Source organism: Perissodus microlepis, chromosome 10, assembly GCF_051167445.1.
Source record: "Perissodus microlepis isolate ML-2025 ecotype Zambia chromosome 10, ASM5116744v1, whole genome shotgun sequence".
Classification (NCBI taxonomy): domain Eukaryota; kingdom Metazoa; phylum Chordata; class Actinopteri; order Cichliformes; family Cichlidae; genus Perissodus; species Perissodus microlepis.
The window spans coordinates 14138263-14277809 of NC_140470.1; the positions used below are offsets into that span (position 1 = coordinate 14138263).

At 40.4% G+C, this 139547-nt stretch overlaps 12 protein-coding genes across 22 annotated transcripts; 9 read left to right on the forward strand and 3 right to left on the reverse strand.

Annotated features, from left to right (window-relative positions):
- The first annotated feature begins 4488 nt into the window (after positions 1-4488).
- map7d2a (MAP7 domain containing 2a) lies at positions 4489-16577 on the forward strand. 4 transcript variants are annotated; one of them, XM_084942273.1, is made up of 17 exons: positions 4489-4896; positions 6884-6976; positions 7413-7508; positions 7595-7672; positions 8090-8253; positions 8345-8441; positions 9424-9513; positions 10853-10959; positions 11043-11161; positions 11278-11639; positions 11731-11872; positions 11961-12132; positions 12282-12386; positions 12505-12555; positions 12767-12806; positions 13883-14537; positions 14648-16577. In XM_084942273.1, the coding sequence occupies exons 1-17, from the start codon at positions 4860-4862 to the stop codon at positions 14904-14906; spliced, it is 2667 nt and encodes an 888-aa protein (XP_084798399.1). In that variant the 5' UTR covers positions 4489-4859; the 3' UTR covers positions 14907-16577. The 4 variants fall into 4 exon arrangements, with proteins under 4 accessions (XP_084798399.1, XP_084798398.1, XP_084798400.1 ...); XM_084942272.1 differs by having other exon boundaries at positions 4490-4896; positions 11728-11872; XM_084942274.1 differs by having other exon boundaries at positions 4490-4896; positions 7413-7499; positions 11728-11872.
- A 287-nt stretch (positions 16578-16864) lies between these two features.
- Positions 16865-25489, forward strand: LOC146379029 (uncharacterized). Of its 3 annotated transcripts, none has more exons than XM_084942277.1 (11): positions 16894-16971; positions 17292-17367; positions 18160-18221; positions 18384-19100; positions 19391-20029; positions 23095-23210; positions 23334-23445; positions 23632-23707; positions 24603-24674; positions 24774-24923; positions 25019-25489. In XM_084942277.1, the coding sequence occupies exons 2-10, from the start codon at positions 17305-17307 to the stop codon at positions 24912-24914; spliced, it is 1998 nt and encodes a 665-aa protein (XP_084798403.1). In that variant the 5' UTR covers positions 16894-16971; positions 17292-17304; the 3' UTR covers positions 24915-24923; positions 25019-25489. The 3 variants fall into 3 exon arrangements, with proteins under 3 accessions (XP_084798405.1, XP_084798403.1, XP_084798404.1); XM_084942278.1 differs by having other exon boundaries at positions 16895-16971; positions 18384-19070; XM_084942279.1 differs by lacking the exon at positions 17292-17367 and having other exon boundaries at positions 16865-16971.
- Positions 25490-31964: 6475 nt separating this feature from the next.
- Positions 31965-35152, forward strand: LOC146379030 (SH3 domain-containing kinase-binding protein 1). The gene is made up of 6 exons (XM_084942281.1): positions 31965-32386; positions 32581-32633; positions 33066-33170; positions 34455-34669; positions 34854-34917; positions 35039-35152. Exons 1-6 carry the CDS (start codon positions 32356-32358, stop codon positions 35075-35077), a joined length of 507 nt encoding a protein of 168 aa, XP_084798407.1. The 5' UTR covers positions 31965-32355; the 3' UTR covers positions 35078-35152.
- A 967-nt stretch (positions 35153-36119) lies between these two features.
- Positions 36120-42463, reverse strand: lipia (lipase, member Ia). The gene is made up of 11 exons (XM_084942280.1): positions 42355-42463; positions 41977-42048; positions 40158-40528; positions 39974-40082; positions 39123-39224; positions 38929-39018; positions 38683-38847; positions 38440-38529; positions 37207-37315; positions 36931-37116; positions 36120-36811 (listed from the first exon to the last, which is right to left on the reverse strand). Exons 2-11 carry the CDS (start codon positions 42032-42034, stop codon positions 36727-36729), a joined length of 1365 nt encoding a protein of 454 aa, XP_084798406.1. The 5' UTR covers positions 42035-42048; positions 42355-42463; the 3' UTR covers positions 36120-36726.
- A 1606-nt stretch (positions 42464-44069) lies between these two features.
- Positions 44070-48443, forward strand: LOC146379032 (choline-phosphate cytidylyltransferase B-like). Its single transcript, XM_084941257.1, has 8 exons — positions 44070-44251; positions 45329-45428; positions 45780-45896; positions 47001-47152; positions 47259-47337; positions 47430-47572; positions 47664-47852; positions 48059-48443. The coding sequence occupies exons 1-8, from the start codon at positions 44168-44170 to the stop codon at positions 48284-48286; spliced, it is 1092 nt and encodes a 363-aa protein (XP_084797383.1). The 5' UTR covers positions 44070-44167; the 3' UTR covers positions 48287-48443.
- Positions 48444-49700: 1257 nt separating this feature from the next.
- Positions 49701-56778, forward strand: LOC146379033 (palmitoyltransferase ZDHHC20-A-like). The gene is made up of 12 exons (XM_084942282.1): positions 49701-49854; positions 50992-51018; positions 51126-51220; positions 51313-51433; positions 51838-51907; positions 52199-52231; positions 53854-53974; positions 54270-54402; positions 54510-54636; positions 54976-55062; positions 55151-55230; positions 55347-56778. The coding sequence occupies exons 1-12, from the start codon at positions 49737-49739 to the stop codon at positions 55388-55390; spliced, it is 1056 nt and encodes a 351-aa protein (XP_084798408.1). The 5' UTR covers positions 49701-49736; the 3' UTR covers positions 55391-56778.
- A 3945-nt stretch (positions 56779-60723) lies between these two features.
- Positions 60724-65540, forward strand: LOC146379034 (organic solute transporter subunit alpha-like). The gene is made up of 8 exons (XM_084942288.1): positions 60724-60799; positions 60893-61044; positions 61233-61306; positions 62584-62742; positions 62907-63018; positions 63131-63277; positions 65180-65285; positions 65386-65540. Exons 1-8 carry the CDS (start codon positions 60727-60729, stop codon positions 65538-65540), a joined length of 978 nt encoding a protein of 325 aa, XP_084798414.1. The 5' UTR covers positions 60724-60726.
- Positions 65541-68548: 3008 nt separating this feature from the next.
- LOC146379035 (uncharacterized) lies at positions 68549-72970 on the forward strand. Of its 2 annotated transcripts, XM_084942284.1 has the most exons (2): positions 68549-71949; positions 72228-72970. In XM_084942284.1, exons 1-2 carry the CDS (start codon positions 68766-68768, stop codon positions 72281-72283), a joined length of 3240 nt encoding a protein of 1079 aa, XP_084798410.1. In that variant the 5' UTR covers positions 68549-68765; the 3' UTR covers positions 72284-72970. The 2 variants fall into 2 exon arrangements, with proteins under 2 accessions (XP_084798410.1, XP_084798409.1); XM_084942283.1 differs by having other exon boundaries at positions 68549-72970.
- Positions 72971-73053: 83 nt separating this feature from the next.
- On the reverse strand, positions 73054-90890 carry phldb2a (pleckstrin homology-like domain, family B, member 2a). 2 transcript variants are annotated; one of them, XM_084942287.1, is made up of 17 exons: positions 90762-90890; positions 88234-88308; positions 86441-87390; positions 85975-86307; positions 82151-82285; positions 81412-81549; positions 81042-81188; positions 80141-80251; positions 79972-80061; positions 79745-79882; positions 79289-79388; positions 78143-78338; positions 77949-78039; positions 77716-77862; positions 77376-77595; positions 77153-77238; positions 73054-76991 (listed from the first exon to the last, which is right to left on the reverse strand). In XM_084942287.1, the coding sequence occupies exons 2-17, from the start codon at positions 88286-88288 to the stop codon at positions 76851-76853; spliced, it is 3078 nt and encodes a 1025-aa protein (XP_084798413.1). In that variant the 5' UTR covers positions 88289-88308; positions 90762-90890; the 3' UTR covers positions 73054-76850. The 2 variants fall into 2 exon arrangements, with proteins under 2 accessions (XP_084798413.1, XP_084798412.1); XM_084942286.1 differs by having other exon boundaries at positions 78143-78341.
- Positions 90891-102556: 11666 nt separating this feature from the next.
- Positions 102557-112576, forward strand: gabrr3a (gamma-aminobutyric acid type A receptor subunit rho3a). Of its 3 annotated transcripts, XM_084942290.1 has the most exons (11): positions 102557-102745; positions 102999-103065; positions 103158-103484; positions 104052-104164; positions 106805-106872; positions 106979-107202; positions 108435-108517; positions 109158-109295; positions 110119-110271; positions 111449-111642; positions 111761-112575. In XM_084942290.1, the coding sequence occupies exons 3-11, from the start codon at positions 103342-103344 to the stop codon at positions 112055-112057; spliced, it is 1413 nt and encodes a 470-aa protein (XP_084798416.1). In that variant the 5' UTR covers positions 102557-102745; positions 102999-103065; positions 103158-103341; the 3' UTR covers positions 112058-112575. The 3 variants fall into 3 exon arrangements, with proteins under 3 accessions (XP_084798416.1, XP_084798415.1, XP_084798417.1); XM_084942289.1 differs by having other exon boundaries at positions 102999-103484; XM_084942291.1 differs by lacking the exon at positions 109158-109295 and having other exon boundaries at positions 102999-103484; positions 111761-112576.
- Positions 112577-116500: 3924 nt separating this feature from the next.
- Positions 116501-130549, forward strand: LOC146379038 (uncharacterized). Of its 2 annotated transcripts, none has more exons than XM_084942292.1 (30): positions 116501-116876; positions 117737-117816; positions 118418-118492; positions 120238-120308; positions 120396-121801; positions 122596-122635; positions 122718-122755; positions 122836-122966; positions 123053-123131; positions 123266-123324; positions 123966-124016; positions 124127-124194; positions 124313-124356; positions 124457-124496; positions 124812-124846; positions 124962-125095; positions 125214-125328; positions 125438-125856; positions 125944-126148; positions 126511-126667; positions 127317-127481; positions 127644-127766; positions 128086-128131; positions 128218-128321; positions 128419-128543; positions 128682-129053; positions 129157-129440; positions 129698-129799; positions 130172-130318; positions 130418-130549. In XM_084942292.1, the coding sequence occupies exons 1-30, from the start codon at positions 116785-116787 to the stop codon at positions 130519-130521; spliced, it is 4911 nt and encodes a 1636-aa protein (XP_084798418.1). In that variant the 5' UTR covers positions 116501-116784; the 3' UTR covers positions 130522-130549. The 2 variants fall into 2 exon arrangements, with proteins under 2 accessions (XP_084798418.1, XP_084798419.1); XM_084942293.1 differs by having other exon boundaries at positions 125947-126148.
- A 2187-nt stretch (positions 130550-132736) lies between these two features.
- sms (spermine synthase) lies at positions 132737-139301 on the reverse strand. The gene is made up of 11 exons (XM_084942295.1): positions 139151-139301; positions 137996-138116; positions 136373-136460; positions 135973-136037; positions 135718-135893; positions 135432-135588; positions 135173-135260; positions 134836-134950; positions 134662-134741; positions 134323-134438; positions 132737-133796 (listed from the first exon to the last, which is right to left on the reverse strand). Exons 1-11 carry the CDS (start codon positions 139194-139196, stop codon positions 133766-133768), a joined length of 1083 nt encoding a protein of 360 aa, XP_084798421.1. The 5' UTR covers positions 139197-139301; the 3' UTR covers positions 132737-133765.
- Positions 139302-139547: the final 246 nt, after the last annotated feature.

Sequence of the window (139547 nt, forward strand, 5' to 3'; positions counted from 1 at the left end):
GAGCTCCTTGCTGAAGTATGTTTTGGGTTTATTGCCTAAGGGATCAGAGAATATGCGCCAAAGCCCACGAGATACTTTAAATGTCAAGACTTTGGACACATGGCAGTTATATGTAAGAAGAGTTGCAGGTGTGATTGTTTTGGAGGGGTTCTTGAGTTTGGCAAATGTATCGTTGGAGTTAATTGGAAATGCTGCAACTGCACAGGGAACCACAGTGTAGCTTTTTGGGGTTATGAAGTGGTGAAAAGGGAGTTAAAAAAATGCTCCATCCATCAGACTGTATGGAGCAAAGAGCAAACGAAGGCAAGAAAACGGCTGGATCAAAAGAAGGAAATGAAAAAATATAAATAATAGCAAAAGCTGCAGTGCATATGAATAGGATATTTCTGTTAATTATACTCATTCCCCAATGTAATGCCAGAAATTTGATGGACAATTCATGCCAGGAATTCAAGAAATTTAATGGAGATAAGAAAGAAAATCATATCAGGATTTAATTTGTGTCCAGTAATTCTGGCTTAAATCAAAATTTGATTCTTTTTTAATTTATATGACTATGTGGCAGTCTCTGTAGACACAGAGAAGAGGGATGAAGGGGAAGATGTGTCCCCTTTGTTCAACAATATAGTTAATATAGAACTATGAGTGGGAAGTGAACAGTTGTATATTGTTGTTAAAAGTTGGGATAAAAGGAAAGAATATGTGATAACAATATAACAATGGATTTTTGCAAAGCCAATTGAAAGAAATTTCTGAAAACAAGTGATAAGTACTTGGCACAGGTTAATAACGAACTAAATGTGGATACTCTGGACTAAATAAAATAAAGCAAAGTGTAATATTAGCAACAAAAAGTTTTATTCCTAAAAGTAAATGAAATGTATGATGGAAATGTATCAGAGTGGATTCAGGGTAGAAAGGAGCACAATGGATCCAGTAGTTTGCCTTGAGCATGATGTAAGGAAGGCTCAAGTGAATCCAGAGACAGTTGCTGCAGAGTTCTTTGATATTAAGAAAGCTTATGACATGCTATGGAAAGAGGGACTGCTAATCAAGATGCATTTGCTGAATATTGGAGGAAAGATGTTTAACTGGACCAAGGACTAGATGGAAGAACAATAAAAAAGGGTACTGACCTATCAGTTCAATGTATAGTGGGAAATGGGATTCCTCAGGGGAGTGGATTAAGTCCGACCTTGTTTTCTATTATCATAGATGATATATTTTTGAATACCAATGGGGATTCAAATTGTCAGTAGAAAAGACAAAGACCATCTTGACAAGAAACAAAATAAGGGAGTGCAGACTGAAATCATGAATGAAGTGGAGAGCGTTGAAAGTTTGCATTTCATAGGAGTGAATTTTGACCAAAAGGAAGGAAATTTCACTTGAAATGATGGAGACTTCTTCTGTTTCAGTTGTCTGTGTTTTATTCACACACTCAGGCTCTGTAGTCGAAGCTACTTCTGATTAGCTCATTAACCATCAAGCTGCAGTCAGGCGCCCTGGTCCTTTACCGCGTTACACCTCATTTAGAAAGCATACTGAAGTGGGCAGACAGTGATACAGGGAGAGCAACAGTATCAAGCTATCTTAAAGAGGCAGGGCTAAATAAGAGCATCCGAGGGCTCATTGAATGGTTAGTGACATTAAATGACTACAGAATCCTACAGGAGGCAGCAATGCACCCACCCAGCTGCCATCAAGAACCAAAGAAGAAGAAGAAGAACACGAAGAAGGAGAAACTCAGGTTCCATCGAAGTAAATCTGATACCCTGATATCCTCAGTTGATCTGTGTGCCCTGATAGCTGGGGTGTGTTTTATTGAGTACAGTGTGTTAAATTATTACGAAAATTGCTACATGGGCTTAAATATATCTATCTACACAATGACACCATGTTTATTACTCTCGTTGCAGTGATGGGGTCCTTGAGTAAAAAAATCTCAGTTTAAGTATCTTTTACAGATACTTAAGAAAAAGAAAGAAAGAAAAAATATATTAGAACTTTTCTGATGAGGCATTGATGGGCATGCTTATCAAAACTATGGATGCCTGTAAGACTAAAAGGTTATGGTTTTTATTATAACACTTACTGATTTTCCTAAATCTTGCCTCTGATATACACCTTCCATGTAATAAGTATTAATAAGAGACTAATAAAATAAAGTGAAAAACGAAACTCAAACAACCACGTAAAAATGAAATAAAAAAAAACAACTAACTAACTAGAAAACACAAAGCTGTATTAACTCTGGGTCACACACTGTTAGTGATTGCTAACCAAACCTGTTTGGGAATTTCAGACAAGGTCGCACCGCCATCCACTAAAAGGAGCCAACCCATCCATCGTTGCTGCAATTTAGTTACACAGACCCCCAACTAGCTGCAGAGGCCACAGTTGTAACAGTGCACTCTGATGGATTTGAAGTCCTGTATCTCTTGTCTTAATTTCTCAACCACAGGTTTCTCAGTACCTCCAATGGCCTCTTCTGGTGTTTTGGACTCAGCAGCCCATAAACTAGGCTCATAATCACCTGAAACAAAATTCAGTATACATAGATCCCCTTCCATCATATCACAGGTGTTTTTCTTCTAATGCTGGGTACACTCAAGCAAAAAAAACAGATTTGTAGAAGCCACAAGCAGCATGTTGATTCCTGCTGCAGTGAAGCCATCATCGCAGCTGAAAGAAACATCTAGCCTGGTTGGAGCTAGTCAAGTCACTATCTAACTGTTGAATTGGGGCCTGATCTATGAGCTGGATCAGCTTTGCACAGGACAGGAAAGGCTTGTGAAGTCAACCCTTGTTGTCTTCCTCTTGATCCACATCACCAGATATCAGAGCAACTAAAAAGGATGCATGCACTGACACCATTCATAACCCTCACAACCCCTTGGTGGATCAGCAGTGAACAAGTTCTGCAGTGTATCTGGATGACGTTTTTGTGTGAGGCTGGACTTTCTATCAGGATTTGTCACATTTATGATGACCTAGCCAAACAATCTTAGGCTGACCTCAAGGTTAAGCTAGCTAAGTGGAATTTATGGTCTTGCCAGGAACAATAATTGAGCCACATCATCTCAGTCAGGAGTGAAGAAGCTTGTCCTGCAAAGGTAAACATGCCAAAGAACCAGACTGAAGTCATGAGCCCTATTGGGCTTTGTGGTTTATGTTCATTAACTCACAGAGAATGTAAGATGGTGTCACCTTTTTCATCTGGGGAATGTAGTAAGTGATGCAGCGTGTCAGGGAAGGGCGTGGAAGATACTGCAAGTGAATGTCATTCAGACAGTCACAGAATGCATAGGAACCAATGACTGAAAGAAAATAGCAGACTGAATAGAAAAGAAAGGAATAGCCCTTTATTGAACAAAAGAACTCATCTGATGCTCCACTTTCCAGAGATAAGCCATTCAACACTTAATGTGAAAAAGCTACCTCTTGATTCAGAGGAAGTTAACAGTTTAATCACTAGGACAACAACTTTGTTGCATCTACAAAAGAACTGGTGAATGCATGGCGATTGTATTGATTTTTTCACATTTTTTGACTGGTTGCAACTTGTGGTGACTAAAGAGTTTCCCAAAACTTGGAGATGTTATGCCCTCATGGCCACTTTTGACATGACAACAATCTTCCTGATATGGGGGACCTCTCTGCAGTCACTCCAGAGAATTGTCAAAGGTTTGCAAATACAATCTATCAGATTTATAAATGCAGACAGATTGCCAACATGTTGCCATCAGTCTGAATGAACCTGTCAGTGAGCACCAAGTGAGGAGATCCGACTCAACTGGCTGTTCTATTCCAATAGAGCAGGAAGGGTGCTGAGAAGAACTGTAATAGATAAATGTGAATTTCTGCATCCAGACAGAGACAGATGTGTGATTTTTAACTGTTTGACACAGTTCATTGCTGTATTATCAGAAACAGATTGCATGGAATTGCCGACTTCACCACATTCAGTCTCAGACTGGTAGCAGACTGGTTCTGTCTTATGACAACATTTATGGCAGGTTTTAGCGATGGTGCACTTGACAATGTAATTTTGCAACAAAAACAACACAAGTGAGATAGTTTTGTTATGGGATTAAACAGATGTTGATAGAATTTAACTAAAAAAGAAAGTTGATAAATTGCAATGCTCAGCATATTGCATAATGCTGAAAAATAATATAAATTAAAGTTGTAGCATGAGTGACGTATTGTGTGTCTGGTCATTCCCACCTCTACTGCATACCCACCTGTTTTCGGCCACTGAATTTATCAGATTGACGATATTGTGTCCTGCATGTCTTTCGTACAAAACAAACTTCTGTATGAACATCACTGTCACAGTAACGAGCCTTTTCTTGAGTTGTGTGACACGCAGTTTTAGCTTAATATAAATTATCTTTGCTGAAACGAGGCTATTACAATTAACAACAACAACAACAACACATTGCTTATACATAGTGTCCCCGCAATCTGTCGCTGCGTCAAAGTGTGCTCATTCTGGGCCCGCCTGCTGTTTGCACAGAGTGGAAATCTCCATCTGCCGGTAATGTGTGACGGCCCGTGTATGAGTGCGCGCTCACGCCGTGCAGACGCACTCTGTGGTTTGGCGAGCACACGGGGTTGTATACGCTTTATCATTGCCGCTTCATGCCCAGCAGCATTTCTCTCTCCTCCATCCACGTTTCACCACAGCCGCATAGCGACCTTCAGTGCACCTCGCTGAATGCTGTGTGTTCGCGTTGGTCCGCCGTGGCTGCGATTATCACTGCTGCTGGAGGGAAACGGATCGCCGTGCTGCATCACTGTAGCCCGCTTTGGATGACATTTGGGTGTAGGCTGTTCTGACTGTAATAGCTACCATGGCGAAAACAGTCGCCTTATCCGGCGCAGTCACAGGTAAGCCTGGTGTATGTGGGGTTTGTTTACACTCCTCGTCGTGGATTTAAAGCAGACTCATGCATGACGCAACTCATATTAGCGCTGCTGCTTTATCTGCCTGACGCTGTGCGGTGATGATCCAGCTCCAGCGTCTTTTTTCTCTCTCTCACTTAATAGCCACTGTGGGGATGGCAGTAATGTCTGTAAAGTGCATGCCCGACCTCACTTTCATTGAAAAAAAAAAAGCTAAATCACTAATCCAGAGTAAACGCGAGCAAGAGAAATGCGTTGTTTCTTTGTGTGTTTCTGTCGTTGTGTGAGCTGTGTGGGGGTAGATATCAATGCTAGGGCTTTGATAGGGGGTCCCATGCTGAGCCCATGTTGCTCTTTATTATTATTACCATTATTTTTGTTTTGTTTGCTGTGACGACGCTCAAAAAAGGTCCAAATGGGTGGAGGTACGAGAGAGGCCTGTGGGTGATTTTACAAGAAGTCATTTCTGTTCAGACTTTGTGCAATAAAAATAGCAATAAGCTGAATAATAAGCTTTCACTTTGTTTAGCTTCCACCCTGTACACCGTGAAAGAGGAGAAATATCCCTGATGCACAATAATCAAATTAACTATCATGACGAAAGATTTGCCCGTGTCACTGTAGTTCACTGCTTCATACAGGAGAAAGATGAAAGGACTGAATATTTACACCTCTAAATGCTTTTAAAGCAACTTCATCTCCTTCAGCTTCCACACACACACACACACACACATATATATATAAATATACATATAGATAGATAGATACACACAAATTTATAAAACAGAGACAGCCTGGTCTTTATTACCCTCAAAGCCGTAAAAGCTACAGTCAATAATTGCAACCACCTTACTCAGAGGTAGACTTACCTGTGACCAATAAAAGAGCTCATGTCATCATGGAAATGTTACAAATCGATGAGTGAGCACAGGAATATGTTTAATGAAGTCAGCTGAGCATTAACGTTTAGCTCTCGTGTCTGATGTCAGTCAGATCATGCAGAAAAAGGAGTCTGTGTTGTCTGCCAGATTTCAGCAGGCAATAAAAGCCCTGACTGGAAAGGTAGTAATTCACTTGATGAAGTGAAGCGACTGGCTGTGTGAGGACAGTTCAGCCAGCGATGCACAGATCGATTGAGTGAATCTGTGGAATTAAAAAATTTTATGGCTGGGCTTTACACTGATGATGTCCTACTGACTTATTTCAGGATTCATTTCAGGACAATAATCATCTCACAGTATAATATTTGATCATTAATGTGTTTGTTTTGACTCTTGAACTTTTAGAAAATGTGTTTGTTCTAAATCTAAAGGGTTTATATTCTGACTTATTACTGTAATTTATGGGTGTCACTCTATTTATTAAGGGAAAAGACTTAAAATGAGAACACATCATGTGACTGTGGTTTATTTTGCTGTGCAAAAGTGTTGTGCAAAAATAGTCTGTGGGAATTAAAAGTGTTATAAATGACTTTTTGGCCTATAATGTGTGAAAAATATCCCAAACATATGTCTCATGAAGTTACTTTGAACGAAAAAGGAATATCACTGTCACATGTTAGAAGCTCCAATCAGTTATTGGTAAAGTGACTGTTACATGTCCTTTGTTTATTTGGGTGGAAAGTGTTAGTGAGAATAAAGAGAGCCAAGAGAGCAGCAGAAATTGTCACAAATATGACATCACAGTTCCATAAACATACTTTAATGGACCAAAAAGGATTAGAATGACTATAATAGGAAAACATTTTAATCTATCGATCTATCTATCGATCTATATATCGATCTATATATAGATCGATAGATAGATATAGATATAAAACCTCTTCATAAATCCTGTTCACTCCAGTGTATTTACCAATATAAGTACACAGGCTAGCTTTTCCATTCACACAGTGATTTTGTGACATTGATGTAGTAAAATGACCGTATCATTTAGATGAACACACCAAGTGTTGCTTTGTTTTGTGCTTTAGGTGAAAAGATGGCACCGCCATCCATCACTCTACTTCCTGACAAGAAATCTCCAACAAACAGTCACAGCTCTCCAGCCCGGACTGGAAAAAACAGTGAGTAATCCTCTCTGGCTTCTGTCACATAAATCACACTTTTCCTTCCATTAATCTGTTTAATCTGGATTAAATTCACTTACTCTCCAATCATTTGGACTTTTGCACAATTGCTTATAGATTGCAGGCCTGCGAATATTAGGGCAGCGTGCTTGAGGGCCTTGTTGTTATCGGTGAATGGAGGAGCGGCTTGTGAACGCTCAACAACAATAACAAAAAGCAACAGTCAGCATATGTGGACTGACTCCCACATGGAGGATAGTTTCCTCCCCTGTCTTGCTTGTTTTGGCACTTCTTGACTGAGCATTTTGCCACACAGACGCCCCTAATCAAACTGAATCAATGTTTCCCTCTGCTGATGAGAAAGTAGCAGTGCACTGATGTCACCCCACTTTATGCAAAGCTGAGTGTCCTTTCCCTCCATCCCTCCAACCAGCCCCATCTAACACAGAGAAGAAGCTACACATGAATGGGCACGCTTCCCCTTCCCACCTACCTGCTAATGTCAGCAGCAACCATGGAGGTAAACCAAGTAAGTTTCAACTTTTGTTTTTGTTTTATTTTTTTCTTTTATTGCCACTGCCCTGTTTTTGCTCTCTAATATCTTTCCTCTTTCAGTTCTGGAGGGTTACTTGAGGACAGACGACAGGATGCGTTTAGCCAAGGAGCGGCGAGAGGAGAGGGAGAGAAGCCTGGGTAGGTGATGTCCTGGTTTTTGTTTTGTTTTCTGTTGGCCTCTGGCTTTTTGTTCCTTTCCAGTTTCAGTCACTCGTTTTTTCCCCCTTCTTCTGCAGTCTAATTGGTTATAGAAGGGCTAGAGGATGCACTTTGAGTTCACTGGGTTTTTGATACGATGTGCTGTGTCACTTTAGAGAGTTTAAGGTAGGAAAGTCCGCAAAAGTAGGTCTCCTACTTGCAGATAATCCCGCAGCGCCAGCGGTGACCTCATGATGACCGGGTTTTCTCACTTCATGATTTCATCTTGGGCGTGGATAGAGACACAAACTCAAGCAAATTAAATTGAACCAAACCAATTTACTAAAGAGAAGGAAAGTCATGGTATGTGTGATGCATGAACAAGCAAAGAGCAAAAAGACACTCTGTCTCTCTCAGCGGCCCGGGAACAGCTAATCAGGGAGAAGGAGCGCAGAGCTCGGCTGCAGTATGAACGCACAGTGGAGGAACGCTGGAGGCGGCTGGAGGAGCAGAGGCAGAAAGAGGATCTCCGCAGAGCTGCAGTGGAGGAAAAGAGGAGGCAGCAGCTTGAGGAGGAGCGGGTCAGCATTTTGTTGTTGTGTGTTTGTGATCAGTGAGTATGGTGAAGTTGTAATGTTTGTGTAAAAGTCACCTCTGCTGTGCTGCATTCAGGAGCGTCTCGAGGCCCTGATGAAACGCTCTCTGGAGCGCAGCCTCCAGCTGGAGCAGAGGACAAAACGCTGCAGCAGAGGCTACCATCAAGGAGCAGGTAAGGATAGTCTGGGTTTTTTTTCCTGAGAACAAAAAAGCATGGAAGCATATTGTGGGATGGTCTGAAATAGCAGAATACTGAAAAGACACTGCAGCTACATTTTGCTGTATTTCTGTTAGATAACATAACACAGACAAACACTATGTGTGTGTTAAAGAGGGTTGATCATGGCTGACAGCCTGGCTTCTGAAATGCGCGTGAACAGAGATGTTTTCCTGTTTTTCTGCAAAGCATTGGTGGAATTACACAGCATGGGTGTATCGCTAATCAGCATCTTTTTGAAGGACAGTTTCTCTGCTCGGTAGTGACAAATGTCCCCCCATCCTCATTCGTATGCAACTTTGTCTCTTTCCAGGAAAAAATCCAAACCTTGTTTCATGTAGGAACTATTTTCTTTCTACTAAACTACACCTGCCAACCAAAAGAAGCATGCATACAGTATAGCTGATATTAGAGCTCAGCTGAGGGGAGGGCGGGGGCTAATGTTTGCATCCTGTCACACTGATGCAAGTCTGTCGTCATAGGTAGATACACACACCTTTCTATACAGTAGGCAGGTGTGGGTTGATAGACAGAAAATAAATTACATGCAACAAAGTTTGTGGATTTCTATTGAGTATCAGAAACATGATTTCTGGAAAGACACACCTCACTTTTATGTGTGTGTTTTTTGGCACTACACAAGGGAAGACAATGGATAATATGGGCCAGAATAAAAATATGTCAGTTTCATTTTGGAGAGAACTGTCTGTTCAAACGTCTGCAAATGAATGAAGCAAAGTAGCTGATACACTAACTCCATGTTTATACACTCAAAAATATGCAAAAACTACAAATAGCATCTTTAAATTAAAGAAAAAAAATGTTTCTGTTACATGGCTTCACAGCACCCCTGCTGGTCTCTACAACTGGATAAGGAATTGCTCAGATAAACTGTTCACAAATGCTCTGTTTGCTCTGCTCCGCCCGCTGCCTATAGGTGACTGTGAGAATGCCCCACTCCCTCTCTCTGCTGCCTCCGCCTTTTCCCATGGCATTGCCTCCCCCATTCCTGCTGTCAGCGAATCTGGTAAAGTTTAGCCCCCCTTGCCTCCCAAATCCATTACCCCACCTGTTCATCCAAGAGTTACCGTGTGCTTTGTGTCCGGCAACTTTTTCTTTCTGTAACGCACGCCTGTTAAGCTACTCTTTTGCTCAGTTTTATAGCTTCTTTGCTTTTGTATGTTTTGCAGGCTTCGTTGTGTATGTTTTTGCAGTGGTTTTTACATTTGAGTTATTTGCAAAGACAGCATAGAGGCACAGCACTGTGAACACAGTACTATGCCTTCAGGGATTGAAATCAAGACAAAGATGTTATCAGAAAAAGAGGTTTTGCTGTCATATTTCAAAACTTTTATCCTAAAATACTTGTCTTAATCTGATGAAACATAATTTTCACATAAAAGCACGCAGAAATATTTCAGTTTGCTTTTCTTTGCCAACTCCGCAGCACATCTGCGAGTAGACCACCATGCAGGAGAAAGAGGAAAATAAAAGTGCACAGTGTCAGCTTTTTCACAGACTGAATCTTGTTAGTTTAAACTTGTTTCCTCCATAAATTCATCATCATCAAGCCTTCGTATATGAATTTTTTGCTGTGTTTCACTGTGGCAGGGACATTCCTGTAATCCAGAAAACAACTTCTGGATTAGTATTTAAATTCTGTAGTTAAACTCTGGATCCTGGGTCTGAAATGCTGGAGGGTGTTTTCAGAGTTTGTAGATGGGTCGGGGTGTTTTATTGTGATAACCTGAAATTAGGTTTTCAGAGTAAGAGCAGCTAAGGGGTGCTGCCTTTGGGTCCCTGGAGCAGGCGGTTTCAGAGATTAATCGTAAGTGACCTAGAATAAAAATATGTGCACAAAAATAGACACAGATACAGCCACACTGAGATGACTGCACTCCTTAGAGACTATTCAGCTTGATGACAAGGTGCAAAGATGGCAAAAAAAAAATATGACGTGGGTGTTGCAAGGTGGTCAGTGTTTAGGGCCTTTGCTTTTGTAATTTGAGTTTGCACAAAATCTGTCTGTTTTCATTTGCAGTCACAAACCAAATGTTGGGAGTGGGTTTCTGCACTGTTTTTCACAGCCACTGTATTGCCACATGCGTGGTTGCATCATGCTGCACTGTAGTGCATTGTTAATTGCTAAAATGAAAGTGTTAATACCTTATTATGTCTGACTGATGGCTGAATCACAAAAACGAAGGCCTCCAGCTCTGATACCATGTAGCTTATTTTCTGCTGTAAAAATAAGTGTGTAAGCTTTAGTTGTATGCAGCACGTGCTGTCCAGTACTTTTACTGCTGTGTCTTTATCTCTCTATCAGTGAGTATCATTCACCAAGATTTATTTCTGTCATCATGCAGCACCCTGCAGCCCTCACAGGTCATCTTTCCACACCTCGGTGAACCGTGTAGATCACAACAGAGCTGGACTTCAGGGAGGCTCTCAGTCCACTCCCAACACCCCAAAGGTTAGACCTTGACACAACATCTTTAAGAACGAGACATTAGTGGATACAGGCTATGATTTAAATGAAGCTAACACTTCTTACAGAAAGAGCGGCTGCGCAGAGAGAGAAGAACTGCATCCCCAGGTTGTGGGTCCCCTGTGAGAAGATCTGAATCTCCTGCCAGTTTCACCAAACATTTGGCTTCCCCTCCCACCCCTTCCAAGTAAGCTAAACTGCTGGTAAAAGGTGGGCAAATGTATCTCTGAGCATGAGCAGTACTTTGTTCAGTTTGTCATAAAACTATATTCTTAAGCTGGACATCTCCTTCTGTGTGCCTAGGATTCGCGCCCAGTCTCCTAGCAATGCACATCAGTACCATTACTCACCGACAAGACAGCGCCCCAACCCGAGTGATAATAGAAAAGCAGAAAATGACAAGGCGGGAAAAAAGGGCGAGTGCACCAAAGCTGAGACTGCAGTGAAAAAGAGCGCTGACATCAACAGCTTAATTTCATCTCCACCAGCTCAGAAGAATATGGCCAGTACTGAAATCGCTAAAACCAAATCCTCCGATAAGTACCTCAAAGGAGACACTATTGAAAAATGTCAGTCGCCTGAAAGAGGAAACCAGCTGACTTCCAAAGGAGATCCCTTAGAGAAGATGACACAGAGCAATTTTCTGGATGGAGACAAGAAAAAAGGTGGATTCTATAAGTTCCTTTTTTTCCCCTTTACATTCAGTTTTAGTACATATGGAAGAGTCTTACTCCATGTTTGTTTATGTGATAGAAGCAGCACCATGCACAGGCAAGGTGGCTGCTGGCACATCAAATGCAGAGGAGGCTAGCAGGTTGCTGGCTGAGCGTAGGCGCCAGGCTCGGGCTCAGAAAGAACTGGAGGAGAAAAAACGGGAGCAGCAAGAAGAAGAAGGAAGGTGAGTTGATTGATCTGGAATGACCCTAAATAAGGTCTGGAATACACGTAAAACATGTTGATGACAAATTCATATGCATGTGGAGCAGGTTACCAGAGGAACGGAAGCAACTTGCACAGGAGCAGCAACGGCAGGAGCCAGTGAATCAGCAAGTGAAAGAGAGAGGAAGGCGTGAGGCAGACACTCATTTGAAACAAGAAGAAGAGAAACGGAAGAAGGAACAGCAGGAGAAGGAGCTACAGGCCCAGATGGACAGAGAGGTCAGTGGTCTTTATAAAGTGCTGGTCTGTTATTATTGCTAATTATTCTGCATTTAGATTTTTGTAGATTTCTTGTCTTTAAAAATTTTGGATTACTGTATAAATCATTGCAGTCTTTGGCTATGTATGGATCTTCTTGCTCTCAACAGAGAGAAAAAGCCAAAGTCCTGGCTCAAGAGGATGTGGAGCGTCAGCGGCAAGACAGAGAACTGCAGACACAGCAAGAGGAAGAGGAGCGGCAACAAAGAAAAAAGGTTATTGTAGACACAGACAAATCAACTGCTGTATTCAGATTGCATTTCTTCTCTTGAAATATCTGTTTGAATATCTGGAAAGTTCCCAGAGTGATTGAATATTGATATTCTTTTCCAGAGAATTGAGGAGATTATGAAGAGAACTAGGAAGGGTGAAGCTGAGTCGAAGGTACTGTAAGAGACAGCTTCTGTCCTCATACAGTAGACCTGCTGCCTTTAAGCACCCGCTGACTGTTTGATATTTTTTTCTTTTGACTTTAATTTATTACAACTTTCTCATGTTGTTATCTTTATTAAATTCTATCATTGGTGATACTTTGGTTTAGTGTCCTGATTGCCTTAAATGTTTACTTGATCGTCTCTGTTCTGCGCTGAATCAGATGGAGGAACAGGTGGAGACAAAGCGCGTCTCGCCACCAGGTTAGTGTGTTATTCAGTCCCCCCTGCTGATCCGCTAAGTTTTGCTTGCTGGTCCTGCTTACTGTGCTCTGCTGTAAAGAAGCAATCGGGGCATGCGAGGTTTATGATTTAATTCAAGGGTTCTCAAACTTTTGGGTGCCAGGGCAGCTGCTCCTTACAAGGGAGCACATTTTCTAAGGGCCCCCTCGTAGTCCCAGCACCAATAAGCAACAAGCTTCTAACAGTCCCATTCAGAGTGTCATTGCAACTGTGTGTTTCCACGCCTGTGTCATGGTATTAAACACCAACGCATTTCAGTTGGTTTAGGTGCAAAACAGTTGTATATTTTCAGCATACCCTTAATGCTACTAGGATCCAAATACAAAATTGTCTTCCTGTCTGACTTCATTTACATCTGACGAGACGTAGTGCATACTGGCCATCCCGTTTCAGCTCTCAAGAAAACCAAACTCAGCATGTCAGCCAACTCAACCAAGCTATGCAGCAGTGAGAAGGGTTTGTTGCACCCTGAATGTCACCCCGATGGCTATGGATATTCCCCCGGACCCCACTTTGAGAACCACTGATTTAGCTTGAATGAATTTGCAGTAGCTAATTTTGAGCATGTGCCACAGCATCTACATTTTTATGATTTGGCTTGTTCTGGTGCTTTGGCTTTGATTATTCAGAAGAATGAGTGTGACCCTCAGCTGATGAAGCCACATTTCTAAGCATTTAAAATCTTTCATGGTGTTTCTGCAACGTTTGGTGGCGTATGAGGAGACAAGGACTTCCTTCCTGGTGCTGAAAGGGCACCTTTCAGTGAAGTGCCAAGGGAGCTGACTGTAAAATTAGCCGCTCTTGAAAATGCCCTTGGAAGATTTATTCAGCTCTGTCTCTAGCGGGCTGCTCTGCACAATCTGAGCTTATGCTTTATTTGAGCTGTCCTTTTGTTTTTTTACCTGCTAAGCCGATGCTGTGGGTAATGACATCTGTGATATCTTCTGCTAAAACTTAAATTACATGTTAATGTTGAACTGGACAGTCGACACAAAGGAAAGCCCACTGTAAAAGATACATCTTTTAATTCTTCACAGGCAATATAAAGACTATTCAAAGCAATGCTCAGGTTAAAGAGCCAGCAACCAAAAAGGTTGACTTTCAGGTTAAAGAGCAGGTCATAGTTCAGGTCAAAATAAAGGACACTGCTCTCGGGAAGACAGACACAGTCACAGCAGCAGCACAGATGGACAATCAGAAGCAAGTAAAAAACAACACTCATCTCGTGACGCACAGTGTTCCTGACAAGAAATCTGAGACAAGACAAACCAGGGAAGAGATTAGCAGCCACCTTAAAGTAGCCAAAGCCTGTGTACTCCAGCAAGAGGGGGGAGAGATGGAAATGAATGTAAACCAGCAGCACAGAGCAAGTGTTAATGTCACAGACCAAATCACGAAAGACCCCACAAAGCTGAGGGGAGAGGGCGTTATGATGAATAGTGGAGGAAAGGGTGAAGGAAGTGCCTTGAAGAGGAGTGCTCCAACAGCTGAAGCAAGCAAAGAGCAGAGCGTGGATGTGCCAGCAGCTGACAAAGCTGGGGGAAAGGATAAAGGAGGGTCCCAGCTTGGGGTTGGTAGACCTCCTGTGAAACCCCTTCCAATGGGAAACCTGTCACCACCAGTCATCAAGCTGGAGCCACTCGATGTGAAGCACACAGGGTCTTGCAATGAGGTGCAGTCGATGGAGGTCAGGTGAGTCATTAGGTAACACTTTATTACTAAAATGTGAGGGTGAGGGGTGGGGGTGGGGGGGACTGTATGAATATGTAATATATATGATTTCTCATATTGTCATATTTCAGCCCGGCCTCAAAGGAAGAACTCATTTCGATCCCAGAGTTCTCACCTGTCAATGAAATCCAGAGCAGCGGCATGAGTAACACCCGGGCCCTTGAAGAACTGATGGACCTGACAGGGAGCGTCACCTATGCTAAACTGTCCTCTGAAAGCAGCATCGGTGACTGCAACAAGAACCTCATTGAGGGTGTTGTCAGTCCCGTCTCAGACTCAAAGCTCATTGGGGTGGCACCTCCGTCCTCGAATAAACTAAGCATCAAGTAGCCGATTACTTCCTTTCTCTTCCCCTCTTGCTTGCCTTGTCTCTGTCCTCTCCATCTCTGTCTCTCACACACAGGCACACATACGCTCACAAGGATGTCACATTTTGGATATGTGCTCTTGTGTCATTAAAATAATGGGAATAGAGCCATAGAGATTGACCTAAAAATGTACAATATGACCTTCAATATAAACAAAACATCTCCTATTTAGTAATAACATAGCAAATGACTGTGTTACAACTGTTGTGAATCTGCAGTTCTTGTTTTGAGGACAAGTATCCACATATGACAGACAGTCAGTAGATGTGTGACCCGATGGAGGAAAAAAATATCAGGGATTTGAATACTAGAAAAATTTCAAAAACATACTATTACTTAAATACATTAGCTGGGGAAGAGCTTGCCCTGCACAGATTCTTTACTGGCTCCCAGTTCATTTTCATGTTGTATTAAAGCCTGCTCAGAGCACTGATGACTGTAGCCTTTCCTAACACCCTCCTAAGCCTTTAAACGATATTCAAAGTGTTGCTGGGAAGGCAAGACTATTTAATGTTCATGACAGGTTTATTTTTAATGCTGGCAATGTTACTGGTGTGTGTATTGATATTGGATTTACGTAACAAACTAAAATCCAGGCAGACTACTCCAACTATGTATTATTTACTTTCTCTCCCAGCAAACCATAATCTTGATATTTTCCCTTTATTCCCTTTTCAAATCTTTCTAACTGCATGCAAATGAGGAGGGAAATGACCTTAAAAAATTCCAAGTAAACTTGAATGTTGCAGCAAACTAAAAACAAGTCATGTCACCAATGCAAAGAAAGTACCAGTATGTTGCAGAGCAGAACCAGTCTTCTACAAATATACAGAAATCAAGAAAGCAAGGCAGCCTTAAACTTCTTGTTATTTAAAAAGATATCTGTAGGAGTGCCTTGCTGTGTCTGACCCAGTGCTAACTTATTTCCCTCTATGTCTGGATACTGAACTGGACTGAAGGACTGAAGGGCGCAGGGACAGGAATGTTTGCTGAGCGACTTGCAAATGATCTGGCCTGTAGCTTTAAAGATACTGTTTACTGCTGACCCTTACATCTGAGATCATGAACACTTCTTCAACAATTCAGTGACATTCACTTTCTGTATTGCGTTAAAATGTATTTTCAGTAGAGATGCCTTATCTGGGACTGAGCAGCTGCTTTACTTCAGTGCTTATTTTGTGTTTATCTTAACTTGATCACTGGGATAGTTGTGTGTCTGTGACCTGTAATACTTGAAACTTGGTTTGAAATGCATCATGTCTGCCATGGTGTAGACAGTAATGTCGACATTCAGTGCAGTTAAGAAGTGACATTTAGTTTTTGTTGTCAAACAACCCAAATCAATGGCCATATAACAGTCTTATGCAAAGTAACCACATTGAAATATAAATCATATATCTGAGTTATGGTTTGATATACACATCTATATATATTTTGCATATTCAAACAGCTGGAGGACTGGAAAATGGTTATGAATTAATAATACACAAAGCCACATCAAAGAAGTATTCATGCTTGCTCATTGCTATACATGAAACCAGTGTCAGTCACCTAGCGTATGTAATTACTGTAGACATTGTGCATGATTAGCATGGATATCTGAAACAATAAAGCGCAAAACTGAGAATTTCGACTTTTTTGGCTCTGTGGTCATGTGTGCCTATTATATGAAGCACGGGTGCTGAGGATCATAAGCACTCAGCAGTCTGCAAAACCCAGAAATGAACACTGACTATGATTATTTACTTGCACCATGTTGATAACATTTTTTTCTACCTGTTTCGCGTTATTTATTTACTGACTTCTTGCGGTGGGTAGGATATCCTTCAGTTTATGCAATATTATTTAAACTAAAATGATTGCTACGATAGAGTCATGACACAGAAGGTGGCGCTAATGCGCCTTTAAGCTTTTCGCTAACTCCCGAGAAAAATACAAGAAGAAGCAGTAGAAGAAGAAGAAGGCCGTGAGACGACCAGTGCTGTGTCGCGCTCAGCGTTCGTCTTTCACTCTTCCGTTGCGTTTAGGTAAGTACCTCTCGAAATGGCCGAATTGCACGCATTGGTGAACCTTTTGTTTTATTTTGTATAACGTGTTGTTACTCCTTTGAAAGGATTCGGGTGAATGTCATTTTGGACGGTTAGCGTTAGGACGTTACCAACTAACGAAATATCCCAAGTAGCTAGCTATGCTCAGCTAACTTTGCAATTAGATGCGCTTTCTTCTTTTTTTCAAAACAACAAAACAAAACAAATGTTGACCTAGTCAAAAACATTGAGGCAATGTACTCGGGCCTGGCGTGGGGTGGTTTTCACTCGTGCTTGTCTGGTGTTATTTTCACCAACAGCTGAAGCGAGCTGATGCCAAAAATGGAAGCACGGTCAGCTCTGCTCCTGGACGAAACTAAAACGGCGGCCACCATGGTAAACCCACCCAGCCTACCTACGCGTACTGTTTTTAAGTTAGAATTTACGATGATACAATCAAGCCTGTATTAATGGAGGTCACCTGGTTTTTGTCTTTTCGTAGCAAACTGTTTAGCCGTCGAGTTTAATTAGGGTCGCCACAATGAGCCAAGAGGCTCTGGTAAAAGGAGGTGTGGGAAATGTGGTCCCTTCATAGCGGTGTTATCGCAATTTCTTACTTATTGTCACGACTGGGATGCTCTAAACATGATGAATTTAGGCGAATATAAACAACATGTTCGTTAGAAACGACAAGCAGTCGGCGCTAAAATAAAAACTCCTCTCCTTTTCCTCTGTAGCTCTTTTTTTTTTTTTTGCAGTTTTTTTTTTTTTTTTATATCTTCGTAACATCCTATTTAGTGTTTATTCCTTTAGAAAGTGACTCTAAAGTTTCCGCGAAAACCTCTCTATAAGCAAGTATGGACACTGCGCAGCCATCTTGGGTAGTTGTTTTGAAGGAATATGTAAATTACAGTTGATTTCAATGGAAACCGGACTTAAAGCCTAAAAAGCCAACTTGTCCCATTATAATTAAACTCAATTTTTAACTGGAAGTAAATGGAACTATATATCTGTCAATATTAGATGTTGCACATGTCTGCTTGTCTTTGTATTGGGGGGGGGGGGGGGGGTAGTAGTAGTAAAGTTACCTATTAAAACACATCAAGTGCTTAACCAAGATGTGGATGGCCGAGAAGTCAGGATAGGCCTCTTTGAGAGTCAATGATTTCAATTTCTTTTTGTCCATAGATTATTCACTGTCTGCCAAAAATGGTCCGAACGCATTTTGGACCACCACGCTTAAAGCCCAGGTAATGTCTTTTAGTTGTATCTAGTTGCATTAGCATCACCTGGTGTTATGTTCATCATAAAGTTTATAAGTTAATGACTTAACATGAACTCTGGACTTCATTTTTAAAAATGATTTAGTGTTTGGTGGAACTTACTAGTTTTTGTTTCTTGTGTCCTGTTAGACCTTATGGAGATAGTCATGCTACTGGACACAATGAAGGCAATTACAACCCCAGTTCTAGAAGTCGAAGAGATGCCCAGGGCTACCCAGCAAAGCCTCCACTTAACTGGAGGGAATCCAGAGGTAGAGGACGACCCCCACCTGTCAGAAGAGTTCCTCTGATGGGAGAGCAAAGGGAGCCACGTTTTAATAACTGGAGGTCCCAAAATCAGGATTCCTTTCAACCGTACCATCCTAAAATGGAACCACACCATAGCCAGAGACGGCTGCCTCCATCTAGGCCAACCCGCTCCCCTCAAGTCCAGCATCAGTCATCATCTCATGGTCCTGCGCAAGGACATCATAGTCAGAGAGGTCCATCTTTTCATGGTCACCCCTCTGGTCACAGATCATCTTCCCCAAGGCATTTCCGTGGCCACCCAGCTGATAGGAGGCCAGGCTCTGCACCGGGCTACCAGGGATCTTTCAAAGGCCCCAAAAGGCAGTCAGGCTTTCCTCATCAGGAGCAGCGGAGTCGAGACCCTCGAGGGAATTACAGTCCAAGAGAAAGGCCCACTCAGGAACACTCGGGTCACAACGTGAAGCGCTGGCACGAGGCTGGATCATTCTCACATAATGGGCAACATGGGCCCTCGGGGTCACAGAGGAACCCCAGAGAGATGCATGCGAGAGGCTCGTGTACAGAGAGGTACAGCCGTGAAGCAGCAAGCCCAGCTGGGTAAAATTATTAAAGCAGAGGCCTGAAGGTGGCCAGTCCTCCCAGTCAAAGGGGCTGTAATGATTACTTCTACTATGTCCCAGCTCATAGTTATTAGAGGGGGTTAATGGGGGGACCTGTGTAAATGTGGTTGTACCTGCCATTGAGGAGTATCACACCTGTAAATACTCTTTGAAAACGTACTCCTACCTGTTTACTTCTGTCATTTAAGAGTTAAGTTCCGTCTCCAACTTAAAATGGCAATGGATCTGTCATTATAATGATTTCTCTATTGTTTGATGGATATGCAGGTGGTCATCTGAGCAAGACTCCAGGCGCCAGCGTGCTCCCATGGAGAGGCAGGGTAGCCGATCCCACAGTAGAGAGAGGGCACAAGATGTGCCTCACCCACCTCCTTACAGATCCCCTTCATGGAAAGGAGGCCCATCACCTTCATCCTCCTACCACAGGGGCCCTCAGGAGAGGCAAATGGCAGGACCCCGCAAGAGGAGGATATCAGACATCAGCATGTCCTCCTCGGACGCAGCACTGGAGCATGGCAATGCAAAACAGATCCGGAGAGTGAGACCCCAACTGCTCAGCATTCCCAGGCCATTTGGTGGCAAACCCTTGTCTCTTAGGGATAGAAGTTTCCTGGTTAAGAGCCGACAAGTCAAAGCAGAGTCACTCATGAGGCTCAGAATACCCCCATATGTGCGACCGAGGTTTCGCCTGGGTGATTCTGCTTTACAAGGAAATGCCAGCTCTGTTCTTGCTCTCAGGAAGAAACGTTTCCAATTAAATGCAGTACCCCTGAGAAAAGTGGAGACAAGAAGGGGAAAACCCCCACAGTCACTCCCCAGAGAAGAAAGCAGTGCCAACAAGTCTTCCAGAGACTCTGATACAGGAAAAGAGCAGGTGGAGTCTCGTCGGTCCATGAACGCGCACAGGTACGGTATTTTCCTTGTTGCACTGTTCGCAGGGGCTTGATGATGATTAGGAGGTCAAGAATGTCTCTATGTGAAAGGGGTCCCAACTGTGGAAAAAGGAGATGTCGTGATGAGCTAAATGTGCAGCAGTGGTTCGGTTGATGAAAATCCACAAATGTTTTCACATGCCACCTTCACATACCACCACATATGTATCAGAGTATCTACCTGTCAAGTGGGATGGAGAGAAGTTTTATGCGTCTGTTACACAGGATCTAATTTAAATCTTCGCCAAAAGATTTAATAACCCCCTTGATGAAGAGTTTGGAAAACTTATTTGAGCTTTGCTGTCAAAGGATTCTTCTGTCAGCACTTGCTGACTTGATCTCAAAAGAAGTGCTCGTCAGCATATTCTGAAGCCCTTTTCATCCACAAATTGATGTTAACAGCTCTCATGTAAAACAATATGTCGCTGTATGCAAAACAAGATAAATGATGGGCGTGAAGAGGACCGCATTTGCCATCACCTAAACTGTAATTACATGCTTCACCTTAGTGGAAACATGGTGTTCAGAAGTGTGTTCACGAGAGACCCCGGTGAACAATATATAATACTAATATATATGAAGGAGAACAGGCGAATACACATACTGCAGCAGTCGTGGTCATCGCGTTGTCAAGTTCTGATCTTGCACAGAGCTTCCTATCCAACCCCCCCCCGCTCCTAACTCGGCTCTCCAGATAAGGAAACACATTATGTCTATGCTCTATCAAGAAGCAGTTAAGCAGCCCATCATAACCTCAAAACAAATGGCGCAAATCAGAAGACGAGGTCACTGTGCTGCTGAAGGCTCCATTGGGCTGAAATTTTATCACAGCCTCCTGAAAATGGTGCGATTGTCACTAAATACAGCGATTGTTGCCTTAAAATGCGTATTTCCTTGCAGAAAAAGAAATCTGAAAGCTTTACATTGTTTTATGACTAATTACTGTTCAGGGTGTTAGGATATGAGACAGAAAAATCGTAAGACGAGCCAAGAAGAAAGCTGCACATACAGTCATAATTTCAAGACGGAGGATGATTGCAGAGACCAAAAAGCCAGTAAATCTCAAATAAACTGGGACACTGGTTAACATGGCTGCTGTTCATAGTAGCTGGCGAAGTGCACTTGCATTTATTTGCAGTGATTAATTAGTTGAGCCATAACCCTTAATTTGTTCCCTTCATATAATCCAGTAAACAAACTAATGCTTGAGTCTGGAAAACATAAAATATTTAAAACCAGAGACAAGGAATTGAGCAAAAATTTTAAAAACAACCAAAAAAGCCTCCCAAAATCTAGCACTTACCACAGTCAGGACTTTTTCTCCTTGAGCTTTCATCAGATGTGTGCGTCCAGTATGCAGACACTGGAACTTCCAGGCATTTTAGCCACTCTGTGTCAGGCAGAAGTAAAGCAAATTCATTTTCAGCAGAAGGACTGGATCAGCTTATCAGAATCAAATGGTTTGGACAAACGTAACCATGAAGCTCAGTGGTGCTACATCATTGCCAATCAGCACAATGAAGAGGAGCCAAACTGCTACTTGCACTTCATGCAGTGGATCTAAGTGCTGGACCTGTTGCTCTTCAGTCACCACAACTTCATAAGAAACGGTCTCATAGCACCCCATCTTTTCTGACATACCCCACATAACTATCATGTCAGTTCTGGAGAATTATTTGAAAATTTTCTAATGAAATGCATGAGGGATAATCACATCAACAAGTTAAATCGGCAACTGTAGAGCTACGCCATGGACAAATCACATCAGATCACCCTTCCTTGTATGAAATGTCTTGATATGACACCTTAAATTTTTTTGGAAAAAGCACTGAGATCACAAAGGTACGCAATATCAGTGAGGCCCATAGATATGACACCAATGGATGCAAAAGAATGGAAAGATATTACAAGACTCCTCAATCCTAATGTGATACTAAAAGAGAACAGATACAAGATCAGCTTTCTCTTTGCATCTGCGTCACATCTTGTTATTTACTTTTATTTAAATCAGTGTGAACGTGAGCTGGACTATCAGGTTACCTATCCCGTCTGATGTCTGACCCAAATCAAATAATAAAGTGTGGATCACAAACCTCATGGACAGTAAAACGTTTGAGCCATTTTACGAGGCAACTGCAATGAAAGTCTCTAACCCAAGCTTGTGAATGCCAACCTGTAAAGACACTACCTTGTCAGTTTCAGGAACCAAAAAAAAAACCCAAACAAACATTCTCTGTCGAATATCACTGATCTACCCAAATGTAAGTTTAAACTACAATGGAAGAGGAAAACTGAGTGCCATTGTAGCCCATCGATGGCAGAACTGGTAAACTGATCCCAGCCTTTTCTTCCAATATACCTAACATCCCAACATTTAAGAAGAGTAGGATTGGATGGAAGCCTCCTTTGTTGGCACTACAAAGCCTCAAGTAAGTCCTCTCTAAACCTGGACTTGTTTGTGAACAGACAACCTTTAGATCATCTCTTGAAACTAAGAAAAACCAAGCTGTGCCTCTACCTTCAGAACTATAGATCACTTGATGACTCCAATCTCAAATCATGGGAAGCCCTTTGGATGATGAAACGGGAAGATGACTAAAGGAACAACATGGTGTGGTCTGATTATAAAGCCTTCAGAAATTCATTCTGACATTGGGGGGAAAAATGCATTGCCTTCCTGCACTTGTGAAAGAGGGATGATAGAAGACTTGATCTGATCTCTTAACGTCGTCCAACATTTGGCTCCTCTGTCAATCACTGAGTAAATGAAGAGAGCACTGATTGATTCAGGGTACAAAAATAGGAGTAAAGGAGCATGGACATTCCATGGGTTTTTTTGTAAGTACCCAAGCGATGCGTGGCTTTTTGAATTGTCAGCATACAAAACAGTTTTGTTCATTACTGGTTTAAATTGCATTACTTAAGAGCTGCCAGGCTTTCTTTTAGTTTGTAGTAGAGGTCTGTTTTTATTCAGAGATTTCAAGTTATTTATGTTCAGAACTGGTGTTCTCAACACCACCTCTGTGACTTTCTCCTCAGATCTTCTCCCATAGAGAAACGTGATCTTGTCGTTTTGTCGCACTGGCCACCTGGACCGAGCTCCTCCTCCAAGGACTGCTCGCCTCCAAAGGGCCGCAGCCCAAAGTCAAAGAGTGGTAAGTCAGGTTTTTGTGTACTTGTCTTATTTCTAATTTTTTTATTTTATTTTTCATCTGATAATCTGTTGAAGGTGTCAACTGTTTTAAGTAGTGTCTTCAAATGTTTTTTGTTTGTTTTAGATCACAGTTCAGATGCCGATACCACACCAAACAGACGCTTCTCTAAGTCAAGTGATACCAGATCTTCTCCTGAAGACAGAAAACAGGAATATTTGGATAAGAGGGTCTTTAGGTACATTGGAAAGAACTATGCCAGTGTTCGAGGCGGTGTTCTTGCTTTACTGGGAGGTTCAGTCTTTTTCAAAGACTGCTGTAACAGCCTCATGCTCTTTTAGCTGTATGGGAAAAATGTATGATTTCACAGAAGCATAAAAATAAGGTATTCTTCAGGTTTCTGATGGCTATTTGTTTTTTGTAGGCCTGTTAATATGATGCATGACAGCTACAGACCTGGGAGACCCTTAAGGAAAGGACCTGGACCCGGACCCATGCAAGTGAGTGAAAGAAACAGTGCTGAAGAAAAGATCATCCATAAAGACAGACTGCTCTAAATGTACAGTAATAATCAGCAAAACTTGTGTAAAACAATGTCAGTCTGCATTAATAAGGTAAAGTAATTAGAATTAAATATCTTTGCAAGATCAAATATGAAAGAAACTAAATAGTCTGCATATGTTAATGTCGACGTTTTCAGTGAAATCATAAAATTTAATGCTGGGCTATAAAACAATCAGAGTACTTTATTGAAGGGAAAGAATGTCAGTGTTGAAAATTGTAGGCTTTTAAATTCAGACAGGCAATAATGTGGCCTGTCAGACATTACTTAAGGGTGTTGTTACGCCACCACAACAGCCAATCATAATGGACATGTTTCTGTTATCTGCAAAAGGACAGCTGCTTAACCTGAAGCTAAGTATTCTTATCCAAATACTTGTAGTGTAGAAAAAGTAAATGTGTGCGGTGACTGAAAGAAAGCCTAAATGATGTTAGATGCTGTTCTCAGATTTTTAAGACATGATTAATAATGCTAGATATTTAATTTGTTCTCAAACTTGAAACAAAAATCATAGGTTTCCAGATTTTCAAGGACATTTTATTTAAACATTTATTTTTGATAAGTTTAAGAGTTGGTGAATAGACTGGTTATTGCAGCTAGTAATTCTCTATTGTGATAAATGTTTTGTCCATATCAACCAACTCTACCTATATTGAGCTTGCAGAGGTATGAAGATAAACTATTATTAACACTTTATAGCATCCTGACATTGAAACTAGTTTAAAAACACAGCAGTAATGTTTTTGGAAAATGTAAAACTAATTTGTATTGTGATTACAGTACAATCACACAAATGCTGTATATACTCAGCTTTTACCATTGTGCTTTTACAGAGAACAAAGTTCACTGGTGGTCCACGGAGGATGGGCCCTGAAATGTCTGGGAATTTTAGAAGACCACTCATGGTAAGTAGAGAGATCATCTCTCTTGTTGGAAAAGAAGCATTCGTTCTTTAAAACGAATTCTTCATTACATGTTTGTTTGTTTGTTTGTTTTTGAAAAAGGAGAGCTTGGTGCCGCGTCCTTTCCCGAATCAGAGACCAGTGTTCAGAAAGAGTTACAGTATCGTGTCCAAATACCGTAACATGAGAGTGATGCGTCAGCGCGCACCGTACAACCGAGGACCCAACCAGCAACGCTGGTGATGACCACTAGTGAGTTGGGAAGCATCAGTGGCTTCAAGTTTGATACGTGCTTCAGAAGCAACACGTAAGAAGATTCTAAAGATTTTTTTCTTTTTCTTGTATAGGTCCTACGTTCAGCTAACATGGATGGAGAAAAATTCTCATCAAGCTCTTTGCTGTCAGGGGCACTGCAGAAAGCTTCACTACAATCCCATCCTGCATTGTGAAAGCTTTTTATTCAATTTATTTTGGTGTTTTACTTTATTCTTTGTAAAAGTACTGCAGTATTTTGGTTGACATTGTCTGTAACATAGGCCATTGTATTATACAGCCCTGCTTTTTCCTCTCTTCAGATGATTTAGTAATTGCTGCTTGTGATTATGGGAGTCCTTGTTTGGGGTTTTTTGTTTGTTTTTTTTAATACCAACAGCGTCACATTTCCGATTTAAGTGCAAAAAAAAAAATCTCTTTAGTATCTGACTTTTACTGTCCATAAAGACCCACGATGAGATGTCTTTGATTAGTCTCAGTGGACACTTGGGTACTACTTGTAAAATGTGTTTAAACACTTTCAATAAAATGAGATTAAGCACTCAGTCTCAGCTTTTTTTCCCAAACAACATTAATAGGGTACAACATTTAAAAATAATACAATGATTTTCATACTGTGTAACCCTTTAATGAGTGCAAAGACCTCGGTGGATACAGGTTTTGGGAGTTGATGCCACAAATGTTTAAATCAGATGCTGTAGATTTCCTGTTTTTGTTTGTTTTTTTTCTCCCGTTTCCTACAAAAATACACACTATCCTGTAATTATACATTTAGAAAATAAGTTTTTTTTTTTTTTTTTTTTGTATTAGGTTTTTTACCTAGATAAATAAAGGACTAATTAAGATTAAAAATCTCATTTCCAAGAGAGACCTGGCAACAAAAGTAAGAATACACGTACCACATAAGTATATAACATTTAAAACATACAATATCCCGTACAAACGTAAAGAATACACAATAACAGATCAAATTAAGAGCGACATTCAAAACAATCACACTGACTAAAAGAGTTATTTTCTCTGAGGTTTATTTTAGTAATTCACAGAAAGTGTTCTTGTACCTTGGTGAAGTTTGAGTGGCAATGGGGGTTGGGGGTCTTTATTGATAGGAAAAGCTAATGAAAATACAGTAAAAAGTTCAAAATCTTCACATTTCCTAAAGCTGTACATTTGATAGGCTTTATTATTTTCACTTAAAATGTTAATGTAAATAGTTAAATATTGTACATCTTTTAAAGTTGGGGCACTGTGAAATTACAGTCATTAGGAATCTTTAGAGCCTTTATTCTCCAAATTACAATTTTAAATGTTATTCAAACCTCACTCTTCATGCTTATAACATGCCTGTGAACCCATAGTATGATTACTGCGTGATACTTATCATGCAGCGTGTAGCCGAGAGCTGGAAGGTTAATCAGGCTTCATTAACCCCTTTTATTAAAACAGAATAAAAATCTTTGAAATATTTCAAATTTGACAAATGCCATGTCCTGAAGCAGTTTTTTCCACCTCCAGAACAATTTTCATACTAATTTTGCCAGAGGTCCATCAGATCTAGAGAAAGCCATGTGTGCCTTTGTTACCCCTAGACTGCAGCATTGTAAACAACTAGTGCAGGGGCCGAGTGTCAGGTGAACTGAACTTCAGCTAAGAAGTTATGACCAGCAGTCCATCTGGGTCAGATATAAACCAAGTTTAGGTGGAGTTTATTTTCGTTGTGCTGACTTTTTACAGTCAGTTACAATAACTCGTACTGCGTACTAGCTAGCATGACGGAGTTTCTATACAGCTGGGTGGGTGCTTTGATGGTACTGATGTTGAACTTTATTTAATTCATAAGGTTAGTTAGTAGAGTTGCCAACCATCCCGTAAAAAGACGGAATCCTCCCGTATTCAGAGAAATTATTACGCGTTTCGTGTTGAGCTGAGAGGGGACGCAGTTTGTCCCGGACTTCAGCTAGAATGGAAAAGACACAAAGCTGGAGTTACTCTTTGTCTTTGCTGCACAGCTGCCTCTTCTTCTTCTCTCATTCTCTCCCCCTCTCTCTCCTGTTGCTACTTTAATCATGAAACTGATCAATAATCAGCTGATCGGCTTTTCTCTCGTGTTTGTTTATCGCCCACTTTGCACCAGAAAAAGGAAACCGCCGGATGGCGCACTAAACAACAGCAGCACGTTTAAGCTTGATCAGCTGTTGCTAAAATTTATTTAATATTAATTTCTAGTATCACCTGAGGTTTGCTGGAGCCCAGGGGCGATTCTAGGATCAGAGCTTTGGGGGTGCTGAGCACCCAGAGAGCTGCCCAGCCAGCTAAGATACACTTTACTCATCACAATGAGACTTCTTCCCTGTCTCTTTCGGTCCCTGCATCCTCCCTGTCCTCATCGTCTGTTGTCTTCGTCTCCTTTATCAGTCATCATAATTTTACCCTCTCTGTGCAAGTCTGCAAATTTCTTTATTAAATCATAAGATTCTTAAATTCATCAATCTCTCTGTGCCTGGGTCCTCCTCACAAAACATGACATCACTGTTTTGTACATTTTAACAGTTTAATCCCCACATTTGTGAAAGAAAAGCAAAACACTTTTTTGAAAAGTCTGTAACAAAACCATCAAAACTGATAAAGGTTATTTAAATGCTGCAAAAGAAGAAAGGACTGGAATAAAAAAAAAAAAAAAACATTTCCTAACCTTAATTACTGGGGGAGAATAATAAATGATGCTCATAGTGAGTAAAAAGTAAACTGAGTGCATTTTTCACTTTTAATGTGTATGTATAATATAACACAGATACATAAAAAACACTCTGGAAACAGAATAAATTATTACAAATAAATTATTACAAAATATTAATAAAAACTATAAAAATGGAGGCAACTTTGCCTGTGGTAGAATGTATACAATGCATGAAAAAATCTTTACTGCAGATACTAATTTTACTAATTTAATAATAATAATTTTGTGTTGTAAGATTTATGACTTTCATGCTTTCATAGTGGTACTTAGGAGAGCTTGACATTTTTATCAGGTGGTACACACTGTAAAAAGTTTGATAAACACTGATAAGTGTATGTGTGCTTTTGGAAAACATTTAAAGCTGCAGTACAGAATCTTTGAAACAAGCTTAAACACTTTTAGAATATAAACAGAGCACTCTACTTCTCTTTACAGCTCCTCACTCCACTAGGGCTGTTTGGCACTTTCTGATAGTGCGCAAATGTGGTGCACGTACTGCAGCAGTCATACAGACAACTGGACGGTCCAAAAGTTGGCCTACCTATTACTGGCTGAGGTTTTAGTAGAGTTGTGGCTGAACCACATGAAAATATATCATTAATTTTAGTCTCCCCGATCAATTATAATGTTATGTTGGAATGTTGTTAAAGAGGGTGAAAAATGTTTCAACCCAGTTTGTTTTGCAGATTCTGTATAGCAGCTTTAATATAGGGAGAACACAACTTCCAGATTGTGTGAGTAAAATTTTGTCAGTTTAACAGTTTCTGTTGTGCCTGTCACTGTTCCCTGTCTGTTTCTTACCTGGTTCTTCCTGACCTTGTACTTTCTCCTCGCGTTCCCCTCTTTCCTCTCTCCCTCTTTGGACTGACAATCATACACAAATAGATTGTATTCAATTAGATGAAAAATTACATTAATATAAAAACAAAACTCTTAAGATCACTAACAAAAAGTCCTCTCTCAGTGTACTTTCAACCAAAAGGCAAATAACCAAACCACATGAACATCTAATAAAAGATATAAATATTGAAACACTGATCCAACATTATTCTTGATTAACGGATCATTTGATTTTACACTTTTACCTGAATGTGGCTCCTTTTTTTGAAAAAAACTCCTTATATCCATTATGAACCTGGCTGTCTCTCTGTACACACACACACACACACACCGGTAGTTATAAGGTTAATGGGCATTCAGTCAGTTAGCTAGTTAGTATCCATTTCAAACAGGACAGTGGTAACAACAGTAGGCTACGGACAATTATAAGTTTTAGATTTCAAATAGGCTGTATAAATTTCAATGGGAGCAACAGGACGGTCAAATGTCCTACAGAGTAGGACGGATTGTAGGGTAGCAAACATCGTCAGAAAACACGTTTTCAACACTGCAGGTTACCTGGGTGTAATGTTTTTCAGCTAAAAAGAAACATGGTCTGACTCCTACCTAACTATATAAAGAGTAACTGAAGGTTAAATGCAGCCAACATGTCCTGTTTTAAGCCAGGCACTCACACCTCAGCTCCGCTGCCTCTCAGCCACCATCGCTCTGGCAGAAAGGGCGCTAGAGTCAGAGTAGGAGAGATGTGCTGGAACAAACCACTTTGGGAGGGGGGAGGTTATCTATACTTTTGTTGTTAAAGTGTTATGTCTCAAACAAGTACTGTATGCTTTTATATTTTTAGTAGTGTGTCACACAAACAGCAAATATTGTCAACAAAGTAAGAAATCTTTGGGAGTGCTTTGATTCATTTTGGGGGTGCTGAAGCACCCCCAAAAATGGGCTAAAATCGCCCCTGCTGGAGCCACAGCTGTATAAGCTGCTGGTCATGATATAGGTTTGGATATCTGGTGAGAGGGAAACATGAAGAAGAAACCAGGAGATGTCCTTACTGAATCATCAGAGCTGAACAGGTGATGGAGAAGCAGGTTTACCTTTTAGGTGACATGAATGAGTTGAAGGGAAGTTATGAACTGTTTCTGAGAGACAAATAACACCAGGATCCTTTTTTAAGTAGCTGACAGCTGGTAACTGTGCAGGGGCGGGTCTAGCAACGTTTTGCCAGGGGGGGCAGGTGGGGCATTAACAGGGAAAGGGGGACACAAAGAAATACTTTCTTATTTTCATTTAAAATGTCTGGCTGTTATTAAATAATTATCTGAAGCTTACAACCAAAGTTTTCATCTGATGTAAAATGTATAGAAATCATACATATACCAACAAGATTGTACATCACTGTCACAACAGTGTTTGTTTTCATTCAAAGGCTTTATGGCTTTAATACCTGGTGGGCCGGTCTTTAGTCAAAATGCCCGGGCTGTTTTTTTGTCCCAGTCCAGCCCTGGGCACGACACGCAGTGAATTAATCTGAGAAGGTGCATCAAAAAATAAATGGCCGCGCCAGCGGTGCACATTGCAAATCAGCTCACATAGACACATTAGTTGTGCCTCTTCTTAATGACGGTATCTTAACTAACAACCCCAAGTTCTAGATTCAACTTGTAATTGGCTAAAAATAACTTAGCCTACTGGTAAGAGGGACGTTGTTAGCTTTCCACATTCCGACACTTCAAAAGCTTCAGGAGCTTTCCGCTCAGCACAGCATCAGCACCACGGAGATACACGGATACATCCGTAGACTCGAGACAGAATGCATTTTTGGGACTTTCAGGTGTATGGACCAATGTTTTATTTTCTGATCAAACCAGAAATCTTTAATGAGCAGCTAGATTTGTCTCGCATTAACTGGCTGAGTTAATGCCAGTTAATGCAACATCGAAGCAGCTGGAATCCACAGCTGTGCGTGTTCATGGAGCTTGCATTTTCACCTGCTGGACATCACTACCTGACAAGTTTAACTGTCTTCAGAACATTGCAGAGGCCTTATTGACAGTATTTGGCTCTACATATCTGTGTGAGCAGATTTTCTCTCACATGAGTGTCCTCAGGTAGCCGTCTGAATGCTGGACACTCGGAGACCTGTGTCTCTGAGTGGGAGACCAGAGATCATATTAACATGTGTGTCTCTGTATTAACAAACATGCCATATTGGCTTAGTTTATTTTTCTTATCATTCTTGTGAGGAGACCATAAATAGCATTTGTATTTTCTGTTGTACAGTTCATTTGTTGTTATGGAGTTCTTGTTATGGATAAAAAGTGTCTTTCTTTGTTTCAAAATAGCTGATAACTATTCGCTGATAGCTGCCAACATCTGCAAACAAATATAATTCTATAAAGTGGTTCTATATAGTGTGTAACCGTTAATATAGAGCGTTATTAAATTTATTGCTAATGCAATCATATGGGACACTGACCTCTGAGGAAATTTTAAATGGCACTCGTCATCAGAAAGGTTGCCTACCCCTGAACTAGTGAATCATCTCTTACAACTATTCTAAAAATGCTGCAGCCAGACTACTAACTGCGACAAAAAAAACCAAGAGATCACATTACTCCAGTGTTAGCAGTCCTGCACCGGCTCCGTCCCTTACAAAGTAAAGTGATAGTACTTGTGTTTCAAGCTTTAAATGGTCTTGGTAGAAATGCATATGTACATATACTCCCTCAAGATTCTCAAGGTCTGTAACCTAATCACTCTTGACCCATCCCACAGCTGAAAGGTATACAAAAAGGGGGTCATGGCTTTCATCTTGTGGCACTGACACTTTGGAATGACCTCCAAAGTGACCCCAGACAGCTTGATGCTTGTCTGAAGTCACTTTTTAAACCTAAGCTGAAGACATATCTTTTTCTTCAAGCATTCGACAACAGCTGATCTCTGGAGCTGTGACAGGAGGACAATCTGTTGTTGTGTTATGCGAGTAGTGTGAATGTGTGTAGAGGGAGTTTGGAAACTCTTCTGTTTCCTCTCTTTTTTTTTTTTAACTCACCGTTTTACTAACTCATTCACAAGAATGTCCTTTTATGAAGACATTATTGCAAACCTTACGTGGATATGCCTCTCTAACGTGCTCACCCTTTGACGACTGTTTTGAAACAGCTTGTGAGAATTAAACTGAAGTCGTCAACCTTCTTGATTTTTTGTTTTTTTGCATCGTTTGTCCGTTTAAACAACTGTCAGCCGTCAGTCTGTGACGCCCTTTGCTGTGCCCCGGTGATATTTGGGAGCAGAGTGGGGCTGCGCTGCTCTAAACTTAGACCGGACAGCACCACTCTTCATCGCAGCATACTCTGCAGACCACTGTGGATTACAATGGGTGGTGTCGAGTTACCGCAGATGCTGCTTTATCTCAGCGGCAAAGCTGGAAAAACAAGGTGAGCGTGCGCTCCGGATCGTGGCTTTAACTGACAATAATCTGGTAATTGGTTTACTATGTTTACTAATCTGTCACTGTGCTCCCTACTCTGCACTGGCTCCAGCATGTGTTGCACATTAGTTCACTGCTGTGGCATGAGAGAAACAGCTGCCTCTGCTCTTACACATTTAGTCTCTCTCTCACACTCACTGATAAAGAAATACTTCTGCTGCTGGGCTGATTCATGACAAAGAGCACAGATCTCTTAAAGAAGCAGCATGGTGTGAGACTGCACTGAGCTGACAGGTTTCTGTTGATTTGTGTCCCACTGACTTGCTCCCATTTGTCATTTGTAGATGTAGACTTAAGGGCACTGCAGGGTTTTTCTGTCTTTCACTGTATTCTTCTCTGTCACGATGGGCAGCTATAGTTCAGCCCTCATTCCCGGTAAGCCTTGCAACTATTGTTTGTTACATGTATTGAAATGCTACTGTGCTCGGATGCTGCATGTCTGAGGCAGAATGTTAATCTAGACTTTGAAAATGTGCAAAAGAAGGAGCGAGATGTCTAAGAATGACCATTCAGTGACTTCCAAGCTCTGCGAGGTGTGTTTTAACATGTAATCTCCATTTCTCTCAAAGACACTGAGGAGTTTGTGTCAGTTGTGTCTATCACGGAGAAGCTGAATGAGCACGCAGCTCATGCTGTAGATGAGAGGTTACAGTCAGAGCTTCGGACTCTGGGAAGTATACATTTTTAATGAAAGCCATCTACAAGCCAAGCCATTCCATTTCTTAATCGTCCAGTTTGTTTATAGCTTGGTGCTGTGTTTGAAAAGAGTGTGTGGTGTGGTCTGCTTGTGTCACTCTGTCCTTGGGATAAATTTAACTTTTCTGAGCTGCCCCATACACACACAGAGAGACAAGTAGAGACGCAGAAGATATCTACTTTGACTCCTTACTTAAAACAAAGTTAAAAGGTACTTGCCCTGTAGTGACTCGGTCCCCTTTTTGTAATCGTGTTGAAAATCATCTTCGGGGACTAAGAAACACCAAAAGCTAGAACAACATGTCACCATAAATGTATTTTACTTATCAGACGTCTCAAACTAGACTTTATTTTACAGGTAACACTCATGATGGAGGAGGAACGAAAGAAAACCCAGAGTGAAGTAAAGAATTCGCTGCCAGAAGGAACTCAACAAACAACTCAGAATGGATCCATCCTGCCTGTAAGTGCACTGCTCAAAAACTGAATGAAATTAACACTTTTTAATCAGAGCATAGCATCAAGATAATTAAACTTCTAGAATATTGACCAGAGGGAGGTTGTTAATCAGTTTCAGCTGCTTTGCTGTTACTAAAATTAACAACAGGTGCACTGAGGGGCAACAAGGAGACACCAGGAATGGTTTTACATGGTGGAGGACACTGACATTTTTCCTGAGTGTTTTTTCGCTAGTTTTGCATTTGCCTAGGGTCACTGTCACTACCAGTAACATGAGACGACACCTGGACACTACATAGGTTGCACAGGTAGTCTAACTGCTCCAGGAAAGCACATCAATATAAGTCATTGCCAGGAGGCTTGCTGTGTCTCCCAGCACAGTCTCAAGAGCACGGAGATTTCAGGAAACAGGCAGTTACTCTAGGAGACCTGGAAAGGAGCGTAGAAGGTCCTTAACCCATCAGCAGGACCGTATCTGATCATCTGTGCAAAGAGGAACAGGATGAGCACTGCCAGCGCTACAACCTGACCTCCAGCAGGCCACTGGTGTGAATGTCTCTGAGCAAACAATTAAACTGATTCATGAGGCTGGCCTGAGGGCCCAACGTCCTCCATGGAGCCAACTGGTATTTGCCTTAGAATACCAGAATTAGCAGGTCCATGACTGACCTGACCTGTGCTTTTCACAGATGAGAGCAGGCTCACCCTGAGTGTGAGAAAGATGTGAAAGGGCCTGGAGAAGCTGTGGAGAACGCTATTCTGCCTGTAGTTCAGCATGACTGGTTTGGTGGTGAAGGAGGTCTGGGGAGGCATATCCATGGAGGGGCACACAGACCTCTTCAGGCTAAAAGGCAGTACCCTGACAGCCGTTAGTTATCAAGTCCTTGGATTGTCAGACCCTATGTTGGTGCAGTGTTCCTGTGGGTTCCTCGTGGTGTTTCACAATGTGTTGAGAAAATGCAGACAGTTCCTCCTCCAGGGAAGATCCCACAGCACACCACACTTTGATGTGTGATGAGTGTCTTTGAATTCGGCCCTTTGTAGGTTGATCATTTTTATTTCTATTTCACGATGTGGCATCATCATTCATCATGCAGTCTATATCAGTAGAAATATCAGCACAGTTTTTTCCCTCCCATTGAGATCTGATGTGTTTTCAAAGTGTTCCTTTCATTTTTATTTATTTTTTCGAGCAGTGTATAAAATAAAATGCTAAAGGTCGTACAATCCACAGCTGTTAAACTGCAGTAAATGACAACTTCTTATATTTCTTTTGTGTTTTCCACAGGCATTAGAAACCAAAACTGTGCCCACAGAGTCTTTCTCCTCTCTCCTGCCAAAGGCTATCTCTGCTGTGCTGCACCCAGCTCCGCCTGCAGGCATCAACTCACACTCACAGCCCAGCAGAAATCCAGAAGGGCACGCCTCGCCAAACCTGGAACAACTGCAGACAGAGCTGAGAGACCTGAAGGGCCAGTTTGAACAGATGAAGACTCAGCACAAGTATGGCTGTCTTTCCCTAATTGCACATTAGCTATAAGTTGTAGACATCTGCACAGTTTTCTGTTTACCTGCTCATCCTCACTCTGGAGGGCATTTGACACTCCCAGCCCAAGATCAGTACCAACCAACTGTAGTTTCAGTCAGGTTTTTGCTGTGCTAATTTAACAACATTGTGTTATTCCAGCAAAGAAATCAAACTGCTGATGAATGAGCTGGATGAGGAGAAAAGGATTCGCTTAACGTTACAGGTAAAGTGGCCGAGGATAATAAAATTTAGTAACATCGTATTTCAATGGACGTAAACACTTCAAGGTAGGAAGATTTATCATGATTTGATTTTTTTCAAAATCCGATTTTTTTCCGTTTTAGATGGAAATTCAGCGAATGAAGAAGCACATGTCTAAATGAGCAAAGACGACTATTCTTTCATCAGATTCATCAGATTTCTGATTTACCGTTTCTTTTTGGACTGCTGAGTGGGCTGACCCAGAGGGCTTAATATTTTTACTGAGTCACTGGTGAAAGTGCAAAGATGGAAGCAGACATAAAGACGGAGGCTGCAGCAAACTGTCCTTTCCCTCTGGAGACGACCGGCGCAGTTACACATCAAACATCTTGTTTTTTTCTCGTCACGTCACCAAAGGCATTCATCAACCTTCTTACTTAGTTTTCCAGGAGATTTCACTTATCACCGTCCATTAAGACAATGATTGGTGGTAATATGTACTACGGCATAATTGAACTGCATTTTTATCCATTGTGACAGTGACTCCGAGAGAGAGAAGGATGAGAAATGACAAGCAGCAGTTCATTTACAGAGACTCAAGAATTTGTTTATAATAATGTAATAAGGATGAGCACACAGATTTTAGGCTTGTAAAAAGAAAAAAAAATAGCACTTGTTTTCTTTCTGATTGCACAAAGAATGTAAATTTACTGGGTGCTGATGTGCATTGTGTGTTTATTAAAAATAAATATAGTTACTACTGATGTTGAAAATTTATATTGGCATAAAAAAGTAAACAGGAATAAAAGCAAAGACAAGCAACAAAAAACAAAAACTTTGCCAGTGCCTAAAGTGAATAAAATCTATCAGTCGTACATTATGTGTTCTACAGGGGCTGTCAACGTTAACGGGTTAACACAGATTAATCCGTCATCACAATTAAAAATTTTGGTAAATGGCCTGCATTTGTATAGCGCTTTACGCAGTCCCTAAGGACCCCAAAGCGCTTTACACTACATTCAGTCATTCACCCATTGGCAATGGCAAGCTACATTGTAGCCACAGCTGCCCTGGGGCGCACTGACAGAGGCGAGGCTGCCGGACACTGGCGCCACCGGGCCCTCTGACCACCACCAGTAGGCAAACATGGGGTTAGTATCTTGCCCAAGGATATTTGGCATGCAGCCAGGAGGCAGCCTGGGATTGAACCACTGACCTTCTGATTAGTGGCTGACCTGCTCTGCCACCTGAGCTACACCCATTTTAACGCAATTCACCCATCTGGAGCGCAGCAGATGGGTGAAATGCGTTAAAAAATTTTAATCACGTTAATCGCGTTAACGTTGATGGCGCGTTAACGTTGACTTTTCTATCAAAAAAGGTAAATATGTTATTATTTTTTCACTCATTTGTGACAGATAATCTGTCTAATTCAGATTACTGGTCTAGTCATCCATCTTCCACTTATCCAGTTCAGAGGTGCAGGGGGCCTATCCCAGCAGTAGGGTACACCCTGGACAAATCACCAGTCTATCGCACTAACAACAGGGATGGACAACCGTCCACGCTCAAAGTTACACCGACAGCCAACTTAGACTCAATCACCAGTTAACCCAACCCCCAAATGACTGTGGGACAGTGCAAACTGCACACAAAAGTCCCAGCGAGCCAGTTGGCTCAAACATAGACCTTCTTACTGTGAGGCAACATTGTGTTATTTTGTTTTGTTTTAGCAGTGCTGGTCTTTTCATGAACAATTCTGGAAGAACTGTAGAATCAGCCGAATCTCTCTCCATACATGCAGTGAAATGTTATGCAATTTTTCTCCCCTTTAGAAGTTGGTTTCTTCACAGGGAATTGGCCTGAAGGTGACCTCTTTGTTCTCCTCGAGAAGGACGTCATATCGACACAGAGGCCTGTGAGGGGAAAAACCAGACACGTCGGTAAATCTACAGCTGGGAGATATAAGAAGTGCTTCAACAAAGAAACCAGCTGATGCTGCGTGTCATTTCTTAAAGGTAAAATTTTAGCATACCCCTGTGCTTTATTCCCTTTAGGTTCCAGGTTTTTGAGACGGATTCGGAGAATTCTGAGCTTACGTTTGGGCTGCAATACATTCCCAGTGGAGAATTTAACAGACACCTTTTCCACCCACTGAATGTCTTTGTCAAACGCAGCCAACAGCTCGGTGTCTGTGAACTTCTTGAAATTTAAGGATTTACTAATATGAGGGGGGGAAATACATTAGTTAGAGAAGGTAGTAACATGGAGATAAAGACAAGTCTTGGCTATATATGCAGAGGAGACTTACTGGTCAATGGTTGCCTGTGCTTGTTTACCATTGCCATGAAGTTTAACAGTCAAGTATCCCCACTGCACATCCTTGTTCCATATCACCACATCCATCCTGTAGTTTGTCACTGAGCAAAGACATGACATTTTTTAATTCAAGTCTTTTGTTTTGAACTATAAAACACACTTAACCTGTCTTGCTTCTCTGGCTCATTCCCCATTTCAAGGGTTATAAACATAACTGTTCATTTAGATTTTTTATAAAAAATAAATAAATAAATTCCTCATGGCATAGATTCAACAAGGTGCTGGAAACATTCCTCTGAGATTTTGGTCCACATTAACATGACAGCAAAACACAGTTACAGCAGATTTGTCAACTGCACATTAAGGATATAAAACTTTCGTTCCACCACATCCCAAAGGTGCTTTGTTGGATTGAGATCCGGTGACTGTGGAGGCCCTTTGAGAAAAGTGGACTAAATGTCATGCTCAAGAAACTAGTTTGTGATGATTTGAGCTTTTTGACACAGCGTGTTATCTTGCTGGAAGCAGTGGTCATAAAGGGATGGACATGGTCAGCAACAATAATCAGGTAGACTGTGACACTCAAATGATGCTTAGTTCATAATATGGGCTCCAAAGTGTGCCAAGAAGATATCCCACACACCATTACACCAGCACAATCTGGGATATGTCAAAAATAAGGCAGGAAAGATCAATATTATCATGTTGTTTATGCCAAATCTCACAGCAGACAACTACACTCCTGAGACCTGGTAATGTGTCTCCAATCTTCATTTGTCTAATTTTGGTGGACCTGTGCACACTTTAAACACAGTTTCCTTTTCTTAGCTGATAGGAGCAAGACTTTCTGATTCTGTTGCTGTGGCCCATTTGGTCTGACATGTTGTGAATTCAGAGATGCTTTTCTGCATACCTTTATTTGTAAAGAGTGGTTACTGTTGCTTTCCTAACAGCTCAAATCAGCCTGGTCATTCTACTCTGACCTCTGGCAAGTGTACTAAATGCACCGAGATGCTGTCATGTGATTGACTAATTAAATATTTGCTTTAATAACAAGTTGAACAGGTGTACCTAATAAAGTGGCACATTAAAATGTGTTAAACCATTGAGAAAAGTATAGTTCTACCACTAGGTGGCAGTGCAGGCTGACAATCAGATTGTATGCTGTATTGAAATTAAGGATTTTTTTATAGCTTACTGTGATCATTAGTAAACTGTTACTCACTGCAGTATGGAGATTTTCCGTTTGTTTTGAAGTAGGCCTTTGTTTGGTTCTGTTCCAGCAGGATGTCTTTCCATTTTATGACGTCATAACCTGGGTTAGGTTAAAACACCTGTGTCAGTGCTGAATAATACACTGTAAAATCTAAAGAAATAAAATACAAACTGGCAATATGTGCATATTTGGATTTTCGTAACTGCCTGTTAGTTGACAAAAAATTTAATCTGTGTGTTTTTCATCACCCACCTAAAATAGGACATCCAGCATTACCAAACTGACTGCAGGTTAAGCATTTGCCATCCAGAAAGTCTTTATAGGACGAGCAGGGGTAGGTCCTGCTGGTACATGTGGCATTTATAGAGTCAATGAAGAGGTACACCGATCTCCGGTGGTCACATCTAAAATACTGTCCTTTTCAGGGATAAGAAAGTAAATTGTTAACATAAAGTTCAGTTCTTTATACCAAAAGTTTCCTAAACTTACTGATCTTACCTGAGAAAATAGTCTTTGGGCAGCCGGGTTGGTCTGCTCCTCCATTGGCGTAGAAATCAATGTGACCTAAAGGTTCCCTGAAACCCAGCACTGTAATATAACAATAAAAAATTGACACATATACACAACGTGTATGCCTGTTTTGTGTAAAGAAAAGAAATTCTTCATAATAATAAATAAGGTGATTGACTGACAATCGATGTCCGTGTGCAAGACATCCACAAACTGTGCATCTGAAGAGTCCAGTCGGTCCTCTGGGTTTTTGCCTTTGAACCCTGGCCCAGCAGGATCCAGTGCTGCAAACATCACATTAGAAAACATCAGTCGAGCTTGAAATTCAGTCCTAAACACAACACTAGAAAACAGAATGTTGACCTCACTTAAATATTCCGACAACACCTAGGACGAGCGCTTATCCCAGCTGACCTTCATAGCTGTCTCCTTTTCTCATTTTTTTCCACATATCTTTTTTTTCATGTGACAGTTTTTCCCTGCTGTTTTAAACCAGATGTTCTCAGTGAGCCTCCAGAGAATTAGCGTGATCTTTGAACGTCATCTCTCCTCAGGGATTTTACCAAAACTGTGCCGCTTTTTTCATGGCGACTCCAACCCAGGCAAAACCCGAAGCATGGTATGTTCCTTTGACTCCACAACTCAACCATGACAAATAACACATTGTTTATACACTCTGCAACTTTTATTAAACCCTTTAGCAACAGTGGCTTTATCTCCTTTTGCTATTAGTGACTTCTAAAGTTGGAAATCTAAGAATTAAAAGCTCAGTCAAGAGCCACTACAAAATGTCACCCTTAAGCACGTCAGTTTCCAAATGTCATGCAAACTTCTCAAAGGGACAAGTTCTAAAGAAGTTTTCTTCTCCTTTAGATTGAGTCAAATAAGATTGTTCTTAAGACCTGAAACATAAATTAGGCTCGCTTTACTATTGGCCTGTTTTAGAGGGATTTAAAACAAGTAAAAATACCACTTCATGTTTTAATTCTATATCAGAAAGTGGAAGTGATGTCAATGTAAGTGCCACTCTTACCTGTTATTCTTCCAATTTCTCCCTTCAAGTTAGCGCCTGTAAAGCCTGATATGTGAGCTCCTAGACTGACACCAATCATGTGGATGGAGCTCAGATCGGCTCCGTGCTCCTGAAAAAATATCAGTTTTAGAATCGCTAGACACTACACACTCTGTGACATTTGAAATCAGACAACTTGCCATACCTGCAACATGTTAATGAAAGCTGTGATGTTGGATGCTACTTTGTGTGTGTTCTTCAGTGCTTCCCAATAATTCAGAGTCGCAGCACCGTAGTTCCAGTCTACCACTATAACGTTTATGTCTTTCCTGACCGCCAGACGCTCAGTGAGCTTGTCGAGCCATTTCGGTGGAGATCCAGTGGGCCGATACCCGTGAATGATGAAGGTGGTCGGTTTTGACGCGTTAAATTGGGGGTAGGCAGACAGGTCGGTGTGGGACATGAGGGTACCACATGTCCCATTTAATCTACTGTATAGCAACAACCGAACTTTGAGGCTGGTACCAATGATTGAGTGACCAAGATTCAGATCGGTAAATTCATCGCATTTCTCAGCTGGTGAGAGATAAAAAAAACAAAACAAGACAGATGCATTCAGGTAAATAAGATATTATGTAATTGATCTCTGCAGACATTGCATGGGAAAGATTGCACAACATCTAAATACTATACGTCTAAACTTTATGCCATCTTGAGAGGCATGTGTCATATACAGTATATATATATATATATAGCCCGTTATTCTGACACCCTGTACTTGCAGTACATTTTAAAGGTTTTTAAACACCTACTCAACCACAACACACTGATCAGCCACAACAATCTAACCACCTGGCTAACTGAGCAGGCCCTCGATTTGCTGCCCTAACATCTCTGAACAATCAAGCCACAGATTCAGCACTTGAGGCTTTAAGTGAATCCACCCAGACTCCAGTGTTAAAATGACAAACTTTATGGCAAAAATACAACCTGTTAATAAAAGTTGGTTTAGATCTCTATAACCAATTCTCTTATTCACCTGTACAGAGGATGTATTTATTTAATATGAAATGCAACAGTAATTGATCCTCAATTGACTCGCAAACATTCATTTATGCTGAGTCAAGTCAATGAATTGGACATCTCCAATTCATGATAACGAATTCTATGAATTCTACAAATGATTTAAAACAGGGCAGAACCCCAAAATCAAGGCCTCAAACCTGACATCACAGTGACTACTTCCATTCCTCATATCCAGTGTGTGTCTCATGTAATTTGTGGGACCTTTATGGATCTGACCAGCATAGATATTGTTGCTGTTGTAGATCTTGTCTTTCAATACTGCATTTTTAACGGGTTTTGAATTTGTATCGCTGCTACCTTGGCCACATGTTTCTCGTAAGAGATTTAACATCAGTGTGACTAAAGCATGCAAACCATTTTTTTGTGATCACTTAGTGCCGAAAGCGTGTTTGTATAATATCTCAAACCAACATTGTGCTGATGTCATCTTGTGACATCAGTACTACTGGTTTCAGTGTGTAGTTCATTGTTCCTCATTACAAGTTTTCATGTCGCACTGACTCACTGAAACTTACTGCACCCAAGCTCAGGACACACCTCTGTACATATAACTATCTACTGCTAAGCAAATGCATATTTTAGACACGGACTTTGTAAGAACTTGAAATGATATCTAGACTATTAGATTGTTTAAAGATTTTATCACTGACAGGATGGTTATTTACTAAGATGAAAAGAAAAGTACAGAAATGTGTTTTTCAGTAACAGTTGCACATCAGCAGTGACTCCACTTACAGTAAAATTAGAAGAGGACCCTTAACTAATTCCAAGAAACAGCATTTCCTCAAATGCTGCTTGACTGAAAACTTGTGATACATTTTTGTCATATGTTTTGTGACCACAGCTGTACGTGTGTGCAAACACTGTACAGACACACACACACACACAATGCTGATATGTAAAGAAAGCCATTTACATTTTCATGATTTGTTTCCTACCTTTGCATATTTGAACAGTAACCAGCAGAAAGGTTATCAGATACTGCCACAGGAGCATGCTTTACACGGGCACTTTAAATTGAAATAGATTAATCAGTCAGACTATTACATAAAAAGACATTTCAAACATTATCCTGTTCATAATATAACCACACAAACAAAACAGACGGTTCTCTTTCTCTAATACTTTACACCGTATCCTTAACTGGTTACTCATCTACCAAACAGGAGTCAGAAAAGAGCAGAAAAATATGTCTTTGCTCCTTGAACACCCTGAGACTGGTGATTTATAGAGCACGCCTTTTGTATAGTACAGGTTCTGCCTTTCTCCAAAGAATGTAAGAATATGAAATGTTTTTATTGTAATCAGAGTCTTACCTTCAATGCAGGGTAACGTGGTGTGTCAAAGCTCCTGAATGTTAGGTTATCCTGTGTTTGTACCTCCACATATTTGGAGGCCTTCAGTTCAGGAAGTGAGAAGAACAGCACAGCAATGCTCCAGCACAGCAATGCTCCCGCCCAGCATGCTTTCGCATAGATAACCACACCCCCTTACCCCAGGTCATTGTGTTCACAGGTGAGAAATTCCCATGAAATCACTCCCCGTTCCTGTGTGATCACACCGGTTATGCTTGTTGCTGACTGAGATTATTCTGATCTGGAACCAAAAATCTAGCATTTGTTTTTCAAAGTGCTGCGATTTATCAGGGAGGAATAACAATGAAAGTGAAACATGTTCAAGGGATTTTCCATAAGTCACTTCTGGAAAACCAAGGCCAGTTGTTCATTATGAGCTCACCTCCATAAAGCAGTTAAAGATTTCCCAACACTTTATTGCGGATTACAGTACAGTAATTCGTAAAAGCAGACATATGTATGAGCTGATCATCCAATCTGTGGTTTGGTGAAACATTTCTTAAATTTCCACTCTGTGACCGACTATCTGACTCAAAGTTTCCTCTTTAGAAAAATAGTTCTACAATAAATAATTTGGACCTTTTGATAAAGTCCTAAATACCTTACAAACATTACAAAGATCACTACATATCTGTGGTATCTCCTGAACATGACACACACCCAAAGAGATAACAAGACTTTCAGCCTTGTTATCTCAGCCTTGTCACCAGTGCTTAGCGCTAGGTGCATTACTTTTAAAATGTGTTTTGTACAAAATCATTGGATTTACTCAAAAACAGCTCAGCTCAAAGTTAAAGTGAAACTAAAGAGAGCAGAGTTAAAGAAAAAAGGCAGATGTCTGATGGGAATATTAGTCATAAAAGTAGCCTGCTAGACAAACTGAAACTTTGACCAGATGTTAGCACTAAATGAAAAGTTATGTAATCACACTAGTCAGTGTTTTTTATATACTTGAACTGAAACAGAGTAGACGGAGTCACTGACTGACTAAAACATTTTTTAGCAGCTAGCCTCCCTGAAAAGTCTTAGTTTTATTTATTTTTGTGTAGAAAATAATGTTTCGTGTGCAGCTTTGTCGTGGTTGTGTGTGTTACATAGGGAAACACTTCAGCACTAAAAAACTGAATGAGTTGATGTCAAAACCATGATGTGCATTATGTGCTATAATGCACAAGAAAGACAGGGTGTTATTGATTTTAAGATATACACAGGTTTCTGCCACTGTGGCTAACTTTTAACAACTCTGAGAAATGCCGGGACTCACTGTCCCCTGTGTTTGGTTCCAAAGGCTGGTAGTGTCTGACCTCCCATTACAGCTTCATAGTTGATCTTGAATGACTTTCTCAGAAAAAATTACAGTGTTACGTGTGCAACCTCTAGTCTTTATGTTAAAATGTAAGGAATAAAATTTTGAAAAATGGTAAAAAAAACCAAGCATATTTTTACAGATGTGTACTAAAATGTTAAAGAGCTGGACTTTCAGTGGATCAACACTCGCTGGATCATGCTGCTGCTGCCACTGCACAAATAAAGGGAAAGTCTTTACAAGCTCAGCATTGATTGCAAATGCAATCTACATTTCTGAATGCTTTTACCACTGTGGCCTGAACTTTGCCCGCTATGTTATCCTGTCATCGGGGTCAGGCAGGGTGATAGGATGTATACTTCAACAGACACACAGCTTTAGAGATCCTTCCCTTGCAGTAGTAGGGCTGACTGAGAGGAGCAGCAGGCTTGTGCAGTGTTATTGTTGGCTGACAAAAGAACATCCCAGATGGCTCGCAGGAGACGAGGCCGTGGTGGCAATGGACAGCACCATCAACAGGCTGTGCACAATCAAAGAGGAGGCCCTCGCAGGGTAAGCCTGCTTCTGTCATTAGCAAAGAGAACCAACTGCACACTGTTTTTCAAATAATAAACAACAGGGAGCCCCACAAGATCCCCGCTTATTTTGTTTTTGTGAATATATTTAGAGGACACTATAATGAAGTGAGGTATATCTCTGCCTTATACTGCATTATTATTTAACATGCTTTGAATATTACTGAGGTAATCTTTTCCACTGTGGTTATATGACTGGGATAAGTTAACCGATTAACTCTGTGGAACAGCATGACTCATGTCTGTAGTAGCAATAATTAATGTCAAAAGGAATTAAAGACTTAACACGAAAACAATAATTATTTATTAGAATTTTAATTCTTACATTTATGTCCGATGTGGAAATATGCTGGCTTGTGCGTCAGTATGTGTATAAGCCATGAAGGCTGAGATCAGAATACAAGACAAAAATTAAGAAGCATAGGAGCATGTTGCTAATGTTTACAAGGTCAAATTAATATTTTGCACTGGTATACTAACCAATCATATATTTGAACACAACTCAAGGAGCAAAAGACACTTAAAAAGAGATCAAGAGTTTAAAGTATATCTTTCAGCACACCAAAGGATAAAGGTGGACATGCAGGCAACACAAAGTCTATAGCATCTTTGAACATCCATGTGCTAAAATTGGTAAAAAAAACCTACCTTGAAGTTATTATCATACAGAGAGGAGGCACAACCTGCAAACTTACCACATCTCATATATTTCTATTATAAGTAATTCACTTAAATGCTTTAATTTTCTAAAGTGTTCCTGTATACTGTCTTACAGTTTCTGTTTTTATGAACCCCAGTGTTTATCAAATGCAACATGACTGTACCAATAACATCCACTTCTGGGCAGAAGTCTGAACACGTGCAAGAGATTGGATAAACTTGAAACACGAGCAGTTAGGAATGAAGCAAGAGGGAACATGTTTCGTCAGTAATTACACATAGTTTTGTGTCATATAATGTATTCTGGCGACCTGTAAAATTTAAATGATTTGGAGAACAGATGACTTTTTGCACCAACTGTATCTGAATGTCTCCATCTGGTCTTTGTGTTCAGACTCCACGGGAGCCAGCAGATTTTGCCAAGTCTACAGGTTTTAAATCTGATATCCCACATGACAAGCTCACCATTGCTCAAGCACGGAGGGGGACACCAGGTTGCACTTATCACCACCTTTTTTAAAAAAAATTCTGAATACACAGGGAAGATAATTCGGAAAAGAAAAGTTAACTCAAGATGTTTTGCTGTGCTGTAATTATCTGATATCAGTTATAAAAAAGTGATTTCATTATCAGCATTGTTACATAACTGCCAGTTATTTTGATGATTCAGGGTTTGATCACAGCTGTGAATCTGACTGAGTGACAAATCAGCAAAATAACGATTAACTAACAATTAAAAGCATCACTGTGTCATTAGAATTCCATATTTGTAACAGCAAAAATATAAACTGCTCCAGTTTTATGTCATGACATGACTGCATTTAAAGACCACCCTTCATGTTTAGCTAACCGCCCCGTGAGAGTCTACGCTGATGGAATCTTTGATCTTTTCCATTCGGGACATGCTCGAGCTCTGATGCAGGCAAAGAATGTGTTCCCAAACACTCATCTTATAGTAGGAGGTAAAGTATGCCTTTCATTCACTCGCCATAGTAACGCATGCACAAAGTAACACTCTGAAAATAGACACAGAAGGCCTCCAAAGAGTCACGTGTACACTGCAGTGAAAAAGCATTTTTCCCCTTCCTGATATCTTTTTTTTTTTTTTGCATATTTGTCACACTCACATGTTTCAGGTCATCAAAGTAATTTTAATATTAAACAAAGACAACTCGAATAAATATAAATGCAGTTATTAAATGATGATTTCATTCAGTAAGTGAAGAACATTCTCCAAACCTTCCTGATTGTGTGTGAAAATACTTCCATTGTTAAATCTTAAAGTAAGTGTGACTAACTAGTGAAAAATTGAAGTATCAGTATGGAAAGATTTACAAAGCCATTTCTAAAGCTTTGGGACTTCAGTGAACCACTGTGAGAGCCATTATACACAAACAGAGAAAACTCGGAAAAGCAGTTGCCCTTCCTAGGAGTGTCCAGCATACCAAAATTAGATCGACAACTCATCCAGGAGGTCACAAAAGACTCCAGAACAACATCTGGGGAAGTGCAGGGTCAAGGCTTAAGGTCAGAGTTCATGATTCAGCAATAAAAAAGAGACATTGAGAGGGTAAAAAAACACTGCTGACCAAAAACAAAACAAAGTTTCATCTCACATTGTGATGATCCCCAAGACTTTTGGAGAAATATTCTGTGCACTGACAAAGGAAATCTTGAACTTTTTGGAAGGTTTGAGTCTTGCTACGTGAGACATGAAACTAACAATTTCATAAAAAGAACATCAACACATGGTAGTGGTAGTGTGATGGTCTAGGGCTGCTTTGCTGCTTCAAGACCTACCTGGAAGACTTGAAGGAACCCTGAATTCTGCTCTCTGCTATCAGTTTCTGCTTCAGCTATCTGAAGGAGAATGTCCATCTATTAGTTTGTTTTCCCGAAGCTCACTTAGGTTATGCAGTAGGACAGTGATCCGAAACAATCCAGCAAGTCCACATCTGTATGGCTAAAAAAACCCAAAATGGAGGTTTTGGACTGACCTAGTCAAAGTTTGAACTTAAATCTGCCGTGGCGTAACGTGAAAGCACTGAAAATCTCTGTGTTCCTAGTGTGCAGCGATGAACTCACTCACAAGTGTAAGGGCTATACGGTGATGACAGAGGACGAACGCTACGAAGCCCTCAGGCACTGCCGTTACGTTGACGAGGTAGTGCGGGATGCACCCTGGAGTCTTACACCAGAATTCCTCGAGAAACATAAGGTCAAAGGTCACACAGTAACTTTAAACACAGCTTCCTATAATGTCATAAAGTGTTAAAGCTATACGGTGTCCAAACTGTCTGTAGACCGTTCTGTTGCATTCATAGATTGACTTTGTGGCCCATGATGATATACCTTACACCTCCGCTGGATCAGAGGACGTCTACAAACACATCAAGGAAGCAGGTGAAAATTCATGCAACGTTAAAATAAATTCTAGTTGTCTTCTTTCTCATAATTAATTACACATATTTAAAGTATTTGTGTGTTCATGTCAGGAATGTTTGTGGCCACTCAGAGGACGGAGGGCATCTCCACATCCGATCTGATCACTCGTATCGTTCGTAATTACGACATGTATGTCAGACGCAACCTGCAAAGAGGCTACACAGCCCGTGAACTAAATGTTGGCTTCATTAATGTAAGAAAATATTTCATTTTTAATCAAACTTAAAAGGAAAAACAAGCTGTAAATACAAAATTAGACACAAATGCACCTTACTTTATTTCAGGAGAAAAAGTACCGGCTCCAGAACCAGGTGGACAAGATGAAAGAGACAGTCCGTACGGTGGAGGAAAAGTCGAAACATTTTGTCTACAGAGTGGAAGAGAAGAGCCAGGACCTCATCCACAAATGGGAAGAGAAGTCACGGGAATTCATTGGCAACTTTCTGGAGCTTTTCGGACCAGATGGAGCATGGGTATGTTCACTTTCACCATAAAAACATCACACACTAACTGTAGCACAAGATTTAATTTCAGTCTTCTTAACTAGAAAAAAGTCTGTGTGTGAGCAAAAACAAGCATGTCTTCATAAACTGAATCACAAGAGGCATTCTTTAAATCACTGCAACAGAACATAGCATTACACACAGTGAAAATCTGATCTGTGTCTGCCCTTGTTTAGCATGCAATTCAGGAGAGAAGTGGCCGTATGCTCCAGGCCCTGTCACCCTACTCTTCGCCCCATGGCTCACCAAGCAGCAGTCCCACCAGAAGACGCTCAGTTTCCACCCCCTCTTCTGCAACTGCCTCCCCACCTTCCTCTCCATCTTCCCACTCTTCAACTAAAAAGGGGAGACGTTCACGCTCGTCACAGAAAGTTGCCTCTATAAACAGCAAGCATGCACAATGAGCTCCTCATTTGTCCTCTTGCAGTCTATTTGCCATTCATTTGGAAGAAACTGTTCTGAAAGGAGGCTATTAATTATAACTAGCAACTAAAAATGAAAATATTTAATTTATTAGGGGTGTATTTAAGTCCAACGTCATATACATAATGTGTGTGTACAGAAAAGAAAAGAAAAACGACATTAAAATTTTGTTTGGATGTCATCTTGTATTATCATTTGTGTTTCTTTCATACAACACTAAATGTAATCGAGCACATGCTCATCTTCAAAAAAATAAAAATATTGAGTGTCGGTGAGGTTCTCCACCTAAAACTGTAATGTACTACACTGAAACATTTGCTTTGTATTGGCCACCTAAGGCAATTTCATGATGGTGTAAGGAAGACTTAATAAATAAAGGTTTAAGCAGTTTTATAGAAATAAAAGAAGTCAGTCACAGAATATATTTATTTAACAATTTCCTTCTTATCACTCTCCCGAAGTAAAAAAAAAAAAAAAAAAAGTAAATAAGAAGTAAAAAAAACCTTAACAATCAAACAAGCCTCTATGAGCGAGCATTTGGCAACATTACGAAGGAAAAACCCTTTTAACAGGAAGAAACCTCCGGTAGAAAAACGATCAGGGAGGGGCACCCTGGGGGGTGAGGGGAATAAGACAGGATAATTGCATTCACCTACATTCGCTTCTTCAGTTCTTTTGTGCACAGTCCATTGCTTTAAATGGCTAACCCCAGGCATTTAAACTCCCGCCTCCCTCTTATTCACACACCGGTCTTGTCCAGCTAGCACCAAGCGAAAAAAAAGAAAACTCAATCAAAAATAGAAAGACAATTAAGGCATCTAGCAAATTAGGAGTGGAGACTAAAATTACTTAATTGCAAACAGGTGGACAGACATCGAGCTCCAAAACAATGGTTAACTGTGCTCCACAACTTCACACAGCATTGTGTTTCTCTGCCCCCAGCTGGACAAAATAATAAATGAACAAACAAATGAAACCTTTGACCTATTCTGTTTGACTTTTTTCTGGTTTACTAAACCTAATGAGTAGCCTAAAATTGCTTGTTTTTTGTTTATTTTCAACATATTCTTACTCATAAATACAAAAGTCTGAGCATATCACGAGGGAACTAACTAGCCAAAGATTGTGAGAGTCATGATTTCCGCTGTTGTGGGTTAACAGGCTGACATGCTTCAATACGCCCTAAGAAGACCTCAACTTTAGCTGCCACTGTGTTTTATTATGATTGTTTCTCTGCTGAGAGGAATGATTACGAACGGTGCGTTAAAAATATACTTAAATTTCACTTTTTGAACAACTAAAACATCCACGTTCCGTTCCTCGTTGCCTGCACTGCGGTGAAGTATCTTGATCCTAATGCATCTTTGACTGGACCATTTAAAAGCCGTGGTTGTGACGTCACCGTCAGCTAATGTCAAACACGGATTAAAGATGGCGCCCTCTCACGCACTAAGGTGCTGTAAACGGGCTCTGAATTGGGTACCTGTCCTGTTTATTAACCTGGTCGTCGGCTGGTCCTATTACGCCTACGTTGTCGAGCTGTGTGTCTGTAAGTGCGCTCACCTTTATAAACGTTTAGCGGCCGCGTGCGTTGACAGTGACAGGGTTTGAAACTTTGATAAGCTAGTTGAAGATTTAAAATCTGGCTTCACACTCCGTAATGCGATGAAACGTTTGGCGAATATTAACACATATTTCTGTCTCTCCTTTTCATGGAAATATTTTACATAAATTGTTTTTTTTTTTTTTCATGACAGCTTCGTTTGTCTACTTTTTTCTTCCCCTCCAGTGAGAGGAAATACTTTTCTCCGTTAATAATTAATCACTCCATTAGGGCAGACGTAATGCGTCAAGTAACGGATATCATAAAAATAGAAAAGTGGAGTGACTGTGAAAGGGTTTGTGTCGTTTGTGTGTTGCTTAATCATGTTAAAACTTTCTGAGTTTACTAGATATATTTACTAGCTGCTATTATTATTATTATTATTATTATTATTATTATTGTTATTATTGTTATTATTATTATTATTGTTATTATTATTATTGTTATTATTATTTTATATAGTTTTGGGGTGTCAATAAATGAGGTTCTTCCGAGCCAGCTTTAAAATCTAGTCCGTGACTTTTTGATGCTATTAGTGTGTATTTATCTGTAATCAAACATATTTTGAGCAGTTTAAAAATGATTTTTCAATATTAAATTTTAACAACTTGTCGTTTCAGGAGAAAAAAAAAGGGAATTTGATTTGTATTTGTTTGTACCCGTTTTGCACATTTAACTTCCAGGAGTGGATTCTGTAATTGTAATTTGAATTCTAGTAAACATAATTTATTTGGCGCGTTCCTGAGTAAGTCCTAAGTGTTTATGCTATTTTTTTCAGCAGTTTTTAATAAGTTGTGTGTCGTGTGATTTGTGATGCTCCCACACACAGACGCTAAGTTAAATAGTTTGATTCAGGCGGGAGCTGATGAGACCAGTATCAGCATGTCTCTGTGTTGCGGCTGTGGTCAGGACAGGGACATCCCTGCTGATGCTTAAACAAAGCTCTCTGTTGTGGGTGGGTCACTGCTGGCCGTGCCAGGCTGCTGCAACATGGTGTGAGGAAGAGAAAGAGAAGTGGGGGATGTGTAGTCATGTATTACTCCTAACTAATATATACACATATACTTTACCTTCTTCCTATAGATACAATCCCAAATAATGCTGAACGAAGTAAGTATTGCCCTCACACACACACACACACACACACACTCACTCATATTTGATACTGTTATTTCTCTCCCGCTAAGGATCCTTCTTTTCTTTTTTTTCTACAACAGTCAGCTACTTGGTTATCTTTCACATTTTCCTCGCCATGTTCATATGGGCTTACTGGAAAACTATCTGGTCCAAACCAGCCAATCCCTCAAAAGCAGTAAGTTTGCTTCTGTCACACTCCTCACTTAGCAGAAGAGAGGAAATAAACAAAACACTGATCACTGAACACTTTTCTTTTTCTGTTGTCAGTTCAGTCTACCCAGGGCAGAGAAGGAGCTGTATGAGAGAGAAGAGCGAGCTGAGGCCCAACAAGAGATCCTGAAGAAAGTGGCGAGGAATTTACCCGTGTACACACGCACAGCTGGAGGAGGTATGGCTTTAGATACAGTGTAGTAAGTGACTGTGCTTTGTTTTGTTTTACACACCGTCAGGGAAAACTCTGTTAGCAAAATGTTGCTCTGAAAAAAGAGGAAGTGCACAAAAGTTTTCATCATCAGCCATCAACATTGCAAAAGCATTACAAATGACAATCACATGTCTTCTCTGGTTGTTTCTCAGTTTAATACATACTAGGCTCGTCTGTGCTGTGTTTATGGAAAAGCCTGTGTCAGGAGGGTTAATTAGACTCAGGTGCACCTTGCTTTCTCTTCTGGCTCCCCTGCTAATTAAAAGTCAGGATGTGACCCGCTTGTATTCACAGGGGGATTTAATGAATATGCTTTAAGAATATCCAGCAGGTATATAGTTAATTTTTTTTCTTCTCTCTCTCTCTAGCCATCAGATACTGCGACTTCTGTCAGGTAATCAAGCCTGATCGCTGCCATCACTGCTCAACCTGTGAAATGTGAGTCCTCTCTAAGTGTCCACACTTTATCAACACATTCCTGAATAAGATCTTCTTAAAACATCCACCCTAAAGTAGTTTCTTCTTCTGGCAATAGAAATTCAGGAAACGTTACAGAATAATTTCAAATTTTGTTTTTTAGTAAAGTGATAATATGGAAAACTAATATCTTAATAAGGGTTTATCAAATGTGTTGTTTTTGTTTACTGGGTCAGTGAAAAGATCAATATGTTGGTATATACTGGATGGTACTGATAGGATGCACATTGTGCTTCTTGCTTTTTTTTCAAGGTGTGTGCTGAAAATGGACCATCACTGCCCCTGGTATGATATTCTGTTTTTACTTTGCGATTAAACTTCTTTGTTTAAATTCTTGAACATTAATTGAACATTAGTCTTATTACTGTTGTTAATATTACTATCAAACCCCACTTTGCAGTGCATAGTGGGAGATTGGGAATATACACAGTGTTGGGAAGGTTACTTTTAAAATGTATTCCACTACAGATTACAGAATACATGCCCCAAAATGTATTTTGTAACGTATTCCGTTACTCAATGAGTGTAACGTATTCTGAATACTTTGGATTACTTAATATATTATCGTGCTTTTTACAACTACATGAATGTCCTATTGCTGTGTGATTTATTACTTTTACTGAAGGTTATTCGCCATACCAATTCCAATACCAACTAGATTTTTAAATCTTAATATAAAATGAGTAACAGTAGGGTGGACGTGTAAGGCTGCACTTTTTGCAGCGATCTCTTATAGAAACTATTCCGCGCGTATATAAAACAGGTCCGCGGCTCCGAACCGTAAAGGTGTAAAACCGTACAGGGACCTCTGGCTAATATGTTGGGCTCGTAGCCGAAAACTAGCTTTACTTTGTTGTCTGGGTCACCTTTGCTAGCAAGAGACAGAGAGAGGCGTTGAAAGGCTGCTCCAACTTATTGTTTCAGAGGAAAACACGAACACAGTGTACAGTCGAGTCTTAATGGCTTACTTACAACTGGGCTTGTCACCCACTCTTTTTGGCTGCAGTGGTTATTATTATATTTACACGCTTCCATCTCTCGTTTGTGGTCGGTGACAACTCGTACTTTTCAACTCTTTTTCTCCCTCCTCGCGCTCCCAGACACATAACGGGTATGGCAGTCCATTCTCCCTGCAGCACGGACTACACTGTCCATGAGGCTACATTCTTTAGGGCTATGCCTGTAACACTCTGCCTATTGCCTTCATATTAAATAATTTTTGTGAATAATTAAAAAAAAAAAAAAATTCTTCACGTCATTATGCGGGCTGCAAGTAGGGGTGACATGGGCCGCGAGATTGAGACACAGACATTAGAGCCACTTGATGTGTGTTTTGTTTGGGTTTTCACCAGCGTGGAAACCAAAAATGGAGAGGGCATAGCCTTATGAAACAGGAAAATACCGCAGTGTAATCCATTCATTTCAACAAAGTAACTGTATTCTGAATATCACCTATTAAACGGTAACTGTAATGGAATACAGTTACTCATATTTTGTATTTTAAATGCGTAACAGTGGTACATGTATTCCGTTACTCCCCAACACTGAATATACATACTCTATGATCATTATGGTATGACACTATGATATGTTGTATTGTGACACAACAGTCTAATTTGAGATTTGGTGCTCAATAAAACAGTCAAATTTGCAAATATATATGATTACTGGGTTTGTATAAAGTATTTGTATAACTCATATAGATGTTGGTACATCACAGTGCCCTGGGCAATGTTTATGCAAAGGTTGGGTCCACTAGGAGAAATTGGGGGAGGAAAAAAAGATGGACATACATACATAATCTCAGCTATATTTTCCATGGCTATTGTCATAATGTTATTCAGCACCCCCTTTCTTTTTTTTTTTTTTTTTCTCCTTCCTGTTGTTGTGGTGTCATCTTCTTTCAGGGTGAATAACTGTGTTGGATTCTCAAACTACAAGTACTTTGTCCTGTTTTTGTCCTATGCGTCACTCTACTGTGTAGTGATTTGTGCAACAGTCATCCAGTATTTCATCAAATTCTGGACCGTAAGTACATGAACCTCCTCATGGTGTTTGCATGACATTTAGTGGTGTGAACACCACGTGTATCAGTATCAACCTGTTGCTATTTTTAGGGGATTCTCTGCAGCACACTTTACACAAGACAGTGGGTCCTGTCACATAGTCCAGCAGTGAAACAGTATTTTATTTCCATGCAAGACTTTGTTGTACTGAGGAAACAAAGTAGTATCAATTTGTTTCATTTTCCACATAATATGACTCAGGGCTGTCACGATTAATCAGCTAAAAGTGTGTTTTGTTTTTTCCCTTCATTCTAAAGAAACAGCTGCCTGACACCCACGCCAAATTCCATATCTTGTTTCTGTTCTTTGTGGCGGCCTTGTTCTTCATCAGCATCGTGTCACTTCTCGGATACCATCTGTGGCTCGTGGGAAAGAACAGGACCACTATAGGTAAATTAATACTATAAATACATACTTTGTTTAATTCCACTTCTACAAAAATCACCACTGGCTAACTCTTGTTGTTTTTTGTTTGTTTGTTTTCCCTCCATTTTTAGAGGCTTTTAGGGCTCCTTTTTTCACAAATGGGCCGGATAAAAATGGGTTTTCTCTGGGATTTAGCAGAAATGTAGCTGAGGTGTTTGGAGACCAGGCAAAGTACTGGTTTTTCCCTGTTTTCTCAAGGTGAGTCTACTCACATTTGATATGCTTTGTCACTAAAAATGGATCATCTGATAAGTTCCATAAATGGTCACTAACAAAATGGATCACAGAGTCAAAATGAGGGGGCAAAAGCTGATGCACGCCCAAACTTTCACCCACTTCATATCAGTCAGAATAAATGATGTACGCATACAGATGGTGTTAGTGCATGCCTACTCAGTATGGGAGGGTAATTGGTTTTGTACTAACAGACCTATCCAGCTTTTTTTAATTAAAGTTACGTTCATGGAGTGTCAGAAATATATTTAAAAACAAAAAAAACAATGTGAAGATTTATTTATTTTTTTTCTGTATTTTCAGTCAGGGAGATGGGCATTCCTTTGTCACCAGATTGGTACAGATAGATCCTGAGCAAGCAAACAGTGTCCTCCAGCAGAATGGCAAAGGGTAAGTTTTCTATTTCTTTCAAATCTTTCATATCAGAGGCTTCAATTTTATTTACTTTGAATTAATTTCTGTTTGACTTTAATTGTAGTCCTGCTGATGGAGAAGCTAACCCGCATGTCCTCAGCAATAATGTTCAGCACACAGAAGATGGCAGCAAAGAGAAAATGAGTATGTTACTAATGCCCTTTCTCACAATTTCATGCTTTTGTGTCCTAATTGCTTTTGTTTGTGCTCAATAAACAACCCATCCTGAGACATCTTTTGTGCACACTGTTTCCTTTTAGATGGCGGACAGACTGTCTCTGTGACAATAGAGAAGGAGCAGTAGACAACATATCTCAACTACGATGCCTTAAACCAGGAGTATCATCACCTCAACGGGAGTCATCCTAGACCTTCATTTTAAGCTTTGATGCAGCCTCAAACCACATGTTTTGTATTTGGTTTTATTACATGGACCATTCCTCATCCAGCGTGCTTTGAAAGAGCACAGCAACAATATTGCTATCATGTAGAAAGAGCCTCTACAGCGACCTCATAGACTGCACCAGTCTGAAGCAGAAGAGATTCAGGGAAGGAGATGTCTTTAAGATAAACCAAAGACATTCAAATAATCCTCAAAATGTGGGAGCCAATGTTTGTCTGTTTTATGTTTAAGATTTCATCTAGAGAGTCATCCTTTATCAGTATTAATCAACCCCTTAATCACTAATTGCAGAGCAAAAGGTTTGTACGTTGATTTTCATCCGAAATAGTGTGTGTGTGTGTGTGTGTGTGTGTGTGTCTTATAAGGTGAACTTCAAGCACAGTGCAATTAGCAGCAGTCTGTTATCAGATGGTCTCAAATTTAGTTTACATATTTGTAAATATTTGAAGGTCTTTCTGTTTACACTTTAAAATATTTATTTTTCATTTCATAATATATTTGATAGGAAAAACATAAAGATGATAAATGCTAAAACTTAGATGACCAAATCCAGTTTAATGCTTGTTGAAATGGTTTAATCTCAATCCGGATACTTGAAAGCCAACAGGTCTCCCATAATTCCAAGATGATCAGGTAGATTTTTCATTGCACTATAATTATCTGTAATTTGTCCTGTTTTATAAATTAATTGCTTTGTCTTTCTATGTATTTATTTGTAAATCACATTTTATTTATTTTCAAAAAGACATTAATACAAGTGATTTCCTTCTTCATCTACAGAACTAACATCCTTTGTATTTCTATATTAACATGAATCTATTTGAAGTGTCTTCTGTTTGTGTCCACCACTTTCAAAGAAATTTAAGTTTCAAAAGCACAGAACATAAAAAAAACCTACAATAAAAGAAAAAAAAAAAGTCATAAAGAACAGGCAATTATGTCCTTGAGCCTAAAGCTCGATAGAAGTGGAGTTTATACCAGTGATCCAAAGGTGTCACAACCTTTCTTCACTCTTTACTGCCCGCTCTTGTTTCCTTATATTACCTTCCTTTTGGAGTATGTGATGTGTAGCACAATAAAACATGATTGACTGATTTTACTTTTAGCCTACATGATTAGTGACTCACAGAAGTTCAATGACCGATGTCAGTGAACTTAACAACAGGCACCTGGAGCTGCTGCCTGTTTGAAAAAACAATGCTTTTTTTTTTTTTTTTTTATTATGAAATTGTTCGTGCTGCTTAATGATTGCTATGTAACAATAAATGTAATACAACTATACATCCCTATTCTTTAACAAATGTGTGATTTGTTTTTGTCAAAAATGTGATTTTAAAATGTTCCCTTGACTGAGGAACAACTCTGCAGATGACTGAACTTGTGGACCTTAAGTGCTTAATGGCTTTGCCTTTGCCATTGAAATCTATACCTGAGCAGTGCCTTTATATTGGGGGGTCTGTCATATTTGTACCGGAAATATGAACAAAAAAAAAGAATTAGTGATCATTTTGCTGTTAGCTTATCTGTCGATAAATATATGTATCTTGACAAAATCCTCCAAGTACTCACATGTGGCACCGTTGTTATCTCAGTTACACTGGCTTCCTGTTGAATTTAGAGTCAATTTTAAGATCCTGGTCTTGACTTACAGAGCTGTGCACGGACTGGCACCAGCCTACATCTTTGATCTGCTACATCCCTATGTCCCCAGCAGGTCCCTGAGGTCATCTGATCAGGGCTTACTTGCTATAAAACAGACTAAGAGGAGAAATAAGGGTGACAGAGCTTTTGCCACTGTGGCCCTGAGACTGGAACTCTCTCCCCCAAACATTAGGAACTGTGGACTCGGTAGCTGTTTTTAAAAAACAACTCAAAACTCACCTTTTTAAAACTGCTTTTGGTTAATTTTTTGCCTGTTTTATTTTGTCTTTTTTAAATCTTCTTATGACTTGTAATCTTATGTGCAGCACTTTCTGATTCTGTCTTGAAAGGTGCTATATAAATAAAAATTTTATTTTTTATTTATTTTACTAAAATTCTCGGATAAATTCTAATCTCAGTGACCTTGACCATTAAGGTCAGAGGTCAAGTGTTCTAAAAATCTTGTGAATGCGATAACTTGTGAACAAGGTAACGTAAGATTTCGAAACTCAAGCCATAGGTCAGGGGCGTCCAACTCCAGGCCTCAAGGGCCGGTGTCCAGCAGATTTTAGATGTGTTATTGATCCAACACAGCTGACTTAAATGGCTAAATGACCTCCTCAACATGTCCTGAATTTCTCCAGAGGCCTGGTAATTAAATAATCATTTGATTCAGGTGTGTTGACCCAGGGTGATATTTGCAGGGCACCGGCCCTTGAGGCCTGGAGTTGGACACCCCTGCCATAGGTACATCTACTAGGAGGCTGAGTGGTACTGCCCACCGCCACCAGTTTTTTAAGACTCTGCATTAGCATGTTGGCCAAGGCCGTGTTTTTTAAAGCCAGAAGTGAGCATACTTGGATGAAAGTTATCAATTAATGCTAGCAATCTACAAGCACAGAAACCAGCAATTCAATGCTTGATAGTACCCTTACTACGAGTATAATGTAAAAAATACCTTTCTATCTGTTTTTTTTTTCTTTGCTGGAAAACAACTCCTAGACCACGAGGAGTTGAGAAACCAAATTTGGCAAACAGGCACATCTTAGGCCTCTGAAGGTTTCATCAAAATCAGACATCATGACATTCACGATGACCTGAGGTTAACCTTTATGCATTTACAGGACCATATAAGAAAAGACTAAATGAAAAGTGTTACACATAATACGTATCTAAATCTCTACAAAGTCCTATAAATAATTTAATAACAAATGCGCTTTAAATAGTTACACATATTGGGACATAAACCACAGGCTTGGGAGAAAGTGATGTGGTCAGATTAAATAAAAAACTAGCTCTGACATCAACTTGCCTCTGTGCTTGCCAAAAAGGGTTTCTCCACCATGTACTAAGACAAGTTACGCTTGCACAGCTCAGTGGCAAGCAAACCAATTTAAAACTTTCATGTAATGTGTTTTTTCTGGACATTTTATATTTGATATTCTGTTTCTCACCATAAAAATTACAAACTGTTCAGTTTTTTGGGTTTTTTTTATAACTGAACAAACTTACAACTTCAGCAGGGAATGAAGTAATCATTTACCCCACTGTAAGCTGTGAGCAGTTCTAAGGTTTTCTACACAGGTAGTGTGGCCAGTTCCCTTCTGCTTTCTCACCTTCCACAAACTATCACTTAATGCCCCTCCGGTGGTCCACCTTGGGCTCTCGCACTCTGGGGCCTCTGGATGTCTGGAGCCTGGATCTCCTCCATGCCTGCTTCATGCCCTGGGGGACAGGGCTATGGCTCTCTACACCCTCTAGCAGACCATTACATGGGGAAACCTTTTGAATACAAGCACGCTGATCCACACAGGTGTGCACACGGGTGTTCACTGTTCATAGACATAAACTACACCTTTATTGGCTGCTATTTCCAAGCACATTGTGCGCTGTTGGTCCTGCTTGCTACACAACAACATTCAATATTTAGAACTTACTGCTGTTTACACTTAGCTAGATTAACGTGATGGTGTTGTGTTTAGTATGTTGCTCTGTTTTTTTGCTTGTTTTCTCTTCTTTTTCTCTCAGCAGGTGATCCAGGAGTTTTTTTTCTCTTCTTTCTCTTTTTAAGTGCCCTTTCTCACTGTCCCTCTTCCCTTCTGTTTTTCTTTTCCTTCATCTTTCTTTCTCCCTTTCCTATCCCTCAGTCATGTCTGTCCCGTCTGTAACAACTGAAAATAAAATAAAATAAATAATAACAACAAAGGTTGATCAAATGGACCAATACGGCAAGGCCGTGATGATCCATTTGGCAAAGTAAATCCATTGGGTATCCTTGGTGGTCTTCAGACAACAATTCTGCCGACTAAAGAACCAAATGGGACAGGCAAAAAAAAACAAACTATCACTTAATGCTCCAAAATATCAACTAAACTCAATAAAGAGTCCAAAACAAATGTATGTAGATTCACAATTACAATACCAATCACAGACCAACAAACACAGCATAAGCTGTTCATCCTTTTAACTTTTCCCACGTTCTCTAAGTGTGTAATTTCTTTTTTTTCAGACAGACTTTCAGATCTGCCTTTTTAACCACTGTGGCAGTAAAATATTTTATAGAAGAATTTCATAAATCTTGTGTTTTATTTTACCTCTGGTGGGTGTTGAAATTTTGGCATTTCCATGGCACTGTGTGTGCTGTTGTACAATAAACAGGTGAAATGTGTGTATTCGAGATGAATCAAGATTGTGAGCATCATTTTTTTCCTTCTTGCAAAAGAAATATGATGACATGGGGAAAAAAACTAGACAATTATTAGCCAGAGACAGTTGAGCGACCACAGTGCCATTCACCTCTCTGTAATAGAATAACAGATAAAGTTTAATAGTCTCACCACCAACATTTGAACCCTCTGGAATTTTTCTAGGTAATAGATCTGAAAAGCCTATGCAGGATTTTCAACTTTAAACGTTTCTCATTAGTTTTTCTCTGCTCCCATTCATGCCGTACTGGTTTTCTTTAGTAGTATTATATATAGTACTGTGGAAAAGGTTAAAAAAGAATCACTTTGCATTTTGGAGCACTGGATAGAAGCTCAGATAAAATGTTCCTATGGCTTCATAGATTTCTGCGTAACATACCCGACCATAGCTGAGCCTAAACTTTCATACCAGAAAGCCAAACTGAGACTGAAGTAATGAAAACTAACCTTTAAAGCAATAGTTTAACGTTGAAATACTGTAAATTAGCCGAGAATCAAAACCTATAGCTCACAGCTCACGTTATGCACTGAGAAGCAAATAACACACCCTGCCAAAGTTCACTTTTCCTGACGCACAATGAATCTCAGCCTTTCACTAAAACTCTGACCTTTGTGTTTTTTAATTACAGTCACTTAAGCCTGTGAATAAATGCATGACCAGTTGCTCATGCGTTCTCATAAAGTTGCCTGCCACTTCTTATCCCACCTTCACTTCTTCAGAATCCCTTAAGTGCAAGGTACTCAGCTCTCTGTTGAAGACTCTGGAATGTAAAGGGGAAGCAGGTTTTACTTTTATGACTGCAACACTATTTATATTTTTTAAAATTTTACTCTTGTTAATATTTGTTAGTCTATTTTTAGTCTATTTTTTAAGACAAGCGTCTGCCTACCATGGAAGCTCTAAATGGAACCATTGATCCAGCTTGTCTGAAGGGTCGTCCACTGGCTATTGACATGCTCAACCGTAAGTTATACACACTACTATATTCATTTAGATTTTAACCTGAAGAAAGTCTGATTCATGCTGTTTCTATGTGTTTTTTTCTTTTTAAATCAGAGCTAGATACATTTGGCTATTGCCTGTACTTCATGCTCACCTTGATGTCCTGTGTCTCCCTGCTTGTGTACCTGGAACAGTGTGCCTATATTTACAAAAAACTACCCTACCCCAAGAAGACCTTGGTCATTTGGGTAAACGGTGCAGCACCAGTGAGTATTCAGGCCTGCTTAAGTTTTATAACATGCCACTGATTGTAAAACAAATATGATTGCAACCATTAACAAGTTTCAACAACTTGTTAATGGAGAAAGTAAGCCACAGTACATTAACAGACGTCTTCAAATGCTATAAGCGTTGCAGCTGCATGTTTTTAAACACAACAATTTTACCGTTTCAGGTCATTTCCACCATGTCATGCTTAGCTATGTGGATCCCGAGGGCATTTATGATTACAGACCTGACATCTAACAGGTGAGTTTTCCTTCAACTACACTTGCAAAACATTTCCCAGTGTAGTCAGTGTTTTTGTTTTTGTTTTTGTTTTTGTCATCTCCATATTGTTATAATACAGTTTAACAGTTTAATGAATTATTACACACGACGGGTCAAAACTCCTACTTTGCACAAAATAACAGAGAAAAAGAAAACGCCATTGAGCCATTTGATCCACTCTGAAATGGCACCAAAAGATAAATATGAAAAACTGAACATACAGACACTTTTTTCAAACGTTAGTTCAACAAAAGTATCTGCTGATCTAATGTGATCCTTGGGAAAAGTAAGTAAACTCTTTACTGGAAACTTTTTGATAGTGTTTGGCATAATTAGTCTCCATCAGACTTTTTCTTCCATGGAAGTTAGATTGAAATCTGAGCTGTGACTTGGCTTTTCCACTTGCTTTCTTTTGGGGTTTTTAATCTGTTCCCTGGTCGATGTATTAGTGTGCAAAGATTTTTATCCTGTTGAAAGACCAGCTTTTAGTTTAAATTTCAGCTTGCCTCACATTAGCTTGAAAGAATCTTTGATATAATGCAGAATTTATAAATGCATTAAAAACAGCCAGCTGTCCTGTCCCTGAGGCAACAGGACAAATCCAGACCAGATGAACATGCAGCACCATACATCACATTTCTGATGTGAGCCTGCTCTTGAGAAACAGCCATTAGCCTAATCCTTTTTTGTTTGTTTGTTTTACTGTGGCTGAGTTATTACTTATTTCAAAAGGGCTTGGTGGTTGCATTTATGCTAATTGAAAAAACTTAGCAAATGTTTGTTTGGGACATTAAAGGCTTGGCCTCCCATGCAGGTCAGATTTCTTCAATTTCTGAATTTGGATGCATGGAACTTTTGGATACTTTGCATTAACCTGGCATCAACAAATATATCTATATCTATATTTACCATCATGCAAGTTGTTTCTAATGCTTACTTTGGTGAGGCATTCTGTACAAAAACAGTCAGCAGATGCCAGCATCTGAACAGGGACTCAAACCACCAACTTGCAGCTTATAAGCTGGTGGCTCTAACAGCTGGTCTTTGTCTCAGTCAAGTTGTCCACTGTGAATTTTTAGCTGCCTGCACAAACATAGCAGGTTAGATCAGGCACACATTTCACACTACTATAAATACATTTTTGAATTTTTCTACCTGTGATGGTTACGTTCATTTGATGTTTTATGAGATTTGCATAATTAACAATACATAACAGCACAGCTTAGACGTGTATTGAGTTACCTCTTTCCTTACAGTTATTTTGCAGTTGTGATTTACAAGATCTTGCTTCTGTTGATTGAGGAGTTGGGGGGCAGCAATGCCTTTTTGGAGAAGTTCTCTGGTAAACCCTTTTGGATCAGCACAGGACCCTGCTGCTGCTGTTGTCCATGTTTACCCGACGTCCCCATGTCAAGGTAAAGAGTCAATAAAGAGAGTCTGCATATCAATGTGCTGGCGCTAGCTCAAGCCTGTGTCAGATTTCCATATCATATATTCTGTCATTCTGCATTGACTGCACATTACCTTATCATGGTACACATGTGTAATGTTAGTCTGTCTCTGGACTGGGTTTATTCAGGCGAATGTTATTCCTGCTGAAGTTAGGCTCTCTTCAGTATGCAATCCTGAAAACGGTGTTCACTGTCCTGTCTATAGTACTGTGGACCAATGGCAACTATGATCCTACTAATGTAAGTATTTGAAATGGTTCTCTACATATCTGAGTGGACTAAAATAGATGTGCGTTAAATTAAAACATATTTCTATAAGATTCATATAAATGTGTGTGTTTCTTTTTTTCAGCTAGGAATCTATGGTATAACCCTTTGGATTAGCCTATTTGTTGGTGTTCTAACCATCATCTCCCTTTGGCCTGTTGCCATTGTCTTCATGAACATGAACCGCTATCTACGCCCACTCAGGATTATACCAAAGTATGCAATGTACCAAGTGAGTCAACAGCTGTAATACCAGATGCTAAGGTGCTTCACATGTGTTGGGGGTAACTCCTGAAGCTGACTTAACACAGCTAATTTTCTTGTGATGAGTTAAACCGCTCAATTTGTGAAGAGAAATCAAAAGCTAATTTCCTCTATCAGAGAACAGGGATACCATGCCAGCATTGATGCTTTTGACATTGTGAAAACTCAAATAGGCTGAAAATGTGAAAACATAAAAAACCCATAAGTGACCAACAAATTTGACTGAACTCCAGAGACCAGCACTACGAAGCGGGAGTTTGTCTTATTCGGATAACTTCAGAGTTAATCCTCGATTTTCCGTACTCCAAAGGTGGTTCACTTCTTACCTGTGTATATCACCTTTTTAACCTAACCTCGTGAAACTAAAAGGCTTCAGAGCAGCTTAGGTCCTAGATTAGCTATCAACAGGTATGAAATCACTGCCCGATGACCAATCCATTCTCCAGAAAATGGTGTAACAGCTCCCTAAAGGTCCCTTGAACTCATAACCAGCGTTGCGTGAGGACGATCTGATATCCTCGTGTTGGCGTTGTTCCCACATCATCATAATTAATGTTTTTCCAGGGTCCACATTACAAGTGACCAATCACCTTCTTGTGACGTCATACTTTTGCGACTTCGAAAAATACCCGCCTTCAAAAACAAATGTTCTTCGAGAAACCGCCTTTTGTCCGCAGATCCAGCAATTTGAATTCCACTCAAGATACTTTTCTTTAATAAACAGTAAGCATTATACATATATTTTCCTTGAAATGGCTGAAATGGATAGCTGTTTGTTTGCTAGTGATAGGCTACTTGCGAACCAGGACAAATTTACAAATTTGTCCTGGACCATCGTGTTAATGTTTTCCTGGGCCATCGTGTTAATGTTTTCCCTGGGCCATCGTGTTAATGTTGTCCCTGGCACACGATGTCCCAGGGACAACAATTACACGGTGTCCCTGCAATTTTGCCTGACCCAACCCCCGGGCCACGAAACACCAAAAAAGTTGGGGAACGCTGGTCTAGAGAACACTGGTTAGCTAATGCTGTCGTCAAGTAGCCTATCACTAGCAAACAAACAGCAAGCCAAGTGAGGAACATATGTATAATGCTTACCGTTTAAAAAGTATCCTAAAAGGACTTCAAATTCGGCGGACAGGCGTCGGTTTCTCGCAAGTGAAGCGGAGCGCTGGATTGACAGACAGAGGCGGGCACAAGTGAAGAAAATTTGTTTTAAGGTGGGTATTTCGAAGTCGCAGAAGTATGATGTCACAAGAAGGTGATTGATCACTTGCGATGTTGAACCTGGAACAACATTTATTATGATGATGTGGGAACAACGCCAACACGAGGATATCAGATCGTCTGTTGCGTGACTAATTATCCTGAATGCTGATGTAGGGTTTGTTGAACAGATGGATACACTGGGGATGCTGAACTTGCTTCATAGTACGGGGCTCTGGTGTTTTTTGGGTAGATCATACACCACTACTGCAGTTAATTAATTAGTAATAATTTCTCAAATCTGGCTCTCTCCCATGTGTGTCATTGGATCTATCGCCCTCTGCTTTCCTCTCTTTCCCTTCACCCCAAACAGTCGTGGCAGACGGCTGCCTCTCCCTGACTTTGGTTCAGACATTTCTCCCTGTAAAACTGAACTGAACTTAGTATTTTGCAAATGCCAAAGCCAGTAATGCAATACCAACAGCCATGACCTAAATCATATATTTAAAGAAAATGACTGGAACATGCACCAAGATTTAATGGAGTTATCCTTTGCCTGTGCTTCACCAGCCTGTCCACCAACTTTCAATGAAAATCAGCCTAGTAGACATGCTACACAATCAGCATGACCACTGTGTAAATGTTACATTGTTTTTATCCTTAGTTAACACTTGTATTGAGCCAGCTGCAGACATCGATCATTAACATCGTGGCCTTGTACGGAAACATCACCTGTGCTCCTCCATTAAGCTCTCAAGCCCGTGGAACCAGTAAGAAACATTTCTAAACGCCTTTCAGATATGCACAACTGATGTGAAATGAAACTGCCCAACACTGATTTATTGTTGTTTTTGTGTGTGTGTCCCGCAGTGCTTAATCAGCAGATACTGATCATGGAGATGTTCATCATCACCCTGGTCAATCGATTTTTGTACCGCCGCACATATGAGGCAGTTGAGACACATGACAGTGAAGAGAACACCACAGCGCTGCCAGAGGCTACTCTCATGGAGCATGATGTCTAAAAAAGGACAGTGAATCACTGTGTATCACTGCTCTTTAACTATGTAAATGATTATGTAAGTTAAGAGATCATAAAGTAGTCTAACATTTTACCTCATTTAAGGAAAGGAGAGAGAAATGCCTTTGTTTTACTGGATTCATAAGCACTCTTTGCATTACTTTCAGCCCTGTATCTTTGTACTTTTTCCACGGATATATGTCAATCTCTTTCTGAGTTCTGATGTTTATGCATGATAATAGATAGATAGATTCTGGGTACTGAAAGTTTTAAGTTATGCAGACAGAAATACCAACAAGGAAAATCTCTTAATTTGACTGACTTACATTAGTTATAGTAGAATTGTTGTTTCTTGCAGATGATTAGATGTAAACGGTTCTGTGCAGGACATTTTCTTGGCCATTAGATGCGCCTCATATCGCATTTATGATAAAGAAATGCCAGTAGTATCAATCTTCTCTTGTCGTAAGTCTCTGCAAACATGTATGCAGCAGTGTTGGTCAAGTTACTTGAAAAAAGTAATCAGTAACTAATTACTGATTACTTCCCCAAAAAAGTAATCCCGTTACTTTACTGATTACTTATTTTCAAAAGTAATTAATTACTTAGTTACTTAGTTACTTTTTAAAAACACGATTTACAACCTGAATAGGTGATAAAGCGATAGATCTGTCAGCCCAAATCTACTTTTTCTGCATAATCCATCATACAAAATGTAATCAAATGGAAAAGTCTCTTTTTAAAACTTGTTTTATTAGTTTTAAGCTTTTAACTTTATGCATCAAGCAAAAATTAAATTATATGCACCATTCTCTGACTTGAAGAAATTAGTTTAACATTTAAACCTAATTTCTGCACATTCCAGCACATGAAATAAAATATTTTTTGTTTTTACACTCAGTCTTTCAAATAGATGCAAGTAAAACACAGCAGAAAATAAATAAAATCAAAGACTAGCGGTCCTGTTGCTCTATTTTCACCTGTAAAGCAGGAGTGGCGTAGGCGTAGGTTTACCCTGGTGCAGGTGAGCCGCAGCGGTCAGTTGAAGAATCCGCGAGTTTCTCTGTGAATTTCCCAGTACGTCGTTGCGCACTCGGAGCTTGTTTAGGGGGGGGTTTCGGTGTAAAAAGAAGTTTTCTTCCCACGCACAACGGACACTAATGTTTTTGTCACTTTTTATGGAATCAAACTCAAAATAAGGTCAGTACTTCCACGCTTTAAACGCTGCACGCTCATACTCTCTCCCGCACTCGATATATGATCCATTGTTGATCAGCACACAGCTGTTGTTGTCACGGACGTCGCACTCGCTTACGTCACTGTCATGAGACATTCTCGCAAAAAAATCACGTTTTAGTAACGCAGTAACGCAGCGTTCCTACGGCAAAGTAACGGTAATCTAATTACCGTTTTTGCAATAGTAATCCCTTACTTTACTCGTTACTTGAAAAAAGTAATCAGATTACAGTAACGCGTTACTGGTATGCAGTGTATCTTTGTATGCAGTTTCTTTTTTAAAGAAGTTTTACCATTTTTTTAGACAATACTGGAACTTTTTGTCACACTGGGGCAAATGCACAGGGTGGGAGTTTTACATTGGCCTCGAGAGAAGTGAATAAAAACAACTTTTTCATTTTGTTAACTAATGTTTGCGTGTGTTTGATGTGTACAGTGTTGTATGTTTTTGTTTATTTTCCTCCTTTAGCTTAACAAAGGAGATAAATACTGAAGCATTACTCAGTTCATTTCTGCACCTCAACTGTCTGCGTAGACCTAAACTGAGGAAGTAAGGCAGAAAATAGAGACTTTAATGAAACTGTCTTTAAAAAGAGGTACTTGTAAGCAAAACAGATGTCACACCATCTCTATTTAAGTCACATTTTCACGACGATGACAATTTTTCAAACACTGCATTTAAGATACTTCCCTTTGAGTGAGTGAGCCTGAGTGAATATATCTTTAAGCATCCCACTGAATCTTAACACAGCTCAGAATAGCCAGATTTTTTCAAAGAAGGCTGACCCACTTACACGGATTTATCCGGGCCAGAGAATGCATGTGGATGAGACAGCAGCTTTATTTTCAGACTTGCTGCTGTACGCTCTACTGCTGTTTCTCGAGCAGCCACAAGGAGCCACCCTAGTTCTGCCCACCCAAACTAAATTCATTAACCCGGTGATAATTAAAACATAACAAGTTCCCCCTCATAAATATACATCATTTGCAAATTAGAAAAGGCATGCAGGTCTATATAACTCAGGGCCATCACACAGATTTAAATGTTGAATTAGCAGTTGCTTCACAGAGTTTAATGCACTCCTTTTTCTCGCTATCTCAAAAATCTGGTGGTGACTCTGTCAAGACGCTCAAAAGGTCATACCAACAAGCCCGAGTTTTCAATGGGATTTTAAAAAACGTAAAAAATTAGCCACCACTAAAAAATCTGAATAAAATAAAAAAGGATTACAGTTGGTTCAATGTTTTCTAAAAGGTGTTACAAATATGCTTTTTGAACACATATCCAACACATTAGATGAAAAGGAAAAGAAAGGCAAATAATATGCTAATTATCTTCTAAGATTATTGCTCTTTATTATTATTAATAGACGTCAATTTCTATTCGTAAATCACAGCTTCATGACACATTTAACAGACTGGTGAGAGTTGCGGTGATACAGATGATTGAAATGAGGCCAGTTTATTTAGAATTAAGGCAAATCCACAGCACAAACCAGTTATTAGGCTGCATGTAGAGGTAGCGCTGCCCTAATCTGGATGAGAAGTTTTATATAAAGCCAGATCATTCAGAATTGAAAATGTGGCCCTATTAATGGAGCATTTGTCTTTGCTGTTTATATAAACAGAGTCATCAGACAGGAAGAGAAAGCTATGTTCAGGGTGGGTTGATGACAGCCCCTGGCTCTGCATTGCTGACGAAAGCTGCTTAGCCCCTCAGTTGCTATGGCAACCAGGGAGGGCAGCCAGACAAAAATGAGCCAAAGGGGAGGGGCTTTTGAGGGAGAAATAGAGGAGAAAGGGCTGGATGGGAAAGACAGACGGAGGGAGGGATACGGACAAGTGATAAAGAAACACTGAGAGCAGAGGAGGTAGCGCAAGGCTACACACGGAGAAAAAGGTCTGGATATAAATGCTCCATCACTGGCTGGGGAATAAAATCTACAGCAGCTGACAGGAGGATACAAAAACAAAAGGGGGACGCAGAGAGAAGATGGACGTACAAACGGAGAACATGGACCCCCCACCTTGTGAATCGCAGCCAAGTGGAAAAATCAGAAAAGGATTCAAGCTGTTTGGCAAACGCAAGCCAGGTAACATCTTTTCTATTCGAAGCAAAGGAGATGGAAACAACAAGTCACCTGTTCACAGGAGCAAAACACTAGATGGATTATCAGAGAGTCCTGCGCCAGATTCTGAGCAGGAGCCGGACAAGGAAAAGGGACAGGAGGTGAGCGAGGCAGAGAAGGAGCAGGCAGAGGAGGAGCAACTCGGCGAAGATGGCGTTCTGGCTGCCGCCCCTGCTCGCAACTCCGTTTCTTCAGCCAGCTCAGCCAAGTCTCTCAGCTTCCTGTCACTGCTGAGGGGTGGCAGGAGGGGAGTGGGGGACCGCCGAGTCCACACCGTGTCCCAGCCAGTGGGTCGCCAGCGTCGTGGGCTGAAGGGTCTCTTTGGAAATGTTAAGTTCAAATCGAAAGATAAAGAGGAGAAGGAGGAACTCCCTCCTAGTCCGCTCCTCATGTCATCCCGTGCCAACAGTGTTGAAATCATCAAAGAGGACCTCACCCTCACACCCAAATCCCAGCCTCGCTCTCTGGACAGCCCTGAAACAGAGAGCCGTGAGCACGTCAAGAGTGCAACAACTCTGGACAGTGCAACCCCATCCCCACCAGAGACCGCAACTTCCCAGGTAACAACAAGCAGTGTGAGTAAAACTCATGAAAATGTAGCGCCGTCGCCCACCCTTGAGCCACCACTGGTGCCCGGGGACACCAGCCTGAGCTCGTTGCTTGCGGACATCTCATCTCTCCTGACTTTTGACTCCATCACAGGGGGTGGGGACATCATGGCTGATGTGGAAGCAGAGTGGGGGAAAGCGAGCAGTGCTATCAGCGCTGTGGTGACTGAGGTCACGCCAACATCCACATCTCCCTTCTCCAAACCCACTATCTCCTCTCCGCTGAGTCCCACAAAAGTCAGCACTGCTTCCACAGCAAAACCTTCTCATGTAGCCGTCCCCACTGCCACTTCACCCCAACCCTTTACTGCACTGTCGAAGGCAGCTACAACCTCTTCTCCCATTTCCAAGCCAAGCACCACCTCCACCACAACTTTCACCAAATCTTCCACTCTGACAACTCCCTCAGTCAAACTGAGCTCAGACTCTACTCCAGCCTCTGAGCCTTCTGTCAGCGCTAAAACCATCACAGCTCTGGCGCCAACTACAACAAAACCCTCAGCGTTTCCTGTAACTTCAACAAACCTTTCAGCTCCAACGTCTTCCTTTGTGATTACAAGTAAATCTACAGTGATGTCCACCTCTACAGCGACCACAGCTCCTCCAAACACCCCAGCCTCTGTAGTAAAGGCTTCCTCAGTTAGTCCAGTTCTTACCTCTACAGCTAGCAAACTGGCTTCACAGACTGTACTGCCTCCTCAAACTACTACTTCTGTAAGTAAACCCAGTCTTGTAGCTACTTCACCCCCCGTCTCCACCAAACCCCCATCAATAACCCACAGCCCACCCATCCCTGTTGCTATCTCCCAGCCTCCCCCTGCTAAGTCAGATTCAATTAGCACTTCCTGCAAACCTTCTCTAATCTCAGTTACAGTAGACTCTAAAACCCCAGTGACAGTATCACCAGCCTGCACAGTTACAACAAAACCATCTTCTCCTGACCCGGGTACTCTCTCTAAAACAGCAGCTCCCACATCAGCTGCAACCTCAGCCTCTGCATCTGGGGCCCTTTTCAAGCCTACACTCACCTCTACCCTCACAGAACAAAATAAAAGCCCTCCCTCACATGTAACTGCTCCTGATATCTGTCCTCCCACAGCTAAAACCCAACCCAGCCCTGCATCTATAACAACTCCAGCTTCAGTTTCTTCAGCTAAGCTTCCTCCTGCGACTAAACCCACCTCTGCCTCGGTCTTGTTAGATAAAACGCCCCCTACTCTCACACCAATTCCAGCACTTGCTACTCATGCAGCAGTTTCTACAGCATCTACTGCTCTGGGTCATATTCCAGTTTCTTTATCTAAAGATCAACCTGCTCCTGCTCAACCGCAAATTTCCCAATCTAAAACCCCTCCTGCCCCTGTTCAAGTCCCAGTTTCTATCTATAAAGATCAGCCAGCTCCAGCTCAAAAGGAGCCTGCTCAACCTAAAGCCCCTCCTGCCCCTGTTGAGGTTCCACTTTCTGTCTGTAAAGATCAGCCTGCTCCAGCTCAGATGGAGGCTCCTCAATCTAAAACCCCTCCTGCCCCAGCTCAGCCCCCAGTTACTGTATATAAAGATCTGCCCGCTCCAGCTCAAAAAGAAGTCCCTCAATCCAAACCCCCTCCCACCCCTGTTCAAATCCCAGCATCTGCATGTAAAGATCCATCTGCTCCAGCCCAACAGGAGGTTTTTCAATCAAAACCCCCACCTGCCCTGGCTAAAATCCCAGTTTCTGTATCTACTGACTCTCCTGCCCCAATTTCTGTAGCCAAACCACTTTCTACTTCTGGTCAGATTCCAGTTTCTCAGCCAAAAGCCCATCCTGTACCTCCTGGTGCTCCTTGCCCTGTCACTTCTCTTCCTCCTACCCCTAAACCTCAGCCAAGTGAAGCTCCAGCCTCTGCTAAGTCTAGTGGAAGTGGACTAGCAACAGTGGATAGCCAATTGGCTAGTCCAAATGGCACAAATGGGGAGGGTGTGCAGACTGCACCGTGTAAAACTGAAGAACCACATAAGGAGTCGCGAACAAGCCTCCAAGAGCCCCCCAGAGAAAAGAGAACACAAGCCAAAGCATCAGGGCTGAGCAAAATCCCTGTCGTGGGAGGAAGCAGAGTGGGCAGGCTACCTGTCCGGGACAGCCAGCAACATGCTGATGAGGAATCAAACAGAAATCCGCCCACACCCGTGCTAGAAGAAGAAAGACCCCATTTTAACTCACATGATGCAGGAAACAAAGATAAAATCAGTGCTGCAGAAGCCACCTCAAAACACACCCAGGAGGACAGTCAGCACCCCCAACACCAGAAAGTTCTCACCAGTTCAGCGCGTGACTCAAAGATCCCAGTGAAGCACGGTGCACAGACTCACACTGCCTCCCAAGTCCCTCAGACTAAAGAACCCCCTCGCACTAAGATACCCGTGTCCAAGGTTCCTGTCCGCAGAGCTGGTACTAAACCTGCAGCCACAGGTGGCAGCGCCCAGATAAGGAAATAAGACAGTGGATTGAATCAGTCGACTGCAGATTACTGCTCTGACTGCAACTTTTTTCCAACATCACGATTTTTTAAACTTTGCATTCTATACTGTAAATCCTGGCTGGTCTTTCTGTCATCTCTTGGCTTCACTACTTCATAAGCAACAGGAACAGAGTCAAGGAAACTGACAGCACTCAAGCACAAAACATCCCCGTGGGCAGCTGAAGCGACAAGCCCGGCTCTTTGGTGCTGAGCCACCCTAGACATGCACTCAGGAAAGGTTCAGGGTCACACCTGAACACAAAGAAGCATCGGTAACAAAGGATGAGCGAGATAAAAGGTCATAGGAACACAGTCTGTCTCTCTCTCTCTCTCACACACACACACACACCCTTTCACACAACATGGGCGAGTGCCTTTTTGAGGGTGCTTTTCCTACAGACTGTCAGAATTTTTTCAGTCTTTTCTACAGTACTTTTAACTTTTGTTACTCCCACTTTTTGTAGGAAGTCTTTTTTGTCTTTCTTTTCAGCAAGTCTCTTTGATAATAACCAATCCCTTTACCTTTTATTTATGCCAGGAGATGAACCGCAGGAGCTCTATAGATAAATGCAACAACCAAATTTTACATTCCACACCTTTCTCTGGATGTATGTAGCAGAAAAAAAACATGCCATGAAGTTTTTGCACAATATGTTGAACTGTACAGCGCCCGTGTGTCCGCCTGCTCATATGTAACATACTCAGATCTCACTGTGAACTATGGGAGGGGCTGTGGTTTGAAAGAGTGGAAATTACTCCTCGCAATGAAATTGACAGTGGAGAGCAGCCATTAAAAATGGCATTGTGGACAGAAAGGATGGTGGGATGAGATCTCCAGCTCATGAACTGGCACATCTTTATTCCTGTCCCAGTTATACTCGGATGAGAACAGCATCTCTGTGTAGAGACTCATCTATGTTGTCCTGTTTCCTATTTAATCAATAAAACAATATGAGTACCTAACATGTGGGATCTGTTTAAGTTGTGAACTGCACACCGTTTTTCATACTGTTGTAGTTTTAACACAGGGAGATACGAACACATGCCTGCAAATAACTCGGATTATACGGAAGGAACGTGTAAATCTGAAATATAAGTAAAGGCTAAGAATCAGAGCAAAGAGAAGGAGTAATATTATATATTTTCCCTGACTGATCTTCACCATCTTACTGCAGCCAAGTCTCAGCTTGTCCTCACAGACACATCATTCCAGCATCATCCACACTCCAAGCTCACTGACCTGAATAGTGAGCACATGAATGCCAGCTGAGCCAGGCCAATCAGCTGCGAGGGAAAACGCTTAACATGCATAGCCTACCTTATTATCAAAGGGAAAAGGGTCTGGGAATGTGTGTCATTGCTATTCTTAGTGTAAAAACGTACCTAATGGACATGCTGAATGATTCCACTCTGACTGAGTCGATGATTTGCTTTGGAGTTTAATATCACTGCGGAAAAGAACAAGCTGATAATTTTATTACCAAAAAAAGGTGGAATGAGCAACAAAGATCATTTATTAATGTTGCACGGAGACAGAAAATGCAAGAAAAATTTGACTGGTTAATAGCAGATGAAGTTAAAACCCCAGGTTAAGGATGGGAAACTGATCTGAGTCATGGGATGATGTTAAGAGGACTGTTGCGTTACGAAGAGGGAGCAAAGGCTGAATGTTCTTTTGATTTACAAAATGAGGATTGCAGAGGTGACACAAAAAGACCTCTGTTTGATTTTGAAAGCCAGAGGGCGCAGGCCGAGAAGAGAAAAACACGAGGATTGCACCACATCAGGTGTCGATGCAGGCTATCGAGGGCAACACGTCTCCCTGAGAAAGGAACAGTTGCTCCCTAAGGCCCTGATGCAACACATGTTTGCTTCCTGGCATAACACCTGCACACTGAGATTTAAACACTTAAATAAATGTCTGTAGATTTATAATCACGTCTGTCTGAGGAGGTATTGAGTTGCAGGCTCGCATTGTGCCACAAGGTAATAACGACATTATGCTCTCCATCGCTGGAAAACACTGGTGAGATCCTGTGTACTGTGTGCTGCTTTGTGTCAGCATCCATTCACATGATTATCCAGCAGTCTGGATTTCATACTGTAAGTGAGAAAGATAACAGCCGAGAGCACAACGGTGTGTGTGTTAGTGGAAAATACTTTTATGCTAGGACACTCTTTCGAGGATGCCAATGTTCACATTTTGGACAGAGAGGACAGATGGTTTGAAAGAGGAGTGAAAGAAGCCATCTATGTCCACTGTGAGCGACCATCTTTGAACAGAGGCGGGGGTTTACGACACCAACTCTCTGCCATCTATAATCCAGTTTTGAGATCCCTTCCCAGACGCCTTAACGCCCACTCACATCCTGGGCCATCTGACCTCAGGAATTCGCATGATAAGGTGGGGCCAGGTTTCACAATGAACACACCCGAAACTCTGGCTGATTGGGACCCACACCCAGTTTCACACCTTGGCTCAGGCGATTAGAGGATCATCAGGGGGTCCTTTTGTCCCTCTGTGGGGGGATACTCCCACTAGGTTTATATCTGGGACTCTCCACCATTTGACCTTAGAACTGAAGAAGCTTCTCGGATGAGAGGTGAAACGTCTTCAAGTAAACTTAAAGAAGTCCAGACGCTTTTCTTTGCAAGCTCCTTTGACTACGATGACCTGGATGACTGAGAACCTTCACAGACACTTTTATGCTATGTTGTATGATCTGTCTCCGCAGTGTTTATACAGATTGTTTTGTCTGTTTCCGTGCACACAGTTTCGCTATCTCTGAAGACAGGCCCCCCCGCCCCAATTATTTAACACAAACTACAGCAGCCATAATGCACCGAGGCCAACCTGGCTTTCTGTGGCGTGTCTGTGTTTGTGTGTCTGTTTCTGCCTCTGGAGAGGCTACGTGCCTCTTTAGAACCTAATTTAGCATGCTTCATTCTTTGTTTCCATGCCAACCCCACTAGGTCAACCAATAAAAGGCTGTGGTATTGGAAGGCGGGGTTTCAAACATGAGTGCGTTAATGAGCACATGAACAGCACATAAGACCAGTTATTAGATCCTATAAGGTTTAAAATTGAATTACACTAAGTTATTTAGTGGAATATAATATTTTATATCCTATAATAATAATAATATTTTTTTTAGCACCAAAAAAAATTTATGGCACAATTCCTGAACTTTAAGTGACATTCTGGAGGCATTAGCAGTGTATCTGTAACAGCTGTGTTGTGTTCCAATATTATCTTCTCATATTTGTTCCTTTATGTGTTTATTTACAGGTGCTAATTGCAATACACACGTTTCATTTGTTTGCCTTTTCTAAATCTCCTTTGTATTTGAAAACCATTCACTTTTTTGGTTTCTTATCAGTTTGGTTCACATGCTCATTACTGTGTAAGCTGCATGTACTGTACCGACACCACATTAAGAAATAATATACCTTTAACAATACGACTCATGATCAGAATTATTTATTTATCACACACGTTGAGTATAAAAATCTGTAGCATAGAGTTACTGTTTATAAACAAAATATAAAATATGAAGTGTATTCAAAAATATATATATATGTATATATAAATGCAGTAATTTCGGGGGTTTCAAGGCTTATGTTTCACACAGTGCACAACAGCACAAGGATGAGATGTTTACCTGGCAAATGCCTCTCGTCACAGAGAGGCATCAACCAAAAAAGCAACAACTTCACCTGCAACACTGTCAGCTCTGCAGCCTGATCTGCACTCTACAGTGAGCCCTGCAGTCTGTAACCCGACAGCTCGTCACCTGGTGTGACAGTGATCTTTGATTATCAAACACAGCCAGAGAATACGTCAAATATTAAACACATTAAAAAAATCTGTCATTTGTTTTAGCACGATAAACTAGGCTTTACAAGTAAACAGATTAGATTAAACATGTAGATTATTAAAGCTTTCAATAATTACTCATATATACTAAGTGAGTTTGGCCAGAGCAGATTACGTCATTCCAGTCTGAGGGCTCGCTGAGGACCTCTGCTGGTGAAAATGCAGATATGAAAGGTGTGAGGAACGTGGGTGATGCAGCACATACAGCATCACCGCTGCACAACATGGCTTCATTCACGTCAGGCCTGCAGCCACAGCTACAGACAGAGGAATCTAACTGCACTGTGGTCATTTTCTGCCTCTAGGAGTCAAATATTTGCCTAAAATTGCTAATAACTTAAAACAATAAAGTCACAAAGTGCCTATGATAATCCTTCACAAATTTAATTTGCATGTGTGAAGAAAAATGGTTTGTTCGTTTAAATGGAAGTGACCCACTCGTAAGCATAAGTGAGTTTACGCTGGCAGCAGCATTCAAAGTGACTAACTTTAAAATGCAGTATGCTAATAATTGAATATTAGTGACGATATCGAAGTAATACATCAAGGTCGACATTCAGAGGAAAAAAATTTCAGTCTGACAAAAGGCGGAGTGCAACCAGACTGCAGGTGGAAGAAAGCAAGAGGTGGCCACAGTTTACAGGAAGCTGTTGGACAGCCATATATCTGTAGTGAAGCAGCATTAGGGTGTACCGCAGTTTAGAAGGGTAGCTGATTAAACAGGAAGAGCCTACTGCGGAAAGAAAAACTGGAAAATGCAACAGCTACAGTTTTAAGTGCTGAAAGAAGTAAACAGCTTGATTATGAAACTTTCATGCCACTTCTTTTGATCTACTTATACAAGATTACATTACAAAGTCTGTATTTGAGCAGAAGTTATGCTCAAGCTCATTTGTAGACAACTTCAAGTGTAAACTGAAGCTTAAATTTTTTTAGGTAACCTAGCAAACAATAATTGTAGCTCTGTTAGACCATGAAGTGCATGTGTCCTTCAGCACCGGTTACAATAACATCCATCCAGATACGCATGGCTTCAGGGGACGGAGCCACCATGTAGTACACCCGATCGTGGGTCTTCACACTGAAGGTCAGCGAGGGGTTGGGGCTCTTGTGTGTGGAAGTGAATGTCATTTTTGAGAAAAAAGTCAAATAATATAGAGTAAAGGAGAGGGGGAGGAGAAAAAAAGGACAAACAGGTGTCAATACTATACAATGCCACGTGGTAAAATGCCACGGATACACAAACACACACAGGTAAACGGACTCACTTTGTGTGCATTCTTTAAATGGTCATAGTACACCTCCTCTATGGCTTGGAAGTAAATGACGCCTTTCATCTTGGTCTCGTGTTTGTCTGCAGCCGGGAGTATAAACAGAACTGCTGTGTCAAAGTATCCTAGCGTAGCTCAAAGTTACAGCCATTGCTGCAGCAACTTTGTCGCACCAAAAAAGCTGCACATCAAAGTAGAGACCTAAAAGAAAGATACTCACCTGCATAGTAAGTGAGTGTCCTGCGATTGTGGTCAAAGACAAACCAGCGCTTCTTCCACGTCTTGATCTTTCCTCCCATTTTGACGAGGAACCCGCGACAGGTTTTGTCAGTGATGGCCAGATGGAAGCAGGCGTCTGGGTTGTGTCCGGCTGCTTCAATGTGGCCGTGAAGATCAAAGTCGTCTTTTCTTACTGGGTGGTATCTTGTCAACAGCCGGGACTGCGATAAAATTAGATGAAAGTAGACATTTTATTAGTCTATTTCTGAAATGTAGTTACACGAAGCTAATGTGAACTACAGATTGGATTTCAACATCTTCTCGTGAGTTTTTGTGAATACCTGTGATCTCTGCTTCTCTCTGAGCTTCACCTCTCTCTCCACAAGCTTCTGTCTCCTGCTTGTTTCCTCCTGCAGCCGTTTCTCCAGTTCCTCTCTTCTTCTCCTCTCCTCCTCCAGAGCCTGCCTGCGTATCTCCATCTCCCGCTCCTGCACATGTAAGTAAATTACATTTATAATAAAATGCACACATCCGACATGCAAGGTTACAATTTAGGTTAGATTTGGCTCAGTACTCGATGCTCGAGGAGTCTCAGCTTCTCAGCCTGGGCCTCGCGGAGCAAACGCTCCATCTCTTCAATCTTTGCCATATTGGAGGTACTGGCACTGATAATGAATGGAAAATACAAGCTGTCAGTAACAAATAGAACTATCAAAGAAAGAAGAAACTTCCTTTGATGTGTAGCTCATCGTGTTTCCTGTCTCTAACCTTGAGATGTTGTCTGGGGAGCAGGCAGAGAAGCTGGTTTCCAGGCTGTCAGAGCTGTCCACGCTGATGGTGTCTGACGTCTGGCTGTTGTCCGGGTAAGAGAAAGAGTCCAGGAAGACGTTGGGTTCAGAGACCAACCTGTTGCAAAAATCACTCTGTCTTTGCCCGTCTTCATTTACATGTGCGTGGCTGTTGCCTGCTGACAGCAGAAAATATTAAAATAACAAACTGAAAATACCATCAGGACACATGTTTGTTAACAGACAAAATCACATCCAAAGAGCTGCAATGCATTAACTACATGGCCAAACAGGATTAGCTCTTATAAAAACAGAGTAAACAGAGTAAAAATAGGCAATTGCACAGGTTACCTGGTGGTAAAATAACAAATGTGGTCTGACTCAAACTGCCTGTAATCATTCTCAGACAGTTTGGCAAAGGCTTGCAAATAATTGCTGTCTAATTTGTAAATGCAGACAGATTGCCAGCACGTTGCAATCAATCTAAGTCAGTCTGTGCTGATGAGTGCAGCTCGTCGTTGCAGTATTGCACTTGGCTCAACTCGTTGTATTCTGGTTATATTCCTATATAAAAGCGAGCTTGCTGAGCACCTGAGTCCTTTTATAGTTAACCTGTCTTCCTTCAGCATCCCCATCACTACTTGTAGATGAGTTTATGAATTTCTTTTTCAAATCTATGAGGTTCTGGCAGAATGTAGGTAGTAAGTGTAACATATTTACAATTTTTGATGTGCCATAACTGCCAACTCGACCCCATTCAAAGGCAAACTGAGAGCAGACAGACTGCATCTTATGGTTATTTTATCACTGTCTTGATGCAAAAAATTGCAAAAATGCTGCAATTTCGGTTTTTTCATTAAAGATATTTGCATTTGTTTCTTGATTTGAAACAAGCAAAGCTAAAAATCCCAATTTTCTTTCTTGTATAATGTAGCGTTTCTATTCTGTGTTTTTTTTAACATCAGTTTTAGACTAAATGTATCTTGCTTTGTGCAGTGACACAGATTTTCAAAGGACCACAGCATTTCCTAACCTGACAGTCATACAGCCCCAGGAGCAGAGCCGATCTACTACTACAACTACTACCAAGAGGTTGATACAGACGAGACAGGACAGTGTGACTCACTCTTGGGCAAGCGGCGAAGGTTCACCTCCCGAGGGGAGAAGCAGAAGCCTTGTGGGATGACACTGCCACAGCTTGAGCTTTGGGACAAAGGAAGGTGAGGCTGAGAGGGGAAACAAGAGCACACGTGCTGTTTAGGACTGCATTCTTCAACATTTACAGAAATGCAAACTTCTCTCATTTATACTTCATGAGCTGGATGGATGTTGCAACCCAGACTGAAACTGAGAATTCCTGTTTGGGTGGATCATTCTCAAGGGATAAACAAATAACTAGGGCAAAGCATCTGCAGGCCAGAATCTCCATGAGCACAATCATTTTGAAAGTACCACTGCAAATGTTTTAAAAAGTCGACACGCTAAGTGCTCTTTAACATAGCAGACTGAGGGAGCAAGCATTAACTTCCAGTTTGAGCCAACCTTTTCCGTCTGCTCAGATTTTCTGAAAAAACCTAAAGACCTTTGGAGGAAGCGTGCGTCCAAGGGATCTGCCATAAGTGGTGAGCAGCTGCTGGCTCCTTTTGTGAGGTAGACTGTCATTTGGATGTGATGAATTTTCCTTGCTGCTTCTTCGTCTTTCCTTCAGAGTGTGCAAGTGCTGCACAGAAATCAGAGCAATGAAAAGGAGAAATAGGATTTTTAATATTAAAAACCTAAAGCTGCACTGTTTGTGCCACTGACTCCTACCTCTTTGATGGCTACAGGATTGTTAGCGAAGGTCTGCCCCTCAGACAGCTCTGCATACTTTCCTTCCAAAGACACCAATTTCTCTCTCTCCTGCAGACACGAGGCACTCTTTAAGTAAATAAAACCGAAGGCTGTGTTTACAATTGTAACATTCAGAGAATTTTCAAACCTTCTGAAGCATGACGAACAAATTGTTCTTCTCTCTCTGGAAATTCTCCCGTTCCTGCTGAGCCTGTAAAGTAATCTGAGATGACTGTTTCTTGAGCGTCATGAGTCTTTCCTGTGAGAAATAAGGAGCGCAGCATTAGTACACATTACATATGTCAGCGTTCACAAAGCGCGAGGCAGAAGAACGCAGTAAAAATAAAAAGCAATGCAGAGATATTGAGAAAGTAAGGCAGAAAATTCTAATAAAGGCAGTTCAGTTTCTGGGATATACTACACCCTCTTTATAAGCAAATATCTTTACCCAGTTCTTGTGCCCTTTCTGGGTTTTGATACTCAATAAAAAAAAGTGTTCAGTTGGCCTTCAGCATTGCATGCTTACCATTGATGGTTTCCTGCAATTAGTTCATGCTTTGTGCTGCAAATCTCATAATTTTGAAGCTTTATTTTCATGCAAAACCTGCAGTAAGATTAATGACAACAGACCACAGTGTAGTAAATTCAACAAAAATACAGAAAAAAAGCAAATTTACAATCATCACAAAAAAAAGTGTTTGCTTTTTACCTTCCATTGTGTAAAAATGCACTTTTTAAAGTCACTATTCATTATGTGTATATAATATCTGTAACAGAGTCCCTCTAGAAAAATAATATAAAATTTCTTTTTTAAAGAAGCTATTTGATTGTGTTCATATTCCTGTGTAGGCCAGACTTAAAAATTGCACACCCTAAAGATCTGAGTTAAGTTTAACATCTTGTTAGGATTAATTCTGCCACAGTGCTCCAAAAGGCCCCCAGTTATTAAAGTTACTGAAGAAAAATACAGGTTAGGGTGTTACGATGTCGGGTGAGTTATACATGCACCACATGCAGCATGCACACTTCTATATCTTCACATGTTGTACCTTGCGGGTGACAGTAAGGCGCTGACAGTCTGCGATCTCTCGCAGCAGCTCTTGGCTCTGATTCTCTTTTTCCTCGTCCTGCTTAATTTCTCTCTCCAGCTTCTGAAACTCCAAGTCCTCCAAACTTTTTGACTGCTCCTCAGTCTCCTGAGGAGCAACCAGGAAACATAAAAATTCAAACCATGTGAAAGAGTAAAAGCTTTGGGTAAACTGTCTTAACAGAAATCTATGAATATACAAAGTATAGTTGTTGTTTTTTTAGCTCAGTTTACTGAAATCCTAATTAGTGGAAAACTAGAAAAATACTTCTCAGATTTCATAACAAACCTAACCCTAGGAAATAATTCACTGCATTTCTTGTCATTTTTACCTGTGACTTCTCAGTGTGGTTCATTTTCTCAACATTGTGAATTTTTCCCTTGAGCTGCTCCAGAAGCTCCTTATCCCTCTGCAGCTGGGCCATCTCCGACTCCTGTTCTCCTTCCAGCAGAGCACACTCCACCTCCATCTGCAGGAAGTAGCAACGCAAGGGTGACAATGTCCCTTTGGACTCATTTTTGGACTAGTGCACTGAATAGGACATTCACAGGATTTCAGCATGATGCTCGCTTCATCAGTTTTTAATCTGTGGAGCCTGAGTTAACTTACAACTTTATTATTTCTAATCAGCAATGATTACTCTTCCATTGATACTTTCCAATGAGCTTTTCTTAATAACACCTAGTTTTAAATGTAGAAAAGCCCACTGCAGGGTATTTTCCATCTCTATCTGTGACCCTGACCATCCAGCAGTTATAAAGTCACCAGTTTTTAATTCTCACTGAGTCTCACAAATACCTAACACTTTTATTTAAGATTCATTTACCTGCTTGTATAGAATTAAAACATGTGTCCTTCCAACTAAAAGTACCCTGCAGTCGACCTCCATGGATATATCCCGTATTGTCATGCTGCTCCATCAACACTCCAGCAATTAAATAGAGTAAGGAGTATGATAAGTGCACATGTGTTCGTCTGAAAGGTTCTTTCATCTCTAGAAAAGCGGATTAGCTAAATATTTTAAAATGAAGAACAAACTATTCGTGTTTGTGCTGCACTGTGCTGTCTACCTCTCGAAGAGACTCCTCCATCTGGTTGTCCAGGTCTTTGATCTTCTGCTCGAGCTCTTCTATGTTATTCAAAACTTGGATTCTTTCTTCCTCTATATGCGTTACTTCCTGTTTCAGCTGCACGCTCTCCAAAGCCTGTAACGACATCAGGAACGCAGATAAATGCCCGGCTCTCCAGGAGGCTGCGCATTAGGTAAGTACAAATATACAAACAAAGGTCCCCGATCAAATGGAAAAAGAGACTTTATGCAATTACACAAAAAACAACAGCTCTCTTTTTGCTGTGTAAATTATGCTGATATACTTTGCCTCCGTGCAGAATCAGGTTTTATTGAATTAGACGACAGCAGCTGCTGTTTTAACTCATCCAAGCTGGATCAGTGACAGCAGGGATTCTTTTCCGCTGGCCGTAATGGAAATCTCTATCAGTGCACTTCACCACCACTCATGCTAAAGCACTCCCACATACTGCACCATCGACCACCACCCTGCAAACACTCATTCACAGTCATATGTAGGTGTATTCGAGACATCCTGTAATATCAGTAATATCAGGTATTCTTCCCTTAAGGAGCCATGTTGATTTTTTTTCTCTGGACAGATGCTCATGTGTACAACAGCTCTAGGATTTATAGTTTTCCAGATGGGTTGTGAGTGCTCTCTTTTCACTGCACACAAAGCTCTGAGGAATGCAGGAGATGGCAGAGAGGGTATTTGGAGTCTGTAAACCTCTGTCACGACTGACACATAGCAGAAAATAATAGCATCAACTTGGAAACCTAATTTTATAACTGTGTGTTTACATGACAGCTGGATCTGCTACATTACCTGGGTTAATTATAATTACATTTTTTTGGAACATCTTCCATCCATTTATCCTCAGCAGAAAGTTCAAAACATCTGGAAAAACGCATGGCTCTGCCACACATATACACTAGCATTCTTCCAGTCACACAACTGCACAGAGCTGCGCACACACACTCACACACACACATATGCGCATGCTAATGCTCTGTGGGATAAAGTCATTTCCTGTCTCTCCCCCCCAACAATTTGAATGACTGAAACAAAACTAGGACTTCTTCATTAAAACCAGACACAACCCTAGGTTGTTGCTGCTCGAGAGTGGAAAAGAAACTGGCCTAGAAGAGGTGGTCTGGCTGGGAGCCTAAACTCCAGTATTTGATATATTTGATTTCTTTTATATTTGTACCTTAAACATGTTCATCTGGTTATTAGTTTGCAACACATCTATAAAATAGTAGTGAGAGAAAACATCAAAGCTGTGAGAGGATTGTGCGTAACTGTGATTTCTCTGTTTATGTCTGAACAACCCACATAAACTGAAACTGAAACTATCAGCACACACTTACAGTAGTTATAATAGAATGCCTATTAGTTGTTATAATTATTCTTCCTTAAAGTTTGGGGGACTGCACACATCATTTTTTAAAGCTCTGACACAATTTTGTCATGCAGTACTGTGCATGTTGGTCTTGATCCACTTACTTATTTCTATATACGTTGCTAGTAAAATGGGAAATAGGTGCAGAAATGTCTGCAAACATACGGCATATAGAAATATAGTACAGATATAAGGCAAAAACAGAGGAACAGTTCTCCACGCTTCTTGAAGGACATTCAAAGCTCAGAGTTCAGTGTTCGAAGTTGAGAAACCCTGGAGAACTATTCAAAACAGCTCGAGACAACTTTAAATATTACAAGCGAGTCTGGCTCTGTGGAAGCAAAACATAAAGAAATGGGTGGCAGCTCAAAACTTTGACCCACCCCTCATTTCTTTATGTACTCTTTCAACAGAGTTCAAATACAAATATTTGGTATCTCTAGAAAACTTTAAAACAAGGTTTTAACTGAAGTTTGGAGGAAATGTGGGACGGGAAAACTTGGATTGAAAAAAAAAGCACTCTGATATATAAACAGACAAAGATAAACAAGCAATCAGGAGTCAGATTAACTGCATTCCACAGAAGTGGTGTGTTCGCTCCTCAGTCACTGTGAAAGTCATCCAGGAAGTAACCAGGGTAAAGATAAATAGCTTTAGGGTCCTTGTCCAAATGTATCACTCATTATTACATCAACAATCTGCAAGAACTTGTTAGTTTATTCTGTTAGTATAAAGTAATACAATTTTTCTCTTTTCACCAAGTGACAAATTTTTAAAGCAAGTGATCAATTTTCATAACAGGTAAATATAGTGAATGGTAAATGGACTGGTTCTTATATAGCGCTTTTCTACTCTTCAGCACTCAAAGCGCTTTACACAACTTGTGCAATCACCCATTCACACAAGCACATTGTTCTAAGTGCTTTCTAAGTAACATTCACACACATTCATACTCCGATGGATGCATCGGAGAGCAATTTGGGGTTAATATCTTGCCCAAGGCATGCCGACTAGGGGAAGCCAGGAATCGAACCACCAACCTTCGGATCAGTAGATGACCTGCTCTACCGCCTGAGCTACAGCCACCCAGTGTGCTCTAAAATTAAGCCGAAGGGAGAGGAGGGAGGGAGAGCTCTCTCACCTTTCATTGTGTGGTTACAGTTACTGAGAAGATGAGCTTTTAAGTTCAAATGTACCAGGGGCATGAAGGAGTCTTCCAACTGGTTAAAAAGGCCTTTTGCCAACGAACAGTGCTACTTTAGGTTCTGAAGCTATTTCTAATAAACCTTCAGTAAGCTACAGGCTTAGCAACAAAGTTAGCAAAGAAGTAGCGTTAGCAAGTAACAGATGAACATGTAGTTCAATATAAATATTCACATATTTAGGAGATGAGATGCCAAAAAAGATACACTTTTAAACTTTTAAAAATTCATCAAGAGACCAGAAAAATACCCTAAATTTAGCTCCCTCTATGCTTGATAGATAACTGTTTGCTAACTTGTTAGCTAAAAGCCTTAACTCCAAAGGCTAGTTGTGGAGTAACACCAGGAAGCACGCATAAAAGTAATGGAGATTCAAAGAAAAAAAACTTACCAAATTACAGCAGTAAATTTGCAAGAAACATCTCTCTGCCATTCAAGTCCTAGATTTATGAGAAAAATAAATTACCTTACTGCCAAGGTGGGAAATTAATTTTCCCAAACTGGGATTGCTGTGGGGGGGCTACTTCAATAAACTTTATAAAGAGATCAAATTAATACTTAGCAGAACTGAGTCCAGCTTATTGGTGCGGCAGCTACAAGAGTCTCAGTTTCTCATGAGGCCCGATGGGAAAATACAAGTTCCCAGCCCTGCTTCACAACCTCATTAATATTTACCACTGGGAAACAGTGAAATCTGCTTACACTTAGTGTGTAAGTGTAGCAGAAGTAGACAAAAGCTATAACTACACCTGAATCAATATAGTTTTTCAGAATATTCATGCAGCGTCTCATTAAAGTGTGGATATGATGCTGACTGCAAATTAGAGTTTGGATGTTCATCCACTGTAGGCAATGTGACATTAACTTTATATCATTGTGGGGTAACCCCCACAGTTTGTATGACTTCATACAACCAAAAAACAAGGAAGTCTTTTTTTTATTTATGTAAATTTCTCCTTAGAAAATTCCAGTAGTTTTTCTCTCAGACTCTTCCGACCTCCTGACTACTAGAAGGACAAAACTGTACCACTGAACTCCATCATACATGTTACAAACTACAAGATACTTCAAGAATAATAATGAAAACTGCACAACAACAAGTAGATTTATTCTTTCTGAATACTTCAGTTGATACCATCATTTTCTAATAAACTGATTATATTATTTCATTTTCCTAAACTTGTGCTTATAAAAGAGAACGGGTTCTTTAGACTTACTTTGGCTCTGTGATGCATAGAAGGCGAGGGTGCACTGCTGTTGAGACTGATAGGAGGTGAGTGGGATCTGGCCTCTCTATAGCCGCTCTGCTGACGCTGGCTGGCCTGCTGCTCCTCAGAGAGTTGGAAGTCTCTGGCTTTGGCTCCAAAGCAGCTCTCTTGAGCTGTGCTGCTCGGAGAGTCGGAGAACACTGAGTCATCGTCCGACACCTGCAGCTTCTCCAGCTCCTTATTGATCTTCTGCAGGTCAGAGACAGCTGATCCCGCTGGCTCTCTCGCTACCTGTCCCAACTCAGTGCACAGGTTTAAGATGGTCTCTAGACGCTGGCATTCCTGCAGATAATTGATTGATATTTGGTTAAAATTATTCTAGGAAAATATTGAACTGATTACATTTTCAGACAGGTGTATGAATAAATTGTTAAAGTGAAATAAAAGTGCGCAAATTTGGGTAAAAAGAACTCACTAATCTCTGCACTTTCTGCTCCCTGAGTCGCTCATCTCTCTGATGCTGGTGGTAGTCTTTGAGCTCCTCTTTGCCATTCAGAGAGGTGATGCTGCCCACCCGTTGTCCCGGACTCAAACCACTCTTCCCAAAGGACAACCTCCTCTCTCCGATGCCCAGATCTAACCCCGTCCCATCAATCTCTACTCCCATAGAGCTCAGAGAGGCCAGGCTAGCCCTCCTGGGTGTGCTGGGCATGCTGGCTGGTACTGTCACATCTGGAGGCTGCTCCAGAGAGGAGAGACTGCGCCGGTTTCCTGCAGAGACCACTCGGTGGGAACCTACTGAGTGGCGTAACGGCAGTGACAGCGCAGGTGGATCTGCTGCATTGTGAAGCCGTGGCAGAGAACGGCTGTGCATACCCAGGCTGTTGAGGGAGCCCGTGGAGTACTTCCTCTGACGGGAGTCTCCTGAAGCTTTGCCCTGTGAGTAGAGCCTGCGGGTCATTCTGGGGCTGGATGGCATACTGGCTGCTCCACTTTTGACCCTGGGAGAACGTGGTATGGACTCCCCATAAGGGGAGACCATAGAGCTTCCATTTGAGAGAAGCAAGCTGTCTTGGGATTGGTGGCGAGCCTGGGAGTGACGGAGCAAGCCATTAGAGCTTAGCTGGCGATCACCTTGGCGAGGTGACGGCGGCACGCTGTTGCTGGTCATGTAAGAGATGTTTCTAGCGGCAGAAGGGGGACGCTCTGTGTTACTGAGGATCGACAGCGGCCTGGTGGGCTGGGTTCCTACAGATGTACTCAAGTACTTGCGGCTGCACTCTGCTGCCCTCAGACTAGCCTCCAGAGCACTCTTCCTGCGCTGCAGCGTCTCCATGAGTTCCTGTAGCTCGGCTTTCGAGCGGGAGCCCCTCAGCATCGTGCCAGCCACTGAGCCGCCACTGCTGTGCTCAATCTTCACACAGTCTGCAAAAAAGTGAAAATTGAGAGACCATGAAAGCCAGTCTATTTTTGGCCTACATAAAGCAGTCAAGTTAGTTTAAGTACTTCAATACAATAAACAGCAGCTCAGCTTAAAAGAAGGGCTATCACATATGTGCTGAGTAAGTGGGGGGTAGAGAAACCAGCAAAGAATGTACTCTCATACAGTTCTGAGCCCAATACAAACACTGGCTCAATCAGTGGTTAAGTTTCTTCTAAAAATGGAAGAATGCTGGTGGACCAAGACCAGCCAGAATACATCATAGTCTCGGCAGCAAGAGGACACCCAAAATATCTGTGCCAGGGGGGTGGTTCTTGAGTCATGGGTGACCGGACGTTGAATATACAAAATATTAGGGAGTTTGTTTGAGATGAAAGAATGTTCACAACTCCTGCAAAATGAAATAAATAGTGAAGTGCACTGCTTCTCGTGTGAGCTCTCCCTGCATGAATAGCTGCAGTATGACTGCACTCTTTAGACTCAAATAAAATTCTCAGCATTTTTTCCAGCAGATCAGTGTCTAAATTATAGTCCAGACGTCTGCTCCACAATGCACATTTACTCAGATATCATTTTAAGTGAAACCCAGAAGCTTTGAGGATGGACTGGAAAGACACGGAGCTGCTCCAGGAAAGCTAACCAAATACTCATAGTCCACTTTATTGTGATTCAGCCGACTCTGTTCTCTCCGTAAAGGTGGAAACATATTCCATTCAAATAGCATGTAATAAATATTAAATGTAATTGTATGATGTCATTTCCTGTTAGTGTCGCTTCTGAATAATGTAATTGTAGTAATCAGTAATATGATACAGTTGTTGTTTTACCTGAGCTGTAGCCCAGTGTGGCGACAGCACTCCTTTGGGGAAGCATGCTCTTCATCACATTGATTTAGCTTTGTCCTGTGCATGAAAGGAGAGGCAATCAATATACATCAATGAAAAACCTAAAAAAAAAATAAAAAACAGGAATTTACTATAAACCAGATTCTTCCTTGTGTTAGATACTTGACATATTTTTCTATGGCTTTTACTGCTGTTTATTTATCTAAATTGTTTTTTGAGTAAGTTTCCAGTTTTGGAGATGTTGGCTATAGAAATGTCTTTTGGTGTTCACATAAGAAATCAAGACCCAGCTACTCAAAAAGCTCAAGAAACTTTACTGTAAACAATGTCATGTAAACAATATCATGATAGTAACAGATTGTTACTATCAGGCTTAAATGAGAGCGAGGTGTCCATCATCCATCAGTCAGTCCTCCTAGAAAATTGGTCAAACTTTAATGATGATTTATTTGTCCTGATATGAGGGTTTGGGTAACCAATGACAACAAAACTTACCACTTTCTTTATGGACTTCTTAAATTACTTAACCTGTGACTTTCCACTGAGCATGAACCGGATGAGCTACTAAATCATGGAGACTTTCTTTTTTTTTTTTCTGCCACCCACATCTATCCATTAAAAGGAAAGCTTGGCTGAATGGCTAATGTGCAACACGACACCTTATCACTCTAAACATGCTTTCTTCTGCTGAGTAATATGGACGGTGGCTGTATTTTGGTAAAAGAGAAAATAGTTCCTGCTTGCAAAATGTGTGTGAATTTTTTATTTATTTAATTTTTTTTCCCCCTTGGCCTGATAGCAACTGATAACTCCAAAATTAACCAACTAAGGCAATAACTGAGCTCCACAGGTTGAAATTATTTACATTTTTTAAGGTTGGAGGGACTGTATCTTTAATATTTCACGTAAAAAATACAAATTCCACAGAATAAGTCACCACTCTGTTAACTTATCCTTCAAAATGCCACAAAATAAGGACGTATAAAAACTTTCCTAAAGACTTGAGTATTAAAACAGGTCTAGAGGAAAGTTTTTATGTCTGGCCCTCTGTCACCAATAAAAACCAAATCTGAAAAGCAGTGCCCTGCGTCTTAATCAGTGTTTCAGCCACAGACTCATGACCAGTCATTCACACACAGTTTGAAGTCCAGACTCACTTCATGCTGAATGCACAAAATCAAAAAAAAAAAATGAAAGTAAAAAATTTGATGGATTATAGGTTTTGGCATGTCTTTGAAAAAACATTTAATTGGCTAATTAATGAGTAGATTGGATAATTATATAAACATAAACACACAGCCCTCAATCTCATGCTTTTCCAGTGGGGTGGAGTGGGGGATAAAGATTTGCGCTCTCCTCTGAGGAAAAGAAAAAGGAAGGCAAAAATAAAATATGTTAAATAAAAGAAAGAAATCCATCTTCAAATCCCCTCGCTTCAGGTCATAACTCACAAAGATCACAGAAAAGTAAGGATGTTATTGGTTCTGGTGATACTATCGAGGGATTTTAAAGAGTCAGACGTTTCCTGTATCCACACGCACAGACACAGAGTGAGACAGAGATGGCTGATCCAAGATTTTCTGCTCCTGCTGTCTGGAGGAAGAGGGAGAGTGAGCCTACAGGAAACAGGGTATCCTTTTACACAGTGACACAATCAATCAGTATGAGTTCATTCTCCAGACCTAAAAGAAAAACTGTCTCGTGTCAAGAGCATGAGTTTTTACTGCATTACTCGGGCTGCAGGCCAGCAGGGAGGTGCAGATCATAAACACACAAGGAGATGTAAACAGTTTGAGGAATGACCGCTGATAAGCTGGCTTTCATCTAATGTGTGGCAACAAGGAAAGGAATACTTTCACACTGCTTTTTAAGGCCCTAACGTGCTGAAATTGCCGTCGCCTTATGCCTCAGTCATTTTTATTCCCATGCAAGGGAAAAAAGTGAAGGGAAATCCCATGCAGTTAACAATTAGTTTAATTTTCATCTAATTAGAGGGTCGACAAAGAGCCAGAATATAACGTAGAATATGTGTTTTAACATATAGGAAATCTTCAACGTTTTCTGACCAGCAAACCAAAGCATTAACTTTGAGGTTAAGGTAATGTAAAAAGAAGATTTGATTGTATTTTTTATTTTTTGCTATGATAGAAAAAAATCATTAAAATGTCCTGATTTCACAGCGCACTGTACCTACAGGGATTGTGGTGAGTAGTCTGGAAACTTGCTGATAACCACTGCTGTTTTTGTCATCTACTTTCTTTGAATAGCTGCAGCATTTTCTGGCAACGTTAAGTTAATAAAGATAAACTTTTTTTTAGCCTACAAGAGTTATTTTTCTTTACACGTTTATTTATTCCAAGCATGTAAAAGCACAGACGCAGACAGATGTACAACAAACAGAGTCTGACACAGCCGCCTGACTTTCCAGGAGCATCACTCTTTGTACCGACCAGCCAGTTTGGCATCTGCTGAAGCGAAATTTGAAGGAAAAGAAAAGAAAAGCGACTGACCTTTGCTTTCTGTCCCCGTTACATACTTATAGGATCTTTTAGTTATGAAGCTGAAGTCCACTCAATCCCTCTCCCTCTCTAAAACAGCACACTAAAGTCTTTCCATGACAAAGGACCAGGCTGGAGACCCTCTCCCCTCCCACCCTCAACTCTCCGCTGAGATCCTCCTCCACAGGAGAGAGAGAGAGAGAGGGGGGTGTTTACTTTCGAGCATCAGACGCGGTTGCTGCCCCTCTCTGGTTAGATAGAGAATTGCTGATGAGCAAGGAGGGGTGACAGAAGTGACTCTAGCTGTTTCTGACCTCTGACCTCACACTGATTATTAATATCATGTTTTCATTATTGCACCATGGACTCTGAGTGAATTACTGCAAGGCTGCGTTTGTCACGTGATGGTGCTGATTCTCCACTTTCAAAGTAAAACCAATTAAATGTCCTGCCAGTGGTCTCTGGCCTTCTGCTTACAGAAAATTAGACATTAGGTTTTCAGACAGAGGAGGTTTTTCATAGTGTGCGTTTTCCAGAAAAGAAAAGAGTTACAAAGAAAAAAAATGTTGACTCCTAGATTGTTGTTTCAGCAGTATGTGGAGGCGGGAGGAGGCCCCATTGCTATGCTTGAAACGGGGCCAACCTCACTCCCCCTCCCCAACTAACTGTGCAGGCAAAGGGTGAAAAACCCATTCTGCAACACAGAGCATACCTACTGATTTAATTGCTGTTTGTATAATCTCATTCCTGGTGGAGGGAAACACTTCCATACATTTTTATCTTGGTATACAATGAGAAAATGTAGGCTACAGAGTGAAGCAGCAGTTTCAGGGAGCCGAATGAATGAAATGGTCGTTGTTTTTTTTAAAAAGAAATCCCCTAAAACCCACTGAAAACCATCCCGAACCATCATGCATAAAAACTCCGGTTACATCATAGGGAGGGGGTTGTGAGTGTAGCGCAGCCAGGACGAGATGATTACTTCCAGATACTGTGGCGGGGTCTTTGTCTTAAAAGTGCACACGCACACTCACAAGTCTGTCTGCCTCTTTCTCTCTCCCTCTCTCGTGCATTCTTTAAAGTTTCAGGAAAGTGCAATGACACATGTAAATCTTTAAAGGGTCCTCATTAAAACAAAAACAAAAGAACCTTTCAAGTTTATTACTAACAAAGAAATGTTATTGTCATAGAGCAATGGAACGACAAGGCACTTCCTGTCCAAAAGAAAGGTATGATTTAAAGTAACCACACAAAGATTTCCATCAGGCTCTGTGTGTATACGTGTGTGTGCGTACATGAGCATTTTTTCTTTTTTACTATAGACTGAACTCATGCATGAAGGCATTCTGTGGAGTCTAAGCTGTGGAAAAAGTAGGGAAGAAGTTGGTGTCAGATTGTGGGAGTGGGTGTATGATCATCTCTGGTAATTTTTGGGAGGTCTGAGTCATAACGTGAAAAAGTCTCACATGTTTCAGCGAATAAGAAGCAGCGATTTGATTCACTTAAGCTTGGTTTCTTAGAACATATCCCTCAGCTCTATTGATCTTTTCTTTTGTTCCAATTTCACAAATATATAAAGAAAAAAACAACAAAAGTTTATAGAAAAGTTCATTCTAGTTGCCTATTCTCTACATACCCCATATCTTGGATATTTAATGCTGCAGTAAATAAATAAATTTGTCATTTGGCCTGCTGGCAAACCCCCAGCCTGCCATCTCAACCATCACACACTTTGACATGCTAAAACTGAACCATGTAGATTTACTCAGAGGAGTTTGTGTAACCGCTAATGAAAAAATGAAACCCTCCCACAGCCACTCTGTGGAGTGACCCGAGTAAAGTTAATCAGAGCAGCAGGATGTGGGCCGTAAAGTGACCCACATCACAGCTGTTTGGGTTGCTTATCTTGATGGAAAATGTCCATTTAATTCGAAAATTGGTTTAAGGTCTGATTGAAACCGCAAAACAAGACGCCCGTCTTTGTTATGCCACCAAGCTTATAATTAAGTGGCTGTGGTGTAATGAAGGCGGGTTGTCCAGACGTCTTTAGGCATTGTGACATTTGTACAACGCAAACAATTAAATCATGTCCATGTTTATATTGCAATACGACCATAACACAAATCAAGCTCAAGTCCACCGTCTGCACAGACACAGAATTCTGTTGGTGTCGTAAATAAACAGTATATTTAATATTTGTATACAACCCTGAGTCCAAACTTCAGGATGATTTTCAAAACTCACAAACCTGTATTTGAGTCACAATCAAACATAGAAAACATCAAATGTTTAAACTTAGGAAATGCACCATTTTAAGAAACAATGTTATTTTGAAAAGCATCCACTCTTCTTTTATCAACAGCGTTGGGTCTTCTATGTTGTATTTTAGTCAATGCTAAATGTTTCCAGCTGGTGAAAGATTTTGACTGCATGTATGCCAGTTCAGCACCAGAAATCATCTGGACGAGAGCATATTTTCTAAAACCTGTACATACCTTTCGGCATTGATGATGGCGTTCCAGCAGCTGCCAGTTTCATAGGCATTAATCTGCCTCCATACGTCACAGATGCAGGAACTGAGTACTGATCGCAAGACAGATTGTCTCTCTTGTCTTAGCCCAGAGAATACTGCGTCCATGCTTGCAAAAATGAATTTAAAATTTTGTTTTCAGCTGACCACCGAATAGCTCTCCACCTCAGTCTATTTTAGTTGAGCTTTGACCGAGTTCACATATTTGTATGATAGAGCTTTTTCCTGCATTTGTGGATGGCATGGTAAACTGTGTTTACACAGCATCCCAATGTTTTTGGACATGGAGGTTGTACGTTTTGGTAATGATATGTAGAATAAATTAAAAGCCAGACAAAGGTGAGCCCAGCATAGGCACTTTGTTTTATTTTAAAGCCAAAGGGGAAAAAAAGCACAAACTCAAAGTTCAATCATAGTTTAGACAGTATGATTCAGGTACTATATGAAGATGATAATATGACCAGACACGCTGAATTTTACCAGTTTGATCTGGATCATCTTTCTGTGTGTGTGTGTGTGTTGCTCCACCACTTGATGCTCATTGATTTCCAAACACTAACATGGATCACAGTTGGTAAATGCACTTGATTTTTATGGTATACAAAGTACAGGCTTAGTATTTTCAAATCCATCCCTCTCCAGGTTACTGGGTTGTAGCCCATCACTCCCGTCCAAAGGTGTTTCTTCTTCATCTTCTTCTTCTTTAGTGTCTGGCAGTGAAGTCACACTAGAGTCTTCATCTACATTTGGCACACTCCTTAAAAGTTCATCCTGCGCATCCGATTGCGCTGGTTCTCTGTTACGATCAGCTCCATCGTGTCGGATTATGCATGAAGCAGCAGTGTTCAGACCTTTGTGATGTTCAGCTTCAACAGGGTCTGTTCCATTACACCTATGTGAGTCTGTTCTGCTCTCCATTGCTGTATCAGGAAGGGGAAATAATGCATCAGACACGCTTGACCGCTACCAATTTCTAATGTTAGTTGATAAGCTATATCAAACCTTTTTTGTGTTGTTTTGTGTAATATTGTGTAGAATTTAACCAACAGACATAAAGATCAGATAATCATCAAAGAGCAGTTTTTGAATACTTTTCTTTTCTCCCTGGAATTCATAATTCTACCACCAGTCTACCAGTCTTTTCTCTTTATCTTCATTTGTTCGTTTTGTATCACTCTCATACTGTCAGTGGAATCATTCACATAAAAACTGAGATGAAAATCCAGTGAAGTTTTACTTGTAAACAGCTTTTACTGATAAAAAGCATTTAGCTTTTTTTTTCCTAATGTAAACAAACAACCATGAGAAATAAAAATAATTAACAGGCTTAAACAACAGAATTATGTCTCACAGGCAGTGTTTGCACATACGAACTTTAATAATTGCATAACCCACGTACCTTTTTGCCTTACACACTGAGGGAGAGCTACAATAACAGTGATCAGGACAAAAGCTGCAGAAGCCACTGTGCACCACCAGGACCTCTGCACACTCTGTTCATCCAAACCTGCAATGCACATTTCTTTTAGAGAACAGTTTTTTTTTATTTTATTGAGAAATAATATTAAAAAAAACTCACTTATTGATGCCACAGTGATGTTTACTCTGGTCTGAATGATGTGTCTGCTCTGCAGGCCTGAGAAGGTGCAGGTGTAAGTCCCAGAGTGTTCTTCACTTTCTGGTTTGAAAAGCACAAGAGATCCATCCCCAAGAAGAAGTAGGTCCTGGTCCAGCTCTGCTTCGCCTTCCCACAGGTTAAAGCTGTGTCTGGTTCTGTTGTCATATCTCAAGATAACTATGGGGTCGTTGGATGAGTCAAAGGTCCAGGTGAGGGAAAAATTCTGGAGACTGTGAGGAGCGATGCATGGGATGGACAGAGCGTAACCCTCTTCCTGTGTTATATCCACTGAAAAATAGTTTGCACACATTTTTTTTTAGCACATTTAAGTCATAAATAATCCTGTTCATGAAATCTGTATTAGTATGGAACCAAACTGCACCTTGGTTTTTCCGAGAGGCAGTCCAAATCTGGGTTTTGTCAGCTGATATGACTGAGCAAAAGTAAGTGTAATTGGAGACATTACCCAGAATCCTTAGCATGCTTTCCACAGTGAACAGACCCTTGTGGTCTGTGGTTTTGGTGGTGGAATTTTCGAGAGCTTCTTGTGCAGACGGGGGATCTGTGGCCCACGCTACCTGAGGGATGGGGTAGATATTCTGAGAGGAGCAAGTGACCATCTCGTCGGTTATCTCCATGATCACAGACTGGATCAGTGCTGGAAGGAAAGCAGAAAAGATAAAAGTGTGGCTTTAATGGCAGCCTGGTTCAGTTTGTGCAACTAGAAAGTTCCATTTTACAGTTCAGTATTGTCAACAGTCAAAAACTAGTGTTTTACATGTTCACACTTAGTAATGTGCACTTTCTCCGCGCCAGTGCTGGCATTTAGGAGAGATGCTCTTTCAAGCAAATCTTGAAAGTGGTGCTTTTCTGCTGCATTTCAATTCTGTGGTTCACTAGTTCTCCTGTGGAGAACAATTTTATGTACAGCCTATGGAGCAGCTAGAATATGCTGTATTTAATGAACATGTTGGTACTCAAGAGATGTAATAGCACACAAATTTTACGTTATATTTTTGGCATCAGGGTCCTGTGAGGATTAGCTAGAAATGCTGTTAAAATGCAACAATCTTACAAATCTACTCATTTGGTGGAGACTGTTTTTCTCATCCTCATGCCAGAAAAATTCAATATTTCAGTGACAAAAAAAGACAATATGTCACTTCAGAGCACAGGTTTTTGAGCACAGGGTCTACCAGTCGGTAAGCCAGTATCTCAATCTCTGAATCCTCCAGTTTGCATGCAGAAACCCCGGATGCATCCATCAAAATGTGTGTGTGAATGTGAGAAAAAGCACTTAGGCATAGATAAAAGTGCTGTGTGTGTGTGTGTGTGTGTGTGTGTGTGTGTGTGTGTGTGTGTGTGTGTGTGTGTGTGTGTGTGTGATTGGCTGAAATAGTCTTGAGTGCTCAGCTTACTAGAAAGGTGCAACACTGAGAATAGATGTGTTAAAAAATAACAACACATGATGAGTTAAATTAGATCGCATGTGCGGTATATGCTTGAAATTTGGTAACTAATTCTTATGTATTTTTATACAGGTTAAAATTAAAACGCAAAAACATTCATACAAAATGTGTATTGTGTAAAAACAAACACCTTTTCTAACTATTTTCTGACTATTTACCTCATACTTTAAATGATCACTATGACAGCAGCTGAAGCTCAAGATATCAGCTTCTAACAGTTTAGGTGTTTGCTTTCTGAATGCTTTTCCATTAGGACATGTAAAAGCCAGTCTGCTGGACTGTAGTGGAAAAAAGTAGAACAAATGTTCCACCTTGTTGTCAGGAGCCTGAGGCAATTCATGAATGGATGCACTCATTGCCACTTTACTGCTCAAAGCTTTATTAGTAAAAAAAAAAAAAAAAGCCACACACACACACAAAAAAATTATAAATAGTTGGGTTAAATGTCTGATATTCTGTATTATAAATGTTACAAATGCATCATACTGGACTGACCTTTCACCTCCAGGTTGACAAACAACTCCTGGTTGCCCTTTCGTGTGCTCGTGTAGCATTTGTATCTGCCTTTGTCTTGAACTTTGACCCTTCTGAGGAGCAGAGAGGCATTGCCGTGGGGGATGTGGGAGTTGAACAAGGCTGTCCTTCCACTGAAGTGCTTGTTCTGGAGTCCAAACTGGTCCTTGTTGTAGTAGTAACTGTGGACAGGGATTTGCTGCTTGTACCAGTGGATGACCACTGTGCCTGTGGGTCTGAAGCTACAGGGCAGGATGCAGTCATCGTGGAAGATGCAAGTGACATTGGCATCTGGTAGTAAGACTGTGAGAAAGCAAAGTTATTGTCACGAATGAATCAGCAATTAACACTAAACTTTATTTAGAAATAATGTCCTACTGGATTAAACTTAGTTTTCTGTTCTTGATTCTCACTGATCTCCCCACCACATTTGTATTGCTTTGTTTGGATTAATCATTTGATGATGAACGTTAAAAAATGATTGTATGTCTCCTGCTGTGTCAACAGCGTGCCACAATTAGAAATCCTTCACTTTTACACCCATTGACTGATGCGATTCTATTTTTCACAACATGAATCTGGGTTAATAAAATCCAATTTTCTATCAGAACAACTGAAGCGATTTCTGACCTTATCTCTTTTATTACTGATAACATGTAACCCTGAGATGTGTGCAGCTGTCACAGTAACACTTTCAGGGTATCGGGGACGCACGCAGCTGTGTTTACAGCTGCTGTGGAAACTTAAACGCAAAAATGATGCTATCTGCAAAAGCTGCCCATTGTTCAAAGCACTGTTGCTGCACAAACACAACACCAGTGACACATGACGTAGTGGTATAATTTTAACAAGTCAGGCAGCTACAGTGCATTGCTTATTTCCTTCGCACTGATTACCAACACACTGCAGAGTCACCTTTAAATTACATTAACCTTACGTTAAATTCACACACTGCTCTTCCTGTGGCTTTGACTTGGTGTTTAATACTTACAAACTCTTTCTTAATTTCCAATTATTAGAATAAATTACACATGAGCATATGTTGTATAAAGAGACGTCAAATATCACAGTACCTTTTGAGTTTGTCGATGGCAGCTTATCCAAAAACATGATCAGCATAAACACAAGTCGACTCGTGTCCGCCATGTCAGATGACCTGCGTCAGGATGGTGAACCTGTAACACTATTTGACTTGCGTGCGCATGAAAGCACATTGGTGTGCGGTGAGCTGTTTCTGTGTGATTCCACTTTACATCCTTCCTGACACTAATGAAACTCTGATTAGTTAACCGTGCAGGTAAAAGTTTAACCAGCCTCCCCGTGAATGCTCCACAACACAACACCTTAATCTGAACACCTCACATCAAACAGCTCTCTCTCTTTCCATTCTAACAAATAACTCCATGTAGTCTAAACACACACACACAAATATATATATATATATATATATATATATATATATATATATATCAACATGATTTTATGTAAGGATGTGTAGGTATAAAGGTAAAAAGGAAGGGGAAACATGTTTTGTGTGTGATGGAGTGTGAATAAATTGAGACAACACTTTTTTAACCTTAAAGCATGGCTGTCTTTTTCTTCAAACATAATGAGAATCATGAAATCACGCATAATAATTATACTGTCAGCATGTTTTTCCAGATACTTTTGTCAAGCAGCTCAGCCGTGTTGCATGCAGAAGGTTTTTATGCACCTTATCCCAAACAGGATAAGTCTAAGGTTCAAAGTATATTAATGTTATTTTGTTGCTTTTCCATAAATGCCAAATATCCAACATAAACAGCTGCAGATAGCTCACTTGCTGGCTTTTCTCATATTTTGGAAGATGATGACCTCTAGAGGGCACAGGCAAGATGTTTCTGCCCAGCTGTCTAACAGCTGTGGGGTCACATGTGAGTGAACCGAGCTGCACGTGCACGATTCTTTAAGATGTCATTGCTCATGTCTGCCCTAAATCAACTTTAATCCCAGATTAAAGGAAGCATGCTACTAGGGTCATGCTGTCCATGTTTTGATTATATTATTAATTTTGTCTTAGTTTCTACTTCTCAATCCCAGGCCTTAATTTCTTGATTAAAAGCACCTTCAGCAAATTTAATCTCATGTGAAGACAGAAATAAATATTTGAAACAGCAAAAATGTTGCCAATTGTTTTCAATTTATAAAACAGGGATGTCAAACTCATTTTACTGTGTGTGGGCCACATACTGCCCACTTTGACCTTAGGTGGGCTGGACCAATGAACGGACATGATAAATATTCAATGTTCAGTCTGGTTGTTCAAAATACAAAGTTTCAATGTACAGTCTTGAGAGTGGTAAGGACTGAAATGCTAGTGATGTAGCTGAGTCTCAAAATCACAGGCTGAGGAAAAGTTGTCATATTTTGCAGGTTGAGGACCTAAACACAGACTCCAATGTGCAGAAATAATTGTTGCAGGATGAAGAGGTATCCAAAAATACAACAAGTAAACAACAAAGTGGTATGGAGTGCACCAGGGTGATAAAAGGAACATAACCAGGAGCAAGGCACAAACGCAGATACCACAACAAAGGATAAAGAGAGACTGGGCTATTTAACACTAAGGCAAATCAGGGGGAAAGGGATAGGCGAGAAGGGACAGGAACATTAAAAAGAAATCAAAACCCTGATGTATAATTAGAGTCACGAGTAGAAACAGAAGCTGTCCCAGTAAAGTGAAGACACAAAACACAAAAATAAAAAAGAAGCAAACCAAAAAATCTTTAACAAAAGAAAGTCCCAACTTAAAAACCTAGGTGTACACCCAGGACCATGACAGGAATAAGTTCAAGCTTGTCATTATCATAAAGTGATAAAACTGTCATAGTTAATATAACCAGTGACAAAAACATGAATCTTCACAAGCCCAGTTTTGGCAGACAACACATGGAAGCAATGCCTCCTTGGGCCAGCTGTTTATAGCCCAACACAAACCAGGCAAAAACACTCCTCATCATCAGAGGACTGTTCTCTCACGTCTTCTTAGTTTTCCTTCCTTGTTCCTTCCTTGGGAAAAATCTGTGGTATCCTGTATTGTCTTTTTAGCATCAGCGACCCATTTTCTCCTTTTCTTATCCGGGACCAGTGAGACAAGCATCCAACTAACCACTTGACAAGCATTTTAAGCCAGCTACCACATGGCTTTAGCCTTCTAATGAAAAACTGACCTAAATCAAAGCTATTACTTTTATTTTATAAAAAGTATTCTGACCAATGAAAATGAGAAAAAAAAAACCTCCTCACTTCAGTGTTTCGTGTGTGTTCCACATAATCACCACTGCAAAACAGACTGAAAAAGAAACACCCATACAACAGAAAGTTATTGTGTGGCTTCTCAGTGGTCTAATTTTCATATGTGTGCAGTAGTGATGTGTCGGTCGCGAACGAAATGACTCTTAGAGCCGGATCTTTGACGTGAACAACGCGAGCCGTTGGGTTTTCTTTTCCTTTCTCTCACCCTCTCTCTCGCACTTTTTTTCCGCTTCAATTTAAAATTAATTTTTTTTAAAAAATAGTTAAAAGTTGAAATGTGAATAGTTGGTTTTAGTATTATATTATTTATTTATTACATTTTATGTGGAGTGAATAAATAAAAGTATATTTACGGTGGCCCCTAGAGATAAAGCACGTACAAACCCCGAAGCACGTACAAAAGACAACAGAAGTGCTCCAGGATGCTAGGGGCAGTGTTGAGCTTTTGTTACCTAGTGGCTACACAAGCCAGGAAGTACCAACGACCGGATTTGGTGTGTGGTAGTAACAGGTAAATGAACATTTTTTTTTAATTATTTGAATATATATGAGTGCTTGTGTATAAATACACAAACAATACACACATGCTTTCAATTGTGTAATTTAAGTGATCTTGATAGCTCTGTTTTGGAAGTTCAGTTAACGCTAGAAATGTGTTTTGGAGTTTGTACGTGCTTTGTCTCTAGGGGCCACCGCATATATTTATATATAAACATATATAAATAAAACCACTTTTTTTTTACATTAGTAATTCCTTTTGTGCTTAATTTTATATTATTGTTAATGATAAATTAATTAAAGCAACAAAACAACCTGAAGGGTCGGTTCGGACCCGAAAGAGCCGGCTCTCTTTAGTGAGTCGAGCCGAAAGAGCCGGTTCTCTAAAAAGAGCCGGAAATCCCATCACTAGTGCGCAAATCCCTCGTCGACCACAAAACTATATTCATGGACTGGCTGACTTTTGTGATTGAGATATTGCTAACACTAACCCTCTTTTGAGGATCAACGTTGACCTGTGGCTCATTAAGACGATAAATCTGGTGCTTCTACAGTGAAACTTGGACCGCTTCCATGTCCGTAATCACTACTCTCAGGTGACTTCAGGTAGTATAATGTATTTCTCAGTTTGGGACATAGTTTACACAAAAGGGTGTGTCGTGCTTACTTGAAATATGATACACCTTTCGGTCTTCCTGGAATAAATAGGCACGGGTTGGGTTGATTTGAGTGCTACAGCACCTCCTGGTGGATAGTAGGTGACTTGCATGTGAAAGTACAAATACTGTATTAAAAATGACTAAATATAAATGATTTTTTTCACATTGTAATGACGCTTCCATTTAATTAAGCACTCAGTAGTGATTGTTGCTTAGAGTGAGCCACATCTCTGACCACAGTGTGCTCGCCAGGTTTTTTCAGTAGGCCACACCAACACATGAAAATACATTTGCAGAAGAGAATTAATAATACATCAGAAAGATGAAACATAAGCACATAGTCACAATAAACAACTGAGAAGCTTAAATGCTTCGACAGCAACCGAGATGACAACATCAAGCTATATCTCATTTGGACTACAAGAATTAGGTAATTAGATTTACATGCTTGGGCACCATACAGTAGGGATAAATGTGCATTATTAGGCCTTAACCTTTATAACTGATGTGTGATTAATTTAAGGCCTTTGACTGAAGTCTGTAGTGATCTTATTGTTACAAGACTACTGCAGGCTTTGGTCAAAGGTCGGTCTTATACTGAAGAGTGAGTCATTGCAGGTATGTTGTGTTTGGCTGCCAGCTGCGCCAGTAATAACAGTGCTGACGTCTTTAAGATATGATAAATATTCAAGACCTTCTATGTGATAAGAACTATTTTAAATTCTACATTTAACAGGGAGAAAAAGAAGAGAAGCTAACATGGGTGAAATATAATCTCTTGTTTTTTTAGTCGCTTTTGTACTCTTGCTGCAGCATTCTGGATTAAATCAGGGCTTTTCGGGGGGAACTTTTACCACAGACTAATAATAATGAATTACACCAGTCCAACCTAGAAATAATAGATGCATGAACTAGTTTTTCAGCATCACTCTGAGACACGGATTTCTGTCATTTTATCTTCCATATTTGTTTAATGTGCATGTCCTGTTCAAAAATGCATCCACAGCACTGTGCTGGTCTACACTGTCTTTGTTTAGATCTCATGTTCAAGAAATTGAAAGCTGCTATTAATTTTATTCTTGCTCCATATTTTTTTCCTTTTTAGTGCATTGTCATGTTTTTTTACTTGCATTGGATTCCAAAGGTATGTTTGCTGGCAGGGAGGGTTCTGCTTTTGCCAGAAACCTTTGTCTGAAATGTCTAATAATAGTAGTAGTATTAACTGTACTCAATTTTTTAAGTATTTGAGAGGATTAAAGGAGTCATCATGTGCCTTGAATGCGACACACTCAGAAGCCATAAGTAACACACGTCATGTTTGCAGACGTCACTCCTGACATATGTTTGAATCTGTCTGCTCTTGATGGGATCACTTGCGTCCTCCCACCACCCAGGAGCGCTACTGGGTTGAGAGGGTGAGAATTGTGTGTGTGTGTGTGTGTGTGGGTGGGGTGGGGGTGGGGTGGAGGGGGGAGAATCCTACAATGTATAAAAGTAGGCTGCAGCCTTTTTATTTTTATCTGGTCAGAAATGATGATGAAACTGTTGTTGGTATTATCCCCCCGTCCCCGCCCTCTGCTTCCTCCAGTTTGTAGGTTACTGAAAGATTTCACCAACCACAGAAAAGAAGATTAGAGAGGAATTAATGGTATTCCTTTGTCATTATAGGAATAAATTGATATTTGGCGGGGGTGGGGACAGTCTGGAGTTGGAGCAACATGATGTGTCAGGAGACGTAAGCAGAGGGATGGCACAGTGACAAACAAACTCAGAGCCAGGGGGATGCCAGTCTGCTGGATATCTCAACTGATGTTCACCATGTTACAGGAGATGAGAGAGCGGGATAACGCAGAAGCAGCCGGGCGTGTGCGTGACGGGACAGAATGAGAGCTGCTGGGACATGGACGGCGTCAGCAGAGGACGGGAACAACTGTGACATTGACTGGGAGAGACCCTGACGAAGTGGGAGGGACATCTGGGTTCCTCTTGTCTTTGAAGCCCCAGCTTAACCATGAGAGTGGCCTTCCTGGCCTTAAGACTGATGTGCTTGGCCTGGTTGTGGCCTGTCACTCAGCTCAACAGCAGCCACTTCCCGAACAAGAGGAGAAACAAGGAGCTGTACGTCGGAGAGAACGCTAGACAAAAGCACGGAGGGTGAGCAAAAGTGGGGTTTCTTAGATGAATCTTTGATTTACTATAATTGTGGAGCTTCTTCTTATGTGGAAACTGACCTTCATGGGTGATTTTATGGACATCATTTCCATGTCCTACTTTGTAGAGCTTTCACATGTAAATATAAATAACTGCATCTTTTTGCGTTTATGTCCACTGATGGTAGATCAGTGTCAGAGAAAGGTCATAGATTATGTGCATTGCTCAGAAAATTAGTGTTGATTGTTGCTGAATCTAAAACATAAAACGATGTGAACTTTGGTTTGGTTTTAGGATAACTATGACATCCTCTCAGTGACTAAAGTCATTCAGGAGTCAGATATAAATGAAAGAGGCTCCACAATATCAAGCTGAGTTACACATGTGCTAGAATGCAGTGGAAAGCAAAAGTACTCATCTCCCTTTGGCTACGGCCTTTGCTTTTAATCAGAGTGCTGGAGTCCATTTAACCATCACTAACACCATCTGTCAGTGCTGTTTTAAGTGTTTGTTAGAAAGAAATCTAGACAGAGAGAACTTAAGCTGTTATTTCTCCTCTTTGCGTTCCAGACGGGTGGATCTTAAGATGAAGAAGTTGGACAGCACCAAGTCTCTGCTAATTAAGTCTGAGCAGCTGCTTCGGATTGAAGACCATGACTTTGCAATGCGCCCTGGCTTTGGAGGTAACACACACACACACACACACTTGGTCGTTGTATTTATTATGGATTTATCTGTATTTATTATACATTTATTTTAACTTTTTCTCACTCCAAATATTTTTCCTAGTATTTTTTTTAAGTGTGCTTTAATGGTAACACAGCAGGTTTATTTAGGTTACTGTGCTGTTTTTGGTATTATGCCGCCCAAAAAGCCCTTTGTGACCTAGATTGTCTGCTTTGAGAGACAATGACTGCGGTAGCACGGATAAAATAATCTGAACTGTGTTCCTAATTCTCCCTGTGTGTGTGTGTGTGTGCTTCCAATCACAGGTCTGGATTTTTTTTATCTTTTGCATCTTTTTTGCCATTACCTTAAAGAAACCCTGCACAATAATCACTTTCTCTACTGCATGTCCACAGTGGTCACCCTCTTTTGTAATGTCTGTTTGAATTCATTTTCTTTCCAGTCAGAAGGCAAAACCAGTTGCTTAGTGTCTGTCTCAGTCTTTTCAGTGGATGATTACACAGATGTTTACATCGGCCTAATAAGAGTTCTTGGAAGATTTTATCTGGTGAATGAGAGCCTCTGAACAGCATTTGCTCGTCATCTCAGGAAAAATCTATTCTTGTATCAATGCCATTCCCTAAGACATCTGCAGGCGTGCACCATGGGTTTGTTGTGCTGTGACAACAGTGTTGGGTGTTACGTGTTATTGAGTGTCAGAGTGATTAGATCACTATTGATGTTCCTCTGACAGGAAATCAGCTGCATATTACAAGACTGTATCCAAGTTTGTGTCAGTCACGTAATAAAGCATTCAGGCAAAGAGGGCATTAAGTAGTTGTATCATTTGTTGTCAGGTGATAATGAATGTCTGTACCTGCAAATACAGGCGTCTCGCTTCTAAACCACGACTAAAGCTGCCACTCTGTAGGAAACTAACAAGCCGATCGCTGGTGAGATGGTTGAGGGTATTCTGCCAGTGCTAACCTGCTGTGCAATGAGGTAAAATCAACTAACTATAGTAAACATATTAGGATGTAGAATTTCTGGATGTATAACCACAAAGCTAACTGCAGAGGGGATTTTGGTTGTCTGATGAGTTACTTTTCTCACTGGGTAGTGCAACAGGTTGTTTTTTAATAGCAATAATCTTGTTATGTAACAAATTAGTATTAAAAGTAAGATTACCCGTCACTTGATCAGTTTGCACGACTGGAACATTGTCATTAAATCATTGTTATTCAGCTACTGGGTCAAGCAAAACGCTGGTGGTTACGAATTGGAAAACACTTTATCTTTCTGTTTTCTGTTTGTTTGCTCTGTTGCATTAATTCACTTTGTGACTATGATACTCATAAAACATCATATTTATTTAAAATAGAGTAGAGTTCGAGACCTATTTTTTTGTTTCTTATTTACTTCAAACCTTTTCTTCTTAAACTTGACATTATCACTGAGCTGATAGTGTGAGTTAACTCTGTTAGCTGCAAACACATTTGCTGGATTGTTACATTTGTTTGCTATGTGTGGTGTCCTGTGGGCCGCGAAGATTTTTTTCTTCATTTTTTTTCCTCATTTCCATTTTTTTTTTTGTTGTTGTTGGTAATAGAGAGTTTTGAAGCTCATTAACGAGCTTAAGTGAGCTAACTCTGTTTGACCCTACTTCCAGGATGTCAGCGTCCCAGTAAAATCCCTCCACCTTCATTACTCCATTGTGATTGCAAACACATGCTTTTGAGTGCTTACCTTCATTAAGTAATGGCACAGAAAAAAAAACCCAACAACATCAGCCGGTGTTTACAGTTCAAATCATACATTAACCGTATTGTGCCGCAAGATAATGACAAGAACCATTCTTCTTACTATACACTACCCTGGATATTTATGTAATAATACAATGTGGCAGATTTTCAATTAATGGATCCTTGAAGATAACATAATGAATTAATGAGTGTTGTTGAATATCCACACATGCATGTTGACTATGTAACCTCAGGGAAATTTATAGGCATGTAGGTAGTGAGCTACCTCTCCCATAGGCCAGATTAGATTTGAAAGGATTCGCTTATTTTCCCAGTACTAAATGTATCGTATGGGGTCACACGAGTTGATGTAGTTGATGTAATTTCTCAGAATCAGTAGAGAGCTAAGTATTACATATTTCTGTTACAGTATTAACAGCTTAACCAAGAAAGTAGTGAAGATATATAAATAATTAAACAATTTTTTTTGGACATTTTATCTTCTTAACTGAGCAGCAGCGTTCATTTAAGGTGTCGTGCATGAGCTCGACGCCTTTGTCTAAATCAAATACTGTAAAGAAAGGTCACTGAAACATGCATTTCAAGTAAAGCGACATTTTGAGGAGTTGATTTTTACTGTTAACCAAAAAAAATAAATAAATAAAAGGTGAGGTTGTGCATTTACAAAGATTTCCAGTGTAAGGTAATAATGGTTCCTTTGACATTCAAAAATGTAGAATGTGAACATAAGATTTTTTGCTTCAGTCACAGATGTTTATACTGTACTGTGTATCATGACTGTATAAACTAGGGTTATCTCTGCATATAGCTCAGAAGTGGGATTTACACATTGGTAATCTCTGACACATGTACAAACAGATGTTATCCAACTGATCCATTACAACATCTGTCCAGGTTCAGCCCTGCCTGTTGGTATCGATGTCCAGGTGGAGAGCATTGACAGCATTTCTGAAGTAAACATGGTACGCACCTTTTAGATTTCAGTAGTTAATCTAATCAAAAGAAACTGACTTGTTTTCTCTGTTGAACATGAGCGGGGTTTTTTTTTGTTTTTTTTTCTTTTTGTAGGACTTCACCATGACTCTCTACCTGCGGCATTACTGGCAAGATGATCGCCTGGCCTTCCCCTCCAGCAGCAACAAGAGTCGGACCTTCGATGCACGTCTGGTGAAGAAAATCTGGGTTCCAGATGTGTTTTTTGTCCATTCTAAACGTTCTTTTATCCATGATACAACCATGGAGAACATCATGCTGAGGGTTTATCCTGATGGAAATATTCTCTACAGTGTTAGGTAAAAAAAATAATGATATATGTCTCATTGTATTCATAGAGAGATCACTATAATTGCATTTTCTGTCGTTAGCCAGTAGCGAAAATAATGGCTAATACTGGCTGTCATTATCTTGTCTTTTTGAAATTAGAAGGGCCTAAATTTGATGAAATTGATTGGGATGCTAAAGTATTAGCTAACACTATCTGGTAAGGTGGATCTACAGACTCCAGGCTCTGATAAATAGTGTCAACATTAAAATAAAAAATGTTAACATTAACACTGATTAACATTAACATTAAATTTTAAAGGATTTAATTCTTTTTTGAATAAGTGTTAGGACAATTACCTGCACATGAAGATGTGCCAATATAGATAATGCAGACATGCATTAATTCAGCTTTCTTACTAGTGGCCAGCAGGGGGCAACTCTTTAATGAATTCTTGTGAAGTCTATAGGAACAGGAGCCTACTGCTTCCTCTAAATATTGCCTTTGTGAATTATGGTCACCACTGAAGTCAAAAAGGAGGATGAGCTTGGGTATGTTTTAGGGTGGGGTTGTGATTGGCATATTGTTACCTTGTGAGCATAGTGTATTGATTTCTCTGTCAAACTGAAGCATCAGGCTTCAAAACACGACACAAACACACAGTTTCAAAATGAGACCACCAATCGGTGACGTGACAGTGGCTACATCTGTGTTTTACGCACAGCCTGTGTTATCGATTTACTTTCGGGGCCAGGCTCAAACGGCCATTAGAGAAACTGTATTGGTGTTTGCTCCAGCTGGTTTCAGTTGTCAGCCCTGAGGGGTGCTGTTTGCCAAAAATCAGACCAATGAAGGCATTTGCACCAAAACCCCTTGTACAGTATATACAAATTAGCAAGGACTGTTAAACCATCAAGTTTTAAGCTTACATGTCCTAATACAATGAGTTACGGCTTAAATTTTACTAAGACTGTTTGATGAGCAGGAACATCACCACAGCCCAGTTTAGTGGGCAGGGTATGAAGTGAATATGAGAAGGTGGACTGTAAGCTCCCAGACGGCATTCAACATATCCATTTCGGTCACAGATGATGACAATATGGCACAAATTCCCAAATGGCCAACAGCAGCCACAAACTGTGTCAGGCACAGATGCTGTTACTGACTGAATCAATTCAGTCCAGTAGTTTTATTTTACACTGTTTCACTGAGATTACTGCAATATTTATGTAGGTATTTATTTAACTGAAAGCTGTGTTTCAGGATCACTGTGACGGCTCTTTGCTCAATGGACTTCAGCAGTTTTCCTCTGGACACACAGAACTGCTCTCTGGAGCTGGAGAGCTGTGAGTATTAAGCTACAGTCGGGACATCGTGGTTGCTTGCAAATACCTAATAGGATATCCAGTGTTGTTTGCAGAGTAATAATGTTAATTCCTACATTAAATGTACTTGTTCTTGTGCTGACATGTTTCGCTGGTAAACATGTTACACAACATTTGATGCACTATTATGTAATTTAAAAAATTTGGGCTAGAGAAAGCTTTTAGCTTGTTAAATTTTCAAACACTATCTATTTTCCGCACAAAAACACAACTGGATATGCTTGAATGTTATACAGTTGGGACAGAGACAGCTCAGAGTGCATTACCTTACTTCATGTGCACAGTAGTAAGCATCACCATCCCCCTTTTACACAAATTATTTATAATCCTCGGGTCATTCAAGTCAGCCTCTGTGCATTATGCTTGTCTATCCTCATGATGCAGGATTTACTGCAATGTTTGGGAATTCTTTGGTCTTTACCGCTCCCTCTCACTCTGTGTGTCTCAATCATGGATCCTGATCTCAGGGGAGAGTTGGTAGTTCCATTTTTGGCAGCTCTCTCCTCTCCTCTGAGAGAAACATCCATGAAACTTCTAAGAGAGGCAATACGCGAAGGTGTCCAACCCCAAACGCCCACCCTCTTTCTCTCCTCTCTTGAAGATGCTTACAATGAGAACGACCTAATGCTCTACTGGAAGAACGGGAACGATTCATTAAGGACTGACGAGATTGTGCTCTCTCAGTTTTTTATTGAAGACTTCCAGCCTTCCTTTGGGCTTGCCTTCTACAGCAGCACTGGTATGTCCGGCAGGAGTCTGGGGACACTCTGAGATGTATTCATTTTGAAAACAGCCAGAGTGCTCCAGACCCCTACAGTTTTTCTAAATAGGAACAGTTTAACATTTTGGAAAACACGCATTACATAAAAAGATTTGACACCACTCTTACAGTCGTTTTCTATGGAGATGCAGCCAGCAGTTGATTAACTTGTCCAAGCTTGTGGAAACAGCTTACCCGGCAAAGGCTACAAAATCCAATAACCAGCATCTGTACAGTTTACCAATGAACACATTATTCCCATTTCCAGTCATAATGCTTTGCTACAGTAACTGTGTACGGGCAAAAGCTTTTATATGTACACAGACATGACTGAGTGCTATTGATTGTTTAGGTTCTCTGTGAGAAAGAAAACAACCACATTTTCCAAAATGATGACATGGGAATCAATCCCTCTCTGCAAAGCAGAAAGGTATTGATTATTCAAGGTGTTTTAGAGTTGTATGACTGCAGGGTCTACTTTTTCAAACCCAGTTTCCTTTTATTGTTGTCTGTGTAGAAAGAAACGCTAGAATTGGAGCCAGAGAGATTTTCATCTCAGTTTTAAATTTTTTGTGAGGGAACCTACAGTATCCAATCTATGAAGATGTTATGTAACTCCGGCATTAAAGAGATTTGCTCTCTCATTTGAGTTCTAGGTTCTCCCCGTAGGTTCATGTTGGACTTTTATTTTTAATAAGGACAACTTACACAGTCTTGTGCACTTTATTTTCTCCTGTCAGTTACTGATATCACCCTGCTTTCCACCTGCCTGCACTCCACTGTGTCCATTTATCTGTTCCAGGTTGGTACAATCGGCTCTACATAAACTTCATTCTAAGGCGGCATATCTTCTTCTTCATGCTTCAGACGTACTTTCCCACCATGCTGATGGTGATGCTGTCCTGGGTGTCTTTCTGGATAGACAGGAGAGCCGTACCTGCCCGTGTCTCCCTGGGTACTAAGCCGTTGAGCCAATACGACCAACATAAATAATTACCGAACTTGTATTTTCATCCGGACTGATAAGAAAATATCACCATGCCTAGTTTTTGCTTTAAATTCATCTTTCCATTGATTAACTTTTTGAGAGTGAAATGGTAAGATTGATTCCACTCCCTTGATTGCCAAATACTGGAGAGATTAGGCACAAATCAGTCAGGAAGCACATCGTCTCATCAAATAATTACATCTTGTTTTTGAGATCTAATTGCCCGTATTTAAACTGTGAGAAATTCCCCATAAGGAGGAAGGAGTGGAGGAAGTTTGTCAACCAGGAGACCCCAGTTTGCTTGGTATTTTGGTAGCTTCGTGCTTTGCACATTTTGTTATGATTTCACTTGTTATTTTCTTTCTCTTTCCAACTGCTATTTGGTTAAAGTTCAGGAAGGTAGTGGGGTTTGGATTAAAATATCCTGTTCACATGATTCTTATGTTATAAGTTAGTGAAACTCACATCATTGTTTTACAATAGGTTCTCACTTAGGTGCAATGACCTGCAATGACAATGATAGTGGAGTTCCCAGCAGCCAAACAGTAGATATTTCCTGGCTTATGGACAGGAGAGATGAGTGTCACTGTTCTAATCTGCCGCTCAGCAAGAAAGCAAATAAGCGTATCCAAGGGTGTCTGCTGGTTCACCATCTATGTTTTCCCCCTCCTACACAGTTAGCTTACGCAAGGAGACGCCATCATTAAGGCTGGGCTATTTTTGGAATCAGACAGACTCCAAATTCCAATTCTAAAAGCTTTACGAGCAAAAGCGCACTAAATCAGAGTTAAGCTAGTTTGCATCCAGCAATGATGTAATAATGACTTTGCCTTCTGTAATTAATGAACATAAATACACTTGCATGGTTATATGCTTGTCAAAACCCTGAGGATGATGATAAAGGATATGCCCTTTCAAGCCCACTGACCTTTACCACGACTAAAGTATTTCGATTACATTATCACATTTGCTGTGATTTTTATGGCACAATTGTTCATACACTGAATTCACATTGGTACATAAAAGGTCTTCAAAGGTCAAAAAAACACAGGTCTTTCTTGTTATTACTTGTTTGTAGCTACAATAACATTATTCTCTGCAATGTTTCTGCAGCAACAGTCACAACTGGTTTTTCTGTATCCAGGCATCACCACCGTACTGACAATGTCCACCATCATCACCGGTGTGTCGGCCTCTATGCCACAGGTGTCTTACGTAAAAGCTGTAGACATCTATCTATGGGCGAGCTTCCTGTTTGTCTTTCTGTCAGTCATCGAGTACGCTGCGGTCAACTATTTTACCACAGTGGAGGAGATGAAGAAGCTGAAGAGAGCAAAGGTCAAGTTCTTTCTAAAATCTTCTCAAATCTCCTGTCCTATTTAGGCTACAGAAGCCGGTATGCAGCCATAAGGCAATCTCCAGAAACTAACAGTGGTCTGCTCTCCTCTCTCTGCAGATGCCCACCTCTTACAATGCTGCTGAGGCTATGGCCTTTGATGGGTGTTTCCACGACAATGAAATTGACCTGGCCTCCCTCCCCGCCAGCACCCCAAATACAGAGAGGAACATCCAGTCTCGAAACTCGACTGTCTCCGCACCCACAGAAGGCACCAGGCTACATCGCAAACACCCTTTAAAACGAAACCTCAGCTTCATCATGAGCAACAGCTACATGATCGACTCATACTCCAGGGTGTTATTCCCGCTGGCTTACCTGCTCTTCAACATCATTTACTGGAGCATGTATGCATAGCACATTGAGTAAGCAGCAGAAAAAAACAAAAGAACTGTTCCTTTTTTGACTCTCGTCACAACTGCACAAATGATCAAAAACAGACAGATAATAATAATAATAATTAATTGATGACATGAATTCAAGTCTGCTGAGTATAGATGTCCTTCTTGATGTCTAATGAAAAAGTGTTCGGCTGTAACTTGGAGAAAATCTGAGAGCGGCCGTGGAAGTGAACGGCTGATATTTTAATGAATGTTTACGTGTGTTTCTGGCATGCTTGATTTTATAACAGAAAGAGTTTTTATCCAAAATGCATAAACATTTGTAGGATTTTGTTTTATTGCTGGATCAGATACATACATACATACATACATTAAATACAGTACATGTTGAAAATAAATATGTGTATGCTCTTAAATGTCTGACTCAGGCTTCACATTCTCTTTGCCTTGAACTTTATTGATATTTAGTGCATCACACTTTCAACTGAAGGGGCCCAGTGGAGCACTTATAAACAAGTTCATGTTTAATATCATCCTCACCGGACAGAAAATTGTGTGTAAAATTTACAAAAACTTAAAAAATTTGCTGAATGTGTTGAATTTCAAAAACATTTCATTTAAATGGTTTCAAAGATAAGACTCGGGGGCCTTAATCAGCCTGGCTAACACCCCCAATCTAACCCAATGGGAAAATGTGAAAAAGGGCATAAATTTTGGACTTTTAATTGCATTTCCCCCAGGGCCATTCATACCACACCAAAGAAATGAAGTAATAGATAAACAGTACAATGAAAGAAAATTTCCCCTTTTGCAGTATCTACTGTAGAACTTTGTTTTTTCTGTGGATTCACAGTGGGGGAAAAGGGATATTTTCTGTGAATTAACTGTTGTATAATTACAGTCTTAGCAATGAGTTACAAAAACGTTTTCTTTAATTTTACACAATTACTTCCTAAAATTTAAGCCCAAAGACTCATGCTGACAGGTTTCTTTCATTTACTACAGCAGCATTCCTTTTGTTATATTAAGATATCTGAAGAATTAAATATGTTGTTAAATGTCTTTACCCCAACCTGAGTTTTTCCAATCTGCCCCACTTATGATCAAACTGGGCTGTAAAAGTTTTACATCCTGCTATAGATCCATATCTATTTGACAGTAGTGTGTTCTTTTACTGACCTCCGTGAATATCTTGAACACTCTCTGCAGATCAAACCAAAAACACTAAGCATGTTCAGGAGAACACAGCTTTTGTTTTTCCACCTGGCTCTTCAGGTGTCAAATGTGTGCCCTGTGTTAGTGACTCGGTATTAAAATCATGCAATCATACCTACACCTTCTCATGACCACAATGTGAAACTTAATGGTCTTCACAGGTTGACACAAATTATAAAATAGACACATCTGACCTTACATCCAAATAAGGACTAAGTTGCAGGCTGCACACAGTCCTGAAAGCAACACAGGTTTTTCTATACGAAATGAAATATCTTGGGTAATATCCAGTGCACAATAACTGCATGGAAATAAAAGAAAGACATTTTCAGCCACTCCCTTATTCACAAGGGGTCACAACAGCAAGCCATGCCGCATGTTTATTTTGGTGCAATTTACCTGACTACCTGATGTAACCCCAAAGGGCTTTGAGCCTCCAAGGCAATTGCATGGAAATATGTTAAATTTATTAGTGGATGTAGAATGTGAGGGGGAAATGGAAAAGGTTCACTCAGTTGCATAACAGTGTGCTGTGGAACAGAAAGCCAGCAGGACACCAGACTGATAATACCTGCAATGGAAGAGCTCAGCGGGAGGCATCTTAATTCAAATTAGGTCTAAATGTGACCATTAGATATTAAAGCTTTACAAAAAAAAAAAAGCCCTTCGTTTTTTTTGCAGTTAAACATCTTGAGAAATATGCACTAATTTCCTCTTTTGGTGAGGAGCAACATAGATACTGCTCATTTCTATATCTTTAGCACGATACCGCAGCTAGGAAATGATTACCTAGCTAAGCAAAGACATTAAAAACAGGGGAAGTAGCTAAAGGATACAAAAAAATCGGGCTAGCAACATCTCTAATCATATAGCTACTCTCTTACAAGCTTATCCAACTAGTATCACTGGGCATCTACTTTAATAAATAATACACACATTGTTGCATTCTCAGTTAATTCTTTCCTGATCAAAGTTTTACCGCAATAGTTTTACATCTTTACATCCATCTATCTATCTATCTATCTATCTATCTATCTACAGTCCTCACAACCTACTGAAACACACTACACCTGAGCTCCATGAATATCAAAATCACTCAGCTTTTCATCCCTCTTGCTTGATGTCTTATGTTATTCAGGTCAGAAACAGAAGCTCTGACAATGTCAGCATTTTAAAGCTATACCATGAATATTGTGCAGTGCTTTCACCCACATTTTGAGGTTGTAACTGTATTTTGCGGTGCATTTCCTTGTTTACAGTTTTTCTCAGTCGCTGTTGTGGTTTTCTCACATCACTATTAACATTTGCACAGCAGTTAGTGTATTTCTCAAAACATTTGGTGCAAACTGCAAAACCTAGTGGATAACCTGCAAAAGCAGGTCACTTGCTCAAAATCGATAATCCATTCCTCAAAAGCAAGTATTCATGTCAATGAAGCTGCTGGTGTCATCAAAGTGAGAAGTCTTGACACCATCTTTATGAACAAGATAGTCAAATGGCTTTGTCATGTTTTCATTATGACAGTTCACAGTATTCTCTCAGTGTTTTCCAATGCAAAAAAGGTCAGAACTCGGTGACACTACCTGAAAATGCTCAAGACAGCACTATACACTTTTTGTACAGCCATTTACAGTAAAATCTACAGAAAAGTTAGACATTGCTGTAGTTAGGGAAGTAAGTCAGTACAAGACACTGAATATATATGTTTCACATTTTTACTGAGTAGGCTGTTTGTAATTCTACAACACTGTGCAAAAGAAAAATACTCTACAGTCACTTATTTAGAATAAACATAAGAAACGCCCTTTTAGTAGAGCTGTGCACAAATGTGAACAATATAACAGTACATATTGTAACTGAACATACGTAAATCATTCTGGCACATCCAGACGTTCCTGTCTGTCTGACCACATATTTTCATCTACATCACAACGGATATCATCCCTTGCAATGCAATGAGGAAAGTATCTCCTGGAGTGACGAATCCACCCTCTGCACGACTCTGCCCTGATGTCGTCACATGCTGCATCCACGGCTGCTAGCAGGGCCATTTGCGCATGTGAATGCCGGTCAAAAACCTTCCACCTCCAGACAGAGAAAAACTCCTCTATCGGATTAAGGAATGGGGAGTAGGGAGGGAGATATTCAACCAGCATTCTATCATGTGTCAGACACAGATCCAATATTGCCAAATACACCGTTATCCTCTATGACAGCACTTTGAATTCTTTCAACTTTATTGCATTGTATGCAATCACCATTGCACAAATGGCTTCCTCTTGCTGCTGGGTAAAAACAGGCCTTCTTCCACCTCTGCGAGGTTGTTCACAGTGGTTCTTCCAACATTTGGTTGTACCTTCCGACCGCCCTCATCCATTGTGAGGCTGTGATTGACAACACGAGGGTTCATGGGATTGATCCATGAGTGACTGTGAACAAGAGGCTTGTCATTGGTTACAACTAATACTTCACACACCTCCTCATCAGTGAAAGCTGAAGTTCACCTGAGAGAAATTGTTCAATTTCGGGGACATTTCCAGGAAAAAATCATTAAAAAAAAGGTATAAAATTTGCTTGACAGCATTTGAAAACGAATTCACCAATTTTGTATGTAATGACTCAAGCAATGAAATGAAGACTATTAGTTTTATTGGGAACTAGTTGTCTTTCAGCATCCAAAAGTATAGTTCATTTTGACTGACATGACATAAGCAAATGATAATGTTGTCGACCGCAGAGAATTGTATGAAAGCAACTGATACATGTCCAAGAGCATTTGCAATTTGTTCAGAGGAAGGAGAAATTGGTACCATAATGTGCACAAATGACTAAATGTTATGGAGGTTGCACTAATGGTTTCGAGAATTATTATTCTGATCTGAGAAAAGCACCAAAGCGACTGAGAAAAACTGTAAACACAAGCATAAGAGGCAGAACAGAGAAGGAAATAAGAGAGCGTGCTCATGTGGTGGTGTGTGACAGACAGACTCTGACAGACTGCTCACAGTCCTGAAAAACAGGCACTTACAGTGTAATGGTGCGTGACTTCTTTTTTTTTTTTCGTAGCAGTCAGGGCCACAAAGTTAGAGCCCTGCAGTGTTGTCCTGGAAACACTTTCAGTCGTGTCTATTACTGAAAACACAGGTTTATGACACACCCTGAGGCACACCTGTACTGACAAACAAAAAAGAAAAAGAAACACACAAATCTCTTCCTTCCAAAAACCTACAGGGAACTTTAAAGGCAGACGATCGGACTGTGTTATTATTTTTGGGTCTAGTTTTACAATCAGAAAGCTTCCTCTTTGGGTGGTGTTGAAATGTTGAACCAAAGGTGCCAGAGCTGAAGAGAATGTATGTGACGTCCACCAGCTCACCTTGACGTCTCATGGGCGTGCCACGTGTGTCAGCTATTGATTGTGCATGAGAAGGTGGTGGAGAATTGACAAAGCACACAGCCGAGAGCACTGGCTAGATTTGTGGCTGTTAATGTTTGTTGTTGAATGTTTTACTTCGCCCATCGGAAGCTATGTTCCACAAAAATGAAGACAGAGTCATGAAGGATCCAAGGATTTCTTCAGGCAGACTTCCTTGCCAGCAAATATCTGCTCCTTTAGTCAGGTAACGCGAGATGGTGGTGGTGGAGGTGGTGTTGGTGGCGGTGTATCTCCTTTTCCTTAATGTGGAGGGAAACACATCTTAACTCAGAAACAGCAGCTGGATCTGGTTTCAGTCAGGATTATTAATCCAGATCGTTCATACAGATGCGCTCATATCTATAAATCACTTCCTTATGCGGCTGCAAACCTCTGATCTGCATCAAATAACATTAAAGTCATTTTTTAAATCACAGAATCGAATTATTTACATTTTTTATTTGTTGTTATTTTGTATTTGCAAAGTAGTCACACACTTTTTAAGGACTGATGTTACTGGTTATATAAGAATATAGGAGAGGATGCACCTGATGTGCCAATAACAATGACGCTTTCCATGGATGTGAAAGAAGACATTTAGTTATACAGTCAGTCCACTTACTCACTGTTATTCTGCTTGTTATTTAAAAAAATAGGAGGCAAAGTTTGGAGAATTGTACATGCAAATTATTTGCTGCCTAATAATAAGAGATTCAAATGAACATGAAAAAATAACCATTTGTTCATGGTGTATGTACTCCATACACCATGTGCACTTTGAAGGTAATGAATTTGTTCTATTAGACCGCGCTCACTATCTTGAAATCGTTCAAGTGTTTCATTTGGCATTACTCATCTGTTAACAACCACAACTGGAGATAAAACCTTTAAGACACATTTTAATTACAGCCTTTCAGCATTTGTTAGCATGGGTGTGATGGGAGGGCTTTTCTAGATTAGTATGACTCAGTCTGACTCTTTCTTCTGTCATATGTCAGAATAAATATAATAAAGCTTTAGCCCCCCGTGTTTATTTACTAAACTTAAACTTCTTCAACTTAACAGGGTGAAGAAGCCAGGCTCGCTTATCAGATGTTTCCACTTGTTGCAGACACACCTGGTGGTCATCGTTGTCCTCTTAGCAGGTATGCTCTGACATCAGCTGTGACACAGAAGACATGAAAAAACACGAAGACAAATGAGACAGACAATTGAGCGGAGGCGGCTGTTTAGTGGACCAACAGCTTTGAACCTCTAATTATAACCTGCAATGCATGGCATGCACACGCTCACACATACAGTACGCACACAAATACCTTGAACTCTTTCATAATATACTGTAACCTGTTAGTCTAGTTTTGTTTATTAGTCATACAAAAGACTGCTATTCTGAGAAAGGCACAAATGGAGAAGACTAAAAAAGACCACACAGAGAACAGGAAGTGAGGGAATGGAAATGTATTTCAATGACTTTGTGCAACTACCATAAAGTGTATTGATTTTTAAAGTGTTCTGTTTTTTTAAAAACAGAGTTTATGTGCTGAAAAATTTCAGAATTCCCATTTTCCAGCGTGTAGGATTTAAAAACCACATTAGGAACTCTGAATTCGTACACTGAAACTGGATCATATTAATGTCCATCAACGTGGTGTCTAGTGTTCAATACACACGATTGGCTTTTGGTCCCAAAACTCTCCATGAAGTTGCCAACAGTGGTAACTGAGAACTTTTTTCTTTTCCAATCAGGGCAAGCCTCCTGCAACCAGACCACTACAAATCCTTCCCCTTTTACTGTTTCTACTACAGCTCCACAAATATCAGGTAAATGAACCCTGATAAAATCTGCTCACCCCTTGGCTTTGTAGGAAAAACGTTTGTTTAATCTGTGTTACTGATTTGTATGTCACTCAGTGATATAAGTGTTTGATCTTCAAGCAAAACTTGAATACTTGGTTGACTTAGTATTTGGTTGAGAAACAAGCACAGAGATAACAAGTTTACTGATAGCTGGTCACAAGGTTTGCACACACCTCAGGAAGGATTTGGGGCGACTCCGCACGATATGCGGAGGCAGATTGCGTGGATTCTTTTATGTGAGGACCCATATGCAGACCACAGTGAGACGAAAATGGGAATTAACTAAAAGTGTGCCATTTATTAAGGCAGATACTCCAAACGGGGGGAAAACATAAATAACAAACTAAACAGAGGTACGCCTGAACTGGGGAAACAGAACACAGAAGAGCCACGGGGGTAAAGCAGACGCGACGACAAAGGTCAGGGGAAAACTCACACTGTCAAGAACCTCAGTGTACACTTACGATAAGGACCCCGGAAGCAGACTCAATGTGCAGCCACTCAGAACTATGTACAGGTTTATTAATAAACAAAGCAACTTGATGAAAACAAGGGAACCAAAACTACAAACTCAAGCCAGGGAAAAACTGGGAACAGAAAGCCCTGGAGCACCGTAATCTGGACTGAGGGAAAACTGCAACAGAAAGGAGAAACACAATTACTAGAGTACTGAGGAATGGTGCGTAACAGCCAGAAAAAGTTAAACGTCAGGGCTTATGATTAGAGCCGGACCGTGAAACTCAGAGGGGGAAGAGTCCATGGAGGGAGTCTGAGGAGGCAAGAACGAGGATGGGAGGCGAACAGGCATGGGGACAGGCAGGTGGCAGGATTCCAGCGCCGAACGTCGTTCCCTAAGTACACAGACACAAGATTAAGACAAATTCCGAAGTTCTCCAGTAAATGCAGAACTTACGAAGAGCCTAGTTACCACCGAGGGGTGACTAACGGACTGGCGAGGAGCAGCCATCTGCGCCGGGTGAAGTAGTCCCCCGGCGATTGCCTCGAATGGGATGCAGGTGTGTAGGAGATGGCGCAGCCCGAGGGTGTGGAGCCCAGCTATGCCACTCCATGACCTTAATATGCTTCTTTAGCCACACCTTTGTTCCTCTGCAGCATATTTTAAGTCACTGTCATGTTGGAAGTTCCATCCATGACCCGTCTTCAGTATTCTGGCTCAGGGAAGATGGTTCTCATCCTAGGTTTTATGGTACATGACCCTGTCAATAGCCGCTCAATGCAGCGAAGTCCCCTGTACCTAGCCCAAAGCATGATGTTTCCACCTCCGTGCTTGACTGTGGGGAGATTTTCTTTAGGTCATACTCAGCATTTCTCTTCCCTTTTGGCTTCATCTGACCACAGCACTTTCTCCCAAGGCTTATAATTTGGAATGTAACAGAACAAAAGTGCTCCAAATGGCAAGAACAACACAAGCAAGCTAACTATCTAAAACTCCACCCCTGTTAAAATTACCACAGCGCACAATATTTGCCATGGAAATTAAATATAGTTTGACATTTAAAATGAGCAGCCAGCTTCAGGTGCAACACATCAGGTGACTGTGAGTCACTTCACTTCATTTTTGGTATTTCTATTTTTGGCTCCCTTTCTCAGCCCTTAGATTGCCTCTTTGTTACAAGCAGCTGGTATGTTGTCCTCTGTTATAGAGTTTAGCAACTTTTGCCAATGATTCTCTTTGCTTTGTAATGCAGTATACTACTTTGTTGACATTACGGTGGATGTCACTGGACAGAGCAAGAACGAATCTGAAATCATTGCCTGGGTATGTAACATGTACGACAGCAGGCTTATTAAAACACCAGATGTAATGCTTAAATCCTGTCAGCAAACCGTATGCTCTTTTCCTCAGCTCAAGCAGGTTTTCAGCACCAAGCTGGAGAACTGCGTGCCTCCAAACCCTCCAGAAACTACTGCCACACCGACCTCCCCACAAACTACACCTGCAAGTACTGTCAATGAGACAACACAAGTGGCCTCATCAACACTGAACACTTACAACAGCACAACAACTGCAGTAACCACATTACAGAGCAATAGTACAGGTGCAACATCCACGGCCTTAGAAGGCAACAGCACTACAGCAGCGACACCCACGGGAGGCAACAACTTCACAACCACTGCAACAACATTACAAGGCAATGGGACAACTACAGCAGCAACACCAACGGGAGGCAACTTCACAACCACTGCAACAACATCACAAGGCAACGGGACTACTACAGCAGCAACACCAACAGGAGGCAACTTCACAACCACTGCAACAACATTACAAGGCAACGGGACTACTACAACAGCAACACCAACAGGAGGCAACAACTTCACAACCACTGCAACAACATCACAAGGCAACGGGACTACTACAGCAGCAACACCAACAGGAGGCAACTTCACAACCACTGCAACAACATTACAAGGCAATGGGACAACTACAACAGCAACACCAACGGGAGGCAACAACTTCACAACCACTGCAACAACATTACAAGGCAACGGGACAACTACAGCAGCAACACCAACGGGAGGCAACAACTTCACAACCACTGCAACAACATTACAAGGCAATGGGACAACTACAGCAGCAACACCAACGGGAGGCAACAACTTCACAACCATTGCAACAACATTACAAGGCAATGGGACAACTACAGCAGCAACACCAACGGGAGGCAACTTCACAACCACTGCAACAACATTACAAGGCAACGGGACAACTACAACAGCAACACCAACAGGAGGCAACTTCACAACCACTGCAACAACATTACAAGGCAACGGGACTACTACAGCAGCAACACCAACAGGAGGCAACTTCACAACCACTGCAACAACATTACAAGGCAATGGGACAACTACAACAGCAACACCAACGGGAGGCAACTTCACAACCACTGCAACAACATTACAAGGCAACGGGACAACTACAGCAGCAACACCAACGGGAGGCAACAACTTCACAACCACTGCAACAACATTACAAGGCAATGGGACAACTACAACAGCAACACCAACGGGAGGCAACTTCACAACCACTGCAACAACATTACAAGGCAACGGGACAACTACAGCAGCAACACCAACAGGAGGCAACTTCACAACCACTGCAACAACATTACAAGGCAACGGGACAACTACAACAGCAACACCAACGGGAGGCAACTTCACAACCACTGCAACAACATTACCAAGCAAAAGAAAACGGAAAAGAAGCTTGATACGTGAAGCTCGGGACGTTAGTGGCAATGGGACACAAAGCAGGTATGAGTGCAACTATTTCTATCAAATAAATGAACAGATGGAAAATGAGATTATGAATTTTCATGGAGCATTTTCTGTAATATATTGTGGCAACTGTGTTGTCGAACCCACACTGTGAAGATTTGTTATGTTTATCATTTAAGGTGAGATTACATTCAGAGTTATTGTAGTTTTGTATTTTTAAAATGTGTTTTTATTGTTATTTCATTTTCGACTTTTTGTTTTAAATCAGTTTAGTTTCACTTAGTTTCTTTGTTTTTTCATTTCAGTTTAGTTTTTGTAAAAATATTTTGTTTTAGTTTAGTTTTTATTAATTTCATTCTTAGTTTAACATTTTTACCAAACTAAAAAAAGCTCAAACTAAGAATTTTTTTTTTATTTTAGTTCGATTTCCAAGTTAACAAAATCTTTTCAGCTAGTTTTTCATTTTTTTTTTATTTTTTTTTTATTTACTTTTATTCTAGTCATGTTATAGTTTATTATTGTTAACAAAAAGGTTTTTTCACACCTGCTTTTACTTTAGTTTTAGTTTAGTTTTGACTTTGATTATTTCCTTTGCTGACAGCAGCCAAAAGTTGCAGTTGATGAGATGCCTGCACACTGAATTTCCAATATTTTCCCCCTCTTGAATCCCCTTGAATAAGCATTACGCAAAATAAGCAACGCTTGTTTGACTTTTTCATAAAGCTGGAGATCATATGAGCAGTTGCACAATCAGTCCTAATTCCACTGAGATGACGAATCATATCAGTTAGTCCTGACACCCATTAATGTTATCTCCATTTACTTTTCAGTTCAAACACTAATGTCATAAATACAACGGGCCTATTTCAAGTGAGTGAGCACTTAATTGTATCTGTAGGTTTCTGTAAATGAAAAAGATCACATGAATTTAGCCTGATTTGTGTTTTACCAGGGAATGGAAGTGTCATGCGTGACAAAAACTGAAATAAGGTAAGTGAAGTAAAGACATTCAAGTCATTGAAATAAGCTTATCTCACGATCCCTACATTAACACTGATCTTACGCTGCAGAAACACCACGTGCTCTGTGATGCTGAAGCTGAGTCAGGCGGTGTCTTCATGTTGTATCCTCCGCACTCTCTGCGCAGCCACTAACACTTCATCTGATTTTTACGTGCTGGGGAAAAAGGCAGATAGAGTGGGTGAGTGATGCATAGTTGCCTACCTGATACGTTTGCAGGATGTTATAAAAGTAGCAATGTAATAAATCCTCTGTGTCACTTAACAGGTCAGCTTCAAAATGTGTGCAATAACAGCAGCACAGTGGAAAACAGCTGCATTTATACTGGTCAAGACAACGCAGCATGGTAAGATCCTCAGTACGGGCAGTCTGTGCTTTCCCAAGTGCTAAATGTTAACTGATTAATTAAAGATAATTTATACTTTTTAAATTCATACTTTAGTTTTGTGAAATTTCATGTTTGTTTGTTTGTTTTTACAGTAATGAGTCTGCAGCTGCATATGTGGTTCCACCAAGTAATTCAACTAACTGCAGTGCAGGTGAGCTCCAAACTATTCAATGTAAGCATAGTTAAGCTCAGTTTAAATGGACCAACCATGAAAACAAACAAAAAACATCATTGCATCAATACATGAATTAGACTGTTACTGTTACTGAAACCTGATGAAGCAACACAATTGTGTTAAAAGACACCAGGAAGTACTTCAGGGCATGTCAGGAAACACACATTTCAAAAGAATAATATTAATTAAGTCTCAGTTACAGTAAACATTATACCTGGATACCAAATCGTGTGAACACGCTACAGAGCATTTGAGAATTATATAGGATTAATTGTTCTGTGAGTGTTTTAGCAGATGCCTAAAAATAGAAAATGGTTAAAAACCCTGTTCTGTACAAAGCATCTGGTTAATTTAGCTTATCATAATAACTGGAAACATAAGGAAACTCATTAAGCCTTTGATTGCATGCCAGGTTAGCCAGCAGCTCGGGGTTGCTTCATACTTGCAATACAGACAATTAAAAACTGAACAAATAAGATTGTAAAAAAGCAAAATGCACAAGATTCTTCTAAATATTTTTTCTAAATGTATTTTTCCCCTAAAGTGTAAAAGTAGAGTCTTGAAGGTGCCTTGATTTGATCCACACTGTAAACCATCATGCTTTGACTTTGTTTCAGGCAACATCACCACAAGCAACTGCAACTGCTCCGACTACTGCAGTGGATCAGGTTAGTGTGATGTCACCTATCAAAACCATTTGCATTATGATGTAAATCACACAGTCTGAAAGCTTGGTGACTTGATTATCTTTCCTTTTTTTTGTTTCTTTGTTTTTTAGATGCATACTACACTTTTAACATTTCCATACAAGATCCCAATATAAACTATTTAAATGTCACCAACCTGGTAATCTTCCATTCACACAGAACGCAAATACATATAAATAAACAAATCATTAATGTAAAAATCATATGAATAAATTCTTGGAGCATCAATGAATCATTAATATCTTCAACTTTAACAGATTTCTCAGCTGCGACAGCTTCCACCTTGCTCCCCAAGTGCAATGTAAGTCTTGTTTTTATAACCAGCTTTTAAATAAATAAATACCTTTTTATCACATGTAAAATACAAAAAATAATAACAATCTTGTAATATTCCCTTGCAGAGGTCTATGTCCAGTATCCATTAATGCATCTGAGTACAAGGTATTCAACCACCAAATTATGATATTATTGCGTTCATGTTTTTCTGTCTCTGTTATGATAATTTAGAGCAAAAGCAAGTTTTCAAAATGTAAGTAAGGCATTTAGGTTGCATTAGGGAAAAAGATAAAGTGGGTAGGATCAGAAATATCATCTTAGTCACCTTCAGGCGAACCTTGTTTTAAATTGGAGCGCTACAAAAAAAATGAATTTGCATTTCATGTGTTATTATTATACTAACACGTTAAAAATGTTTTAGTAGTTTCCTTTATTACATTCATTTAAAGATATTTTTCTAAAACTGACATTTCTACACAGGATGCAAACGTGGCATGTGCAAACACGTCAACAAAGTGAGTCCAGTTATGTTAGAACATTTGTCTAAAGCTCACATTAAATCTCGCTGATGCATCTGTTGCATTTGAACACTAGGCTAAAATTGTTGTTGTTGTCTTTTTGTTTTTTCAGTTATAGCCTTCAAAGCTGTAGCGTGATTCTGGCCTTTGCCCGTGAGGTCCCCGTCTGTGATGTAGCAAATGCTGTGGTGTATCTGCTTCAGTCTAAGAAACAAATCAGTTTCAGCGGGCATGTGATCCGAGCGGGTGTGTATACTAACCAAAATAAAACAAGATGAGGACTGAAATATCAGCTCAAGCAGTCAAAAAATAAGTGTAGACTTGTGCTGCAAAGCTTCTCATTGGTGCTTTTGTGTTTCCACAGCAATTTGTGGAAATTTACAAGCCAATGTCAGCCTGCAGTCTGAGTTCACATGGGTCAGCACTGACATAAAGCCTGCAGATTTCTGTGCTGCAGCAAAGTCTAGCAGCCTCACTTGGTTTGTATGACCTTAATATCCTGCACACTAACCACATTTATACAAAATGTGCTGCAGCAGATCAAAAGGATCCAAAGTAAAATGTTACTTCTTTATTTCTTTTTAATAGTCAAAAACAAAACAATGTGGTTATGCAGCTGCAGGACAGTTGTGATCTTCAAAACGTGTCTACCACCACAGCCCACCCAAATGTGACAACCATGCAACCGAACAGCACTGCCACCAGCACCACCAACAACAGCACCACTACCACCAGCACTGCTAATAGCACTTCAACTGCTGTAAATGCAACTTCAATGCCGCTGAATACAACACAAGGAGTGAATCTAACCACCACCACCAGTGCTGCTAATGTCTCAGTGCCAGCAACAGTCAACACTACTACAACTACAACTATCACTACCGCTAACAACTCAAGTACGGGTAACACAACTACAACCAAGTCTCCTACACTCACCGTTACTACAGCCACCACAAATCCGAACACTTCTGTGACGACAACTGGAAGTACAACAACAAATTCGTCAGGTTTGTGATCACTTCAGTTGCGTGCACAACTCTGTGGCAATGCTTTCCTTATCATAGCGTCACTGTCTCCTCAAATTGTGTTGACAGCAGCTGAAGCCCAAGCCAATGCACTGCTTGACGAGACGAAAGACGTGTCCAAACTGAACTCCAGCCAGGTGAATCAGCTGGTGTCTAAGCTGGAGGCTCTGTTATCAGGCCCAAATGTCAGCGTAGGGCTGGGGAACACATCAGTCAACATTGTCAGCAATCTCCTGGGTGCTTCTCCATCTGTGCTGTCACAGTCCTCCAACAGGTTACAGATTTATTTATTTATTTATTTATTAATTGTGGTCTTTTAACATTATTATTTCATGGAGTGGACAATGCATTTGACCCATACTGTTTTTATTAACTGTTCAAAGTTGAAATCTTGTGATAATCAACTCATTTAGAAACAAACAAATCAATACAAGGTTCAAGAGCATTTTCACAACAATAACCAGATATGGGCTCTAAAGAACACCAACAAAACCCCAGTTTTCCTCTTCCATCCATAGGAGGACAAAACACCTCAATTACAACTCTTATTTTCATCTTTTTTTACCCAGTAATATTGCTTCTTGTTGTAATTAAAGAAATGACACGTACTATTATTTATTCATTTATTCTCACCAGGATAATAGGGATCGTTGATACAGTGGGGCTCAAGCTGGTTGTTGGAGGGACGGCTCAGACCATTTTGTCCCCGGCTGTTGCTCTGTCAGTGAAACCAGCAGATGGCGCCAACTTTCAGAAAACAACTTTTTCCATCTCAAGCCCCACCAATGTGGAGGTAGGGAAGAATAACTTTTGTACAAGTGCTTTGAGTCTCATATAACACAGCATTTCCAGCTTTGTCTAGAGAAGCCTGTAGAAGATATTTTGTGCCTTTTTACTGTCGATTTTATTTTATATGGTTATTTTAATAGGGAGGTTGGAGTAATTGTTTTAGGTTGTAATTGGCATATTTAAAAGAAGAAGAAGAAGAATATACTAACTCAGATTTTGTGTACTTTGTGTATTTGCATGTGTAGTTCAGATTAAACTAAATTTAAAACTACATTTATTTATTTCAGCTTTTCAGAGTAAAGTGGTTCAGTCAAAAACAGGATCAATTCATAAAATACAACAAATTGGTTTAATCATGTGACCTGTTTTTGCTTTTAAAAACACAACCAGGTGATCTAGGTCAGAAATTCTGACGGTTTCTTTTCCTCACAATGACATGACATGATTTGTCAGTAAATCCCTGGATTACACTTGTGAATGTGGGTGTAATACTAAATGTTTTGAAGAATAAGCAGCCATTTTGTCACTATTTGGAAGAGCAAAGCTGCTCCTCCAAATAGTGATCTCTAGCAGAGAGACGCCAGTTGCCCCAAATAGAAAACCAACTCTCGGATGATCGAGTCTGTTAAGCTCGAGGTCCATGTGTGTTACAGGTCCGTGGGAATCCCAGACTGAGAAGGAGCGTGACAACAAACTCCTCGATCCCTCAGGGCTCCGTCACGCTGCCTGCCTCTCTCACTCAGAATCTCACATCTCAGGAACAGCAGCAGGTCTCCAGAGTTCAGTTCAATTTCTACCAGAAGAGCACCGTATTCCAGGTCTGACAGTTCAACCAGCAGCCCCCTTCTTATTCACCATTAACAAAAACACCTACTTTTAAAAAAAAGGCTGAAATATGTTTATTTTTAATGTAGTGTTTTAAATCTGATACTTACACACTCTTTACAAACTTGTTTTGTTGTCTCTAAATGGCTACACAGGACAAATCCCTGGGAGTACGCAGGCTTAACAGCGGGATCCTAGGAGCAAGTGTCGCCAACCTGTCAATCACAGGACTCCGAGACAATGTTATAATCACCCTAAAAAACCAAGAGCCTATTCCAGTAAGCCTGGTTTCACCAACTGTCATTTAAAGGCAAATTAAAAGGCAATGGTTGTGTCCTCATAGAGAAATTTACTTCTGGAGGATGCCTTGCCAAAGGGCTTCGGCTACAGGTTTAACCAGACAAACCAAGCCAGTTTGTAGCAGCGCACACATGCTGGAGCTATACGACTGAGCTACACATGTATGTGTGGTTAAATGTAGCAGCAATAGGCCACAAACATGCTGTAAAAGCAACACATCTTTAACAGAGAGAGAGAGATAAAGAGAAAACAATCATGTGCAATTAGAGATGATAAACTCTTTTTCTCAAATTACAGGCAAATTTTGTGGCAACGTGTGTTTTCTGGGACTTTGCATTAAATGGTAAGTTATCCAGCCATGAGTTAAGAACTTCAGTGAACACAAACAGACGTGTAAAAACATGACCCGTGTTTGTTTTCTGCCCACAGATGGATCGGGAGGCTGGAGTTCAAATGGCTGTTCTGTCCAAAATAGCACGGACAGTGAGACAATTTGTGGCTGCAACCATTTAACCAGTTTTGCCATCCTGTTGGTAAGATCATCAAAATACATCTTGTCATGTATGTTATCATGTTTGGCTATTATTCATTAGAATAATAACACTTTTGGGGGGCATCTCCTTCTTAAAGGACCTCTCCAGGCAGCCTATAACCAGTCGTGTCCAGAGCACCATCCTTACCTTTATCACATACATTGGCTGTGGAATCTCTGCTATCTTCCTGGCTGTCACCATCCTCACCTACTTGGCCTTTGGGTACGTATAGAAATCCAGAAAATAGATAATCTAGATCTGTTATTCATTACTAATTGCTAAAGTTCTATGAATTTTTTTTTTTTTTTTTGCTCGCTGAGGTATTTTGTATATGTTGTCATCATAATTTTGCCTCCACAGCAAGTTGCGCAAAGACATCCCATCCAAAATCCTGATCCAGCTGTGCTTTGCGCTGCTCCTGCTGAATCTGGTCTTCCTGGTGGACGCCTGGCTGGCGCTCTACCCAGACGCCGTGGGCCTTTGCATTTCCACTGCCTGGTTCCTTCACTACTTCTTGCTAGCTGCCTTCACATGGATGGGTCTCGAGGCCGTCCACATGTACGTGGCACTTGTGAAAGTCTTCAACGTCAATGTATCGCACTATATGCTGAAGTTCTCGCTGGCTGGCTGGGGTATCCCGATGATCGTGGTCATTATTGTCATTGCAATTGACAAAAACAACTACGGTCTCGTTTCCTATGGAAGGTTTAGTGATGGCACTACTGATGAGTTGTGAGTACTTTATTTGTAATCTCATTATTGCACATTATCCTACATAAAATCCATGATATAAAACCTCAGAACAACCTTTAATTCTCCTCCGACTCTCCCACAGCTGCTGGCTGAAAAATGACATCGCCTTCTACGTGGCAGTGGTGGCCTATTTCTGCGTCATTTTTATATTTAACTTCATCATGTTTATTGTAGTTATGGTCCAGCTGTGCCGGATAAAAAAACAAAACCCTCAAAATCTCCAGCACCGCAGCACACTGCAGGATGTGCGCAGTGTGTTGGGGATAACCATCCTGTTAGGCCTCACGTGGGGCTTTGCCTTTTTTGCCTGGGGGCCCGTTAACCTGGCGTTCATGTACCTCTTTGCCATCTTTAACTCCCTGCAAGGTGAGCTGACAGTTTCTGAGCTGGTTTGTGAAATAATGGTGATTTCACTAAAATCTGGTCAGTTTACATAGTAATTCTGCTGTTTTCCTTTCTTTTGTCCTCAATTTTAACCAGTTTTATTGACGTCATCCTCTTCTCTTATTTTAACAACAAAAATACAATCACATCTTTTTCTCTAATTGGTTTGTAAATGCTCCTCTAAGTAACAGTGTACTGCACTGTGAAACGTGGCATTAACAAACACGCTTGTTTTGTAGGTTTCTTTATATTCGTGTTCCACTGTGCAGTGAAGGAAACCGTGAGGAGGCAGTGGAGGATCTATCTGTGCTGCGGCAAAATGAGACTATCTGAGAACTCAGGTTAGCGGTGCTCGTTTTATACTGTGTGCCTCAAACTGGTGAAGGTTCCTCCTTTATTTGGTTTCTAACTCATTTAAGAAATAAGTTTACCGACTGTGTGATTGCGTGGGTTCTCTCCGGGTACACGTAGACATGCAGTTAGTGGGGTTAGCTGAATTGGTAACTCTAACTTGTCCATAGGTGACTGTGAGTTCAAATGGTTGCCTGTCTCTATGTGTTAGTCATGCAACAGACTGGTGACCTGTCTGTACCCTGCCTCCTGCCCTAAGACAGCTGGGATAGGCTCCAGCGGAAGAGAATGGATGGACTGTGCGATAATTGCAATTCATAATCACGTTTACCTTCATCATATGGTTTGTTTTTTTTTAACAGAATGGAGTCGCACTGCAACACAGAAGACTGCAAAGAAGTCATCGCTGACCAACAACACATCTCTTCATTCCAGTACCTCACGTGGCAATAACTCTTCCAGCTCCTCTTTCCTCAACAGTGACATTACAGAACAGAGTGATGGGATCGGTACGAACTGACATTTTTGCGTTTCTTCTGTCATTGCTGCAACTCTTAGAATATATCAATTTCCCTTTTAGAAATAATGACAGTAGCACTGTTTTACAGGTAGTCCATATGCAGACAGAGTAATCACAGCAGGTGAAGACTCAAATATGGATGTGGTCCTCAACGAGATCAACATGCGGCACAGACACTCACAAACTTCTTGATAGTGGCGGGACAAAGCCGCCTCTCTCAGCGCTCATATATATATTTATATATATATATATATATATATAAATATATATATATATATATATAAATATATATATATATATATATATATATATATAAATATATATATATATATATATATATAAATAAATATAAATATATATATATAAATATATATAAATATATATATATATATATATATATATAAATATATATATATATATATATATATATATATATTTGTACAATATAATGTAACTGAACAGAGTAATTTATGTACAAGCTACCTGCAAGGCCATATGTATTAGGTAAATGACTTTATAAATGAAACTTATTGTTTTAACATCTTATTTCCCCTATTGTATTCTTACAGATATTCTGAACACTAAAGTATTATATATTATTTATATTCAAAGTAAATTACTTTCACTAATGTAACCCACTAAATCTTTCACACAGACCTACATTTCTAATAAAAAAAAAAATTAAGTTAATAACAAAGATTTCACTTTTAAAATAGTGTTGAAATGTATGCATGCTTACATAATTGCTCTAATGGACTAACATACAAATTTAAAAGCACCTAAAGTAAAGTAAGATGTTTTGATGTGTCACAGCAGGGGAAGCATAGCTGTATTAATCATGCTGCATTTCCAGTTAGTGTCCATGAGAGCCATGACAATGTGAACAGCATGCACTTAAGCAGGATGTCTGGAAAAGCCATTGGAGCGTTTACCCTTGATATAAGACTTTAGATTCCTCCACTGATCGGATATTTGGTGGCACACATACTGTCTTTTACATTCAAGTGAAATTAAAGTTTTCACTGGTCTCTATTGCAGTGCTGTGAAAAGTCCAACCTTACTGCTTCCAAAGAAACTAATAGGGCAAATATCAGCCAGATGCTATGAATCAAATGCACTTGATTAACTGGTCATCAGAAAGTGTGAGCACCTCCATTATAGCAGAAGCTAGGTCTCTTTGCTGGTGGGGCAAAAACACTCAGTCTCTACAGGCGTCGGTATGTTCAGGTAATGACAGTACAGTTAGAAAAAAGTCTGAACCAGTATGACTTGTTTGGAAGAGTTCCTGAGAAGAAGTGTGATCTCTAGAAAAAGAATATAGCAACACAGCTTAGGTTTGCAAAGTTGCATCTGGGGAAAAAAAAACAAAAAAACCCCACAAGATATCTGTCCTTTGGTGCTAATACGCCGTGTTTGGTTTTCACCAGAGATGGCACCGTGTGTTATGGCCAAATACCTCATACCATTGTCAAGTACGGTGGTGGAAGGGTGATGATTTGAAACTTAAAAAAAAAACTGACTCTACAGGCCTCAGCATGTTAAATGCTAAAGACTGAACAAGTATGGCTTGTTTGGAAACATTGCTAGCAGAAAACTTTCTCTGTAAAAAGAATATGGCAGCACATGTTAGGTTTGCAAAGTTGCATTTGAATGAATAATAAGAGTTCTGGAATAACAATTCTGTAAACAGTATCAGAGTACTCTGGAGTCAAAAAACAGATAACCCAGTAGTTAACTAGTGAAGTTTAAATGGTACACCAATTAAATTAAACCAGTTGGTAGTTACTGATCTTATTTACCTGAGTTTTCCTAACACACCACACAGCGTCACTAGTATGGCATCTGTGTAAACTAGTGGAAAAGTGGCAAATGGCGCCAGAAGACTAGTACAAAGTAATTCCAAGCTAGCGTTAAGCACTAACAAAGACCAAAATATGAGAGGAAACTAAAACCTGATGTAAAGGATAGAATAAATACTGAATTTCTCTTACTTGGACAGATTTTGTTTGAAGCAGCAATGAATACAACAGTCATGTAGCTTCAGCCAGAGTCTGTAATCATTTGTTTTGTTTTTTTTTAAGTGTAAGAGTAGTTAAATCACTTTTAAGAAACAAGACTTGAGAAGGGATGAAAGTGAAGATGGTTAATCTTATAGCCTCATGCCACAGAATGAGAAACCCAACACATTCTAAGCAAATGCAAAAGCTGCTGCTGCAGTTTGACATTTTTAACCTCTACCGCCTTATTTTTTAGATTTGATTACTTAAGCTTTAAGATTTTGACTGACAAACTGGTACTTTAAGTTTTGGACAAATATTAGTTCTTACGAGGAAACAGTCATGTTTCCTGTCTCTTGCATTTTTCTTAAGATAACAGTGATCAAGAGGAATGAGTCAAACACCACAGGTACGTTTCCCCCAAAAACAGTTTAATCATAGATGGTCAAAATCATCTCAAGCAGGAAAGGACAGCATTTGATGAAATAACGAATAAATAAATGTCCCACAGGGTAGATCAAATGTGCATTGTACTGTATATGCAAGCTACATTCACCGTCCTTTACGTGCACCTAATACAGTCTTAACAAAAACTTTATATCAGGAAAAAACAAAAAGGTGCCGATAAAACATGACAAAACAGCACAAGCAGAGGTGGCAGTAACTTTGGAGAAATAGTTTCCCTTTTAAAACACTTTGATTTAAGCCCCTCAGTCCCACTGGGCGTGACCACCTTAATACAACCTGAAAGAAATCACATTTGAAAGGCAGCAACAAAAATGAAGCATAAAAGTGACACTTTGGGTATGCTGCACCTGTGCACTGGCTCACGCAGAGGCACGTTCATTCAACTTCATAACTCAAGATTACAGAAAATGAGTACATATGTATGGGAGATGAGTTAATCCACATTATCAGTGTATAAAAATCAGTGTTCCAACAGCTGCTTCAGAGCACATGCAAGTGGACATAAAAAAAAAAAAAAAAAAAAAAAACCTCAAGTAACAAACAATACAACTGACAAGTTGTAAAATTAAAAGAATGGGGATGATAAAACTGCAATTATGCCTCAAGGGGAACTCAGTCAGCTATAGAAAAAGACAAAAAATATATATACACACATATATACTCTCATAACTTATCCACACCAACTTGACTGGTTTAAGCTGGAGTGTTTTTCAGTCAGTGTTTGTTAACTGAAAACAGCAAATGAAATTACTCGTCTTAGTCAGTCAGCAGAAGCTCACCAATGTGCACAGAGGCGTGTGAACAATTGAGACTTTGGAAATATCTGAATAGTTCCTAACATTTAAAACTAAACTGAATTTTGTGTGGCCTCCAATTTTCAGGCTGCATTCAATTTGCGTACAACTGAGGGGTACAGAAGAAATTAGGAGCCTTCACATTCCAGCTGCTGAGAATTTCAGGAGATAACTTGTTTACTTTTTCCAAGCGGTGTAAAAAACCCATCTGATAGTCGAGTTAAGGACTACACATGTACACAAAAATAAATAAATGTTAGACTGGATTGAAACTGAGCTAGATAGATGGGGAAGACCATCTTTATTCACCTGCATGTGGCTTTGGTGTGTTAGTAGACTGTTTTTCAATTAGATCAGTGGTGTTTAGAGTGCATAGTGCTGCAGTGCGTGCAAGCGGCACCTGCAGACAGACGCTTAGACTGGATTATTAAAATCAGATGGTCCTAATGTGCCTGCTAACTAAACTACACTGGCAGGATCAGGTGACCACAGCAAGCAAATATCCCAATTTTAATAATCAGCCCATATGCAAAGGTGACCTATGACAGTGCCTGAATGTCTGGGGTTTTTGTTTGGTTGTTTTGGTTTTTTAAAGCAGACACTTTGAATTTCTCCCTCACAGTATAAGAACATTATTTAATTTCTCTTCTAATGAAAGCAGAAATGATAACCTAGCCTTAATACTTAAATTCAGTAAACATTTTATAAATTATGGGACTTGATAGAAAGGATACTGCTCCAGGTAGGATGGAACACACACCACCTCTTTGCGGAAGTCCACTGGACACGAGAGCCTTCCCAGCCGTTCCTCAAACAGATTCAGTGCCTCGGTCAGATTTGCGCTGTTGCCCTGATGGCCAGTAGAAGAAAAGATTCATGAGACTCATACAGATAAATAATTAGGCCCTGACACACAGTAGAAATGATGCGTTCTAATGCTTGGTTGTCATTCCCCCGTTATCCACTTTCTCACAGCATGAAGTGTTTCAAATTAATATTTAGTTCACCTTTAAAAACAGTATTGACAAAATCCCCCAATCATGAACTGTATGGTAAATTAGGAGCAGACTCACCTGTGTGAAATACTTCCCACTGGGATGCAGCACTTTTATAGATAAATCTAAAATGAGACGCAGGAACTCCCATGTAGAGTCTACAGAAACCAGACAGCATGTGACAAGTTAAACATTTCTTCACGCTGCACCTGTGTGCCACCTTTCCTGATGTATGGCTATTGTTATCAATACCTTCTTCTGGCGAGGTGGATATTGGGATTGCAGTGAGGTCATTAATAACATAATCAAATGTCCTTCCTTCCTGGACATACTTCTTCAGCAAAGGAACACAGTCCTGAATTAATATCTGCAATCCATGAGACGAGGAGATTCAAAATGCATCTTCAATTTACCCCTGCTTCAAAACTTTTGTCACTGCCTATTGCTGCTTTAAAAATAAATATTAATAACGCACTCTAAATAAGATTAAAGACTATGCAAGCAACACGTTTGTGCATGGTATAGTCATACAGAAAATACGTTTTGAGCAAATGCGCACACAAAAAAAACAAAACAATTCAGCCCTCACTTGGTAACAGTCTCCCTTCAGGTTGTCCAGGATATCACCACAAGTCTTCCTCATGTATTTTTTGCACCCATCTATCACCTTCTGGTCAATGTAGAAGCTTTATTAAGGAACAGTCAGATGCACACACAGAATTACACTGAGAATAATGCAAATCTAAGCGCCTTGAGGTAGGCGCTGTTGTGATTTGGAGTGATCTAAAAAAAGTGAATGTTTGCTTTAATATGAACAAAGTCACACAAATAAAAGCTCAGTAAAGGATATCTCCACCATGGTGATCATCTTTGGCTTTTGTTTGACCAACTCAGCAAGTATTCCTCCATCACCTCCTCCTAAAATCAGCACTTCTTTTCCAGCGTAGTTTTCTTTTCCACTGCCTGTGATGGCCTGGGTGTAGGCAGAGTCACTCTCTGCAAGGTCTGCAAGAAAAAAATGTTTTTAAAGGCAAAACAAATAATTCTTATTAGACTGAATCTACTACGTTAAACAGTCATTTTGAAAAAACAAAATCTTGTGTGCAAGCAACATGCCATGATTTATATACTTACTAACGTCTCCATCCAGAACTAGAATATTCCCATACTGCTGTGAGTGCAAAATCTTTATGTTTTGGTATTCAGAATCCTCTTCATACACCACCTTGTCAATGTCATACTCAATTAGTCTGCCATCGGCTGTGGGCCAGTAGCGGTCAACTTTTGCTCCTCGCAAAAGGGCTGGAAGCCTTTTGGGAGGTGGGGGGGATAAATAATACTGCACCATGAAGTACGATACATTTACAAGAACAATATAGTGATACTTACTTTTTAATCCTTGTAATATTGCCATTTAAGAGAACTTTTAGCTTATTTTCCAGTGCATTCAAAAGCTGTGGAGTAAGAACAGATGCAGCTTAAATGCCACTTTCACCAAATTTGTGAAAGGTTTCATATTGCTACACAGACAACCCTAAAGCAAAACACGTAGGGAGTAAACAACACTATAGTTGGTGTAATTTAACCCTCTGTGTATGCACTAGCATTTAGGGATGTGAAAGTGTTTGAATACAGGAAGCCAGTACACAGACAGTAACTGTAAGTATCTTTTGACAGGCACTAAAGATGCCTAAGGTCAAAAAGGGTTGGGTTATCATTATATAGTCCCAGAGATTAACCTTATTAGTTTCAATGTTGGTAAAAACAATAGCCCTGTGTATGCTCTTACATTGTCTAGCTGTGCAATGTCATCATCTTCGTAACACTGCAAATCAACTGTGACCAGCCCCTGGGAGTGCACACGCAGGACAACAAACCTGAGAATTGACATAGGAAAGAGAAAACGATGCAAAACAAAGTTAGAGGAACACTAAACTAAAAACAAAAAAGCCACCCAACGTGTGCAACGCGAACCCTCAGAGGAAGCTGTGAAAAGTTCCTCTGTTGCAAAGAAGTTTGAAGGGTAATATTTTTAAAGTTTGAAGAATTAACTGAAACATTCCTGCAGTGCTGTCCAACTAGAAGCATGCTCAGGATTTATCAGGAAGTCCATCAAGAAGCCGTACACATTGTTTAGAGAGTCAGACGACAGAAGTTTTAGACCTCCCCAAAGACCCACATTTGGTAAAAACACATCCTGGCTTTGGGATAATTAGTACACTTATTTATTAGGGGTGCAACAATACACAAAATTCACGGTATGGTTCGATATTTTTTTCGATACAAAAAAAACTGTTCATGCCTTTTTAATTTGTCATTTATTAAAATTATAAATATATATTTTAACTCAAAAGTACAGTTTTTAAATTTAATGTTGCTGAAACAACAAAGGGATAAAATAATAAATCTATCTGATCGAGAAATCACTCATCTTTGGAAAAGAGTTTATTACAGAGAAATGGCTCTTTCCAAAATAAAAGCTATACTATACGCTTCTTCTGGGGTATACTCTCAGCAGCATATTAAACATATCAGGTCCCCATAAGGAGAATCATGTGCTAACGGCTGTCTAAATGACTCGGGTAAAGTTTGTAGCATGCGTGCTTGTTGTTTTTGTCTGCTTCCACTTGTCTTTGCACTAGGATGATGTCGGAGTAAATGTGCAGTCATATTCGTTGTGTTCCCACTAGTGCTGTCAGCGTTAATCTCGTTGAAATGACGTTAACGCCACAACACGGCAAATCTCCGTTAACGAGCCACCGCGGATCGCCCCGTGCGTGGGGCTGGACGGCCAACACGTTAACGAGCAAACTGCGCTAACGCACTAGTTCCCACCAATGTAATTGAGCATTGGGTGGCACATCCAACATACTGTTTTACTTTTGTCCATGAGGCGCTTACCTTCAGGGTCATATGTCACATGAAAACCAAGATTCTTCCAAACGCCAGATCTGAATTAGGGTGGGGGAGGTTCAATTTGCCATGTTGCAAGGAGAGCTTAACTTCTGTCTCGCTAGCTTGCCCTGCGCTCAGTCAATCTGCGTTCGATTACTCCGCCTAGGCTGCACTGTCGAGCGCAGATCCACTGAGCGCTCAACACAGACAGCATCGTCAGAAGAAAAGTTGATAAAATAAATTAAAAATTTTGTATTGTTCGATACATATGCGTACCGAAAGCACTGTATCGAACAGTTCAATATCGATATGAGTATTGTTGCACCCCTAATATTTATTTATACAGACACAAATCTGATTGAAGAAGAGCCAACAAGTACCCTAGCCAGATTAGCTTTAAGCTATCACATGCTAATACACAAAATGTTTTGCCCAATTAGTAATCCAAGTTTTACTGCTAAAGAGTTATAATTAGACTGAAGGAGTCACTTTTGTTTGTGAAAAATATTGACCTTACCTGCCATTCTTGCCCACAAAGGTAGCAAGGTAACCATGCCCGTCTGTATCATGAATAGTCTCTGTCAGTTCCTGTTCATGAAATATAGACAGCAGACCAGACACTGTCGAGGCAGGGTCAACTGAAAGAGGGAGCAAATAAATCTGATGTGAACAAAAATATATTAATCAAATACACCTGCACTTCACTTTCATTATCATATACTCAATTTATTATCTGTGACAAACTTTGGTTCTTCTAAACAGACTTCTGAAACCAAGGGTTTTTAAAAAAAAAAAAAAAAGCCTAATGACAGTTTGAGAGAATCTTCATAGTTTCATTCTCACACCACTATCAGTTAATGGTAAAACCACAACAATAACAGAAATGCACGTCTTCCTGGACGATTTTATTGGCCTATAAATGTCTGGCAGAGCCCTCAAAGCGCACGGGTGCCAATTTACTACATGTGTTTACTGATTATCGAGTGTTAACGGGGTCACAGACTTAGGTCGACGAAAAGCGCGTGCTGCATGATTTAACAACGATTACTCACACTTGATGTTATAATTTATACTTATGAAACAGACACACCTGTATAAGTCCTATAAGTCATAAAACATATCCGCATTATATTAATTCAAGCTGTACTTTTCGCAACTATTTGATGAGATCGCTCGGGCCCTCTGTTATTGATTATAGAGACTTGCTAACACGGCTAGGCTAATCATAGCCATGCTAGCCAAAGCTAACTGAGCTTTAATTAGAAGCTTATGCTGCACTGACAGTGATGTGACTTTGGTTTCAACCGTAGTTGCTTGCGCTGCATTATCCACAAAGATACCTGCTAAACAGACATTTACGCTGACCTGTAAATATGTGCCATTGACATTAAATATGCATACTGATGTGACAGTTCACGAGCTAATAGTGGCCTACCAGTGTCAAGCCGTACCTGCCTACGGACAGGGGTTTGTACTGGTGGGCACAAGCAGCATAGCAGTAGGGCACATGCATATAGTGCCTAAACATGGGCAACGTACCAGTGGCACTTTATAATCCTGGCAGTATTGACTATAAATTAGCAGGCCAAAATTAGCAGGCTAGCAAAGCATGCAGCCCTGATGCATAACGAAAGACCCTCCTACAGTCAGCTATGCATCACCTTCCTCCTACCTGCTGTAGAGAGGTTGAAGTCGAGAGTGTAATGTCGCACTGCCATGTCTCACTACAACCGTCATCCATGCCTGGGATAGCAGACTGCGAACCTTTATCTGCAGAGACAGGGGGCGGACCCTGTTACCGCTACAGACTGCACTTGCTAAAGTGGGCAGGGCTTCTGCGATGACCGTGAAGTCCTATTGGCTGCGGCTGACGTCAAGGTGGGGATTCACTACATCACCATGCGTTAATCAGGACAAGTGGGAATTTTGATTTTAATCTCATTCAATCAGCGACTGTTAAAACGTTTCACAGTCATTGCATTGAGCGCATGATGTTACACATCCTATAATCAAACACATCTGCAGATATTGTTACCATCTGTCCCACTTCGTGTGTGACTGCACAGAAC

Coding starts and splice junctions, on each gene's coding strand:
- LOC146379035 (XM_084942284.1), top strand. CDS start 68,766: ATGGACGTACAAACGGAGAACATGGACCCCCCACCTTGTGAATCGCAG. Junction 71,950..72,227: donor CAGAGCTGGTACTAAACCTG/CAGCCACAGGTG, acceptor TGAGCCACCCTA/GACATGCACTCAGGAAAGGT.
- sms (XM_084942295.1), bottom strand. CDS start 139,196: ATGGCAGTGCGACATTACACTCTCGACTTCAACCTCTCTACAGCAG. Junction 138,117..139,150: donor CTTCAACCTCTCTACAGCAG/GTAGGAGGAAGG, acceptor TCCCTCTTTCAG/TTGACCCTGCCTCGACAGTG. Junction 134,439..134,661: donor GTGGGAAGTATTTCACACAG/GTGAGTCTGCTC, acceptor ACTGGCCATCAG/GGCAACAGCGCAAATCTGAC.
- LOC146379030 (XM_084942281.1), top strand. CDS start 32,356: ATGGGCAGCTATAGTTCAGCCCTCATTCCCG. Junction 32,387..32,580: donor TAGTTCAGCCCTCATTCCCG/GTAAGCCTTGCA, acceptor TTTCTCTCAAAG/ACACTGAGGAGTTTGTGTCA. Junction 34,670..34,853: donor CAGATGAAGACTCAGCACAA/GTATGGCTGTCT, acceptor GTGTTATTCCAG/CAAAGAAATCAAACTGCTGA.
- map7d2a (XM_084942272.1), top strand. CDS start 4,860: ATGGCGAAAACAGTCGCCTTATCCGGCGCAGTCACAG. Junction 11,162..11,277: donor TCCCCTCCCACCCCTTCCAA/GTAAGCTAAACT, acceptor CTGTGTGCCTAG/GATTCGCGCCCAGTCTCCTA. Junction 11,640..11,727: donor GGATGGAGACAAGAAAAAAG/GTGGATTCTATA, acceptor TTTATGTGATAG/AAGCAGCACCATGCACAGGC.
- LOC146379033 (XM_084942282.1), top strand. CDS start 49,737: ATGGCGCCCTCTCACGCACTAAGGTGCTGTAAACGGGCTCTGAATTGG. Junction 51,221..51,312: donor CAGCCAATCCCTCAAAAGCA/GTAAGTTTGCTT, acceptor TTCTGTTGTCAG/TTCAGTCTACCCAGGGCAGA. Junction 54,403..54,509: donor AAAGAACAGGACCACTATAG/GTAAATTAATAC, acceptor CTCCATTTTTAG/AGGCTTTTAGGGCTCCTTTT.
- phldb2a (XM_084942286.1), bottom strand. CDS start 88,288: ATGAAGAGCATGCTTCCCCAAAGGAGTGCTGTCGCCACACTGGGCTAC. Junction 77,239..77,375: donor GACACTCACTTACTATGCAG/GTGAGTATCTTT, acceptor TCCCGGCTGCAG/ACAAACACGAGACCAAGATG. Junction 76,992..77,152: donor ATTTAAAGAATGCACACAAA/GTGAGTCCGTTT, acceptor TCCACACACAAG/AGCCCCAACCCCTCGCTGAC.
- gabrr3a (XM_084942289.1), top strand. CDS start 103,342: ATGAGAGTGGCCTTCCTGGCCTTAAGACTGATGTGCTTGGCCTGGTTG. Junction 106,873..106,978: donor GCATTTCTGAAGTAAACATG/GTACGCACCTTT, acceptor TTCTTTTTGTAG/GACTTCACCATGACTCTCTA. Junction 110,272..111,448: donor ACCTGCCCGTGTCTCCCTGG/GTACTAAGCCGT, acceptor TTCTGTATCCAG/GCATCACCACCGTACTGACA.
- LOC146379032 (XM_084941257.1), top strand. CDS start 44,168: ATGGCTCGCAGGAGACGAGGCCGTGGTGGCAATGGACAGCACCATCAA. Junction 47,153..47,258: donor AATTCCTCGAGAAACATAAG/GTCAAAGGTCAC, acceptor TTGCATTCATAG/ATTGACTTTGTGGCCCATGA. Junction 47,338..47,429: donor CAAACACATCAAGGAAGCAG/GTGAAAATTCAT, acceptor TGTTCATGTCAG/GAATGTTTGTGGCCACTCAG.
- LOC146379029 (XM_084942277.1), top strand. CDS start 17,305: ATGCCAAAAATGGAAGCACGGTCAGCTCTGCTCCTGGACGAAACTAAA. Junction 17,368..18,159: donor CTAAAACGGCGGCCACCATG/GTAAACCCACCC, acceptor TTTTGTCCATAG/ATTATTCACTGTCTGCCAAA. Junction 20,030..23,094: donor CGGTCCATGAACGCGCACAG/GTACGGTATTTT, acceptor CTTTCTCCTCAG/ATCTTCTCCCATAGAGAAAC.
- LOC146379034 (XM_084942288.1), top strand. CDS start 60,727: ATGGAAGCTCTAAATGGAACCATTGATCCAGCTTGTCTGAAGGGTCGT. Junction 60,800..60,892: donor GGCTATTGACATGCTCAACC/GTAAGTTATACA, acceptor TTTTTAAATCAG/AGCTAGATACATTTGGCTAT. Junction 62,743..62,906: donor CCCGACGTCCCCATGTCAAG/GTAAAGAGTCAA, acceptor GGGTTTATTCAG/GCGAATGTTATTCCTGCTGA.
- lipia (XM_084942280.1), bottom strand. CDS start 42,034: ATGCTCCTGTGGCAGTATCTGATAACCTTTCTGCTGGTTACTGTTCAA. Junction 39,019..39,122: donor CTTGCACACGGACATCGATT/GTCAGTCAATCA, acceptor GTTATATTACAG/TGCTGGGTTTCAGGGAACCT. Junction 38,848..38,928: donor CCCAAAGACTATTTTCTCAG/GTAAGATCAGTA, acceptor ATCCCTGAAAAG/GACAGTATTTTAGATGTGAC.
- LOC146379038 (XM_084942292.1), top strand. CDS start 116,785: ATGTTCCACAAAAATGAAGACAGAGTCATGAAGGATCCAAGGATTTCT. Junction 124,497..124,811: donor TTAATGCATCTGAGTACAAG/GTATTCAACCAC, acceptor ATTTCTACACAG/GATGCAAACGTGGCATGTGC. Junction 128,132..128,217: donor CTGGGACTTTGCATTAAATG/GTAAGTTATCCA, acceptor TTCTGCCCACAG/ATGGATCGGGAGGCTGGAGT.